The sequence below is a fragment of the Aquarana catesbeiana genome, linkage group LG11 (assembly GCF_042186555.1).
Source record: "Aquarana catesbeiana isolate 2022-GZ linkage group LG11, ASM4218655v1, whole genome shotgun sequence".
Taxonomy (NCBI): Eukaryota; Metazoa; Chordata; class Amphibia; order Anura; family Ranidae; genus Aquarana; species Aquarana catesbeiana.
Genome location: NC_133334.1, coordinates 13,107,204 through 13,229,099, shown reverse-complemented (window position 1 = coordinate 13,229,099; position 121,896 = coordinate 13,107,204). Strand labels below are relative to the sequence as shown.

Sequence of the window (121,896 nt, the reverse complement as noted above, 5' to 3'; positions counted from 1 at the left end):
ATCCCTCCACTGTTCACAGCAGCTGGGCTTGTGCCACACCATGAACAAAGTGCCCATCACAGTGCCATACAGAAACAACCACGTGGTCGTACACTGTAGAAAATCTGCATTATGGTGCATTGAAATCTATACTACAGTTTCTAACAAACAGAAGATACTTCCAAAGCCTGCCCTCCCCCCTCCTCCTCTCTCAGAAGAAGCTGCTGGCCAAAACGAGGCAATGAAGACAGGAGAAGACCATGTTCTGTGAAGGATAGGAGGAATGGGGCGGGGCAGGTCTAGGCATGCCTGTCTAAGAACCACCGACAACCTTTTCAGGAAGTCAAAGACAGCTTAGCAAATTCAGATGAAGGGAGATAGCGTTGTCGGTGAAGAACGGGAAGAAGCCGATTGTCTTGCTTAGATAAGACTTTCTAAGCTAAACAATCAGCTAGCCAGAAAATAAATAAACGATAAAGATATTTATCATACTATCAATAGGAAAAAAATAATAATAATTTTTGATGGAAGTTACCCTTTAATGTATAGAATGCACCTTCTGACTTTACAACCACTTTAACTGCTTGCCGACCAGAAGTTATACTGTGTCAGGTTGGCACAACTGCGCAAATCGCCGTAGCTGAACGTCGGCTCTTTAAGACGCTATAGCAGGCGCGTGCCCGCAGCGTGTCCCCGGAGCTGATGCGCGCGCCCAGCGGGTGTGATGTCTGCGATCGCTCCTGACAGAACGAGAACAGGGATCTGTGTGAGTGTGTGTGAACGCACAAATCCCGGTTCTGTCAGGGGGGTAGATACAGATCGTGTGTTCCTACTGAGTAGGAACAGCGATTGGTCTCCTCCTCCAGTCACTCCCATCCACTCCACAGTTGGAAACACACACTAGGGAACACACTTAACCCCTTGATCGCCCCCTAGTGTTAACCCCTTCCCTGCCAGTGACATTTACACAGTAATCAGTGGCTTTTTTTTAGCACTGATCGCTGGTCACTTGTCCCAAAATAGTGTCAAAACTGTCCGATGTGTCCGCCGCAATGCCGCAGTCCCGCTAAAAATTGTTGATTACCACCATTACTAGTAAATAAATAAATAATAAAAATTACATAAATCTATCCCGTATTTTGTAGACGCTATAACTTTTGCGCAAACCAATCAATAAACGCTTATTGTGATTTTTTTTACCAAAAATATGTAGAAGAATACGTATCAGCCTAAACTGAGGAAGAAATTCGTTTTTTTTACATTTTTGGGGGATATTTATTATAGCAAAAAGTACAAAATATTGTGTTTTTTTTTTTTTTAAATTGTCACTCTTTTTTTGTTTATAGCGCAAAAAATTAAAAATCGCAGAGAAGAACAAATACCATAAAACAAAATCCATTTGTGGGAATAAAAGGACATCAATTTTGTTTGGCTACAGCGTCGCACGACCGCGCAATTGTCAGTTAAAGCGACGCAGTGCCATATCGCAAAAAAAGGGTCTGGTTATTAAGGGCGCAAATCCTTCCGGGGCTGAAGTGGTTAAATACGTTTTTGCTGAGAAACAGAAGAAGTCAAATTTTAAAGCTGCAGCAATCAATAACAAATCACCCCACACAATTTTTCTTATAACCTGTTACTGATTTATTTTTACTTCCTTTGTACAGTTTGACAACAATTTGTCAGAAGCTGGAATCCCCTTATACACTGTATTACCAAAAGTATTGGGACGCCTGCCTTTACACACACATGAACTTTAATGACATCCCAGTCTTAGTCCGTAGGGTTCAATATTGAGTTGGCTCCGCCCTTTGCACCTATAACAGCTTCAACTCTTCTGGGAAGGCCGTCCACAAGGTTTAGGAGTGTGTCTATGGGAATGTTTGACCATTCTTCCAGAAGAGCTTTTGTGAGGTCAGGCACTGATGTTGGATGAGAAGGCCTGGCTCGCAGTCTCCGCTCTAATTCATCCCAAAGGTGTTCTATCAGACTGAGATCAGGACTCTGTACAGGCCAGTCAAGTTACTCCACCCCAAACTCGCTCATCCCTGTCTTTATGGACCTTGCTTTGTGCACTGGTCCAAATCATTTGGTGGAGGAGGAATTATGATGTGGGGGTTGTTTTTCAGGGGTTGGGCTTGGCCCCTTAGTTCCAGTGAAGGGAACTCTTAAGACGTCAGCATACCAAGACATCTTGGAAAATTTCAAGCTCCCAACTTTGTGGGAAGAGTTTGGGGACGGCCCCTTCCTGTTCCAACATGACTGCGCACCAGTGCACAAAGCAAGGTCCTGACCTCAACCCGATAGAAATGAATTAGAGCAGAGACTGCGAGCCAGGCCTTCTCATCCAACATCAGTGCCTGACCTCACAAATGCGCTTCTGGAAGAATGGTCAAACATTCCCAGAAGAGTTGAAGCTGTTATAGCTGCAAAGGGCGGAGCCAACTCAACATTGAACCCTCCGGACTAAGACTGGGGCTGTCATTAACCACTTCCCTCCTGGCCCATAACAGAATGATGTCCAGGAAGTGGTTCTGTTACCCTGACTGGGTGTCATATGACGTCTAGCAGGATAACACGCCGGTGTGCGCCCGCAGGGGAACGCAGCGTGGCAATCGCGAATGCGGTGTGTTAGTCTGACATGCCGCATCTTTAATCATGAGAAGAAGCCTCTGACAGAGGCTTCTTACCACCTGATCAGCTGTGACCAATCATATCCGATGTTCGCGAGAATCAGGAAGTGGCGGTAAATGGTATTCAGTTCGCACTGACAGGGAGAGCTGCCGGGGTCTGTGTTGATAATCAGCACAGCCCCATCAGATGTGCCAATCAGCTGCCAATCAGTGCCCAGCAGTGCCCCAATAATAAAGTCTGCCAGTGCCCATCACAGTGCCAATCAGAGCCCATCACAGTGCCAATCAGAGCCCAGCATTAATACCTGTCAGTACCTGCCCAATCAGTGCTGCCCATCAGTGCCATCTATTAGTGTCCATCAATGCCACCTGTCAGTGCCAATCAGTGCCGCCTATCAGTGCCAATCAGTGCTGCTGGTCAGTGCCCAGTGCCACCTGTCAGTGCCTATCAGTGCTGCATATTAGTGCCACCTATCGTTGCCCATCAATTCTACATATCAGTGCCAACTCATCAGTGCCCATCGGTGCTGCCTCATCAGTGCCCGTCAGTGAAGGAGAAAACAAAATTTTATAACAGAAATGAAGAAAAACTTTTTTTTCAAAAATGTTGGTCTTTTTTAGTTTGTTTAGCAAAAAATAAAACCGCAGAGGTGATCAAATACCACCAAAAGAAAGCTCTATTTGTGGGAAGAAAATGATAAAAATTGTAGTTTGGGTACAGTGTAATATGACCGCGCAATTGTCATTCAAAGTGTGACAGCGCTGAAAGCTAAAAATTGTCCTGGGCAGGAAGGGGGGTAATAGTGCTCGGTATTGAAGGGGTTAAAGTTCATGTGCATGTAAAGGCAGGCGTAATATAGTGTATATCTGTGCTCTTATTGGTGTACAGAGATTATCTATCATGTGATCAGAGCTTGTGTTTTATGAATGATAAAAATGTAACAAAGTCCAGACAATGTTACTCATCTTGTACAGATCAGACGTCTCTCACAGTTCTCTTGGAGTGGATCCGGCATGGATGGGACAATGAGGACCGGGCTGAAAATTCTGCATATAATCTTCTTTCTTCTCCTCCTAGGATCAGGTCAGTGTCACTCTTCTGTATTTAATGTCATTGTACCCGAGGATACATTACAGAGCCGTACAATGGAGGATCTCTGGCAATGCTATTGTATGTTAGGAGGTCTTCTGACATTCCTCCCATCTGTGTCCAGCAGTAATTCTTCCATAAACAGAGTTTCCAAGAAAATGTAAAGTGTCTTGTGACATTGGGGGATGTCTAGCTCAGTGATAGATGCGTTTTCAGCGAGTTCCCAGCCAACAGGAACTTTACTTTAAGGGCGTGGTAGCCCACTTTTATTGAATGTAACCAAAAAAGGAAAGTTCATACATTCATTTGGTTGCCCCCCACATGGGTTCTTCTCCCAAAAATAACAAATGAAAAATGCCAATCCACCTGGCTCTTAATGTCCCGTACACACGAAAGGAAAATGTGTGATAGGACCTTGTTGTCACAAATTCCGACCGTGTGTAGGCTCCATCACACATTTTCCATAGGAATTTCTGACACACAAAGTTTGAGAGCAAGATATAAAATTTTCCGACAACAAAATCCGTTGTCGGAAATTCCGATCGTGTGTACACAAATCCGACGCACAAAGTGCCACGCATGCTCAGAATAAATTAAGAGACGAAAGCTATTGGCTACTGCCCCATTTATATCCCAACGTACGTGTTGTACGTCACCGTGTTCAGAACGATCGGATTTTCTGAACAACTTTGTGTGACCGTGTGTATGCAAGACAAGTTTGAGCCAACATCCGTCTGAAAAAATCCTAGGATATTGTTGTCGGAATGTCCGATCAATGTCCGACCGTGTGTACGGGGCATAAGGCTCACTCAGCCTTGGGCGCACTACCTTGCTGCTCAGGATTTCCACTTCAGGCTCTCATCTGTCTTCTTCAGACTATTCCCTTGTAGAGTTGCCACAAAAAAAAAACGACAATTTTGAAAAAAAATAACAATATGTTTTACTTTTTGCTATAATAAATATCCCCAAAAATGTTTTTAAAAAACACATTTCTTCATCAGTTTAGGCTGATATGTATTCTTCTACATATTTTTGGTAAAAAAAAAATCGTGTAACTGCAAAGGATTATAAAGTGTTAGGTGGAGTTTGGCTTTAAAGTGTTATGCCGCGTACACACGGTCAGACTTTTCAGCTACAAAAGTCCGACAGACTTTCGACAGACTTTTGACGGACTTTCAACAGACTTTCTAATGACCGGACTTGCCTATCACACGATCACACCAAAGTCCGATGGATTCGTACGTGATGACGTACACCGGACTAAAATAAGGAAGTTGATATCCAGTAGCCAATAGCTGCCCTAGCGTGGGTTTTTGTCCGTCGGACTAGCATACAGACGAGCGGATTTCTGGGTCCGGCGGAGTTACGACGTAAAGACTTGAAGCAAGTTCCAAATCTAAAATCCGTCAGATTTGTGACTGGAAAAGTCCGCTGAAGGTCCGGTGAAGCCCACACACGATCGGATTGTCCGCCAGATTTGGTCCGTCGGACAAGTCCGGTCGAAAAGTCCGACCGTGTGTACGCGGCATTTGAGTATCTAAATCTGCTAGTCCATCCAACACTACCCTCCCCCCAGACTGACTTCTGCTGTCTAAACAAGCCCCATGTGCTCCTTCGTACAGAGTGGGGGCGCTCTCATACAGAAGGTGTGTTACTGGTCAGATGATCAGGTGAAAACAGAGTAGAAAAAAGCCTAAAGAAAAGAAAACTAATGCAGCCTCCACATCTAATGATTGGTAAGCTGCAATGTATGACATTTTTGGTTTTATGTTTTAGGGTGCCATTGCAGTTGAATACTGTCTGTGATATATTTTTATTTGCACTTAGGCTGCACTGACATTATTGTTTTTTATAAGTTTCTTAGGAAAAACAGGGTAATAAAAGTAAAATGAATAGAGAACTGGACTATGGAATGGGAGGGAGAGAAGGAGTCATCAAGGTAAAATGTGCATAAAACAATGACACATTTTTTATCACTTGTGTAAAACAGAATTAATGATCATAGTTCAAAGTTTTTTTCAAATATACAGTATTTTACAAAAGTAAGTACACCCCTCAGTCACATTGTTGTAAATCTTTTCTTCTATCTTTTCATGTGACAACACTGAAGAAATGACACTTTGCTACAATGTAAAGTAGTGAGTGTACAGCTTGTATAACAGTGTAAATTTGCTGTCCCCTCAAAATAACTCAACACACAGCCATTAATGTCTAAACCGCTGGCAACAAAAGTGAGTACACCCCTAAGTGAAAATGTCCAAATTGGGCCCAATTAGCCATTTTCCCTCCCCGTTGTCATGTGACTCGTTAGCAGGCCCAGACTGGGAAAAATAATAGGCCCAGGCATTTTAGATTGAGCAGCCCATACCAGGCACAGACTGACAACTCATGGGGCCCCGGGGCAATAAGAGATAACGGGACCCCTGTGTCCCCGCCCACCCCGAACGTTGTACCCAAATAAAATCTATGTCCTTTTTTTCCCACAAAGAGAGCTTTCTTTTGGACGTATTTAATCACCTTTGAAGCCTTTGTCAGAGGCTTCTTACCACGTGAGCAACTGTGACCAATAACAGCTGATCATTGCGTGAACCAGGAAGTGCCGGTAAATGGCTTTCCTTGGTTCTCGCTGACAGGGAGAGCCGATCGGCGGCTCTCCCTGTCAGAGGAGGGGTCTGTGCTGATAATCAGCACATTGATTATCAGCACAGCCCCCTCAGATGTGCCAAACACCTGCCAACCAGTGCCCAGCAATGTCACAAGATTAAAATCTGCCACTACCCACCACAGTGCCAATCACTACCCACCACAGTGCCAACTGCCCAGCAGTAACACCTGTCAGTACTTATCAATGCCTCATCATCAGTGCTGCCCATCAGTACCACCTGTCAGTGCCAATCAGTACCGCCTATCAGTGCCGCCTGTGAGTGCCCATCACAGCTGCCTGTCAGTACCCATCAGTGCCACCTATCAGTGCCCATCAGTGTTGCATACCAGTCCTGCCAATTGGTGCCCATCAGTTCTGCATATCAGTGCCGCCTATCAATGCCCATCAATTCTACATATCAGTGCCTCCTCATCAGTGCCCATCGGTGCCACTTTATCAGTGCCAACTCATCAGTGCCCATCAGTGCCGCCTCATCAGTGCTTGTCAGTGAAGTGGAAAACAAAATTTTATGACAGAAACTCATTTTTTTTCAAAAATGTTGGTCTTTTTTAGTTTGTTTAGCAAAAAATAAAAACCCCAGTAGTGATCAAATACCACCAGAAGAAAGCTCTATTTGTTGGAAGAAAATGATAAAAATTTCATATGTGTACAGTGTAGCATGACCGCGTAATTGTCATTCAAAGTGTGACAGCACTGAAAGCTGAAAATTTGCCTGGGCAGGAAGGAGTGTAAGTGCCCGGTATTGAAGTGGTTAATATGTAATGACCAGGACTTTTCTTCAGCAGGAACTAGGGGGAACTCAGTTCCACCACCACTGGCTCAGGTCTTCTGCTCCCTGCTCACCATTATCACTTGGTAACAATAAAGTCCAGCTTCTGGGTTTTCAAGTGATAGCTTATCTCCCAGTAGCTCCCACAGGTCAGATCTCCTGCGCAGATCCCACTGAGTGCCAGACAGGGACAAGGGAGGTACAGAACAGGTGCCCAGGGTTCAGTGCAGTCATGGGCAGGAGAGGGTGTGTGGTAGGTCGCACCCTCTGTGGTCTCTATTTTTCCCTGGTGAGCAGTTGTTGATGCTCCTACTGCATGATCTCCCTTGCAAGTGACTGTAGTATAGTATAGTATGCTGGGAGATACTACAGCCGGATAGGTGCTTCAGCTTAATATTGCAACAAAGGTAAGACATATGACAGATGGTGGAGCTTTTAAGGAGGGGGCAGAAGATGAAGGCAGTGGAGGGAGGGGGTTGTATGCAGAGGGAAGAGATACTATATGATGCCATTTGGTAGGTATGTGTGTTTGGCAGGCATGGTTGAGTTCCTGCACCTTTTCTCTGAGAAAAAAAGCCCTGGTAATGACAACACCAACAAGATGCAAATTTGCAACACTTCTGAAACATATAGAAAAGTACACTGGTCAGTGACAGAAGTTTTTTCACCTTAATGCGTAGAATGCATTAAGGTGAAAAAACATAAGGGTTTACAACCCCTTTAACCACTTCAATACCAGGCACATTCACCCCTTTCCTTCCCAGACCAATTTTCCTCTTTCAGCACTCTCACACTTTGAATGACAATTACTCGGTCATGTAACACTGCACTCAAATGAAATTTTTATCATTTTTTTCACACAAATAGCGCTTTTTTTTGGTGGTATTTAATCACCGCTGGGGTTTTTATTTTTTACGCTACAAATAAAAAAGCCCGAAAATTTTTAAAAAAAAATGCATTTTTCTTAGTTTCTGTTGCTACATTTCTTTGGTATAGATAACCTAAATCAGTGTTTATTTGATGTTGGCAGTGATGGGGGACAGACAGATTTTTTTATTGGGACACTGAAGTGTGTATGGGGACAGGGGTATATCAGTGGTGCTTAGTGTACTTTTGTATGGTGATCTGTAACAGTTCTCTGTGTAAAATCATCCTCACACCGAGAGCTGTCATAGATCTACAGATTCCCCCCCCCCCCCGCACTGAGTTCTCACTGAGCTCGGCGGGGAGACCTGTCGCAGAAATATTTGTCTCTGTTTACATTGTGATGGCTGTGATTGGACACAGCCATCAGTTGATCAGGAGGGCCAATCACAGCGCCCATATCCCGATCTCTGCTCAGCCTCGTGGCCGCGCTGCGAGCATTCGTTCTGAGGGACGTTCCTGAACATCCGCTCAGAACGAGGAAAGGGACCACCCGGCCGTTTATGTGCAGTGGCCAGGTGGGAAGTAGTTAAGTACATTTCAGTTGGCGTGTTCAATACTTTTTCCCTGTGTCCTTCCATTTTATTACATAGAACTTCATTTCTGAACTTATTTGTTTTGGTGTCTTTGTATGTATGGATGGCACGGGTTGTTACCGAGATGTGGTGACAATTTCATGTCAATAGCGCCTTTATAAATATATTTACCTAGAAAAATGGTGACGTTTTCAATACTTACTTTACCCGCTGTATATACTGTATATACACACACACACAAAAAATAGGGACAAACTTAATGGACCACTTGGTTTTTCTTTCTGCCGTCACTTTTCCTTGTTTTTATGTTTCATAGTGCAACTGTATGTGTGAATGTGGCCACCTTCCTCCAATGTGCTCCCAAGATAGACGACAAGAGTACATGAATCCAGCACCAACACATACAAGCAGTGTAATGCCGTGTACACACGACTGGACTTTCCGGCATCAAAAGTCCGACGGACTTTCGACGGAGTTACGATGGAGTTCCGTCGAATCGTACTTGTCTACACACGATCACAACTAAGTCCGACTGATTCGACCGTGATGACGTACCCCTGGACTAGAATAAGGAAGTTGATAGCCAGTAGCCAATAGCTGCCCTAGCGTCGTTTTTTGTCCGTCGGACTAGCATACAGACGAACGGATTTTTCGACCAGACTCGAGTCCGTCGGAAAGATTTGAAAGATGTTCTATTTCTAAAGTCCATCTGATTTTTCGACAGCAAAGGTCAGCTGAAGCCCACACACGATCGAATTGTCCGGCGGATTCGTTCCGTCGGACCTTTGCTGTTGAAAAGTCTGGTCGTGTATACACGGCATTAATCTCCCACTGATCAAATTTTTGTCCACACCATACTGCCCATGGAATTCAGGAGGTGCCAGAATTAATAAATGATACAGGCACTGTACAATAGGTGGGCCGAATGGTTCCTGGGATTTGTAGAACTTAAAAAACAGTGCACTTTACGACAATATACTACATGTGCACTGCTACTAACCAAAAACAGGAAGAGAAGGTAAAAAAAAAGACTTCATGGATAGCGTGCAGAAATAATGATGGTTTAAAAAAAAAAGTAAGATTGTGTGTTGATTCTAATAAAGTCGGGGTGTGTAGGGAAATATTCTGGCTAAGTGGGTTGTTTTTTGATGGAAGGTTTAGTGTCACTTTAGTAAAAAATATCCCAAACAGAGGGGGACAGAAAAAGATGGGGCTTACTGAAAAGCAATACACATTAAAAATCTCTTTATCAAAAAATGTTATTTATTCGGTATATATAGAAAAACATGTAGGTAAAACAGTAGAAACCGTCCAGATGCTAGACACCCCCTAATGTGAAACGCGTTGACGTCAGTTCCGCCCAGATGCCACGCAACGGCGACATCCCCCATAGGTGCGTGTGTGCCCGCACACTGAGGGAAGGACTAAGATCGTTTGGTAACTAAAAGGAAGGAACCTGACGTGCACGTCCATTAATCTGACCTGAATATTCTGGTGATTAACCTCTGCACACAGAAGCCTTGCTTGTCCCACAGCACTCCCCCAAGCGATATCTCCCTGATGTTATGAGGATCCAGTGGGAGCTGAGCACATAAAGAGGAACGCACCACTTCTGAAGTATTTGACAGCATTAATCCGCTACCGGAAGTGGTAATGTATTGCGGTTGCTTTCACTCTTGAACAATTTCAGAATGATAGTTATTTGTGCTCACTGCTGACTAACTATCTTTTCATTGGGGACACATCCATAGCAGGATAATCCGCGTCCTTTGCAGACTATAGAGATCTCCATGGACTCTGTCTCTGTTAATACTCCACTGGTTGCTCCAGTCTGCTCAGTTGTGTAGACGGACACTCTTTGGGATTATCCCCACTTTGAGTCTAATCAGGACACACGGTGATCTACAATTCCCCTTCCCTGCCTTTCCTTCCCCTTGCCGGCTCAAGCCCCTGGGGGATTGGTGTCAGCCTATTTTCCACACTCAGCAATTGCTGGACACTCCACTCCGGTGGATGGCTGGGCTGACACCAATTTCCTTTGTGTCCGGACGCTGTTGTTATTATTTGTTACATGTTGTCCTGTCCCCCCATTCTGTGGTTGTTTTGACCAGCCCACCCGGGCTAGTCGGCAATCTATACCAGGGGTAGTCTAGTATTGGTTTCTACTGTTTTACCTACATATTTTTCTATATATACCGAATAAATATCATTTTTTGATAAAGAGATTTTTAATGTGTATTGCTTTTCAGTAAGCTCCATGTTTTTCTGTCCCCCTCTGTTTGGGATATTTTTTACTAAAGTGACACTAAACCTTCCATCAAAAAACAACCCACTTAGCCAGAATATTTCCCTACACACCCCGACTTTATTAGAATCAACACACAATCTTACTTTTTTTTTAAACCATCATTATTTCTGCACGCTACCCATGGGATATTTTTTACTATAGTTTTCTTGGGGGTTTAAGCGCAATCATTTTTTCACATATTTTAAACTATGTTACATTCCTGTCTGGGTGTGGCAGTGAGGGTCTCAGATATTTCTTAACTACTTAATGTCTGGGGAATTTTTTATTTTTTTTGCACACATGTTAAAATCATCATTTTTTGCTAGAAAGTTACTTAGTGCCACTAAACATGACATATTTTCTGAAAGCAGTGGCCTTGGAGAATAAAATGATGGCTGTTAATGTCACATGTCACATTTGTACAGCCATTTATCAAGCACAAATTTTCAGAAAAAAAAATCACTAAAATGAATTTTAGCGTACAATTAATGAATTTTGTCCTAATCAATATGGGGGATGGGTGCTTTAGGGTCGGGGGGCAGAGCCCTTCCTGCCCAAAAGTATCCACCTCATGTTGAGGGCAAGTGGCCTGGTATGGTTCGGGGAGGGGGGGATGCTTGCTCGTCCCCTCCTTTCCTGGGAGCTGTGTGCTCGGGTAAGGGTCTGGTATGGAGTTTGCTGGCAAACCTGATGCCCGTTGAATGCCAAAGTGTCTTATGGAAGCTGCAGCGTTGGAACACAAAGAAAGTAGCAGGGAATTGAGGCTATCGAAGAAGTAATAATAATAATACTGCTAGGATGACAAGTCTCTTTATCACTGCATGGCCTGAATGATCGGATGTGAAAGGGGAGCAGATTTTGGTTTAATATTTTGTGCACCCACCTCATTTGTTTACCTTTTCTGATGGCCCACAAGTTATTCACTTTAAAATTGCAACTCAAATAATATTCCAAAAATATAAACTTTGCTCCAGCCCACTAGCTGTACCATGCAGAAAACATCCTTTTATTATAAATAGGGAAAATATATATAAAAGATTTCATACAACATGCCTCAAAATTAGTCTTCCGATATTTTAATTTCATGAACTGGAAATATTGCCTCCTTATTGTCTCAATGTCCATGTAATATGTATTCAGTCTATTTAATATGCCAGCTCATTATCGTAGTATTTCTGTCAATTTGTTTAAGTGTTTGCAGTGATCAGTTCATTGCCGGGCAGCTTTTTATGCTGTATGAGCAAATGAACCCATGTGCATGAGCCTCATCTACCTCAATACCGGAAGCTGAGTGGGACTCACATTAATGTTCCTTGGGTGTGGCAGGTCTTATTGGGGTGCATTTGCATCCCAGGCAAAGTGGGTGAAAGCCTATGTGTGAACAGCCTTGCGATCAAGTGTTAAAAATCACAATATTTTCAATTGACAACAATGACCAAAATCCTTTTGGCGATCATAGTTACATAGTTACATAGTAGGTGAGGTTGAACAAAGACACAAGTTCAACCTATGTGTGTGATTATATGTCAGTATTACATTGTATATCCCTGTATGTTGCGGTCATTCAGGTGCTTATCTAATAGTTTCTTGAAGCTATCAATGCCCCCCCGCTGAGACCACCGCCTGTGGAAGGGAATTTTACATCCTTGCCACTCTAATGCCCCGTACACACGGTCGGATTTTCCAATGGAAAATGTCTGATCGGAGCGTGTTGTTGGAAATTCCGACCGTGTGTGGGCTCCATCGGACATTTTCCATCGGATTTTCCGACACACAAAGTTGGAGAGCAGGAGATAAAATTTTCCGACAACAAAATCCGAAATTCCGATCGTGTGTACACAAATCCGACGGACAAAGTGCCACGCATGCTCAGAATAAATAAAGAGATGAAAGCTATTGGCCACTGCCCCGTTTATAGTCCCGACGTACGTGTTTTACGTCACCGCGTTCAGAAGGATTGGATTTTCCGACAACTTTGTGTGACGGTGTGTATGCAAGACAAGTTTGAGCCAACATCCTAGGATTTTGTTGTCGGAATGTCCGAACAAAGTCCGACCGTGTGTACGCCCTATTACAGTAATGAACCCTCTACGTAGTTTAAGGTTAAATCTAATTTATTCTAATTTTAGTGAATGGCCACGTGTCTTTTAACCACTTCAGCCCCGGAAGGTTTTACCCCCTTCCTGACCAGAGCACTTTTTACAATTCGGCACTGCGTCGCTTTAACTGCTAATTGCACGGTCATGCAATGCTGTACCCAAACGAAATTTGCGTCCTTTTCTTCCCACAAATAGAGCTTTCTTTTGATGGTATTTGATCACCTCTGCCGTTTTTATTTTTTGCGCTATACACGGAAAAAGACCGAAAATTTTGAAAAAAAATGATATTTTCTACTTTTTGTTCTAAAAAAAATCCAATAAACTCAATTTTAGTCATACATTTAGGCCAAAATGTATTCGGCCACATGTCTTTGGTAAAAAAAATGTCAATAAGTGTATATTTATTGGTTTGCGCAAAAGTTATAGCGTCTACAAACTACGGTACATTTTCTGGAATTTACACAGCCTTTAATTTATGACTGCCTATGTCGTTTCTTGAGGTGCTAAAATGGCAGGGCAGTACAAAACCCCCACAAATGACCCCATTTTGGAAAGTAGACACCCCAAGGAATTTGCTGAGAGGCATGTTGAGCCCATTGAATATTCATTTTTTTTGTCCCAAGTGATTGAATAATGACAAAAAAAAAAAAATTACAAAAAGTTGTCACTAAATGATATATTGCTCACACAGGCCATGGGCATATGTGGAATTGCACCCCAAAATACATTTAGCTGCTTCTCCTGAGTACGGGGATACCACATGTGTGGGACTTTTTGGGAGCCTAGCCGCGTACGGGGCCCCGAAAACCAATCACTGCCTTCAGGATTTCTAAGGGCATACATTTTTGATTTTACTCCTCACTACCTATCACAGTTTTGAAGGCCATAAAATGCCCAGATGACATAAACCCCCCCCCAAATGACCCCATTTTGGAAAGTAGACACCCCAAGCTATTTGCTTTGAGGCATGTTGAGTCCATGGAATGTTTTATATTTTGACACAAGTTGCGGGAAAGTGACAAATTTTTTTTTTTTTGCACAAAGTTGTCACTAAATGATATATTGCTCACACAGACCATGGGCCTATGTGGAATTGCACCCCAAAATACATTTAGCTGCTTCTCCTGAGTATGGGGATACCACATGTGTGGGACTTTTTGGGAGCCTAGCCGCGTACAGGACCCCGAAAACCAATCACCGCCTTCAGGATTTCTAAGGGCGTACATTTTTGATTTTACTCCTCACTGCCTATCACAGTTTGGGAGGCCATGGAATGCCCAGGTGGCACAAACCCCCCCCAAATGACCCCATTTTGGAAAGTAGATACCCCAAGCTATTTGCTGAGAGGCATGGTGAGTATTTTGCAGCTCTCATTTGTTTTTGAAAATAAAGAAAGACGAGAAAAAAAAATTTTTTTTTTCTTTTTTCAATTTTCAAAACTTTGTGACAAAAAGTGAGGTCTGCAAAATACTCACTATACCTCTCAGCAAATAGCTTGGGGTGTCTACTTTCCAAAATGGGGTCATTTGGGGGTTTTTTTTGCCACCTGGGCATTCCATGGCCTCCGAAACTGTGATAGGCGGTGAAGAGTGAAATCAAAAATTTACGGCCTTAGAAAGCCTGAAGGCGGTGCTTGGTTTTCGGGGTCCCGTACGCGGCTAGGCTCCCAAAAAGTCTCACACATGTGGTATCCCCGTACTCAGGAGAAGCAACAGAATGTATTTTGGGGTGTAATTTCACATATTCCCATGGCATGTTTGAGCAATATATCATTTAGTGACAACTTTGCGCAAAAAAAAATAAAAAAAATAAAAAATTGTCTCTTTCCCGCAACTTGTGTCACAATATAAATTATTCCATGGACTCGACATGCCTCTCAGCAAATAGCTTGGGGTGTCTACTTTCCAAAATGGGGTCATTTGGGGGGGTTTTGAACTGTCCTGGCATTTTTTGCACAACATCTAGAAGCTTATGTCACACATCACCCACTCTTCTAACCACTTGAAGACAAAGCCCTTTCTGACACTTATTGTTTACATAAAAAAATAATTTTTTTTTGCAAGAAAATTACTTTGAACCCCCAAACATTATATATTTTTTTTTAAAGCAAATGCCCTACAGATTAAAATGGTGGGTGTTTCATTTTTTTTTTTCACACAGTATTTGCGCAGCGATTTTTCAAACGCATTTTTTGGGGAAAAAACACACTTTTTTACATTTTAATGCACTAAAAGACACTATATTGCCCAAATGTTTGATGGAATAAAAAAGATGATCTTAGGCCGAGTACATGGATACCAAACATGACATGCTTTAAAATTGCGCACAAACGTGCAGTGGCGACAAACTAAATACATTTTTAAAAGCCTTTAAAAGCCTTTACAGGTTACCACTTTAGATTTACAGAGGAGGTCTACTGCTAAACTTACTGCCCTCGATCTGAGCTTCGCGGTGATACCTCACATGCATGGTGCAATTGCTGTTTACATTTGACGCCAGACCGACGCTTGCGTTCGCCTTAGCGCGAGAGCAGGGGGGACAGGGGTGCTTTTTTTTTTTTTTTTTTTTTTCTTTATTATTATTATTTTTTTATCTTATTTTTAAACTGTTCCTTTCATTTTTTTTTTTTTAAATAATTTTTATTGTTATCTCAGGGAATGTAAATATCCCCTATCATAGCAATAGGTAGTGACAGGTACTCTTTTTTGCAAAAATTGGGGTCTATTAGACCCTAGATTTCTCCTCTGCCCTCAAAGCATCTGACCACACCAAGATCGGTGTGATAAAATGCTTCCCCAATTTCCCAATGGCGCTGTTTACATCCGGCGAAATCTAAGTCACAAAATGCTCGTAGCTTCCGGTTTCTTAGGCCATAGAGATGTTTGGAGCCACTCTGGTCTCTGATCAGCTCTATGGTCAGCTGGCTGAATCACCGGCTGCATTTTCAGGTTCCCTGTTGAGACAGGAGAGCCAGAGAAAAACACGGAAGACGTTGGGGGGGGGGGGCATTCCCTCCCACTGCTTGTAAAAGCAGTCTAGAGGCTAATTAGCCGCTAGGATTGCTTTTACATGAAAGCTGACCGCTGGCTGAAAAGAATGATACCAAGATGATACCTAAACCTGCAGGCATCATTCTGGTATAACCACTCAAAGTCGTGAATGGCGTACCTGAAGACAAAAAAATGGTTAACAATAAAGCACAGTAAACGGTAAGGTATAAAAAATTGCATACCTGAAAAGCAAACATGATAAAACAAAATAACAATAAAACATTGCAGAATAGAATACAGTAAAAAAGAGCAGAACAATAGAGAGAGAGAATAGAGAGAGAGAAAGAACAATAAAACGACAACTATTTTTTTTTTATTTTATATTTTTGTATGTTTTTTTTTTTTTTACACTTTTTTTTGTAACTAACTTTTATAACTGTAACTGGTTCCAGGTTCGGGTCTCTCAAAATGCGATGGCATCTTGGGAGACCCTGTGAAAGTGTACCTAGTCTGTGGAATGCTGTACCCTACGCTAATAGTCAACTAGTGAATGTTAGCGTTCAAAACATTCACCAATGCAAAGACCAGGATTGTCAGGACAGGAGGGACAATAATAGCGGGTGTCACGTCTATATCCGCGCTTGCTGCAGACACAACATCTTTTTTGGGGGGGTTCGTTGGGTAGGGGTACTCGGGAGGACATAAAAATGCCTCTCATGCAGCCGACTGCATTTGGTTGGGGATGTGAATGGGGGAAGTACGGGCGCTGCAGAAGTGGTGGGTTCCCAATTAGGATTGGCGAATGCAGCAGGAAGGGCATTATGGGCACGACGGGCCTGTGTTTGTCTTTTTGGTGGCAGTGGGACACTACTTGTGCTTGTCACCTCACCAGCTTGAACTGCACTTATGGGACTCGCCACGTCACCAAGTGTTACTGCAGTGCTGGTTTGACTACGACCGGGGTGTACTAGGCCGCTGGCGCTTGCCAGTTCACCAAAACACTACCAAAAAAACTGTTAGCGATCGCAGGGATCAGGCCTGACTCTGCGAACGCTGCAGTTATGCGTTTAGTGTTTTGTAAGTGACAGTGATCGATCGATACTGCACTTGGGTGGGCTGGGCTGGGCTGGGCGGAGGGGCAAAACGCAGGTGCTAGCAGGTATCTGGGCTGATCCCGCTAACACTGCGTTTGTGGGAACCCTAAACTGCTGGGGACGCTAGTATAGATCTGATCAGATCAGATATTGATCCGTTCAGATACTATACCACTAAGGGAGGTGTATGCTGCGTGCGTGGGTGTTAGCGGTACTGGCGCTAATCTGACGCTGCCTGGGGCTGGTGCTTGCCAGTTCACCAAAACGCTACCAAAAAAACTGTTAGCGATCGCAGGGATCAGGCCTGACTCTGCGAACGCTGCAGTTATGCGTTTAGTGTATTGTAAGTGACTGTGATCGATCGATACTGCACTTGGGTGGGCTGGGCTGGGCCGGGCGGAGGGGCAAAACGCAGGTGCTAGCAGGTATCTGGGCTGATCCCGCTAACACTGCGTTTTCGGGAACCCTAAACTGCTGGGGACGCTAGTATAGATCTGATCGGATCAGATATTGATCTGTACAGATACTATACCACTAAGGGAGGTGTATGCTGCGTGCGTGGGTGTTAGCGGTACTGGCGCTAATCTGACGCTGCCTGGGGCGACGCATATCACCGCCGGGCGATCAGGGGGCTAAACCTTTATTCGGTAATAAACGGCGGGTGCCCTGACACTATAAAAAATAAACAAACTAACCAGCGTCACCCGTAACGGTTATACGGTGATCAGTAGTGAAAGGGTTAACTAGGGGGCCATCAAGGGGTTAAAACATTTATTAGATAGTATATGGGGGTCCCCGACGCTATAAAACGCTGACGGCGAACCTAAATATTTACGTCCCTAACTAGCGTCACCAGCGACACTAATACAGCGATCAGAAAAATGATCGCTTAGCAACACTGGTGACGGGGGGGTGATCAAGGGGTTAAAACTTTATTAGGGGGGTTAGGGGGGTATCCTAGACCTAAAGGGGGCCTAACACTCACTGCCCTAACACACTAACTGTCACAAACTGACACCATGCAGTAATAAGGAAAAAAAAAAAAAAAAAACCTGATTGGTGTCAGTTTGTGACAGGGGGGGGGGGCGATCGGGGGGGGGGGGATCGGGGTGTTTAGTGTGCCTGGCATGTTCTACTGTGTGTAGTGTGTTGGTGCACTCACAGTTCAGTCTTCTCTCCTCGGCCCGGAACGGAAAATACCGAGCCGAGGAGAGATGACATCATTTCCTCTGCCTCTGTGTACAATACAGAGGCAGGGAAATGATCCCATTGGCTGGGAGCGATCGCGAGGGGGGGGCCACGAATGGATGGCCTCCCCCTCACTACCGATCGCCGGGGGACATTTGCCGACCGCCGCAGGCACCGGGGGGGGGTCCGATCGGACCCCCCACCCGCGGGCAGGCAGGGACGTACAGGTAAGCCCTTTTGCCTGCCCGTGCCGCTCTGTCGACGTACATCGTCGTGCGGCGGTCGGCAAGTGGTTAATATTCCCTTTCCCTAAAAAGTTTTATCCCTATTGTGGGGTCACCAGTACGGTATTTGTATATTGAAATCATATCCCCTCTCAAGCGTCTCTTCTCCAGAGAGAATAAGTTCAGTGCTCACAACGTTTCCTCATAACTAAGATCCTCCAGACGCTTTATTAGCTTTGTTGCCCTTCTTTGTACTCGCTCCATTTCCAGTACATCCTTCCTGAGGACTGGTGCCCAGAACTGGACAGCATACTCTAGGTGCGGCCGGACCAGAGTCTTGTAGAGCGGGAGAATTATCGTTTTATCTCTGGAGTTGATCCCCCTTTTAATGCCAATATTCTGTTTGCTTTGTTAGCAGCAGCTTGGCATTGCATGCCATTGCTGAGCCTATCATCTACTAGGACCCCCAGGTCCTTTTCCATCCTAGATTCCCCCAGAGGTTCTCCCCCCCAGTGTATAGATTGCATCAAGATTTTTGGCACCCAAATGCATTATTTTACATTTTTCTACATTAAACCTCATTTGCCATGTAGTTGCCCACCCCATTAACCACTTGCCGACCAGCTCACACCGATATACATCGGCAGAATGGCTCTGCTGGGGGAAACCCTGTATCGGTGCGTTGTCCTCTTTAAGAGCCGCCAGGGGATTTACGTGTGTAAACACACATATTCCTGTTCTGTCAGAGGAGAGGAGACATATTGATTGTTCCTACTAAGTAGGAACAGTGATATGTCTCCTCCCCCAGTCAGTTCCCTCCCCAATACAGTTAGAAACACTAACTAGGGAACACATTTAACCCCTTGATCGCCCCCCCCCAGTGTTAACCCCTTGCCTACCATTGACATTTGCACAGTAATCAGTGCATTTTTATAGCTCTGATCGCTGTATAAATGTCAATGGTCCCAAAAATGTGTCAAAAGTGTCCGATCTGTCCACCGCAATGTCGAAGTACCCTTAAAAATTGCAGATTACCGCCATTACTAGTACAAAAAAATAAATAAAAATGCCATAAATCTTTCCCATAGTTTGTTGACGCTATAACCTTTGCCCAGACCAATATGCGCTTATTGCAATTTATTTTTTTAACAAAAATATGTAGAAGTATTTTTCTGTGTATAAGATGCTACTAAAATATTTGACTGAAAATTGAGCAGCGTCGTATACACGGTCAGTTAGCCTAGGAGAGAGCCGTGTGGGTGCGTAGCTCCTCATAGCTTGCCAAACTGTATGTTACTGACGTTAGCTGGAGGTGGAGGTGGAGAGTGTGCAGATGCGATCCCGTTGGACATGGAGGTTGCACAGATGCATCAGGGATCGGAGCGTTTTGAGCTAAAGCTGTCACAGAATAATAAAAGTAAGCGATTTTCTTATTCTGCAAAATTGAAACTGAATGTAGTCAACTATGCAAAAGAGCATGGAAATAGAGCTGCAGAGAGACAATTTGGACCTCCTCCCACTGAGAGTATGATCAGACAGTGGAGAAAACAGGAAGAACAACTCCTTAAGATGCCAAAAAAGAAGAAGGCCTTAAGAGGAAAACCAGCAAAATGGCCAAATTTGGAGCAGAGGCTTAAGACTTGGATTATAGAGCAGCGCCAGAGTGGCTTATGTGTGTCAACCAACCTTATTCAATTGCAGGCAAGAATGTTTGCAAGCGAAATGAACATTGTTGATTTTACAGGAACAGCAAAATGGTGCTTCAATTTCATGAGGAGAGAAGGGTTGGCCATGAGAACATGAACAAAGTTAGCTCAGAAAATGCCACCAGTTTATCAGGATAAAATCCAACAGTTTCACTTCCTATGTCATACAACTTCGGAAAAAATATGATTTTAAACCAAGTCAGATTGCAAACATGGATGAGGTCCCTCTCAATTTTGATGTGCCTTCCAACAGAACTGTTGATGTGAAAGGAATCAAAACAGTGGCAATCAAAACAAGTGGCCATGAAAAGACACTATACTGCTGTGCTTTCATGCTGTGCAGCTGGTACTAAACTGCCTCCTATGCTTATTTTTAAGAGGAAAACCTATCCTAAAGAGACCATATCACCTGGCATTATTGTGCAAGTTCAAGAGAAGGGATGGATGGATGAATGAAGACATTATGGCCATTTGGTTTGCAAAGGTTTGGTCCAGAAGACCCGGAGGGCTCTTAAAGAAGCCAGCTCTGCTTGTCTTTGATCAATTCCGAGCACATTTAACAGAAAAGATTGATGCCGCGTACACACGAGCGGACTTTCCGTCAGAGTAGACTCTGACGTTTTTTTCGACGGAGTTCCGCTGAAACGGACTTGCCTACACCCGATCACACCAAAGTCTGATCGTTTAGAACGCTATGACATACGATGGGACTAGAAAAAGGAAGTTCAATAGCCAGTAGCCAATAGCTGCCCTAGCGTCATTTTTGGTCCGTCGGACTAGCATACAGACGAGCTGTTTTCTCGATAGGAATTGAGTCCATCGGAAAGATTTGAAACATGTTCTATTTCTAGGTCTGTCAAAATTTTCAAAAGAAAAGGTCAGATGAAGCCCACACAGGATCGGAATGTCCGACGGAATGATTCAGTCGGACCTTTTCTGTCGGAAAGTCCAGTTGTGTGTACACGGAATAATGGGGTTGCATCAGATTTGTGAACACACCTATTCCTGGTGGACTTAGAGGTCAGCTACAGCCACTAGATGTTTCAATCAACAAGCCATTTAAAGTCCTGATGAGAGAAGAATGGAGGAGATGGATGCAAAAAGCAGGTGATAACTTGACACTGGCAGGAAGAGTGAAAAAAACAACCATTACTGAGGTCTGCAATTGGGTCCTAAGCTCATGGTATGGCGTCAAACAAGAGATGATTGTGAAGTCCTTCAAGAAATGTGGAATCAGCAATGCCATGGACAGAACTGAGGATGATCCCACATATATAGACAGTGACTCAGAAGACAGCAGTGATGCAAAAGAAGTTGAAGAAATTCTGTCTGGAACTAGTGATGAAGAAGAGAACATTGATGTAACAGAGGCTGAATAAAGTGATATGCTGCATAATATACTGGTATGTAAATGTTACCTGTGGTAATTACTAAATAAAATGTGTTCTATTCTACCTATGTTTAAAATATTGATTTCTAAATTTTGGGTTGGAAAAGTGGGGGCCGTCTTGTACAAGGGGGCGTCTTATACACATACAAATACGGTATATTGGCCTAAACCAATGAAGAAATTCCTTTTTTTTGTTAGATTTTGGGGATATTTATTATAGCAAAAAGTAAAAAATATAGTTTTTTTTTTTTAAATTGTCGCTCTTTTTTTGTTTATAGAAAATAAAAACCGCAGAGGTGATCAAATACCCCCAAAAGAAAGCTCTATTTGTGGGGAAAAAGGACGCAAACTTTGTTTGGGTACAGCCAGTGTTAATTTCGTCAACGAAAAAGTTTTCATCAAAGATTTCGTCAGTGGCATTTTTACAGTGATAAAAACGAAACTAAAAGTACAACACATTTTCATCCTTTGACGAAAACTATGACGAAAATCAAATCGGTTTTCGTTCCTTACCGAAAACAGGACAAAAATGACAAGGAGGGACATTAACCCTCACAAACTACCGTATTTATCGGCGTATAACACAATGCGTGCATGATATATGCCAATATTTGTTTTTACCAATAGGTGGGTGGGGATTGGGCTGTCCGCCCCTTGTGCCACACATTGGGAGGGGGGGGGGTGTCAGGCCGGCTGCCCCACCTTATCTGGTCCTGGGACAGCACTGCCAGCATAGTCAAACGTTAGGAAAAAATCACTGCCAGCCCCTTCTCCTACACCGCTCCTCCTGTGTCACTCTCATTGGAAAACGAAGCTTCTAAATACCAAAATTGCTTTGTTCTTGTCGGCCGCTCTCCTCCTCCTGCTCCTCCTCCGAGTGTTGCTTTAGATTGGAGGAGGAGAGCGGTAACAAGACATCCATAAAACCTCAGAGGAGAGAAGTCATGTGACCAGGTCAGGGAAAGAACGGAATTATTGAGGTATTTAGAGCCTTTGATTTACAATGAGAGTGACACAGGAGGAGCCGTGTATGAGAAAGGGCTGGCAGTGATTTATTCTTAACTTTAAAGTACGACTGGGGGTCTCCTGGGAGTGCAGTGAGGTTGTGTATTGTGCAGAGGGTGGGGGCTGTGTATAGGGCAGAGGGTGGGAGCTGTGTAATGTGCAGAAGGTGGGGTCTGTGTATTGGGCAGAGGGTGGGGGCTGTGTATTGGGCAGAGGGTGGGGACTGTGTACTGTGCAGAGGGTGGGGCCTGTGTATTGTGCAGAGGGTGGGGTCTGTGTACTGTGCAGAGGGTGGGGCCTTTGTACTGTGCAGAGGGTGGGGTCTGTGTACTGTGCAGAGGGTGGGGTCTGTGTACTGTGCGGAGGGTGGGGTCTGTGTATTGGGCAGAGGGTGGGGTCTGTGTACTGTGCAGAGGGTGGGGCCTGTGTACTGTGCAGAGGGTGGGGGCTGTGTATTGTGCAGAGGGTGGGGGCTGTGTATTGTGCAGAGGGTGGGGTCTGTGTACTGTGCAGAGGGTGGGGGCTGTGTATTGTGCAGCGGGGGGGACTGTGTAATGTGCAGAGGGTGGGGTCTGTGTATTGTGCAGTGGGTGGGGTCTGTGTTCTGTGCAGAGGGTAGGGGCTGTGTACTGTGCAGAGGGTGGGGTCTGTGTACTGTGCAGAGGGTGGGGTCTGTGTACTGTGCAGAGGGTGGGGTCTGTGTACTGTGCAGAGGGTGGGGTCTGTGTACTGTGCAGAGGGTGGGGTCTGTGTACTGTGCAGAGGGTGGGGTCTGTGTACTGTGCAGAGGGTGGGGTCTGTGTATTGGGCAGAGGGTGGGGTCTGTGTACTGTGCAGTGGGTGGGGCCTGTCTACTGTGCAGAGGGTGGGGTCTGTGTACTGTGCAGAGGGTGGGGTCTGTGTACTGTGCAGAGGGTGAGGTCTGTGTACTGTGCAGAGGGTGAGGTCTGTGTATTGTGCAGAGGGTGAGGTCTGTGTACTGTGCAGAGGGTGGGGTCTGTGTACTGTGCAGAGGGTGGGGTCTGTGTACTGTGCAGAGGGTGGGGGCTGTGTACTGTGCAGAGGGTGGGGCCTGTGTACTGTGCAGAGGGTGGGGTCTGTGTACTGTGCAGAGGGTGGATTGTCTAAATATAGCGCAGTAGCAGTGTTTCCTGGTTGTCATTGCTAATTTAGTTTCCGTTGTCTTTATACAAGTGATCCTGTATTTTTTTTTTTTTTTTATTATCATTTTTTAGGTGATTTTCAGGTTCGGGGGCTGACAGTTACTGGGAAAGATGATCCTACTGAAGCTCTTAGAGGAGAAGATGTCACCATCCCTTGTCTTCTGTCTGGTGTCCCAATACCGCTAAATCTACAGAAACTATCAGTCATCTGGACTCAAATATTACTAAATGGAACTGAATTCGAGGTTTACCGTTTTCGTAGTTCCCATCATCAATCATGGAGGAACGGATCTCACATGAATGACAGAGACCTTCTACAAGGCAACGCCAGTCTTTCTATACCCAACATTCAGATTGAAGATGAAGGGGACTATCGCTGCTTTGTTATCATCACTCCTGATTCCGGCACCACTACATCTACTCTGCATGTATCAGGTACACAGTGATAAAGGGGCTACTGGGAAATGTTGTGTCCTTCCAGATCCCTGTCCCATGGCTGTACATGATATACAACACTGATGATGTCTTACTTTTAGAATAATTGTAATAATGATTGTAAAATGTTTGTTTTGCTGTTGCTTAGATTTGGTAGGTTACTGTGGTCCCTGAATACTAAAGACAGTTGCAGATCCCTGAAGATATTTATAACATTGATAAAATGCATCCTAAAAGTCCTCTTGTTGCATTTAGTAAAGGAAAAAGAGGACATACACCGATAAAAGAATAAAAGAGTAATTCCTTATGCATTATAGGAACTAGAGATATTACATTTCTGGAAACTCTGGAAATTTTCAGAAGAAGTGAAAAAATTCAGTGTGGAGTAGTTTTACAAATTGAACGTTATTTTGTTACACTGAGAAGGTGAAATTGATATAAAAAAATTATGCTTGAACTAAAAGTACAGCTTATCAGTAAATAAACTAAACTTGCTTGCTAACTTGCTGTTATTTATGTTAAATGTAATAACCAGTACTCTATATGATAAGAACATTTCACCTATACATGAGAACAGGTAACCCTCTCCCCTCTTTCCCTCATAACAATGTAAAAGCTTCCTGCCAATATGCATTTTTAGTTACTTACAATGCTGATTCAGAACCTGAGGGAAGAGGGGGGGGGGTGGATCTCTTATCACAATTTGGATTAGCAGCAAGGATGGGAAGTGTTATCATAATGGGGGATTTTAATTGTCCAGACATAGACTGGGCGGAAGGAACCACATATTCATCCAAGGCTCGCCAGTTCCTAAATGTCTTGCAGTACATTTTAATGGTTCAAATGGTAGACGCACCAACTAGAAATAAAGCGTTACTGGATCTACTGATTACCAACAATACAGACCTGATCACGGATGTGGAAATATGGGGCAATTTAGGTAACAGCGATCACAGGTCGATTAGTTTCAGTATAAATCACACAAATAGGAAACATAAGGGGAATACAAAGACACTGAATTTCAAAAGAGCCAACTTCCCTAAACTACAAACCTTGCTAAAAGGCATAAATTGGGATAAAATATTAGAAACAAAGAATACGGAGGAGAGATGGGTTTGCTTTAAGAGCATATTAAATAAGGGCATTAGCCAGTGCATCCCATTGAGTAGTACATTTAAAAGAGCGAACAAAAGTCCTGGATGGCTTAACTCCAATGTAGAAATGCAGAAGAGAAGGCCTTCAAAAAATACAAGGTTGAGGGATCAACATCAGCATTCAAACTTTCTAAAGAATGCAACAAGAAATTCAAGGGTGCAATTAGGGCGGCTAAGATAGATCACGAAAAACACATAGCGGAGGAGAGCAAAAAAAAAATACCAAGAAGTTCTTTAAGTATTTAAACAGTAAAAAAGGGAGGACAGACCATATTGGCCCCATAAAGAATGAGGATGGACATCTGTTAACAAAGGATGGGGAGATGGCAAAGGTATTGAATTTATTCTTCTCCTCAGTCTTCACGACTGAATCGGGGGGCTTCAGTAACCAAAACTGCAGTGTTTATCCTCATGACACGTCACAGGAAGCACCCTCATGGCTGACAGAGTTGCCAGACCATTGTTCCTAATTTTTGCTGATAGTCTACTGACTGGAATGGTACCAGCTGATTGGAGAAAAGCCAATGTAGCACCAATATTTAAAAAGGGCCCAAAATACATCCCTGGGAATTACAGACCAGTTAGCTTTTGGAGGGGATGATAAGGGACTATATACAAGATTTTATTAATGAAAATGGTATCATTAGCAGTAATCAGCATGGATTCATGAAGAATCGTTCTTGCCAAACTGATCTATTAACCTTCTATGAGGAGGTGAGTTGCCATCTAGATAAAGGAAGGCCCGTAGACGTGATGTATCTGGATTTTGCAAAAGCATTTGACACAGTTCCCCATAAACGTTTACTGTACAAAATAAGGTCTGTTGGCATGGACCATAGGGTGAGTACATGGATTGAAAACTGGCTACAAGGGCGAGTTCAGAGGGTGGTGATAAATGGGGAGTACTCGGAATGGCCAGGGGTGAAAAGTGGGGTCCCCCAGGGTTCTGTGCTTGGACCAATCCTATTTACATAGTTACATAGGTACATAGTAGGTGAGGTCGAAAAAAGACACAAGTCCATCAAGTCCAACCTATGTGTGTGATTATATGTCAGTATTACATTGTATATCCCTGTATGTTGTGGTCATTCAGGTGCTTATCTAATAGTTTCTTGAAACTATCAATGCCCCCCCGCTGAGACCACCACCTGTGGAAGGGAATTCCACATCCTTGCCACTCTTACAGTAAAGAACCCTCTAGGTAGCTTAGGTTAAACCTCTTTTCTTTTAATTTTAATGAATGGCCACGTGTCTTGTTAAACTCCCTTCCGCGAAAAAGTTTTCTCCCTATTGTGGGGTCACCAGTCCGGTATTTGTAAATTGAAATCATATCCCCTCTCAAGCGTCTCTTCTCCAGAGAGAATAAGTTCAGAGCTCACAACCTTTCCTCATAACTAAGATCCTCCAGACCCTTTATTAGCTTTGTTGCCCTTGTTTGTACTCGCTCCATTTCCAGTACATCCTTCCTGAGGACTGGTGCCCAGAACTGGACAGCATACTCCAGGTGCGGCTGGACCAGAGTCTTTTAGAATTGTCATTTTATCTCTGGAGTTGATCCCCTTTTTAATGCCAATATTCTGTTTGCTTTGTTAGCAGCAGCTTGGCATTGCATGCCATTGCTGAGCCTATCATCTGCTAGGACCCCCAGGTCCTTTTCTATCCTAGATCCCTTCTCCCCCCAGTGTATAGATTGCATTCATATTTTTTGCCACCTAAATGCATTATTTTACATTTTTCTACATTGAACCTCATTTGCCATGTAGTTGCCCATCCTATTAGTTTGTTCAGGTCTTTTTGCAAGGTTTCCACATCCTGCGGAGAAGTTATTGCCCTGCTTAGCTTAGTATCGTCTGCAAATACAGAGATTGAACTGTTTATATCATCCTTCAGGTTGTTTATGAACAAATTAAACTTGTTCAAAAATGACCTGGAGGATGGGGTAAACCATTTAATCTCTGTATTTGCGGACGATACTAAGACGTATGACGAGCTGAGAAAAATAAGGTTCAATAGCCAGTGCGGCTCTTCTGCTTGATTCCGAGCATGCGTGGAATTTTGTGCGTCTGAAAAACATGATCGGAATATCCGACAACAAATTTTGTTGTCGGGAATTTGAGATCCGGCTCTCAAACATGTGTTGTCTGCAATTCCGACAGCAAATGTGTGATGGAGCCTACACATGGTCGGAATTTCCGACAACAAGCACACATCGAACATTTGTTCTCGGAAATTACGACCGTGTGTACGCGGCATAAGAGTGGCAAGGATGTGAAATTCCCTTCCACAGGCGGTGGTCTCAGCGGGGGGGGGGGGGGGGGGGGGGGAGCATCGATAGTTTCAAAAAAGTATTAGATAAGCACCTGAATGACCACAACATACAGGGATATACAATGTAATACTGACATATAATCACACACATAGGTTGGACTTGATGGACTTGTGTCTTTTTTCGACCTCACCTACTATGTAACTATGTAAGAAGCAAATATTGTTCTATGAGGAGCTTGATTATGTTCTCCTGATTTCCAGGTGTTATATTCTCTATAAATGAAGGGATTGTGTATTTTAGGGAGTCCATGGTTTGTAACACTTCCTTACTTGAAGGTGCTGCTGGAGAAGAAACACTTTGTGATGATCCAGAAGCAGCAGAAAGAGTGTTTCTGGAATGAGATCTCTGGAGGGAAAAGCTCTTCCCACTTAAATTCTGGTCCTCTCCATTTAATTCCATAAAGTATTTTTAAAGTCTTTAGGGCCCATCTGACATGCTGGGATGTGATTTGTCATCCTTGTAGCATTTGAAAAAAAAAATTCTTCTCACAATTTTTGGAAATAGAAGCTTTTCTCAGCAAAAATCGCACTGTGGAAATGTTTCTAAACTCTAGATATTGGTCTCACCATTTTACTTAGAGGAGGAGAAGAAAAAACAATTTACTGAGCAGACTATAGGGAAACATAATGCTGTGATGGTGGAGAACATTATTAGGTATCGTTTAGAGGTTAAAAAAAGATAAACTAAATTTGGCAGACAAATGTGCCCTCTTACCTGTCAATTAAGGCCTGAGAGGACAGAAACTATCATCTACTGTATTCCAACAATCACCCAACTGTAGGAGGTACAAAATGAAGCCCACAAGCAAACTAAAATGGAAAATTTCCCCTGCAGTGTCCCCAGTGTGGCATGCTTGTCTTCAGCTGAGAGAACTTGCAATAATTTAAGACTTTACATAAAGTCTCCTAAATCTTCCATTAAGATCTTCATGTTACATAGTTTGTACAGTGTCATAGACATATTATTAATCATTGTAAAATAACATATTCCACACTTTGTTTTACATTTTTCCAGAAAAAAAACAAACTGCTTAGAAAAAATGGGGAAAAAAACATTTTTTTCCCAATTTTTAAAAAAAAATTTCCAGGCCTTCCAGTCTCTAGTTAGAATCTCTGCTGGCATTTTATTGCTGTCTTTGTCCCCATTAGGGAGATTTCCTCTCACTTCCTGTCCATGTGATGGGTGTCAGAGAGGGCAGGAAGAGGAGATAAAAAAGAGAGACACCTGTAATTATGGTTTCCACCCATTCCTATATAATAAGGGATCATCCCAGATCCCAAACTAAAATTCTGTTACCTGTATTGATTCAATACAAGCTGCAGTATGCCCCATATTTAGTTGAAAGTCTGTTGCTAGGATGCTAGGTATCCCCTGCTGCATCTTTGGTGTCTAGGACACAGGGCCAGGACTAAGGTGATATGGGACCTCCCCTTGTCAATTGTCACTCTTTGTCTGGCTAGCTCTTCATTGATTCAACCTTCAGCTGGAAGGAAATGGACATTGGCCTGGGGTCACAGTTGCTGGTGAAGTTTCTAATGTAAGTAAAACATTGCTCCCACTTACCGTCAGTGAATGGATGGATACAGGATTGACCAGTAGCAAAGGGGGCCATGTCCACTGACCATCAGCAAGGGTGTAGGCACCCCCTAGTGGCTCCATGTGGCCAAACCTCCAGCTAGTGTCCTACAGTAAATTGAGTATAGCTGGGACTGGGTTGTTTAACCAGTTCCCTGCCCAGGTACTCCATGGAGACCTCTGTGTCCACACTTGTGCATGTCAGGGGGTCACAGGAACTTATAGTGGAAGATCATTTTTTGGGTGGAACTCTGCTTTTAATGCATTCTATACATTAAGGTGAAAAACCTCTTGTGATGCAGCAGCTCCTCAGAGCCCCCATTTTACTTACCTGAACTCCAGCCGGTGTCTCTGGTCCTGATTGAATAGATTGAGAGCAGCGCAGCCATGGGCACCTGTTGCTGTCAATCAAATTCAATGACGCGGGAGCCGAGTCCTGCTGTCTGTGTCAATGGATGCAGCATCAGGACACAGGAGCGCAGCTGCACAAGTGACTTGAGGGAGAGCGGCTCTCCAACGGGGCACTCGAGAAAAGGAGGAGCCAGGAGTGCCGCTAAGGGACCCCAGAAGAGGAGGATCGGGGCCACTCTGTGCAAAACCAACTGCACAGAGGAGGTAAGTATGACATGTTTTATTTTTTGTTTTTTAAAATGAACGTTTAGATATCATTTAACATACAAATATTGTGTCTTACAAATGTCTCTTCTTATACAGTTAAACCACAGACTACACTGAGTCATAGCATATCAATTTATTTTGGATATTTTGGATCTGTTTTTTGTGACGTCAGCAATTTCTACCCAGAAGCTGTGAATTTCCGATGGGTTAAATACAGTACAAGTAACAACGTCAACTCAACTTTGGATAGATTTGTTTCTCTCAAAATACCATTGAGGAACAGTGATGGGACATTTAATGTGACCAGTGTGCTGACTGTGAGTACAGATGTACCCGGAGATATTATATCCTGTATTGTGAGCCACAGATCCCTGAAGGAGGAAATTACTCTCAATTTCACTGTGCCAGGTAAGTATCCTTAACCTGGCCATACACATGGATTTTTTTTCACATTGTGTGTAAGAGGGTCCTTGTGGTTGGCTAGTTTTGGCACCCAAACACAAGGCCCAACCCCTGCTCCAGCTCTGCTAGAACACTGTATCTCCCGCTGAGGCAGACCCCTCCCCCATCTTGTGCCCTGCTCCTCGCCATACGCCTTCTCTCTACATTCCCATCCATAGACCTGTATATCATCAGAAGAAGAAATGTCCACATGGTAGTTAGCTTCCCTGTACTTTACTGGACTTTACTGGTGTCATTTAGGGAATGGCAAGACAGCCACATCACTAGAGAAAAAATATACCTGTGCTCAGATCCCAGTAGCTTGTACATTTATTTAAACTATCAGGTGCTAAAGGGGTGTGACCACATATTAACACTACAAATTCTGGATGGACCCTCTGCACACTGCTACACCCTTCCCAGCAAACTATGCAATAAAAAACAGGGATTTTTAGTTCACATATATTGCAATACATGTTTAAGCCGGCCAACTGCGTTAAAGTAATCCCTCTTACAGCCAGTCCTACTCTTCTCTGCCACTGCAAATGCTACAGTGGAACCCATGCCAACTTGGGAAGGGTGTAGCAGTGTGCAGAGGGTCCATTCAGAATTTGTAGTGGCATGGTGTCCACTGTAGCATCTGCAGTGGCAGAGAAGAGTAGAACTGGCCAGAAGAGGAATTACTTTAACGTAGATGGCCGGCTTAAGCATGTATTGCAAGATATGTGAACTAAAAATCCCTGCTTTCCATTGCATAGTTTGCTGGAAAGGGTGTATAGCAGTGTCCAGAGGGTCCATCCAGAATTTGTAGTCACATCGCTAGAACATTCATTCCGGAATAGGGATGAGCTTTATGTTCGGGTCAAACATGAGTTCGACTCGAACATCGGGTGTTCGCCCGTTCATCGAAAAATGAACATTATGGGGCGTTTGCGTGCCTTTTTCTAATATACTTTAGGCAGGTTATTCAGTTATGGGGCGTACACACGGTCGGACGTTTCGACCGGACTTGTCCGACGGACGCCGACGGCCCAAATCCAGCGGACAATCCGATCATGTGTGGGCTTCACCAGACCTTCAGTGGACTTTTCCAGTCGCAAATCTGACTGACTTTAGATTTGGAACATGCTTCAAATGATCCGCTCGTCTGTATGCTAGTCCGACGGACAAAAACCGACGCTAGGGCAGCTATTGGCTACTGGCTATCAACTTTCTTATTTTAGTCCGGTGTACGTCATCACGTACGAATCCATCCGGTCATTAGAAAGTCTGTTGAAAGTCTGCCAAAAGTCCACCAAATATATATATATATTGCATCCAGTGTAGAGTGTAGCCTATATCTGACTGCAGGCCATTCCTGATGTACTTTTTATAATATACTTCAGGCAGTGTACACAGTACCGTGCACCCATAGTGCTGTTGCTACTACTTTTCTGGTGTACGCAATACACAACACAGTACACCCGTAGTTGCTATTACACTTCTGGTGGTGTACACAATACCGTGCACCCCTAGTGCAGTTGCTACTACTTTTCTGGTGGTGTACAGAGTACACAATACAGTGCACCCATAGTTGTTATTATACTTCTGGTGGTGTGCACAATACCGTGCACCCATAGTGCAGTTGCTACTACTTTTCTGGTGGTGTACACAGTACACAATACAGTGTACCCATAGTTGTTATTACACTTCTTTTGGTGTACACAGTACCCTGCACCCCTAGTGCAGTTGCTACAACTTTTATGGTGGTGTACACAGTACACAATACAGTGTAGTGTGGTTTTGCTAAACAAAATTTACAGCACGTCCGGAAGGCCACCAATGTGAGGCAGACGCTCACAGGCCACTAAAAGAGGGCAAGCAGGCTCTGTGTCTACAGTCAACAGTGCTGATCATGAACACGGTGCATCCTCAGCACATGGCCGTGGGCCACGCTTGTCCTTTTTTTTTCTGCAGCTGGCCATGTTATTAAGCCACAACATGCAGAAGAGTTGGATGAATGGATAACAAAGCCGTCCTCATACTCCTCATCCTCTGTCACTCAGGCTCAGAATAGTTTGCCTGCCAATGCAGCTGCCAAAGCGGCCTATTCAATCGGCTCCATGTCAACAGTCACTCCTTCCGTAGCCCCACCATCATGCACGGAGGAGTCCCCTGAACTATTAGACCACAGTGTCAGGTACATGCTGCAGGAGGATGCGCAGCGATTGGAAGGCTCCGATGATGGTACCCAGGTTGAGGAAGGGAGTAACGTGAGCCTAGAGAGAAGGGGTGCCCAAGAAGGACAAGAAACTGGCAGTCATGTTCCCCCAGCTGCAACCTACTGCCAAGTGATGAGGAGGGAGGGGATGATGAGGTCACTGACTCTACTTGGGTGCCTGATAGACAAGAGGAGGAGGAGGCACATCTCCAATGAGGCAGGATGCCCTCCAGGGGGCAGCTTAAGGGCAGCCACCCTATTGCTTTACACCACAAAGCTAAGCATGTGCAGGCATAAGCATCGCCAGCGTCTGAATTACATGGTACAGGAATATCTAGGGGCAAGATCAGACTTGGAGACCTTTCCAACAGAACATCCACTGGGTTACTGGGTCTTGAGGATGGACCACTGGCCAGAGCTTGCTCAATATGCAGTTGAGCTACTGGCCTGTCCTACACCCAGCGTTCTTTCTGAACACACATTCAGTGTTGCTGGAGGCTTTGTAACCGATCACAGAGTGCGCCTGTCCACAGACTCTGTTGATCGGCTCACATTCATAAAAATGAATCAGTCTTGGATCACCAGCTACCAAGCACCTGATGCTGATATAACCAATTGATTTTTCTATGGATGTGGGATCACTTGAAGACTGCCTATGCTGAGTGACTATCCTTTTATGCTGAGTGACTATCCTATTCCTCCTTAATCTTCATGATGATAGCTTCTAAGAATATTTTTGGTTTAGGGCGCCACCACCACTACCTAAGGCCCAATTTTTCTACCCCTGTTTAACAGAGGCACATAATTACAATTTTTGATCCAATATTTCACAGCAGGGCTCATTCCTGTGCTCAACAAGAGAATCTGTGAGGGGTTACAGTGTTATGGCACCACCACCACTGCCTAAGGCCCAATTTTTCAGCCCCTGTTTAACTGGGGCATGTAATTACAATTCTTGATATAATATTTCACAGCAGGGCCCATTCCAGCGCCCACCAAGAGTAACTGTTAGGGCTTACAGTGTTGTAGCACCACCAACACCTAAGGCCCAATTTTCCACAGAGTATATAGGGCAGGCCGTATAATATATACAGACGGTCCCCTATTTTCAAACATCCGACTTACAAACGACTCCTACTTACAAATGGAGGGAGACAACAGGAAGTGAGAGGAAATTTACCCCTAGGAAGGGAAATTCTCTCCTGTAAGAGTTAATATGGGAAAAAGGTGTCTCCACTGATGCTTTATCATCAAACCTTGTTTCCCTAATAACCCAAAATTTTCAAAATCCAATTGTCATTGGGACAGAAAGTGAGGTGAAATCTTCTGAACAGGGCATAGACAGCAAAACAAATGTTACAGGTATGATAACCCTTCCTTATGTTATCCAAAAAGCTTAAAAATAGATTTTTTGGCTGGAGCTACACTTAAAAAATGTACCTGTTCCAAATTACAGATTCAACTTAAGAACAAACCTACAGTCCCTGTCTTGTTTGTAATTCGGGGACAGCCTGTATACTGCTGTTCAGAGTATATAAGGACTTTGGGGCCCCACGCCTTTTTTTTTTTAATTTGGGTGCGGGTTTCCCCTTAATATCCATACCAGACCCAAAGGGCCTGGTAATGGGCTGGGGGGGGACCCATGCCGTTTTTCTCAATGATTTTCATCTATATTGCTGGGACCCAACAATACATTACAGCCGCAAGCAGTTTTAAATGACTTTAAAAAAAAACATCTAATAGTTACAGGCCCCCCGCCCCCCGATTTACTTACCTGAGCCCTCGAAAGTCCTGCGTCAAACGCGCTGGCTTCTTGGATCTTCTTGGCCCGGTCTTCTCGGCCCTTCATTGGATAGATTGATAGCAGCGCAGCCATTGACTCGTGCTGCTGTCAATCAAATCCAAATGACGCGGCTGCCGGGGGGTGGGACCAAGACATACACTCTGCGTCTATGGACACAGAGTGTATGAGACGGGAGCGCGCCCGCAAGGTAACCCCTTCAGGAGAGAGTTTCCCGAATGAAAAAATTAACCTTTACAACCCCTTATTATTAAAATCGCTGCTCCTGAAAAAACTGACATTTTTAAAACTTTTTTTTACATTGATACATGTCCCCTGGGGCAGGACCCAGGTCCCCAAACACTTTTTATGACAATAACTTGCATATTAGCCTTTAGAATTAGCACTTTAGTTTTTTTTTAAGTTCAGGAACCAGGGGGTGTTCGGCCCATCCCTATTCCGGAATCACTTGACATTCACAGTCACTCACATAAAGTGGACAGTCCGCAGTACTCTCAAGTGAAAGCGCATGCAGCCATCTCCCTTCAGTCTCTCCTCTACCAAGGGTCATACACATAGGCGTGCGTACAGGGTGTGCCGTGTGTGCCTGGGCACACCCTAATGTGTGTCCGGAGATCTGCTGTAAAATGCTGCAAGAGACTGTATAGGGAGCTGCCTGTGAGACGGTTTCCTGTTGAGCAGCCAGCGAGGTATGCAAGAGCCGCTTAGTGCTTGATACTGTAATGTAATGTCACTGCTTGCAGAGACGAGCTGTCAGAACTCGACGCTGATGTCGGGGGTGGGCAGGACCAAACAGCTAGCCTATCAAACACAAGCCAACGGGATGGGGGGGCTGGGCCGGCCGCTCCGTGTATGTGGCTCCACCCCCTTTCTATTAGCTATTAAACACCAGCCAATGATTGGGCTGCTTACGAAAGGGGGCAGAGCCATATACACGGAGCAGCCCACCCAGCCCCTATTCCATTGGCTGGTGTTTATTAGCTGATAGAAAGGGGGTGGAGCTACATACATGGAGCTGCTCACCCCCGACATCAGCACCGAGTTTTGATAGCTCCTATCTGCAAGCAGTGACATTACATTACAGTTTCACACACTGAGCGGCTCTTACATGCCTAGCAGACTGCTCAATGTGAAATTCCCCATCTCCTAGATCAGCACCTATCAATGCCCATCAGTGCCACCTGTCAATGCCCATCAGTGCCCATTAGTGCCACTGTCAGTGCCAAACAATGCCACCTATCAGTGACAATCAGTGCCACCTATAAGTGACAATCAGTGCTCCCTATCAGTGCCCATCAGTGTTGCCTATCAGTGCCACCTATCAGTGCCCATCAGTGCTGCCAATCAGTTTTGCCTATCAGTGCCAATCATTGCTGCCAATGAGTACCCATCAGTTCTGCCAATGAGTGCCTACCAGTGCCTATCTGTGCTGCCAATTAGTGCGCCTATCAGTGCCACCCATAAGTGCCACTCAGTGCTGCCTATCAGTGCCATTATACCAGCTTCTAGTTTAATAGGTAATCAGCGCACTACTATTTACAATAAACTACTGTAGGTAAATTAAAAAAGTGTCAGTAAAAGGCCTGCCACTAAGCACTGTTATGTGTTCCCACACCACAAAAAAACAAATTTTATTTTATTTTATTTATTTTATTTTTTAGATTGTTACACTTAATTCTATATGTTTTAGTTACTATTATAATGTGAATTTGTGGACTTGAAGTTAATTTTCCACCACCCTTGCTAAGTCCATGTCTTTATGGACCTTGCTTTGTGCACTGGTGGGCAGTCATGTTGGAACAGGAAGGGGCCGTCCCCAAACTTTTCCCACAAAGTTGGGAGCATGAAATTGTCCAAAATGTCTTGGTATGCTGACGCCTTAAGAGTTCCCTTGACTCATACCTCCAGTAGGTAATCGCACCTCCCAACATTTTGAGATGGGAATGAGGGACATCCACTAACAAATGTATGTAGGCATAGGACACGCCCCCTTAAAAGGAGAATTAACCAAACAAAAAGTTAATGAAATCCACAAGGACTTTTATTTACCACTACTATTCCTTTATATTGGCTTTAAATGCAGCAATTTAGAAATTGGATGAAAAGTTTAGCACTGGGAAACACCTTTTGAAAGATAAAAAGTGCATTTTTTATACATCTATATAGATCAGACCAAAATGAGGGGGAATGAGGAGGAATGAGGGACAGAGGGACATTGCTCCAAATCAGGGACAGTTGGGAGCTATGCCTTTACTGGAACTAAGGGTCCAAACCCAACCCCTGAAAAACAACCCCCCACACCATAATCCCCCCCTCCACCAAATGATTTGGACCAGTGCACAAAGCAAGGTCCATAAAGATATGAATGAGTGAGTTTGGGGTGGAGGAACTTGACTGGCCTTCACATTAAAGTGGAGACTGCGAGCCAGGCCTTCTCACCAACATCAGTGCCTGAAATTTTTTTGGAATATGGAAAGTTGTATGTTTGGATCATAGTGTTGATTATCTGATAAAAGTAAAAGTAAAACAAAATAAATGTTGAATGTACAATCCATATATGCAAGTGTCAGGGTTCTCCAGACATGCAGGGCTGAAACGATGTCTGTTGTATTTTTTTTTTATAGAACAGAGCCGATTTATAAACATATGTGAGTACTGGATTTTTTTAAGCCTACTGCCCATCACGCAGATTTTGAGGTATTTAAAAAGAGGTAAGTTACTCACACTTGGTCTGAAAAACAGTATATGGTGTAAGCTGTGTATTAGTAATTAGAACCATTCTAGAATTTCAGATACTGGAACATATCAGATTATTTAGGGACCAAATAATCCTCCAGACAACCAAACCCTGCTCTCCAGGAAGTACTGAGAATGTTCCGTGATGCCAGCCATACACAATGGATTGTTATTTACATAACTGATAATTGTTGGCTATCCTTTGTCTGTTCCTTTTGATACTGACACACATCAGCCTCCTTTTATCAGACTGATTGCTTTCAACAAACACAATGCCCCCAGAGTCGGTTGGTCGGTCAGTTACCAGCCCCACACTTACTGCTTCTATGGCGTGGGCAGCACTTCCCTCCGGGCGACTTCGTCTGCGTCTCATCCTCCTCGGCATTATGGCAGCCGTGCATCTCCTCCCTCCTTCTCCCTCTTCCTCCTAGGCCAAGAGGATCGCTTCTCCTTTTGGCCATTCGGGAAACAGGTCTCAGGAACCGCTTCCTGATTGGCCGGGAGGAGAATCAGGGTGACAATAGCGAATACTCATTCGCTGATGCCACACAACGGGGTGGGCTGAGGGCGCAGTGCTCGTACATACTATAATAGGTATGAAATGTTTTTTAAATTATAGAGAGCTGTACAGTGAGATCATAACTTTTGGTCAGTGTAGATATGTAGCTATTAAAAGTAAAATAAATGTTGCAGATATAAGTTTATAGTCAGTAAATGCAGAAGGGTTGGAGATGTTTTTTTCCAGACTTGCAGAATTAAAATATCTATTGTGCTTTTCTTTTATAGGGTGGAGACCATGGATAAGTGTTTTTCATAGTGTTTTCATCATATGTTCAATATTCATTCATTTGTATATATTACACGTATTTCTGAATATAAATGGTAAGTTTTTGAATGTCTTGAGTCCAAAAGCTGGTATACAATGTAAGCCAAGTATACAATGTAGGAAATATTGGTACTGGACTTTATAGGCACTGAGATACACAATATCAAAAATGATAAATGTTTTATTACAAATTGATTAAAAAGAACAACCAGACACACTGTAGGTTTAAAATCTTTGCAAAGTAAAAATTGCCTATATGCTATTACAACACACAACCAATGCACCAGGAGGTATACTCCTGAATGATCATGACAATGTCCTTGTTGAAGTAACAGTGATTGTTCTATCAGTCTTGGTGTGAGGTGATCATAGTGTGCAATAGCTCAGCTCTACTTGTTACGCGTATAAACGCTTCTTTGGAAGTTTAGGAACATCCCTACCATCACTACGCTGAATTATCCTGAGCGGGGGATGTCACAATGCAGTAGGGATGGACCGGCTGTTCGAATTGAACGTAAGTTCGGCTCGAACATCGGGTGTTCGTTTGTTCTAAAACCAACTAACCATATTGGGCGTTTGCTGCAAATTCAAGCGCCGCGGTGCGCCCCATAATGCACTGCGAGAACGCAGTGCAATAACGTCTGATAATTGGCCAAAGCATGCACCTGATCTGCATGCTTTGGCCAATCACAGCGCGCTCTGCTGCGAGAGCCATAATTGGCCAAAGGCAGGGTGCCTTTGGCCAATCATGGCTCAGGAGTTAGACCCCTTTCACACTGGGGCGTTTTTCAGGCGTTTTTCAAGCGCTTTAGCATTAAAAAAAGCGCCTGTATAGCGCCTGAAAGAAGCCTCATATGCAATCCCAATGTGAGAGCCCGAATGCTTTTACACTGAGACCCCTTTCACACTGGGGCATTTTTCAGGCGCTTTAGTGTTAAAAAAAGCACCTGTAAAGCGCCTGAAAGAAGCCTCATCTGCAATCTCAATGTGAAAGCCCGAGTGCTCTCACACTGGGGCGCTGCGCTGGCAGGGCATCAAAAAAAGCCCTGCAAGCAGCTTCTTTGCAGCGCTTTCCTGTTTTTGCCACCGGGCTGGGTGCGCCAATGGCCCGAGCCCTTTTACACTGCCAGCGCCCGAAAAACGCCTGAAAAACGCCCCAGTGTGAAAGGGGTCTTAAGCGGCGCTTTACCAGTGTTTTTCGGGCGCTGGCAGTGTGAAAGGGCTCAGGCTTTCACATTGGAATTGCAGATAAGGCTTCTTTCAGGCGCTTTTCCAGGCGCTTTTTTTAACGCTAAAGCGCCTGAAAAACGCTCCAGTGTGAAAGGGGTCTTATAGATAGAGAGAAGTTGAGCTAGATTAGGCAGGTTAGTTAGTGCAGGCAGTGTATTAATATATAAGAAGGCCAGAATGGTGGCCTGAATTTATGGAAAGAGCCCGGAGGGTATTTAAGCAGCCCACTCTCCCATGCTCTTTGTCGGTTCCAGTGCGTGATACTACACGTCACTGGGCCGACTCTTCCTCATGTTCGTGAGTCTGTGCATTCAATCGCAAGTACATTGCGGTCTTCGTTGGCGGTTCCCGCTCACTGTCTGTCGCAGGTAGTATTCTAACCTTTTTGTATCATGTGCAATCTTGCGATTCGTTGCGCTTCCTATCCTGCATTCCTTTAGTAAATAACTTGCCTCCGAGTTGTTGTCGGTCATGTCCCGTCTTTATTCGGCACAGACGTAGTACATTAGTAAGTTCCTTCTGCCAAACACGATTCATTTGTATATCCAAGCATCTGAGCTGCTGTCGGTCGTCCGATATCACTCGCCATAGGCTTCACTGGTTATAAAATTTACTGTCCATGGGGTTGCCGTCTCATCCATTTGGAGATGAGCATGTATTGTTTGTACGGGTTCTGTGGCTGATTGAGGTGGTAATTAGACACACCTGGTGCCTTCTCTGCACTTGACTAGCCTGGGGGGATGGGTGATTGGTAGGTGTTCGATTTCAGAGTAATGCCCCATACACAAGATCGGAAATGCCGCCAGCAAAACTCGGATGAGAGCTTTTGGTCGGAAATTGCGACTGTGTGTATGCTCCATCAGACTTTTGCTGGCGGACTTCCCGCCAGCAAAAGATTGAGACCAGGTTCTCTATTTTTCCGTCGAAAATGCGTTCGTCTGCATGCAATTTTGACCCGAAAAAAACACGCATGGTCGGAAGCGTTGAACTTCATTTTCTTGGCTTGTCGTAATGTTGTATGTCACTGCATTCTTGATGGTCGAAAGTTCAGAGAACTTTTGTGTGACCGTGTGTATGCAAGCCAAGCTTGAGCGGAATTCCGTTGGAAAAACAATCCATGATTTTTCTGACGGAAATTTTCCGCACGTGTGTACGAGGCATAACGGGTGGCATACACTCTACAACCAATTTGTATCAGATTCATTTAATACTCCTTACTACGGATTCGTATTGGATTAACTTCATACATTTTACAACCGATTCGTATCAGATACATTGCATACTTTCTACTGTCGCCCTTCCTTATTTCCCCATGCCGTGTGTTTTAGTTCCCGCAGCGGAAATTACTAATCATTTGTACACGGTTACCCTCTCATTTATTTACCAAACCAAAGTTATTTTCTGTGTGTCATGCACAGCGCCACACCACACTCTTCGGATGTGTTGCACACCCACTCCAGTCCAATGCAAAACAAACCGCACTGGTAGGATTCATTATCGTGTTTTATGATGTCAAAATTTGTGGCCACTCATGGTGTCACCCATACCATATGTTCGGTTCCCACAGTGGAACCTACTAATCATTCGTACGTACTTCTCGCATTCTATTTTTGACACCAAACCTTGTTGTTTTGCCTTGTGCATGGCATCACGCCACACCTTCCTGATATGTTGCGACAGTCTGCCACAAACTCACTCGCATGGCCCACTGTCGCAAGTCAGATTCGTTACCATATTCTTTATGTCCTAAAAATTCGTTATCCATTCGTTGTCTCCCATATGGTTCGTTAGTTCCCCCTACGGAACCTATGAATAAAACAGACGTTGTCCTTATCCCTTATACTGCTGGCTTAAGGGTACGGTACGCTGCCAAGCAAACCAGGTGTTTCTGTCCTTTTCTCAGAAAGCCAACTCTCATTCATTGAGATCCTTGCAGCCATGCAAAATCGTCTTAGCAGCCTGACGATCTTGTGGAGACCCTTGCAAAACGTAATATTGTCTCAGCAACCTCTCACTTGTCAAAAAAATAAAATAATCTTGGCCCAGCAACCTGACGCCTGTTGAGACCCTTGCAACCATGCAAAATCGTCTCAGCAGCCTGATACCCTTGTTGAGACCCTTGCAAATGCAATACCGCCTCAGCAGCCTAATACTCATCAAGACCCTTGATACCACGCAACCACGCAATACCGTCCCGAGCAACCTCCCACTCATCAAGAGCTTGGTGACTACGCAGTCTCGCCCCAGCAACCTGACGTTCATTGAGACCCTTGCAGCCAGACAAATTGTCTCAGCAGCCTGACACTCTTGTTTAGACCCTTGCAATCGCAATATTGCCTCAGCAAACCCGACACCCATCGAGACCCTTGCAGTCATAAGTATGCGCAGCCTATTGCATTAGGGTGTGCACCTCAAAGCTCAAACATGCGTGTACGTGTGTTTGTATGTATGTATGTATGTATGTATGCGTAATATATACACGCTCTTATAAATGAATGTAAAAAAACATTTTAAAATGTATTAAAACATAGACAGTGTTAGTAGGCCAGTGGACGTGTCAGAAGTTTTTTATTTTTATTAATTTATTTTCGTATTATTTTTTACAGTTTTTTTAGGAGCCCCATTGTGGCGTCTATCAGCAGGGGGAATCTGCACTGCATAGGGTGATTAGGGTGTGCCCAGGCACACCTGGCACACACCCTTGCGCATGCCTATGCTTGCAGTCATGCAATATTGTCTCAACACCCTGACACTCATTTGAGACCCTTGAAAAAAACGCAATATCGTCTCAGCAACCTCACACTCTTCTAGACCTTTGCGACCACTCATTCTCATCTCAGCAACCTGACACTCATTTAGCAGCCTGATACTCATTTGAAACCCTTGCAACCACGCAATATCATCTAAAAAAAAGAAAAACCTTATACTCATCGAGACCCTTGCACTCACGCAATATCGTATCAGCAGCCTGACACTCACCGAGACCCTTGCAACCACTCAATATCGTCTCACACAACCTCATACTCATCGAGACCCTTGCAACCACGCAATACCATCTTAGCAAGCAGACTGAGATCCTTGCAACCAGGCAATGTCTTCTCAAAAAACAAACTTTCAAACTCATTGAGACCCTTGCAACCACGCAATATCAGCCCAACAACCTGACACTCACTGACACCTTTGCAACCACGCAATATCATCTCCAGTAGTATAAAACACTTTGTGGCACGCACCTACGTGCAAACCCACATACAAACTAACTTGTAAACACACCTCAGTGGCAAACAATCAGCCACACAAACACTCAGCGGCACCCAGTTGGCCATTCATCTCCAGTGGCACGCGGACCACTCATCTTTTCTCTGTCTTTCTCCCTGAGGTTAGTTCAGGTTTCCATCCGGCACCAGATTGGACTACATCTCCACAGGTAAAAAAAAATAGGAGGAGAAGAACGTACAGTTTGCATCTTCACCAGGGTCAGACGCATTACAGAGGCGAAACAGTTCATTTCAGGTAAAGTCACACCAGGCCCACCGCCAGACAGTTATCCACCACCTCGATGACTTCCAGCTCAGCGAACAACAAGGCACACCACCGGCAGATCTAGACAGGTTGAGAATAGTGTTCAGCAATCTCAACATGCCCATAGCCGAGCATAAAGTGGAAAGCCTGGCAAACTCTATCACCTTCCTAGGTGTCACTCCAGACACACGTCTCATACAGGCTAGCGTGCCTCCCGACAAACTAGCCTGTATCAGGATAGTTCAAATAGGAAAGAAAAAACATTGCGCCACTGATTGTATATATAAATTAATGAAATAAAATACAAAAAAGCTGCTCTCCTAGAAAAGTGTAAAAAACACTCTGGAATTAGTGGATATGTAGATAGGAAGCGCTAATTAAATATTCAACATAAAAATAAAAAATAGATATAAAAAAATATATATATAAAAATACAAAAATGTTGTGAATAATTATGACATGTTAAATCACAGCAAAAAACTTTACTCAGTAATAAGTCCATAGAAGTGAAAAAAATGTTGGTAAATACGTGCTGTTGAAAGAGAGTAATTCCAAAACAAAACATATATATAGCAATAGTTCAAATCCAGAATATGTTGAAATGGTGATCCTAATTTCAAAACTTTCTTTAAGTGAAATAGTGACCATTCATTCACCACACAAGATACACCCAACATGAGCAGATGAATGGGCTGCTTACCAGCTATATTTGACTTCTTTGATAGGGATGAGCTTCGAGTTCGAGTCGAACTCATGTTCGACTCGAACATTGGCTGTTCGCAAGTTCGCCGAACAGCGAACAATTTGGGGTGTTCGCGGCAAATTCGAATGCCGCGGAACACCCTTTAAAAGTCTATGGGAGAAATCAAAAGTGCTAATTTTAAAGGCTAATATGCAAGTTATTGTCATAAAAAGTGTTTGGGGACCTGGGTCCTGCCCCAGGGGACATGTATCAATGCAAAAAAAAGTTTTAAAAACGGACGTTTTTTCAGGAGCAGTGATTTTAATAATGCTTAAAGTCAAACAATAAAAGTGTAATATCCCTTTAAATTTCGTACCTGGGGGGTGTCTATAGTATGCCTGTAAAGTGGCGCATGTTTCCTGTGTTTAGAACAGTCTGACAGCAAAATGACATTTTGAAGGAAAAAACAAATTTAAAACTACCGCGGCTATTGCATTGCCGACAATACACATAGAAGTTCATTGATAAAAACGGCATGGGAATTCCCCAAAGGGGAACCCCGAACCAAAATTAAAAAAAAAAAAAAAGACGTAGGATTCCCCCTAAATTCCATACCAGGCCCTTCAGGTCTGGTATGGGTTTTAAGGGGAACCCCGCGCCAAAAAAAAAAAAAAAAAACGGCGTGGGGTCCCCCCAAGAATCCATACCAGACCCTTATCCGAGCACGCAACCTGGCAGGCCGCAGGAAAAGAGGGGGGGACGAGAGTGCGCCCCCCCTCCTGAACCGTACCAGGCCACATGCCCTCAACATTGGGAGGGTGCTTTGGGGTAGCCACCCAAAACACCTTGTCCCCATGTTGATGAGGACAAGGGCCTCATCCCCACAACCCTGGCTGGTGGTTGTGGGGGTCTGCGGGCGGGGGGCTTATCGGAATCTGGAAGCCCCCTTTAACAAGGGGACCCCCAGATCCCGCCCCCCCCTGTGTGAAATGGTAAGGGGGTACCATTTCACTAAAAAACTGTCAAAAATGTTAAAAATGACAAGAGACAGTTTTTGACAATTCCTTTATTTAAATACTTCTTCTTTCTTCTATCTTCCTTCATCTTCTGGTTCTTCTGGTTCTTCTGATTCTTCCTCCGGCGTTCTCGTCCAGCATCTCCTCCGCGGCGTCTTCTATCTTCTTCTCCTCGGGCCGCTCCGCACCCATGGCATGGGGGGAGGCTCCCGCTCTTCTCTTCATCTTCTTCATCTTCTTCTCTTCTTCTTTTCTTCTCTTCTTCTCTTCTTCTCTTCTTCTCTTCTTCATTTTCTTCTCCGGGCCGCTCCGCACCCATGCTGGCATGGAGGGAGGCTCCCGCTGTGTGACAGCGCTCCTCGTCTGACAGTTCTTAAATAACGGGGGGCGGGGCCACCCGGTGACCCCGCCCCCCTCTGACGCACGGTGACTTGACGGGACTTCTCTGTGACGTCACGGGGAATGCCACAGGGAAGTCCCGTCATGTCCCGTGCGTCAGAGGGGGGCGGGGTCACCGGGTGGCCCCGCCCCCGTTATTTAAGAACTGTCAGACGAGGAGCGCCGTCACACAGCGGGAGCCTCCCTCCATGCCAGCATGGGTGCGGAGCGGCCCGGAGAAGAAAATGAAGAAGAGAAGAAGAGAAGAAGAGAAGAAGAGAAGAAGAGAAGAAAAGAAGAAGAGAAGAAGATGAAGAAGATGAAGAGAAGAGCGGGAGCCTCCCCCCATGCCATGGGTGCGGAGCAGCCCGAGGAGAAGAAGATAGAAGATGCCGCGGAGGAGATGCTGGACGAGAACGCCGGAGGAAGAACCAGAAGAGCCAGAAGAACCAGAAGAACCAGAAGATGAAGGAAGAAAGAAGAAGTATTTAAATAAAGGAATTGTCAAAAACTGTCTCTTGTCATTTTTAACATTTTTGATTTTTTAATATGCTATTTTAATAAACGTTATTACATTATGGATATTCTTTGATTGTTTTTACATATCCTGCCCTATACTCTGAGGAGGAGGTTCCCTGTGCATCTCTCAGCTTCTCCATATGCAAGCAGGCATTATCCTACCAAAGCGATATTTGACTTTCTTTTTCATTAAAGAAGTCAAATATATTTGGTAAGCAGCCCATTCATCTGCTCACATTGGGTGTATCTTGTGTGGTGAAGAATTGGTCACTATTTCACTTAAAGAAAGTTTTGAAATTAAGATAACCATTTCAACATATTCTGAATTTGAACTATTGCTATATATATGTTTTGTTTTGGAATTACTCTCTTTCAAAGCACGTATTTACCAACATTTTTTTCACTTCTAAGGACTTATTACTGAGTAAAGTTTTTTGCTGTGATATAACATGTCATAATTATTCACAACATTTTTGCATTTTTATATATATATTTTTTATATTTTTTATATATATATTTTTATTTTTATGTTGAATATTTAATTAGCGCTTTTTATCTACATATCCACTGTATCAGGATAGTTATCCACAACTTCACCTGGTCTCAAGGGTGCACCATGAGGCAGTCGCAATCCTTACTGGGGATGCTGAACTTTGCGATAAGGATTATTCTTCAAGGACGGTCCTTTACAGTATATCACAGCTTTTAGTTTAGACCAAGTTCTCAAACTAGGCAAAGCAGTAGTAGCAGACTTAGCTAAGTGGGACAAGTTCCTCACCAGCTGGAACTGCATTTCAATGTTCATCCCGGTAGTGTCAGCCGAGCCACCAGGGGTGGTCACTGATGCCGCAGCCTCCACGGGCTTAGTGGCCATTTCCAGCCGCCTCTGGTTTGCCGAACCTTGGCCCCCAGAAATTCTCTTAAATTTCTGCTTTCACCCAGCCTTCATCACTCTTCAAACTGTATCCCGTGGTGGCAGCTGCCCAGGTCTGGTGCCACACTAGGACAGGACAGATGGTGCTCTTCACTAGGGATGGGCTTTATGTTCGGGTCGAACATTGGCTGTTCGCTGAACAGAGAACAATTTGGGGTGTTTGCGGCAAATTCGAAAGCTGCGGAACACCCTTTGAAAGTCTATGGGAGAAATCAAAAGTGCTAATTTTAAAGGCTTATATGCATGGTATTGTCATAAAAAGTTTTTGGGGACCTGGGTCCTGCCCCAGGGGACATGTATCAATGCAAAAAGAAGTTTTAAAAACGGCCGTTTTTTCGGGAGCACTGATTTTAATAATGCCTAAAGTGAAACAATAAAAGTGTAATATTCCTTTAAATTTCATACCTGGGGGGGTGTCTATAGTATGCCTGTAAAGGGGCGCATGTTTCCCATGCTTAGAACAGTCTGACAGAAAAATTACATTTCAAAGGAAAAAAGGTCATTTAAAACTACTCGCGGTTATAATGAATTGTCGGTCCGACAATACACATAAAAGTTCATTGATAAAAAACACCATGGGATTTCCCCACAGGTGAACCCCGAACCAAAATAAAAAAAAAATACGTGGAGGTCCCCCTAAATTCCATACCAGGCCCTTCAGGTCTGGTATGGATATTAAGGGGAACCCCGCACCAAAATTTAAAAAATGGCGTGGGGCCCCCCAAAAATCCATACCAGACCCTTATCCGAGCACGCAACCTGGCAGGCCGCAGGAAAAGAGGGGGGATGAGAGAGCGCCCCCCCTCCTCAACCGTACCAGGCCACTTGCCCTCAACATTGGGAGGGTGCTTTGAGGTAGCCCCCCAAAGCACCTTGTCCCCATGTTGATAGGCCTCATCCCCACAACCCTTGTCCGGTGGTTGTAGGGGTCTGCGGGCAGGGGGCTTATCGGAATCTGGAAGCCCCCTTTAACAAGGGGACCCCCACATCCCGCCCCCCCCTTTGTGAATTGGTAATGGGGTACAAATGTACCCCTACCATTTCACAAAAAAAGTGTCAAAAAGGTTAAAAAACACAAGAGAGGGTTTTTGACAAGTCCTTTATTAATTCCTTCTTCTTTCATCTTCTTTCTTCTGGTCTTCCTTCGGTGTTCTTCTTCCTCCATCTTCTTATTCATCTTCTTCCTCCGCTCTTCTCGTCCCGCATCTTCCTCCAGGCTTCTTCTCCGCTCCGTCCACACGATCCGCCTCAGTGGGAGTCTTCCGCTGCGTGACGCTTCGGTTCTTCTGACATTTCTTATATAACGGAGGGCGGTGCCTCTGACGCAAGTTCCCTGTGCGTCAGAGGAAGGCGGGGTCACTGGGTGGCCCCGCCCTCTGTTATATAAGAAATGTCAGAAGAACCGAAGCGTCACACGGCGAAAGGTGAACCTCCGTCCTAGCCTCAAATCACACACAGAGTGGTACAAGTTTTGCTCAAGTATAGCCCTGTATTTAGCACCATCCATCTTTCCCTCAACTCTGACCAGTTTCCCAGTCCTGACTGCTGAAAAACATCCCCACAGCATGATGCTGCCACCACCATGTTTCACTGTGGGGATGGTGTTCTTTGGGTGATGTGATGTGTGCCAGACATAGCATTTTCTTTGATGGCCAAAGAAGTTCCATTTTAGTCTCAACAGACCAGAGCACTTTCCTCCATACATTTTGGGAGTCTCCCACGTGACTTTTCGCCAACTCAAAACGTGCCATTTTGTTTTTTTGCTGAAAGTAATGACTTTCTTCTGGCCCTTCTGCCATAAAGCCCAACTCTATGGAGCGTACGGCTTATTGTGGTCCTATGTACAGATACTCCAGTCTCTGCTGTGGAACTCTGTAGCTCCTCCAGGGTTACCTTAGGTCTCTGTGCTGCCTCCTTGCCCGGTCCGTGAGTTTTGGTGTGCGGCCATCTCTTGGCAAGTTTGCTGTTGTGCCATGTTCCTTCTATTTGGTTATGATAGATTTGATGGTGCTCCTAGGGATCATCAAAGATTTGGATATTTGTTTATAACCTAACCCTGACTTGTACTTCTCAACAACATTGTCCCTTATTTGTTTGGAGAGTTCCCTGGTCTTCATGGCAGTGTTTGCTTAGGTGTTGCAGCCTCTGGGGTCTTTCAAAAAGGTGTGTATATGTAATGACAGATCATGTGACACTTAGATTGCACACAGGTGGACATCATTTCACTAATTATGTGACTTCTGAAGGTAACTGGTTGCACCAGAGCTTTTATTGGGCTTCATAACAAAGGGGGGTGAATACTTAATAATTTTTTATTTCTGAAGAGTAGTTTTATGTATATATTTTTCTAATTTTACTTCACCAACTTAGACTATTGTGTTCTGATCCATCACATATAATTCAGATTAAAAAAAAACATTGAACTAAAGGCTGTAATGTAACAAAATAGGTTAAAAGCCAAGGGGGTGAATACTTTTGCAAGGCACTGTATGTGGTCCTTCCAAAGTTTGTAAGTGATTTTCGCTATGGGTTGCCCCTTTCTCCTGTTTTTGAGTGGTTTAGGCTATTGTAAGTTGTGTTTTGTTCTGGATGAAGTGAATGCAACTGATCAGGTTTAAGCAGTTTGAAGGCAAGTCTTTTTACCCAGCATCTGAAGTACCTTTAGGGAATGCTTGGATGTGTTGCAGAAGATGTCCTGGTAGAAGCCGTTGTCACCGGTACATTTAGGATTAAGATGATGCGGGTGTTGTCATTTAGTAGCCTGTATAAAAAGACTCAAAACATAGTTGGGTCTAGCTGTTATAAAAAAAACAAAAATTAATCATGTGAACACAATCAAGTTTTGTCTTGAGGAGCCTAAGCCATTTCACATTTATGAGGTTCAGAAATAGAGTTATAAAAAGGAACACATGAGAAATAAGAGAAAACAGTGGTATAATGAGTACAGTGGATTCTTGTTAGGAACAGGTAATGGAAACTTAATATTGCATTCTTTTTTTTTTTTTTATTTAAATACTGTTTATTGAAAAATAAATAACAGTACAAAAATATCAAAATGGCAGAGACCAAATGAGGTAACACAACAATGTAAATTACATTAGAATCGAGATATACATGTACCTTCCATAGATTCAGCTTCAAAATAAATGTGTAAACACTTAGAAACTCAAGGGCATCATTAAAAACTCTATCTCCTAGAGATGGGCCGCAGGGGATCAGGATAGGGAAGCCAAGGCTCGCAGGTACCAGGGCTCCTCAAGGGTCGGCCACGCACCCCAAATGGGAACCTGCAGTACGCAGACCAGCCGAGAGGAGCACTGGGGGATCAAAAAGGCCTTCCCTGGACCCGTCCTGAACTCACGGACCTCCCATCATTGAACAAAACAAAAACTCTATCGTAACAAAAAATAAAAATATGAGCCCAACAATAACTTAAGAGATAGTATCACTTATACAGGGGGCTATATCCAAAAATTAGAGAAGGTACATGCTAAATCATTATGTTGTGGCTTTTTCAATTCTTAAACTGTACAGCCTTAATATGTAGTTAAAGGAAAAATAAACAGTGAAGGAGAGTTCTGCAAGGTACGTTATTCTCAATCTTTGCAGATCATACTTAGTAGGATTTTAGAAAGAAGATAGTAGGAGGAAAGGGAAAGAAGGAGGAAGAACAGAGGGGTAAAGTGGGGGGAGAAAGGAAAAGGTATGAGAAGGTTAGGAGCAAGAATCCTCGCGGAGAAAGAGGAGGGCCTGGAGCCGACCGGAACCTGGGGGTTACCTAGACCTTATACAGATTCAGGTGAGGGGTGGTAGGCCCAGGAAACGAGCCCAGGGCTCCCAAATAAGTCTGAATTTATCAGAGGTGTCTAAAATTCTGCTCGAGACCATCTCCTGTGTCATAATTCAGGAAATTTTCTGTTTGGCCTGGCGAAGGGAAACCAAAGGTTTTTTCCAGGCGTGAGCTAGCGTAATCTTGGCCCCAAGCAGAATGAAGTGAATCAGAGATCAAGACAATTTAGGTACTTTCGGGATGCTGTCATTTAGAAGAGCTATGGTGGGGTTTTGTTGGACTGCAAAGCCTGTGGTTTTGCGGATGAGATAAAAAATTCCATTCCAAAACCCTCTAATTTTGGGACATTCCCAAAATGTGTGAAGTAGGGAACCTATATGGCCACAACCTCTGAAACAGAGGGGCGATGAATGTGGATAAAACTTAGTAATTCGGGTGGGTACCAGGTACCACCTGGTCATGACTTTAAGATCCGCTTCCATCAGGGAGGAACTAAGCATGCCCTTAAAGGATCGGGAGACACAAGTATGCCAGGTATCCATGTCCCAGTCGAGTTGCAGATCCTGCTCCCACTGCAACATATAATTCGCTTTCTCCCGGGGCTCCGCTAGTGCAGAGTATATTAGGGAAATTCCTCCCCTTACACCCATGGCTGAGGAGCACCAGAATTCATAGGGAGTAACCGATAGTGGGGCTGACGAGCTTTTCCAAACCCCACGCAAAAAGTATGATAATTGGTAATAGCGGAAAGTCTCTGATGCTGGCATCTCCAATTTAGAGATGCAGTACTTAAGTGAAATGGGACCGGAGTTAATGAAGAATTGCCCTATTATGTAGAGGCCCTTGTCGAGCCACCACCTAAAGGCCTCGATGTTTATACCCGGTTGGAATTGTGGGTTGTGGAAAATATGTGCCAGGGGCAACCATGCAGAAGTGAGGTAATGTTTCTTATATAGTGTGTCACACAGGGCCATTGAGTGAGACAAGGAGGGGGAAAGAATCGGGGGTCTCTCCTTTTGTGGTCTCCAAACCAGGAAGTCCAGAGTATGGTTAGGAGTGGCCTGGCGTTCAATATCAACCCAATCAGGTCTAGGGCCTTTAGAATAAATGGCTGAAAATTGGCAGAGTTGTGCTGCTTGATAATACCACCATAAATTAGGGAGACCTAGGCCCCCTTTTTTCTTAGGTCGGTATAGCACCTGTTTGGAAAAGCGGTGTCCCTCCCCCCCCCAGATAAATCTGGTAATTGAAGCCTGTAGTTTGTCTAGTGTGTGTTTTCGGATGGGAATAGGTAGGGAGCGAAAGAGATACAGGATCTTAGGAAGTAATGTCATTTTGACCGAATTTATTCTACCTAACCAGGACATTTTATACCGGGCCCAATGCGTGAGATCATCGGATAGTTTCTTGATCATCGGGGGGTAATTGTGGTGGTAGAGCTGTTCTATTTTCGCTGATAAAAAAACACCTAAGTAGGGTAGGGAGGAGTCGCACCAGGTGAAGGGGAAATGGGTCTTGAGCCTCTCCACCAGCTCATGGGGGGTGGAAATATTCAGAGCCATTGATTTGGCCATGTTAACCTGAAGTCCCGATATGCAGCCAAACGAGTTAAGTAAGTGTAGAATGTTGGGGGTGGAAATGAGGGGGGAGGTGACAAACAGGAGGACGTCATCGGCGAAGAGGGCGCATTCATGAGTCTTTTGACCACATTGCACTCCATGGATGTTAGGGTTTTGTCTTATGGCCAGAGCCAAAGTTTCTATCGCTATTGCGAATAGAATCAGTGAGAGAGGGCAGCCTTGTCTAGTCCCCTGCAATATAGAGAATTCTTCGGAAAGGTGGCCTTGTATTTTAATACGTGCTTTAGGGGAGGAATAAAGGGAGGATATGGTGGTAATGAAGTCTGGGCCAAAGCCCCATTTCCGCAAAACAGTAAAGAGGTATGGCCAGGTGACCGTGTCAAAGGCCTTTTGGAGATCTATCGAAAGGACATATCCTGGATGAGAAGGCCCCCCATCCCATGACGATTGCATGAGGGAAATTAAGTCTACCGCTCTCCTGATCTGGTCCGGCCCCTGTCTTCCGGGGATAAACCCCGCCTGGTCCTTGTGGATATAGTTAGCAATGAAGGAAGCCAGTCTATTAGCCAGAATTTTTGTCATAATTTTTAAATCGTTAATTAACGAGATTGGCCTATAGTTGCATACGCCACTGGGGTCCTTACCCTGTTTGGGGATTACTGATATGTATGCCAAGTTGGCTGACGGTTCCAGGGGGGACCCCGCGCGAAGTGAATTAAAGAGGCGGGCCAGATAAGGAGAGAGGGCAACCGAAAAATCTTTATAATAATGTGCGAAGAAGCCTTCAGGGCCTGGGGCTGATTCTGTTTTGAGGTTCTTTATGACTTCATGAATTTCCTCTACCCTGAAGGGGGATTCCATAATGGACCTATGGGAGTCTGAAAGTGTAGGAATATCAAGGCTATTCAGGAAGGAATCAATAGAGTCTGAGTTGTTAGGGTCGGGGGCTGAGTATAGCTTAGAATAAAAAGCCTGGAAGGTTTCCAAGATCTTTTGGGGATTTTGGGTAAGAGTTCCCGATTGGGATCTGATCTTGGGCAGAGAGAAGGTTTTTATTTTGGGGGAAAGTTTAGCAGCCAACTGGGGGCCAATTTTATTTGCTTGGATATAGAATCTGCCACTGAGCCAGGTCAGATGCTTGTCTGCATTAGATGTAAGGGCCAGATTAAGCGCTACTCGGGAGGCTTCTAGCTTGGTCAGGGTTGTGGAAGAAGGGTCAGCTTTATGGGATTTACTGAGGGAATGGAATTCCCTTTCCATTTGCACTATATCTGCTTTCCTTTCCTTTTTGAGTTGAGACACCAGTTGGATCATTTTCCCTCTAAGGACAGCCTTGTGTGCTCCCCAGAGCACACTAGGAGAGATGTCTCCTGTATCATTGAGACGGAAGAATTCCCTGATTTCTTTTTCTAAAATTATGCAGTGGACGGGGTTAGATAGTAGTGATTTACTTAAGCGCCACTGTGGAGGCCCAGAAGGTGAAAGGGAGCAGGAGAGTTTAAGTGTCACTAAGGAGTGGTCTGACCATGGGACTTCCTGTATGGAGGCATGGGATGCTGTGTGGATATCTGAATTTGGGAGGAGTATATGATCAATTCTGGCGTAGGTATTATGAGGTGCCGAGAAATGGGTATAATCTTTTGCCGTGGGGTTTAATTCCCTCCACACGTCTATCAGGCCCATATCATGTAAAAGGCTTGCAATTTTGAGGCTTTGAGTGGGCGGATTTTTAAGCCGAGATCTCCCATGAGAGGACTTGTCCAGCAGTTGATCAAAAGCGATGTTAGAGTCACCACCCATGATCACCCTGCCTTCCAAGTGAGGGGCTAGAGTCGACAGCATAGAGGTGAAGAAAGGTGCCTGTCTTTGATTAGGAGCGTAATAGGAGATGATAGAGTACAGAATCCCCCCTATAGTTCCTTTTATTAAAATAAACCTGCCCTCTGGGTCTTTGATCGTGTGTGTGAGTGCAAAGGGAGTATTTTTAGATAGGAGAATGGCGACACCCCTTTTTTTGGTGTCAGCATTCGCCAGGAAAAAAGTTGGGAACGAACGGTGTAGGAAGGTGGGGTTATAACTGGCTGGGAAATGGGTTTCCTGAAGTCGAACAATATCGAGGCCCCTAGAGTGGTAGCTCTGAAACGCTGCGGCGTTTAGAGGGGGAATTGAGTCCCTGGACATTATGCGAAGCTACTTTTAACGAATGTGTCTGGGTAGTCGGGTTAGCCATGGGTCCACGGAGTGTGGAGCGATATGAAGCAAAGGGAGCTTACCAGCACCACCCGGGAACGGACGTCGGCTCGAAGAGGAATAGATTCGTAATTCTTCCTGAGGGCTGGGTAGGTAGGCGTGCTCCGCGAGGATTCCTGGAGAGAGTGGGACAGAGAGGGAGGGGAATGGGGAAGAGACAAAGGAGAGGAGGAGAAAGGAAAGGGAGAGAGAAGAAGGGAAAGAGAAGAATGTAGGACAAGTATATTAATCAGGCATAATAATACCGCAAACATTAAGTGCAAAACCAACAGTTAATGAGATCAAAACTAGGAAATAGTATATAAAGGAAGTAATCAAAACTCAGACTAGTATTACTAGTCCTGCTCCGGATTCCCCTAAAAGGGGGAGCCCGGAGAAAAAGGGGAGAGGGCAACCTCCAATTGGGTTGTCTACCCGATGTCACCAGAGGGGCACTGAGTCCCCTCGAGTCACAACAGAGAGGGTGGTATGCAGGGCCGCTCCGGCCGTCTGGATCCCTCAATGCAAGGCGAAAAAATGTGGGATCGGTCACCAGGAGGGAGTGCAAACTAAATTGCAAGTTGGTTGTAGGACATTAGGTATAAAGTAGGGAACCGAGATCAAAAATGCAATAAAAAAAAGAAAAGGGGGGGGGGGTCACTGCGGGGGGGGGGGTATAAAAAAAAAAAAAAAGGAAGGAGAGAAAGAAAAAAAGGGGAAAAATCTAAAAGAAAAAAAGCATATTCTTTCCTTTTTTATCTTTACAAGGGTAGTCATTATATTGTCTACTGTGACATGCCGTAAAGTAGATCTCCTCGTCAGGAGGATACAGTGTAGCCCAGAAAGGGATCCCCAATAGCCATTAATAGGGCTAGGGGGGCCAAGCTGTGGGCATAGGCTGGCTTGAAAAGATTGCAGCAGTTAGTTTAACGTAGGGATGCCCCTACTCAGAAGAAAACACGTGATCGTCAGTCCACCAGGTAGGTTGGAAGAAGAAAATCCATTCCGGACGTGAGGAGGAACGTTCATCTTGTGGAGCGAGAGTCCCGTAGCCGCTTTGGTAGCTGCTTGTTCCACAGTGGAGTAAGGGGGCTACCCGGGGGGGGGGTCTCTTGGAAGAACCCGGGGTAGGTGTTTCCTGCAGGGGAGCCAGAGTTTGTGAGATCAGGCCTAGTTGCAGAAGCAAGTGCTCCCCTTCCTGGAAGTTGGAGAAGTGGTAGGGAACATCCTTGAAGTGAAATTGAAGGCGAAAAGGGAACGACCAGCGATATTTGATGGAGTTTTGGGCGAGTATTACCAACAATGGCTTGAGCGCTCTTCGTTTTTGAACCGTGGCTGGCGAGATGTCTGCAAAGATTTGAATCTTATGCCCTTGAAATGACAGGTTATCTATGTTGCGGGATCTTCTCATAACTTCCACCTTCACACCATAAAAATGGGGCTTGACCACGATGTCCCTCGGGAGGCCATCTTGGCGGGGAAGCTGGAGGGCTCTGTGTGCTCTGTCCAGTTCAAGTCTGTGATTTTGGATGTCTGGAATGAGATCTTTGATAAATAATTGGACGGTATACGCTATATCCGTTACTGTTTCGGGTATCCCACGTATACGGAAATTGTAACGTCTATTTCTGTTTTCCAAATCGTCTATTTTGGATAAGGCAGTATCTAGCTGGTCTTGTAGAGACTGAATACAGGCCAGGTTCTGGTTGGTGCATGCAGCAGTGTTATCCACCACCTGCTCAATCGCATCTATACGAGAGCCCAAATTTTGTAGATCAGCCTTAATAACGGCTGTAATCTGAGTGGCATTCTGAGCTAGACCTGCTGCCAGCATATCTGAAAAGCTCTGTAGCAAGAGCTGCATGTCCTGGGTCTGGGACTGCTGTGAGGCTGGGGGATGGCTGGGCCCTGCTAGGCCTAGAGGAGAATGGAGCCTGGGTGGGTGGATGATATCACCCAGGGCCCTGTTGAGGAGGGAGTCTGTTCTAGCAGGGGGGATCCCTTGAGCTATGCTGTGACTTACAGTTGTTGCCAGTATGTCAGCGCGCTGCTGGGTGGGGGAAGAGTGATCTGTGACTTCCATGCTGTCCCTCTGAGAAGCTGCGGTCGCCATCTTGGACGGGTCAGGGGCCGCCTGGTTAAAGGTCAGTTGGCGGCTCACCTCGCTCTTTTTCGTGCCACTCGGCATATAGAAGTGGGCTAGAGAGGTTTGGTGAGCCCAGGGGAGGATTTGGTGCCGGTTCCGCTCGATATGAGAGCTCTGGGGGAGGAGAAGGGCCGGAGCGGTGTGGAGCTCTCGATTAGAGCGCCTCCTCGGGAGTCCCACGCATGCGCACCTCCTTAATATTGCATTCTTAAAGAGGTTGTAAACCTCCTGTAATTTGCACCTATAGGTAGGCCTAGAATAAGTATTACCTATAGGTACTGTAAATATCTGCTAAACAAGCGCCGTTTAGGAGATGTATACTGTGCCAATGATGTCATCGGGGCATGCACTCTGAAGGAATGGCCACCCATGCCATTTCTTCAAGAGCATGTGCCATGACCGGCGGCTCCCGCGCGCATGCGTGGGAGTGACGTCACGCGGCTCCAGCCAGTCACACAGCCAGAGTCCCTTGCCCCGTAAGAAAGACGGGCGAAGAAGGCCTCCAGCGGGAACAGTGCGGGCTTCCTTTGCATTTAAGTGTCACATAATGTGCATTAGGAAAAACCCATCAGAGTTTACTCCCTCTTTCAGTGCTTTCCATTAAGTAAATCATCGTACAAGATACACGAAGTGTAGGTTTCCTTTGATTGTCATCTGTCTCATCCATAGTTGCCAACATTGTAAAAAAAATGTAGGGACACTTTTTTGGCTGTAGACGGAGTCTTATTATAATTAGGGGGCGAGGCATACGTTTGTAGGTGTGGCCCAAGGGGAAAGTAAAGATGCGGCGTGCGGAGCGTACCGCGGTGAAAAATGGGCATGGTTTACCCAAAATAGTGGGCGTGTCTTAAATGAGCGTGGCTCAAAGGGGGTGTGGTTAGCGTCTGAGATGAACGAGGGATGGAGGGAGAGGGAGGGAGGGGTGGCGGAACAGCAGCCCCAGATCCTACACAACAATAGAAATATATGTATTCCAGAAAGTTTAACAATCAGCAGATAAAGATACTCCAAACACCTGGTGTTAGCACTTCAATCATCCCGGCACCATGGTTGTTATGGTGTCAGGATGATTGAAGTGCATTATTTCTATTATTACATTGTAATATAGAATGAAATCATTCATCTCACCATAATGCCGAATCAGTGGGATCCCTGAACGTGTCACCTGCCACGTCGCCTGCCACCAGCCATCCGTCCTTGCATCAGGTGCCCCCAGCAGAGTCGTCCTTGCATCAGGTGTCCCAGCAGAGTCCGTCCTTGCATCAGGTGTCCCAGCAGAGTCCGTCCTTGCATCAGGTGCCCCCAGCAGAGTCCGTCCTTGCATCAGGTGCCCCCAGCAGAGTCCGTCCTTGCATCAGGTGCCCCCAGCAGAGTCCGTCCTTGCATCAGGTGCCCCCAGCAGAGTCCGACCTTGCATCAGGTGCCCCCAGCAGAGTCCGTCCTTGCATCAGGTGTCCCAGCGATTTTCCACCGCCGCCGCTAGAGGTGTGCGACCTCTAGCGGCAGCGGCGGAAAATCGTGAAAAAACTGATTTCTCTGGACATTTCCCAGGAAACAATAAAATCGGGAAATAGTCTAAATCCCGGAAATGTCCCGGGAAATTCGGAACAGTTGGTAAGTATGCTCATCTGGGGTCAATCCATCTATGATGGCAATGCATCCTGTGTAGTTTCTATAGTTAGTGAGTTTTTGTAGGCTTTTGTATAGTTAGGGTGCCATCTAGGGGGCAAGCTTTTGTATGTATTCTTAAAAACAGAAAGTGAAGAACAAAAATTAGTAGCTTAGTGACTGAGGGTATTAACTGTTGATAGCTCAGTAAAAGTAAAGAGCACATTCAAAGTGCTTTGAGTGTCCTTAAAGTTTGAAAAAGCAGTGTTAGTTCCTAGTTAATGGTTTTCTCTTGTCCTTGGAGATTTTGCAGCTGGTGCATTGTAATTATGTTTGCGGTGTTTCCCCTTTTGGAATGGAGATTTAGGAGGTGTGGACCCAGGGATAGAAGGAGCATTATTGATTGCTGGCGGTAAACGGAATTCTATGTGCCATTCTGGCAAATCTAAAGAGTGATTTGTATTTTGTCACAGAAGGCAGATAATTCATCTGGGGTACGAAGCAGGTGTTGTTTTCCATTATAAGTTACATAGTTACATAGTAGGTGAGGTTGAAAAAAGACACAAGTCCATCAAGTCCAACCTATGTGTGTGATTATGTGTCAGTATTACATTGTATATCCCTGTATGTTGCGGTCATTCAGGTGCTTATCTAATAGTTTCTTGAAGCTATCAATGCTCCCCGCTGAGACCACCGCCTGTGGAAGGGAATTCCACATCCTTGCCGCTCTTACAGTAAAGAACCCTCTACGTAATTTAAGGTTAAACCTCTTTTCTTCTAATTTTAATGAGTGGCCACGAGTCTTGTTAAACTCTCTTCTGCGAAAAAGTTTTAACCCTATTGTGGGGTCACCAGTCCGGTATTTGTAAATTGAAATCATATCCCCTCTCAAGCGTCTCTTCTCCAGAGAGAATAAGTTCAGTGCTCACAACCTTTCCTCATAACTAAGATCCTCCAGACCCTTTATTAGCTTTGTTGCCCTTCTTTGTACTCGCTCCATTTCCAGTACATCCTTCCTGAGGACTGGTGCCCAGAACTGGACCGCATACTCTAGGTGCGGCCGGACCAGAGTCTTGTAGAGCGGGAGAATTATTGTTTTATCTCTGGAGTTGATCCCCCCTTTTAATGCATGCCAATATTCTGTTTGCTTTGTTAGCAGCAGCTTGGCATTGCATGCCATTGCTGAGCCGATCATCTACTAGGACCCCCAGGTCCTTTTCCATCCTAGATTCCCCCAGAGGTTCTCCCCCCAGTGTATAGATTGCATTCATATTTTTGCCACCCAAATGCATTATTTTACATTTTTCTACATTGAACCTCATTTGCCATGCAGTCGCCCACCCCATTAATTTGTTCAGGTCTTTTTGCAAGGTTTCCACGTCCTGCGGAGAAGTTATTGCCCTGCTTAGCTTAGTATCGTCTGCAAATACAGAGATTGAACTGTTTATCCCATCCTCCAGGTCGTTTATGAACAAATTAAATAGGATTGGTCCCAGCACAGAACCCTGGGGAACCCCACTACCTACCCCTGACCATTCCGAGTACTCCCCATTTATCACCACCCTCTGAATTTGCCCTTGTAGCCAGTTTTCAATCCATGTACTCACCCTATGGTCCATGCCAACGGACCTTATTTTGTACAGTAAACGTTTATGGGGAACTGTGTCAAATGCTTTTGCAAAATCCAGATACACCACGTCTACGGGCCTTCCTTTATCTAGATGGCAACTCACCTCCTCATAGAAGGTTCATAGATTGGTTTGGCAAGAACGATTCTTCATGAATCCATGCTGATTACTGCTAATGATATCATTCTTATTACTAAAATCTTGTATATAGTCCCTTATCATCCCCTCCAAGAGTGACTTACAGAGCCTCTTTCAGCTCCTTCAGTAAAGGTTTTACTACTCTCCTGTTCTTGAGTGTGTTAGGGGACAGTGTTGCCAACCCCCGGAAGTAAAATTTACTGGCAGGACTCCAGAATTTACAAACAGCACCAATTTCTTACTGACAAAAAATCATGAAATTTGTTTACAGAGCCGCATTTTTTACAGACTGCAAAAAAGTACCTAAAATTACAGTTTCAGTGTTAAACAGTGCAAATATCATTATTTAAACTATAAATATATAGCTAGCGCTATCAGCAATGTGTTTAAAGCGTAAGTCCACTTTTAATGAGAAAAATACATTCCCCTCTGGGTGATCTCTGTACATTACAAGGATTTTAACAACCTTTGTTGCAGATTCCTACCTTTTTGTTATTCTGAAGAAATCCCTGTGTGTTTGTCTGTGTCTCTGGGCTGAGTGGGTCTAATGGGAGTGTTTTCATAATTATCTGTCAGCTGTGGAGCTGCAGGGCACTAATGAGGAAAGCTGCTGGGCCTGCATTCCTTTAGATGGGTTTCTATTGAATATATCTCACCAAAAATGGCATTTTTGTTGCCGGGGATGCCTGAAATCTGACTTGTGTCTAATGCCGCGTACACACGGTCGGACTGGTCTGACGGACGCCGATGGACCAAATCCGGCGGACAATCCGATCGTGTGTGGGCTTCACCGGACCTTCAGCAGACTTTTGCAGTCGCAAATCTGACGGACTTTAGATTTGGAACTTGCTTCAAATCTTTACGTCGTAACTCCGCCGGATCCAGAAATCCGCTCGTCTGTATGCTAGTTCGACGGACAAAAACCAACGCTAGGGCAGCTATTGGCTACTGGCTATCAACTTCCTTATTTTAGTCTGGTGTACATCATCACGTACGAATCCATCGGACTTTGATGTGATCGTGTGTAGGCAAGTCCGTTCGTTAGAAAGTCCGTCGAAAGTCCGTCAAAAGTCCGTTGAAAGTCTGTCGGACAGGCTGTCGGACTTTTGTAGCTGAAAAGTCCAACCGTGTGTACACGGCATTAGGCAGACTTCTGGGAAAATTGGTGAGCCAATCACACAAACAGGAAATTATGTTTCTGGTGAGTGGTCAGTACACATTCTGTGTACAGAACACCTCCAGGTAGCCATATTGCTTTGCAGAATAAAAAGGAAAGGTAATTTTTATTAACATTCAATTACAATATGACTTGTACACAATATATTTTTTCTTTTATTTGCTATTTTTTCCCCATGAAAGTGGAGTTACCCTTTAAGCTAAACAAAAGTCAAAAAAACATATTTCTCCATTTACATGAAGGTCAGGTTACTATAACTCAGCCAGCACAGAGTTCCCACATACATAAGAGTCTGCAGGATTCCCCCTTACAGTGAAAGGGAACTCTTATGTAAAAGGGAACACTCCAGATCATGATCTAAGGCAGGAACTCTGATGCAAGGGGGGCTCTGGTGACCAGAGACCACCTTATATCAGAGTCCACTGCGTTCCCTTTACATCAGAGTTCCTACTTACATCAGGGTCTGCAGCATTGCCCTTGCACTGTAAGGGGGAATCCTGCAGACTCTAATGTAAAAGGGAACGCCAGAAACTCTGATGTGGGGGGAAACTCTGATGTGGGGGGCACTCTCTGGTGACTAGAGACCACCATCCGCAGAGTGAATACACTAAGGTAAGGGGTTGGTTACCAATATAGGGGGGAACCTTTATATCAATGCCCCTTTACATTATTGTATTCACTCCCCCTTACATCAGTGACCCCCCCTTTAGACTGGCCTGATCTGTCACTGACCTCCTCTCAGGTGCACCATGCAGGGCTCAGTCAGAGGGCTCCAGCTTGGCAGCTCTGGTTTTATCCTATAGTCTCCTCTCCACAGTCCACACACATCTGACTCATGCCGTGACCCCTATCCCGGGAACATTCCCACTTTTGACTCCTCTCCGGACTCCTCCTCAGAGACTGCAGACATGATAAAAGACAAGAGATGGTCAGAGGCTGCGGATATGATACAGGAGGTGGACAGAGGCTGTGGACATAATACAGGAGGTGGACAGAGGCTGCGGACATGATACAGGAGGTGGACAGAGGCTGCCGACATGATACAGGAGGTGGACAGAGGCTGTGGACATGATACAGGGGATGGTTAGAGACTACGGACATACTACAGGACGTGGACAGAGGCTGCAGACATACTACAGGAGATGGTCAGAGACTGCAGACATATTACAGGAGGTGGAAAGAGGCTGCGGACATGGTAGTGTCCTCCTAACCCCTCATAGTAGATTCCTCCTCTGTCCCCCTTCATATTACCTCTCCACATCAGTGTCCTCCTCCTGTGCCCCTTCACAGGGCAGCACCATCAGTGTCTTCCTCCTGTGCCCCTTTACAGGGCAGCATCATCAGTGTCTTCCTCCTGTGCCTCTTTACAGGGCAGCACCATCAGTGTCCTCCTCCTGTGCACTTCACAAGGCAGCACCATCAGTGTCCTCCTCCTGTGCTCTTCACAGGGCAGCTGCAGCACCATCAGTGTCCTCTTCCTCTGCCCTTCACGGCTTCAGTTTACCCCCACTCACCCCTCCTTGGCTCCTCTGCTGTAGTGAGTGGGCAAGGCGCCACCACCAAGCGTGAGTGGTTTCCATTCAAAAATGGCACCAGGCAGCGCCATTACGTTACTGTGCATGCTCCGCTCGGCCGAGCGTGTATGAGCTTTCCTGAGCCCGGCCGGCTTCGGAACGGAGCATGCTCAATTGCATAGTCAGCTCTTGGCCATCTTTTTTACGGACACCATCGCCAGTAATGAACATTTACGGGCTGCCCCTAAATCTACGGGCAGTTGGCAACACTGATAGGGGACAGGTCTTGGAATAGCTGTAAGTTTTCTCCATGAAAAGTGACAAGAACGTTTTGGCTGGCTTTTTGGAGAATTTCCTCTTTTAGGCAGAAATTAGGTAAGCATAAGTTGGCAGCCAAGCCTGTGTGTGTTTTGATCTGGGGTAGGAGTAACTCAGGGAGAGCTGGTGACTCTCAGGTAGCATCACCAAGACCTCCAACTTTTTTCCAGAATATTCTGGTTTCTTCTGGAAAGGAAGGAGGAGAGGAGAGGTGGAGCTGTCTGGAGTATTCTGAGAAGCCCTGACCAATCCCAACTTGGATTGGTAGGGGGCAAGCCTCCTTAAATACCCAGGGTCAGCCCAGCTGGGGAGGAGTTGTTTGGGTTGGAAGTTGGAGATGGAGTGTTGGGCTGTCAATGCCTTAGAGGGAGCTCCCCAGTCTGGGGGGGGTGACCTTGGGCCTGGACTCGGGTGCAGACGGAACCCTCTAAGAACACGTGGAGGTGTACTGGACAGGTGGCACAGGAGCAAGGAGAGGACAGCAGGAGAGCACTGTAAGGCAAAGTCTCCAGGAGAGGAACAACAGGTCACAGCCAAGAGGGCTGGTGAGTGACACACAGTCGGGGAGGACTTAGAGACATGCCTGAGAGGACTGGGAGATTGCAGTCTGAGATGGGTGCAGAGCCAGCTAAGAGGACTGTAGTGGCATGGGCAGTGGAGAGAGGCATCTGTAGCCAGGAGAGCTGGCAGGGCCTGATGAGGTGGTGCTGGGAGCAGTAGCCACATGGACAGCTAGCATTGGGACTACCTTCATTTTTGCTACACCAAAGGGGCCCGCGGTCTGAATCCCTGCAAAGGGCATTCGTTTCAGGCCTGACTGAGTCAGTGTCAGGCCTGCATATCAGTGCTAGCTGGTTCTGGATGAGTGATTTCAGCAAGAAGCAAGTGAAGTGCTTGAGAGTGAGTTCAAGAGTCAAGTTGAGTTGTGCCGGAGGAAAGGGTATATACACAAGAAGTGTATATAGTTCCTCAGTCCCTAACAATTTCTTCAATCAACTGGGCATCTCATAACTACCCTATCCAAGTTTAATCCCCTCAATAAAAATACAAAACAAAGTGCATGGACTGTTTTCTGTCTGAAAGACAAATCGTGTGCCTGACTGGGCAGGGTAGGGTGACAGATGGACTACAACTACCAGCAGCTTCTACGGGGGAACCGCTACATATTTGTCTGTTTATTTCAACCATGTGCTGGGAATGTGTGGCTGTAATAAGCTTCAGTCTGTGTATTGCTTTGTCTCTCTGTTTGCCAGCTCTTTCACTTAGGCCCCTTTCACACTGGGGTGGCGTCGGCGGTAAAGCGCCGCTATTTTTAGTGGCGCTTTACCGTCGTATTTGCGGCAGTATTCAGCCGCTAGTGGGGTGCTTTTAACCCCTGCTAGCGGCCGAGAAAGGGTTAAAACCACTCGCAAAGTGCTGCTGCAGCAGCGCTTTGCAGGCGGTATAGCCGTGCTGTCCCATTGATTTTAATGGGCAGGAGCGGTGAAGGAGCAGTGTATACACCGCTCCTTCACCGCTCCAAAGATGCTGCTAGCGGGACTATTTTTAGCGTCCTGCCCTTGGGGCTTTCACATTGGAGACACAGCAGCGGCTGGTTCAGGACGCTTTGCAGGCGATATTTTTAGCGCTGTATCACCTGTAAAGCGCTCCAGTGTGAAAGGGGTCTTTTTGCCATTTCTTCAGATTAGCACTAAAAGGCATAGGCATGCACACAAGGTGTGCCTGGTGTGCCTAGACACACCCTAATCACCCTGTGTAGTGCCGATTCCCCCTGCTTCCTGTCTCCCCCCTGCAGCTCCTCTCAGGAGCAGGGAAGGGGCTGGTAAATATTTCATTAACTGCCCCCTTCCTTTTCTGAATGAACACAGTGAATGAACTGACACCGTCCACTGCCCTCCTGATACACACACACGTGTGTTTGTGCTCTTGGGTGCACACCCTAATGCAATATGCTGCACACACCATTGCTAACAGGTCTGCCTTTAGGTCTGTGATAGCTGTAAAAAAAGAGTTTTTGATGTCTGCAGCTATTTCAGTCATGTCAGCATATGTAAGAGGATGGTCAGGATGTGTGCAGTCTCTTAGGCTGGATTCACACCTACGCAGTTTTAGTGCTTTTTGCATTTTTGCATTTGCATTTTAATTTGCAATACAGTCCATTTAACATGATTTCCTATGGAACACGTTCTGTAATGCAAATCTGCAAAATGCAAAAAGCACTAAAAATTCATAGGTGTAAATCCAGCCTTAACGAGTCCTCTGAAGCTGGCAGTGAGATTTCATCATAGTCTTCTTCTTCTCCTGTTACCACAATCAAACAATCATAAAGATGTGTTTGAAGTAAAATAAATATTGCACAAATGTATTTATAGTCAGTATAAGTGTTGCAGAGTTATATCTATTGTACTTTTATTTTATAGGAGTGGAACAATGGAGAATCTATTTTTTTTTTATTTGGATGATTTTAAATTCATTTATATTGTTTTTTTATGGGAAGCTTCAATGGAGATATTTCAAAAAAGGTAAGCGTCTAAAATTTATAGAAACATAATTGGGAAAAATGGTACCCAAAAGGAGGAGAAACTGTACATTAGATTAATGGGGATTCTGCCATCATAAAAAGAAAAAAAACATTTACTATCTTCTGTATACAGTATATCACATCTGAGCTATAAACTATATATAAATATCCAAAAGAAATCCATCAATATTCAACATGTTTCTGTATGATTTTCATCACAGAATTGTAACATAAGCAATTTAACCACTTCAATACCGGGCACTTTCACCTCTTTCCTGTCCAGACCGTTTTTCAGCTTTCAGCGCTGTCACACTTTGAATGACAATTGCACAGTCATATAACATTGTACCCATGTGACATTTTTAATCATTTTCTTCACACAAATAGAGCTTTCTCTTGGTGGTATTTAATCACTGCTGGGTTTTTTATTTTTTACTAAAAGACCGAAAAAAGACAGGAAAGAAAAAGTTTCTTCGTTTGTCATTAAATTTTGGAAATACTGTAAGTAATTTTTCTCCTTCACTGATGTGTGATGATGAGGCAGCACTTATGGGCACTGATGAGGAGGCACTAATATGCCACAATGATGGGAACTGATAGGTGGCACTGACAGGCGGCACTGGTGGGCACTGACAGGCGGCACTGGTGGGCACTGATGGGCGGCACTGGTGGGCACTGATGGGCGGCATGGATAGGCAGCACTGATGGGAGGCACTGATGGGCATTGATGGGGAGCACGGAAGAGCAGGCATTGATGGTCACTGAAAGGCTGCACTGACTGGCATCATTTATGGGCCCTGATTGGTGGCAGTGATGGGCACTGCTGGGACTTTCCTATAATCAGGGCACTGATGATCAGTGCCCTGATTACCTGCCCTGGTCTCCCCCTGTGAGGAGATACCACTGATCATCACTCCTCGCCACACTCTGTCAGTATGAGGCAAGGAGAGCCGATTAAAGCGGAGTTCTACCCACTTTTTTAAGTCCTCAGCATCCCAAGCTGCTCTGTGCCCTTAAAATGATTTGGCATATATATTTATTTTATTTTTTTTTTTAAACTCACTGTTATATCTGCAATTGAAATAATAATTTCCTCTACTTGGCCCAGAGCGCATCATTTCCGGTCCGCCATGCCTCCTGGGAGATGTTTGTCATCAATCCCAGGAGGCAATAGGCGTCACTGGGCTGTAGCATCACATTATTTTAAAAATGGAAATGGCGCGATGCAAGGCGGTGGCCGGCGCCATTTTAAATAAGGGCAACCAGGCTTTTTTTTCTATTGTTACCCTAGCTTTCAAAGCAGCGAGATCGTGCAATGTGCTGTGCTGGGGGAGAGGTGATGGTGGCAATGTGCAGTGCTGGGAGCGATGTGCTGCGCTGTGCTGGGAGCGATGTGATGCGATGTGCTGGGGGGCGATGTGCTGGGGGCAATGTGATGCGATGTGCTGGGGAGCGATGTGATGCGATGTGCTGGGGGGGCGATGTGATGCGATGTGCTGGGGGGGCGATGTGATGCGATGTGCTGGGGAGCGATGTGATGCGATGTGCTGGGGAGCGATGTGACGCGATGTGCTGGGGGGGATGCGATGTGCTGGGGGGGCGATGTGATGCGATGTGCTGGGGAGCGATGTGACGCGATGTGCTGGGGGGGGATGCGATGTGCTGGGGGGGCGATGTGATGCGATGTGCTGGGGAGCGATGTGACGCGATGTGCTGGGGGGGATGCGATGTGCTGGGGGCGATGCGATGCACTGGGGCGATGCGCTGAGGGTGATGCAATCTGCTGGGGTGATGCGATGCGCTGAGTGCGATGCAATGTGCTGGGGGAGATGTGCTGGGGGAATATTTACTCAATTTAAACATGATTATCTATATAACATAGAGAAAGTTGTTCGTGCAAATAGTTGTAAATAAGCAGTTTTTGAAATGCTCCCACCATCCCATCTAGCACCATAACACACGCCCCGACATTAATATGCTCAGTTTGAACTTCATAAAGTCGTCTTCAATACATCTATATGCATAAATTAATTTTGTTGCTGAGATTATTATTATTTTTTTAAATGAAAATCTGTACAGAAATAAGTAGCCGCTGAGTGTAGATATGTGTGTGTGTATGTATGTGTATATATATATATATATATATATATATATATATATATATATATATATATATATATACACACACACACACACACACACACACACACACACACACACACACACCACAAGATAAATATATAACAATATATATTTGTTATATATATCCCCTTCGTACCGAGCATACACATATATGTGGCCTCAGCTGTAGGGGGTAATACCGGGATGATGCCCGCAGCTGCAGGCATCATCCCGGTACCGTTTTTTAGAGTGGGCTAAAAGTCGCTCGGTTGTTATCCCAGTGGAGCGGGAAGGGACATCCCCCCCACAATGGCAGTGGACCCTGCTGAGATTGTTAAGGCAATTTCACGTCAGGGACAATTGATTGGAGCTCATGAACAACATCTTTCTTCCCTGGACGCCAAGTTAGATGAACTTTGTACTATGCTTAAATCTTGCTTGCCTGGTCCTTCTGCAATGGTCCAGGCTCCTGCTCCAATCCAACCCACCTCTTCTGTTCCACCCAAACTTCCCCTGCCTGAAAAATTTGGTGGTGATACTGAGGACTGCAGAGGCTTTTTAAATGTTTGCCGTTTTCATTTCCACAACAACCCTGGGACTTTTAACACTTCGTCTGCCAAAGTGACTTTTGTAATTTCCTTGTTAAAGGGGAAGGCCCTAGACTGGGTCTCTCTTTACCTGGAACGCAATGATCCTGTGCTGCTAAAAGCTGACAAATTTCTGGCTTCTGTCCAGACTGTATTTGGCAAGCCAGATAGAGCTTCTACAGCTGAGTACTCACTTTTGGACATACAACAAGGTACCAGGTCTGTGGCACAATATGCTATTGAGTTCCGTACCTGGGTGCTGAGACTAATTGGGACTCTAGGGCATTACATGCAGCCTTTCCGAAAAGGTCTTACAGATCACATCAAGGACGAATTAGTCTATAAGGATTCCCCAGAAGACCTTGAGGAATTCATAGAGCTGTATGTTCGTCTGGATGTCCGGTATCATAAAAGGTGCCAAGAGAGACTTAGAACTTGCAAGTTTCCTAGGCCAGTTTACCGTTTGGCCCCTAACTTCCAAGCACCACGTCAACCAGAATCTGAAATCTCAGTTGAACCCCAGGCACCTGTGGAACCCATGGAATTAAGCAGTCTCCACCTAACTAAGTCGGAGAAACAAAGGAGGCGTGCATTGGGCCTATGCCCGTACTGTGGACTTAAAGGACATTTGTTATCTGTCTGCCCTTCCCGTCCAGTAAAAGGCAGGGTCTAACCAGTGTTGGAGGTGCTGGGTTAGACCTTACAGGTATATCCTCCAAGACCAAGATTACTGTGCCCACAATTATCCAGTTACCCTCTAAACTTGTCTCCTGTGAGACTTTTGTGGATTCTGGAGCCGCTGGCATATTCTTGGACTACACTTTTGCTAAAGAAAATAAAATCCCATTTGTTCCAAATGGACCCTCAAGTCTAGACCCACTGAACATCACCACCCTGAATGGACAACCCTTGGGAGATGGCATTGTAAAATTTGAGACTACAACTATCACCCTCCACAAAGAGGAAGCTGTCTTGTCTCTTACTGATTCCCCACTTCTGCCCGTTATCCTTGGTTACCCATGGTTACAACAACATAACCCTTCTTTTGATTGGGAAAATGAAGAACTAACCTCTTGAGGTTGTTCTGTCATCTAAACTGTTTGTCTCAACCCAAAAGACTTTCTGGTTGTCTGTTGGCTTCTGTTCCTACCTTGCCTTGTGAATACTGTGAGTTTGCAGATGTATTTTGCAAGAAAAAGGCAGAGGTTTTACCTCCACATTGTTCTTTTGATTGCGCAATTAATTTGATTCCTAGGGCACCTCTTCCCAAAGGAAGGACCTATCCCCTGTCTTTGCCTGAACAAAAATCCATGGAGGAATAAGTGAAAGACAACTTGGAAAGAGGTTTTAGCCGACCCTCTTCTTTTCCAGTAGGGACAGGTTTTTTCTTTGTTGAAAAAAAAGATGGGGGTCTTCGACCATGCATAGATTATTGAGGGTTAAATCATATCACTGTAAAAGACTCCTACCCTTTGCCTCTCATTCTTGAACTGTTTGATGTACTTAAGGGAGCCGTTATCTTCTCTAAGCTGGACCTACGAGGGGCTTATAATCTGATTCGAATTAAAGACAGCATTCAACACTCGTAATGAACATTTTGCATAACTGGTTATGCCATTTGGGTTGTGTAATGCCCCTGCTGTCTTCCAACGTTTCATGAATGACATTTTTCATGATTTCAGCAACAGTTTTGTGATCATATACTTGGACGACATTTTAATCTATTCCAAGACTCATCTAGAGCACATCACACATGTAAAGCAGGTATTACAATGACTGAGAGAAAAACATCTTTACACGAAGATTGAGAAATGCAGTTTCCATCAAAGCCGTATTCCTTTCCTTGGATACATTATAAGTGCTGTCTGTTTCCAAATGGACCCTCAAAAACTTTCCGCTGTCTTGCAATGGCCCCAACCGACCCCTTTTAAGAGGGCTCCAAAGCTTTCTAGGGTTCGCAAATTACTACAGACGCTTCATCAAAGGTTTTGCCTCCATTGCGGCCCCCCTTACTGCTATGACTAAGAAAGGTACAAATTGCAGGGTGTGGTCCTCAGAAGCAGAATCAGCTTTCCAGCACTTAAAAGACATGTTCAGCAAGGCTCCAATTCTTCAGCATCCAAATCCCGATCTCCAGTACATAGTTGAGGTTGATGCCTTCGAAGTAGGAGCAGGTGCAGTGCTGTCCCAGAGACAGCCTAAGTCCGGTAGAATCCATCCAGTAGCATTTTTTTCTAGAAAGTTTTCTCCAGCAGAGATGAATTACGACGTTGGGAATCGAGAACTACTGGCCATCAAATTGGCATTGCCTGAATGGCGACATCTTCTGGAAGGGGCTCCCAAGCCATTTTCTATCTTCACTAACCATAAAAACCTGCTGTATCTTCAGACTGCAAGACGTTTGAACTCACATCAGGCTCAATGGGCTCTCTTTTTTGAGCTATGAATAAGCGCCATGATGGGGCGTGACACATGTTAGCTATCTTTCCTGTTCCTCCCTGTACATGAGGTGACTGCATCTGAATTTTATTTCTTCATATCAATAAAGATGCCTTCTATGGTGTGCGGCTGTCCAGGATTTTTTTCTTTCCTCAAGCTTGTGCTGAGCCAGTACCTGTGAATTTCATTAGGGCGGGTGTCTTGATACAGATTTGAGAGATTGGAGCTGCAATCTTTTGCTTATGGCTCTGTTTTTCTCCCGTTTTAATTTTGTTCTTTCTTATGTTCCTGGGCACAAAAACAAGAAAGCTGATGCTCTTTCCAGACAGTTTGCTACCTCTGAAGAAGATCAACCTACCGAGCAGTATATAATCCCACCTTACAAAATTGTTGCGCAGATCTCTACGGCTCTTTGCCAACAGTTACAAGAAACTCAGAATCGTGTTCCCCAAGGTTTAAAGATACCACCAGGTCGCCTGTTTGTAGCCCCTAGCCTCAGAAAACCTGTACTCCTCTGGGCTCATGATGGAGTGTTATCTGGTCATCCTGGTGTCACCATCACTTTTAAGACCTTGCAACGTCATGTCTGGTGGTCTCATATGAAAAGGGATGTTACTGACTATGTTCCTGCCTGTCCAACTTGTGCTGCTAATAAAGTACCTCGCACTTTGGACTGTTACAACCACTTCCGGCACCTCACTAGCCTTGGACCCACTTGACTATGGAGTTCAGACTTACCCAAGTCCGAGGGCATGACTGCTATATGGGTCATAGTGGGTCGCTTTTCCAAAATGTCTCATTTTGTGCCGCTCCCGGGATAACCTACAGCGGAAGCACTGTCCACCCTATTCCTTTCCCATATTGTGAGATATCATGGCATACCTACCAATGTCGTCTCAGATGACAGATCCCAGTTTGTTTCCCGATTCTGGAGAGCATTCTGCAAGAAACTGGGAGTAACGCTCTCACTCTGTACCTCACATCACCCTCAAACAGATGGTCAAACCGAACGCATGAACCAGACCATAGAAACCTATCTTCAACATTATGTCAATGCCTTACACTCCAACTGGTCTGAGTATTTGCCTTTGGCTGAGTTTGCCATTAATTCCCGTTGGCACAACGCTCTCATTCTATGCAGCCCTAGGCTATCACCCTCAGACTTTTCCCCTACTTCAGCCTTCTTCTGGTGTACCAGCAGCAGATCTGCGGGTGAAAAATATTCTGCTACATTGGAAAAAGATTTGCTTATTACTACGGAAGTCAGCAGGCAAGTATGCGCTTTTCTCCAACAAACGAAGACACCTCCATATGTAGTGGGGGACAGAGTTTGGCTATCACCCAAATATGTGAGACTGAAACAACCTTCTACCAAATTGGCTTTTTTGGTCCCTGTCCCAGAGATGCGCCACATGGCTTACTCTTCCACTGTCTCCAGTGGGTAGGATTAACCTGCTGAAAATGATCTATTTCCCCAAGTTTCTGGATTTTTTTTCAGAAATACGCCTGTTTTGCCTGTCTGTATACCAAAATAGTTTTTCAACAAATTGGATGATATTGTATTCATTTGGGCTGGAAAAACTCCTTCACTGGCCAAATCCACACTGAAACTCTCCCAAGGGAGCCTTTCCCTTCCAGACTTGCAGTTACGCTGGAGGTGGCCATTGTCGGGTCCTATCCCACCCTCAATAACCTAGTTTTCCATGGCCTATGTATGGGCCCACCCTGTCTGATGAGAATTACCATCACAGAGTGGCATTAGAAACTAGACATGTGCTGTTTGTTTCATTCCAAATCAAAATTCGGATGAATGTATCCAAATTACCGAATTACAATAGTAACTAATTTAATCAAATCCTAAATAACAAACCAACATTCTGACGAAATTTGATTCAAATTTCTAAAAAACAATACAATAAAATAGAATATAAAATAATAAAGCAATAGAATAAAAATGAAAGAATAGTAAAGAGTAGAATAAAATTTAATAGAATAGAATAAAAAAAATAGAAACCTGACCACCTTCCAAAATTCGAATAGAATAAATTTGAATTCCAATAGAATGAATTCAAATAGAATCCAAAACAATGGAATCCAAAATAATACAAAATAATAGAATAGAGAATAAGATAATATAATAGAAAAATAGAATAAAGTATAAAGAATATAACCATCTTCAGAAATTTGAAATTTTGAATAGAATGAATTTGAATAGAAAAGATTAAAATACAATAAAATAGAAAAGAATAGAATAGAAAAGCAATAGAATAAAATAGAAAGAATATAACAGTTATGCGCCATCAACATCTGTCACAGTGTACCATTGTCCTATCAACATCTGTCACAGAGTACCACCAGTGCCCTATCAACATCTGTCACAGTGTACCAGTACGCCATCAACATCTGTCAGTGTACCACAGTGCTCCATGCACATCTGTGACAGTGCACCAGTGCCCCATCAACATCTGTAATAGTGTACCATTGCCCCATCAACATCTGTCAGTGTACTAGTGCCCCATCAACATCTGTAATAGTGTACCATTGCCCCATCAACATCTGTCAGTGTACTAGTGCCCCATCAACATCTGTAATAGTGTACCATTGCCCCATTAACATCTGTAATAGTGTACCATTGCCCCATTAACATCTGTAATAGTGTACCATTGCCCCACCAATATCTGTCACAGTGTACTATTGTCCTATCAACATCTGTACCACTAGTGCCCCCTGCACATCTGTCACAGTATACCAGTGCCCATTCAATCTATCACAGTGTACCAGTGCGCCATCAACATCTGCCCCAGTGTACCATTGTCCCATCAACATCTGTCACAGGGTACCACAAATGTACAGAACAGTGGCGGATCCAGGGGGGCAACGGGGCAATCGCACCCCCCCCAGAAAATATTACTGACTCCCGAGTTTTTCAATCTCACATCAGCAGCAGGCCAGCAGTGGCGCAGAGAGAGAGACCCTGTTCATGCCCCGCTTGGAGAAGAGGAGGTGGGTGGAGCTTCACCGCTGGTCTCTCGAATGCCCGCTGCACTGGTTGCTAGCGCCTGTACTGCCTGTCGTATAGCAACCAGTGAGGTGAGTCTCGTCTGAGCCGCTGTTGAGTAGGTGGAGAGTGAGGCACCAGCATTCAGAGTCTTCTTCCTCTTCCGCACATAGAGTGAGTGAGAGTGTTGGCTCCACCCACCTCCTCCCTCCATGATCTTCTCCGGGGCTCCAGCACAGCATGTAGACAGGATGAAGGCATGAAGCAGTGGCTGCGTGTCATGTGATGTCATGTGATGTCATGTGATGTCGACGCTGCCTGCAATCCTGGATCCTTCTCATCTCTATTTCTCCTCAGAAACCCCTCCCCCCACCAGAGCACCAAAGTATATAAATTAAAGTGAGTACAAAAATTGATGATTGTGTAAAATCACAGGATACAGATATGCCATTATTTATGAAGAAAAAAAAAGCTGCCCTTTTAGTATTGACATTTTCATCTTGTTCAATCTTAATCTAATTATAATGCAGGATATTGATTTTCTTACTTTGTCCCTTTCCCCTATAGAAATAGTAAAAATATGTATTTTTATGTTTATCTTCTGGCTCATCTTTTGCTGCAAGACAACACTTCCTAGCTTTCAGCGTAGGCTGGGCCCACTGCCTCCTGGGATTGCTACGTCAAAGCCGCAACTGTGCAGCACATAGGCGCACTACTGCAGATTTCGAAGCTTGTGCACAAATGCACAGGTGGCATGATGCCCATCTGACAGAAGCTGGCAGTGCTTGTGCGAATGTGCAGAAATCTGCTGAACGTTCACATATGGGTCACCGGTTTCTTCCAAGGTCCCAAATACCTGGAAGAGTTTGAAGGCGCATCTGTGCACACAACATATTTTGTAAATTGGCGGCATGGAAGAGGAGATTTAGTGGTTAAATTGCGCTTTAATCTGGCCACCTGAATTTCTTTTTATGTATGGTATTAATTTTCGAAACAGTTGTTAAATGTGAAATTTAAGTGTATGTAGTTGTGGATAGAGATAAAAGGGTTAGAACCCCTGACAAGTTTTTTTTTTTATTGCTGTTGGACACTGATAAGGCTGAATTTGATTGGCACTGGTGAGGCTGCATTTGATTGGAACTAGTGAGACTGCATTTGATGGGCACTGATGAGGCTGCATTTGATGGGCGCTGGCGAGGCTGCATTTAATGGGCGCTGGCGAGGCTGCATTTGATTGGAACTAGTGAGGCTGCATTTGATGGGCACTGGTGAGGCTGCATTTGATGGGCGCTGGCGAGGCTGCATTTAATGGGCGCTGGCGAGGCTGCATTTGATTGGAACTAGTGAGGCTGCATTTGATAGGCACTGGTGAGGCTGCATTTGATGGGCACTGATGGGGCTGCATTTGATGGGCGCTGGCGAGGCTGCATTTAATGGGCCCTGGTGAGGCTGCATTTGATGGGCACTGGTGAGGCTGCATTTGATGGGCACTGGTGAGGCTGCATTTCATGGGCACTGGTGAGGCTGCATTTGATGGGCACTGATGAGGCTGCATTTGATGGGCACTGATGAGGCTGCATTTGATGGGCACTGATGAGGCTGCATTTGATGGGCACTGATAAAGCTGCATTTGATGGGCACTGGCGAGGCTGCATTTGATGGGTGCTAGTGAGGCTGCATTTGATTGGCGCTGGTGAGGCTGCATTTGCTGGGCGCTGATGAGGCTGCATTTGCTTGGCGATGGTGAGGCTGCATTTGATGGGCACTAGTGGATGCATATATTCCATTCCTGCACACAAAGTGTCTGGATGTGTAAAATAAATTGCCTTTATACATAACAACCAACCACAATGTAATGTATTATTACAATATTTAAAAAGGCGGTTGGTTCAGTTATGGTACATGTACATGTCAACAATGTGTATGCAGTGCTGTTCTATAAAGCCAATTACATTATGAGGTGTGCACGTTTGTGCTTTAATTATAGAAACAGCAAAATGAGTCAGAAAAGAGTAAACTGCAGGACTATAGATTCTTTCTTTAGTACTAGTGCAAAAAAGTCATCAGGAGAAAAGCCAATACTAGAAAGCACTTCAAGTATGGAAATTAACACTACCCTCCCATCTTGTTCTGGTACATTTGTAGAGCTAATATCTTGTCAAACATATCCTAATGTATCGCCACTGTCTGTGATACCCGCCTCAAACCAGCAGTATTTTAATGAATGACGTTGGCACACATCTTGGAGAAACAATCAATTACTACACCAAATACTTGCTATTGGAAAATCCATGGCAACCTCCCCCTGGATATGAACTACCTTTCTCTGTTCAGAACAGTGGAAACAGTTTTGCTACATCAACCTTTTTTAAACCCACTGACAGAAATTCTATAATTCCGAATGATCACTGCCATCATGCCTCTTAGCTAAAATCTGTGCCTAAAAGTCAATATATGAGATTAAAGCATAGTTGTACTGAACAGGAAGTCTTTTTAGCGCAGGCACATATTATCACGCAGAGATTTGTGGATAAAGGATATCCCCTTGAGTCCCTCACAAACACTTTAGATCAAGTTAAGTGTGTTGACAAAGTAGACCTTTTGAAGGAGAGGTCACAGAGCCGCGGGAATAGCAATACCTTGAGAAATCCTTTCATTACCAATTTCTCCAGTCAACATTTAAATATTAATCACATAGTTAGAAGACATTGGCAGATTTTGAAGAGTGATAGGATACTAAATACTCTTTTGCCAGACAGACCTCAAGTTGTTTTTAGGGGCGCCCCCTCCTTAAAGTATAAACTGGCTCCCAACATCCTTAATCCCCCCACAAATAAACCTACTTTTTTTTCTGAACTCTCTATTTATTATCAGTGTAAAAAATGTCAGGTTTGTTCTTTGAATGGGTGCAAAACTAGGAGGACCACCAGATTTAGTTCTAGTTGTACCTCCAAGAATTTCACTATTGAACCATTCATTACCTGTTCCATGGTGGGAGTGGTCTACATGCTTCAGTGCCCATGTGGATTGCAGTATGTGGGCAGGACCAAACAACCCCTTCAAGTGCGTTTGAATGAATAATAAATAACATACGAAGGGTTTCACTAAACACTCAGTGTCCAAACATTATCTCACGGTGCACAACAGGGGCCCAAGGAATACAATTTTTCTAGGGATAGATAAATATAGCCCGCAGTGGAGGGGGAGTTGCCTGGTTAGGAGTATCTGCAAATTAGAGATGTCATGGGTACACAAGATCAAGTGTTATACCCCTTTCGGTTTGAACATTGATGTTGACATCAATTCCTTCATTGATAATTCTTAGTGACATGTTTAGTTTAAAAAGATTTTTTTTAAATATTTTTGAAGTGCATTGTATTATTTATTGTTGCAGCCATTTAAATGTACTTGGTTGTTGGAATTCATCATTATGTGAACTCGGTTTGAGTCCCAAAAAGCTGTGTTTTTCGCTGTTTGGATTATTTTTCATGTAATAACCCCTCTCTGAGAGTTAGACACACATGGGCTGACCTCCAGCCATTTATAGCTATATTCGACCTCTTAGATTAGCTCTTTATATTAATTCGTCCATCACTATTATTTTTATCAAATAACTATGTGAGCAGACTAATCAGGTCTGTCTGTGTTGACCATCGTTCAGCTAGTTTTGGACCCCTTTGTGACTTTTTGCTTATTTGTATCTGTTATGAGATGATATTTTCAGTCTATTATCCCAATTTTGGTGAGTTGCGGTCCCTTTTGGGCTGTAACGGTGTGTGGCGCTGATGTGGCCACGCTAATTTTTTTATCCTGCATTTACAATAATGGTTGAGAATGTATAACTAGATATTTTTTAAACTTTGTATTTATAACCCTTAATATATTTCCAATATTTATTAGCTTTTGTATTATTTTAGATGTGCCCCATTAAACGGAAATTTTAATGTTAGCTGTATGGGCTAATCATGAGTTTGTATTGGTCCCTATTACGAGTACCATAGATGTCCTGGTCTTTACCTCTTGTTTTGTCTTTAACAAGATAGCGTAATATCCGATTGTTTGAGACTACTATTGGGGCTGAGGGTGTCTATATAATCTGCCCACAGTACGTGCATATTCTTATATTCCCGTTATTTGTTTTCCCACAAACAAGATGGCGATAGTGTATCAGTGACCCGGGAATCAGACCGAGGCTTCAGTATCTGGTTAGACCATTTATAGCGGTGCGTCAGGATGCAGCCCGTGCCCCGAGACGACGTCCTTTGTGTGACAAAACAGGGTGAGCGACGTGCTGACGTTTCCACACTTTGTCAAGTTCCGCCTTTCACGGGCGTGTTTTCTGTTTTTTAAATTTATGCCGGCAGGCCATTGTTTTTGCTATGACAATCAGTCTGATGCCTGTTTAGACCTGTCATTTTATTTAATAAATCACCTGGTTTTACCGATGGCGGTTTATTTTTGTTTTTTCTCATTGGCTGTATACATCCATTGAGACAATCCCCTCTGCCACGTTCTATCTGTTGGATTAAGCACCTGGTTTCCAACATCAAGTGTGTTTGACACTGACACACTGGGACTGCCAGACTATCCAAGCTGGAGCTTCAGGAACGCCAGGCTTGTGAGCCACTTGCAGTGGTGGGAGACCTTAATCAATCCAGGTTGGGTGACAAGCCATCCTAGCTTGAAAAGCTGGTAAGCCTTGATTCTGTGTGGTGGTGGATTCAGTGCCCCGTGTCTTTTCAACATTCGTCGCAGGGTGCTGCAGTTTTTCATCGTCTTGAATATCTATGATAGACAGTTGTGTCATTTTCCCCTTTTTTGCCTAATTATTACCATCATATGGTTTAACTTCATTTGTCAATTCATCTATGGTCTATCAAGGATCCGTCATATGGTGTTTTTTTTACTATTATTTAGTTCTTTTTTATAGGTGAATTATTTTCTCATTGTATTTCCTTGGTTGTGTATGTATTTATCACATCCCAACAAATTGTTTATTTCACTGGCTTATATATCAATTTATCATAGCGCAGCTTCCTTTTTGTTATTTATTCTGTTGGTGTTGTATATCACTTTGAGTTGCAGCTTGTCACAATTTAGGTAAATAGCGCAGTTTTTCTTACCATTTCTGTTCAGAACATGACTTCCAAGAATGGAGAAATTCGGGAAATAAAGCAATACTTGTCAAAACATATTGACGGCTTTCCTTGGCTAGTGTATTCCCCTGCCAAAAACTTGTTTTGCAAGTACCGTGCATTGTTTGCTCAATATCGGAAAGGTGGTCATAAGGCATGGCCCTTGGAAAATTGGTAATGGAGCTTTGGAAGATTTGGAGATTTGGAAGTCCATGCAAGGCTTTTTTATCACCAGGAGAGTGTAATTGAAGGAAATGCATTTTTTAAAAACCTACCATTCACCAGACAATGAAATTGTCAATCAAATAAACTCACATTGGGGGTTATTTACTTGCAAGTGCAGTCACTGTAAATCTTAGGGGTAGATCTGAAATGAGGGGAAGCTCTGCTGATTTTATTATCCAATCATGTGCAACCTAAAATGCTGTTTTTTATTTTCCTTGCATGTCCCCCGTCGGATCTATAGCGACTGCACTTCCAAGTGCACTTTCAGTGCAATTTCAAGTGCACTTTGCACTTGTAGCTTGCACTTGTAGTGCAAAGTGGATTTGCCTTTCGTAAATAACCCCCCTTGTCTTCAGAAAGTGAAAGACAACCGAGAGCGAATTCATCCTATCGTTGAGTCTATTATATTTTTGGGTAGACAAAATATACCTCTGCGTGGCTACAGAGATGATGGTGCTTTAATGGATGACTCCCCTCCGGTGGCAACTTTCAGGAATTGCTGTGATACCGTGTTGCATCTGGAGACAAAATATTAGAGAAGCACCTCTTTTCTGCATCTTCTCGTGCTACTTACATTTCCAAATCCACACAAAATGATTTAATCAGGAAAGAGTCATTTTTTTTTTAAGCAGGAGTTAGGCTCTCAGCTTACCAGTCTTTGTGAAACTAGATGGGTAGAGTGCCATGATTCTCTCATGATTTTGAGATGGACCTGTAAAAGTGGTGAGTGCACTATATGCAATATCTCAATGGAAATGCTCAAGCACTAACTTAACAGCATCCATTCTCTGTGCAGTGCAGTATTTATATTGTCCTTGGTTTCACTCATCAGTGTTCTGAAAGTAACCCTTCCTCTGAGTCGCTTCCTTCAATCCCCAACAAGTGACCCTGGAGAATATGCAATGTAACGCTGATGGTACTTTTTCCACTTTGCATATGGAGGCTACAGAATTGACATCAGAATTTGGAGTGGAACTAAAATTGCCATGTCTTGTAGGCAGACAAGTGCACGGATTCAATTACAATGTAGAATCAACTGAAGAATATTACAGGAAATTGTTGTGTATTCCCTCACTGGACAGCATTATTAATGGTTTAAAAACTAGTTTTCCAGAAAATTTGATGCAGTGTTTCCAGATTCAAATCTTGATGCCAGCGGTACATTTTGGGAATAAATGGAAACCATGGTTCCTGTTGCTGTGCAATCATTATCAAAGCGTTTCCACCCTCTTCTAGCTGATGGTACGCAGAAGATAATTACTGCAGGGAGAACTAAGTCTCTGGCTTACAAAGTGAAAATGAGAGTTATTACAACAGAAGGAAATTCCACAAACAGTTCTTGAAGTGTTGGACTTGTGTGACCAGGACCTCTTCCCAACCATCAGAAGTTTACTTCTCATCTTAGCAACTCTCCCTGTTATGTCCCGTACACACGGTCGGATTTTCCGATGGAAAATGAGTGATAGGACCTTGTTGTCGGGAATTTCCGACCGTATGTGGGCTCCATCACACATTTTCCATCGGATTTTCCGATGCACAAAGTTTGAGAGCAGGATATAAAATTTTCCGACAACAAAATCCATTGTCGGAATTTCCGATCGTGTGTACACAAATCCGACGCACAAAGTGCCATGGATGCTCAGAATAAATAAAGAGATGAAAGCTATTGGCTACTGCCCCGTTTATAGTCCCGACGTACGTGTTTTACGTCACCACGTTCAGAATGATGAACTTTGTGTGACCGTGTGTATGCAAGACAAGTTTGAGCCAACATCCGTCGGAAAAAATCCTAGGATTTTGTTGTTGGAATGTTCGATCAATGTCCGACCGTGTGTACGGGGCATAAGTGTGGCCTCAGCAGAGAGATCTTTCTCAACCCTCCGTTGTGTTAAAACATGGCTTCGGTCACGAATGGTGGAGGACCAGTTAAATGGCTTGTGTTTACTTTACATTCATAGAGATATTCCTGTGAATACTGACCGAGTTATCGAGCTGTTTGTCAAACAAGGAAAAGGAAGACGAGATAATTCTGTGAATTTTTCATATTATGTAACTTAAAAATAAAATGTTTCTGTTGTGTGTTTGAAGACAATGGAGAGTGATAATGTTTGGGTTCTGCTATCTTTTTGTTTACACATAATTTTATATTGTTTGTGAATATTTTGTCTGGGAATATTCTGTTATAAGTATACAAACTGCTTATGATCTTTGTAATAATAAAGTTATATATGGTTAAAAGTATCCTGTCTGTTTGTAATGTAATAATCTAATCAGGGATGGTAAACGTGTCACTGTTTTAAACAAGACTAGGACTGTATGATACGTTAAATACTGTTCTGTAAGCAACACCTTATTTTTTGGCAGTGCCCCTCTGGACTCTGGATCTGCCCCTGGTGCAGAATAGAATCCAAAACCATGGGATCCAAAATAATAGAAAAACAAGAGAACAGAATACAGAATATAAAAGAAAGAATACCTAACCTAAACATCTTGAGAAATTTGAATTTCAAATAGAACGAATTTGAAAACAAAAGATTAGAATAGAATAGAAAAAAGAAAATAGTAGAATAGAAAATAAGAGAATCGAATAGAAAAGCAATAGAATAGAATAAAATAGAAAGAATATGAATTAATAAATTAATTAGAATAAATTAGAATTTGAATAGAATAGAATCCAAAACAATGGAATCCAAAATAGAAAATAATAGAATAGAAAATAATAGACTATAATAAAATATAAAGAATGTAACCATCTTCATAAATTCAAATTTTGAATAAAATGAATTTGAATAGAAAAGATTAGAATAGAAAAGTATAGAAGAGAAAATAGAAAAAAAATTAAAAAAAAAACAATATGGAATAGCATAAAATAGAAAGAATATAACCGTTATATTCTGTCTATTTTATTTCATTCTATTCTATTGATTTTCTATTCTATTTTTTTCTATTCTATTGATTTTCTATTATCTTCTTTTCTAGTCTTTTCTATTCTATTGTTTTCTATTCTTTTCTATTTTAATCTTTTCTATTCAAATTTGAATTTATTCTATTTGAAATTTGAATTTATTCTATTTGAAATTTAAATTTTGGAAGATGCTTATATATTTTTTCTATTTTATTTGATTTTTTTAAATTTTCGACTTGTCAGACAGTCAGTATTGCTAGCCTAATGCAACAGCTGCATTTAAATAGAAAGAATATATAATCTTAATGCGTTTTTGAATGCTTTTTTTTTTTCCCCGTGTTTCCCTTTGGGCCAACCCCACCTTGCCTCACCTGGCTATGTTACCTGATCCCCAACTGTGGGCTGCTCGGGATATAGTTGGGCTTAAACATATAATAACTAATGGTAGGTTACGGAGCTTTGCGGACCTTGAAGCCGAATTTAATCTGTCCAACCAGATGTTATTCTGATATTTGCAATGTAGACACATGGTAACCAGGCAATTCCCTGATGTTCTCACCCTTGAATCAGATCCCTTGGAGCGTCTCCTGACTTCCAGGACCAGGGGAAGCCTTTGTCCTCGATCTACCTTTGTCTCTCCATGGCCCACTCAGTAAAATTGACTAAATTGTTTTCCAAATGGCAGGAAGGCCTGCCTGATTTAACCAAGGAAGATTAGGACACATGTATGCCCCATTATGTTACTAGTATGGTTTTGGAAAAGGATAGGCTTTTTCAGGTTAAGTTTCTACACAGAGCTAATTATAATCCTGCTCGATTGGCCGGTATATATGCCACAATTAGTCCCTGTGCACTATATGTCAGCAAGCTGAAGGTACCATCTAGCCAGTGGCAGCTGGTACTCAACATTTTTGGGGAGCACAAAATTCTGAAAAATACTTAAAAAAAACACATTAATTGCAGCCACTGCGCCCATCAAATGCAGCCACTGCGCCCATCAAATGCAGCCACTGCGCCCATCAAATGCAGCCACTGCGCCCATCAAATGCAGCCACTGCGCCCATCAAATGCAGCCACTGCGCCCATCATATGCAGCCACTTCGTCCATCATATGCAGCCACGGCGCCCATCAAATGCAGCCACTTGTGCCCCATCAAATGCAGCCACTTGTGCCCCATCAAATGCAGCCACTTGTGCCCATCAAATGCAGCCACTTGTGCCCCATCAAATGCAGCCACTTGGGCCCATCAAATGCAGCTACTGCGCCCATCAAATGCAGCTACTGCGCCCATCAAATGCAGCCACTGCGCCCATAATATGCAGCCACTTGTGCCCTTCAAATGCAGCCACTGTGCCCATCAAAAGCAGCCACTATGCCCGTCAATTGCAGCTACTGTGCCTGTCAAATGCAGCTACTGTGACCCCCACGCCCTTGCTCGCTGACTGCCCAGCACCTACCTCATCTTGGTGGGGGATCAGGCAGCGGGTGATGGCGGCGAGCTGTGGGATGGTGGGATGAGCAGCGGGTCAGGCGGTGGCTCCTGTGTCTTCCATTTGTCTCTTCTTGCTTCTGCTAGGTGTCAAATGACAGTGCCTGTGCCTTCAGCCAATCAGGTGATGGGTATTAGACCCGCACCTCCTGATTGGCTGAGATTCATTCGCTTTTCTAACACATCTGGGTGGACTGCGAGCGCAATGCTTTGAAGCCTATTAGACCCTATGGCCCTAATCAGGTGCTTAAAAAAAAACCCTGCTGCTCTAATTCAGGCACCCGACGCCTGAAAAGGGGCCTGGCGCCTGAATAGAGAGTGCAATGCATGAATCTATCCATTCTACACATAGGGGGTTTTACTCTATTCTGTTCTAGTCTATTCTATTTTATGCTTTTATTTTATATTCTATTTTATTACACTTTTTTCCTCTAACCACTTGCCTACCAGGCTAATCCTGACATTTCTCTCCTACGTGTAAAAATCATATTTTTTTTTTGCTAGTAAATTACACAGAACCCCTAAACATGATATATGTTCTTTGAGCAGAGACCCTAGAGAATAAAGTTGTCGTCAAAACTTTTTATCTCGCACAGTATTTGCGCAGCAATTTTTTTCAATGAGTTTTTTTGGGGAAAAAACAGTTTCATGCATTAAGAAAAAAGCAAAAAACAGTAAAGTTAGCCTAATTTTTTTGCATAATGTAAAAAAATGTTACGCCGAGTAATTAGATACCCAACATGTCACGCTCCAAAAATTGCACGCGTTCGTGGAATGGTGCCAAACTTCGGTACTTAAAAGTTCCCATAGGCGACACTTTAAATTTTTTTACAGGTTGCATGTTTTGCGTTACAGAGGAGGTCTAGGGATAGAATTATTGCTCTTGCTCCAATGTACGACGTGATACCTCACATGTGTGCTTTGAACACTGTTTACATATATGGGCGTGACTTACATATGTGTTCCCTTCTGCATGCGAGCACACGGGGAAAACGGGCGCTTTAAAAATTATTTTTTTTATTGTTCATTTTACGTTTATTTTTCTAGTTTGACACTTTTTTTTTAATTTAATGTAAACATCCCTTGTAATAGGAATAAGCATGGCAGGTCTTCTTTACAGTGAGATATGGGGGTCAATAAGTCCCCACATCTCACCTCTAGGCTGGGAAGCCTGAAATAAAAAAATAAAAATAAAAAAAACGATCGCGGCATCCCAGCCGAGGCGGCGCCCTTTTTTTGATTGCAGAGGCCATCGGGTCCAATCTCTATCATCAGCATCCAGCACCAGCGGTTCCCTTCTATGACTCACCGGTCGCAGCAGTGAGTCGGTAGAAGCACCAGAGGCTGGCGTGAGGGGGGCATCCCCTCTCGCCGCCCGTAAGATCGATTAAGCGACTGAACAGCCACTATGATCATTCTTATGGTGTAGGGAATCGCCGGCTGAAAAAGACAATATCTGAATGATGTCTGTAGCTGCACCCATCATTCAGATATTACCGCTCAAAGTCTGTGATGACGTATGACGGGCGGGAAGCAGTTAAAGCAGCCTAAATAGGAAACATCATCCTATTTCACTTTTATACCTTATTTTATTAATTGCAATAAGTTTCCATTCCAAATTCAAATTCATTTTCGAATCCTAATTAGAATTAATTTTCGGATTGAAATTCAAACTCATTTTTGAATTAGAAAAATTCATTACCTTATAATTTATTTTAGATTCTATGAAATGTTTTTCTATTGTGATTTGGAAATTCAAATACGTTCAAATATCCCAATAACAAAAATATTGTCCGAATTAAGTATTGTAACAAAACTAGTCACACGTGTCTAGTGGCTCGATCATAAGCTGGAACTGTAGAAAAACGAATTAGACATAATTAAAAAGCATATCTTAAGAATTTAACCCTCTTCAAACTTTGTTCTGCTTTTTATGACTACATATTTCTTATGGCACATACAGCAGTATGAAATGGAAATGTATTTTACGCCTTTTCATTGTTTTCTAGGTGAACCAACTATATCTGGAATCTCAGGTGGTGGATGTATTCCTCATATGAAGAGAACAACTCTAACCTGTCAGATAACAAATTTCAAGCTAAAAGAAATCCAGATAAATGTATATCTGAAACGATATAACGAGATAAAAAAACATCTTATTGCCTCCTGGAAATCCACAGACCAGACATCATTCAATAATTCTTCTAATGACTTAATAGCTGGAGGTCAGAGGGGCAATAATGTTGATGCTCTGCCTCTGCTAGAAGGTGCTGCAAGCCGTACATTGTTACCTGTAGAAATGGAAGCTGAGATAAGAAAATCCTGGACTGGAAAGTACAATTGTCTCTGCTCCATTACTATAACCCCGAGTGCAGATACAGATAATGGTACCATACTTGGTGTAGAAGTGGAACACACTTCCCTGAAGTGGCCCATCTCTGTTTTCACAGTTCTAAATGTGTACGAGGGTAAGAATTGCTTATATTTTTAGCACTAAAAAGGGGATTTGCCCTATATTTTTTTTAAAGATAAATATTTTATTGAAAAACGCTCCCTACTCACCCCAAAGATGCTGCTTGCAGGACTTTTCGGAACGTCCCAGTGTAAAAAGTCACACTGGAATGAATGGGAGGCAGTTTTTAGGCGCTTAGCAGAGGCTTTTTCCAGCACTAAAGCGCCTGAAAAACGCCCCAGTGTGAAAAGGGTCTAAGAGTTTGAGGGGCACAGCTGAAGGGGGAATTCCGTCCACTTGCATTACCAGAATGAGTTTTATGGATTTTGTTCCCGCCATAGGGTAGCATTCCCCTAAATTGTGAAACAGTACAGAAATGTGTCCAGGGACCCCATACTTAAGAAAACTTTGCCTGGCCCCATAAGACCTCCATGCTATTCACAGATCGCTTGTTTATAACTCAGCTGTCTGTATCCCCCTGAGTCTTTCACTGAGTTGCACTATGTTAGGCCTCCACTCCTGAGGGCACCACACTGTACTATCATTTGTACTATTTGTTACTGTTCACTGTTTCTCTTGCAGATATGATACTATGCCAGTTTATTGCATACGGGTAAATTTGCCTTCCTTTTTCACATCCCTTCCTCTTTTATTTCTCCTTTTTCTTCCCCCCTCCCCTCCTTTGACCTTGTTTGGGTCCCTATATATGATAAATGTCTGCAAGTTTATAATTTTATGTCTTCTGGCCACATACCACGTATCTGTCTTTTGTATTTTGTTACTCGGAAAACGTAATAAATATTTTTCAAAAAAATAAATACATTTTTGCATACCTTTTGCGTACGCTTTTGTGGTCGGTTATCTATTATTCTTTATAGAAAATAGAACATTTTCATCTACCAATTCATGTATGTGAATGACTGTCTATTAAGAAGAATTGGAATAAACCTTTCTTGGAGGATGAGGGTCAGGTATGTATTTGGGGGTCCCCATTGAATCAATGGCTATATTTCTGTATATTTCACTTTTTTAAATACATGTAAAGTTTTGGGATCCCCAAACTAAATACCAGGCCCTTTGTATCTGGGGTTTATCTGGGATTTATTTGTAAATCATTTTGCACCAGAATTTGTACCAGAATCATAATTTTAGTGCCATTTTAACCGCTTGCCGACCGGCTCACACCGATATACGTCAGCAGAAGGGCACGTACAGGCAAATTAACGTACCTATACGTTGCCCTTTAAGAAGTGGTTTTTGGGGGCGTGGTCTGCACCGGAGCTGATGGCTGCATGATCTAAGAGTTCCTGCCGACCAATGGATTCAGCGGCACATAGTGACCCACTGGATCACCCTTTTTACCCGATTTCACGGCATATCTGAGCCCAGGAATCTCTGCCATCATGCCCAGAAAGTGCAAAGAACTAAGGATTGCACAGCGCCTGACGGAGTTCTTCATCCTCAACCAACAAGGAGGTAGGCAAGATGGCGGCGGGCCAGCACACATGCCGGAAGTCTGGGTACAACACAAGCCTAAAAAAGGGACATCCACGCAAAATACCATGTCCCCTAACAGCCCCCAGTCCTTCCCTGCCTCCCCAGTGACTTGTAGTCCAGCTAAAGCTAAATTTAGGTTGGATGATGACAGATGCAGCTCAGCACCCAGCCTCATCATGGACTCTGGGGATGACACAAGGGAGCTGCCAGATTCTATTGAATCTTTCCCCACTAAACATCAACCTGTAATGGACACTGTCTTAAAAGATATGCTCCTCTCCCTTAGAAGTTCTCTGCAGGGGGATATGATGAAATGCATGCACAGATTTAACACAGAGTTACAGGCAGCTGAATCCAGAGTGGATCATATAGAGCATAAAATGGGGGAATATGCAACTACTATAAATGAACTAGTGGATTACACTGAGGAGAAAGAGGGGGGCACTGAGTGGATAAAAGCTAAGTTAGCAGACATTGAAGATAGAAGCAGAAGGAACAATCTGAAAATAAGGGGGATCCCCAAATCAATCCAGCAATCAGCAATGGCATCACTAGAGGGGGGGCAGAGGGGGCCCTGACCCCCCAACATTATGCTGTGCCCCACCATGTGCCCCCCTAATTAATTTTTTTTTTTTTACAAAAAGGCAATGTCTTTTTGTTTGCATTTGTAGCGGATGCGCCGCATCTTACTCGGGCCGCCGCTGAGGTAACACAGTCTTTATTGAGAGGGAGAGCGTCCCCAGTCAGCTCCTGCGGGTGATTCCTCCCCCCTCCCTCTGCTTGCTGACACTGCATAATGCGAGCGCTCACACAACCACGGCCGCCCGATCTGCTCATTCCCCTGCATCCTCACTGGCAGGGAGAAGAGCGAGTTGCAGGAAGGACTCCACCAGGACTCTCAGTTACTGCAAAAAACAGACTGATTTCTCCCGTCCTTAGGACAGGAGAACCAGCCTGTAAATTCCAAGAGATGCCAGACCAGGGCTGTCAATAGCAGGGGCAGGACAGCAAGAGTAGGCTGGGGAACCCCACAGTGGCAGAACACCAGGGCCCGGTGGCAAGACAACCTTTGCAACCCTGATAGTTCTCCCACTGCTTTGGACCCTTATATTTTCTTGGTATGCTGGTGACATATATCTCTTATTTTCTGCCACCCTGGGGGACCCCAATACAGTAGGAAGGGAGATCACTGCAGAACAGGGGCCGTTGTGGGATCATAGTAAAGGGCCCCAGGATATTATTTATATATATATATATATATATATATATATATATATATATATATATATATATATATATATATATATATATAAAATTGCATTTTATAATTGCCCCCCTACTTTTGTCCCTGTCCCCCCATGTGCCCCCTTAAATATGAAAGCTGGAGACGCCACTGGCAATCAGACCTGCGTTCCTATGCATCATTTTATTCCAATCCCTCATCCCCGACCTCACCAACATGGATGTCACGATTGATAGAATCCACCGTTTTCCCAAGCCTGCATACTTACCTGACCAAGTGCCTAGAGACGTGATCCTGCGTCTTCATTTGTACAAACATTAAGGATCAACATATGATGGTGATGCGCAAAAGGGACCAAATCCCCACACAGCACCAGAATTTGCAATTTTATGCAGATTTGTCCCAATACACATTACAGAAGAGAAGGAACCTCAATACAATTAATAAAACACTCAGGAACCACAAAATTGCTTACAGGTGCTGATATCCCACTAAACTCTCCATTGTTAAAGAGGACCGCACGTACATTGTTGACTCCCTGGAGAAAGGAAATTCTCTGCTGGAGGAATGGAAAATCCTCCCTGAACAAGAGGATGATCACCCTCCTGCAAGGCATAGAAAACAAGTCGATCCTGACTGGAAAAAGGTAACCAACAAGAATGCTAAATCGCATACCTAAATCCGGATGGTAGCCGAGACATTGCTTACTTGGGAGCCTCCCAGGAGAGCCTATAGGCTTGAACTCACCTCCACTTGAATTGAGCAGCAAAGAGCTGCACACAGGTATTTTTTATCTACTGTTGATAAGGGTTTTCTCTGTTCTATTTTTCCTATACTTTTTTGATGTCACAGTCGCTATCTACAATCTCTCCACAATGACTGCACAAAATCGCACTGGAGTCCCTCTTGGAGCAAAGAAAATTCTGCAGGACACCGAAAATCCTCATGGAATGTGAGTACAATATGTTCATTTATTCTTTGCACACCAGTTACAAACTGCCATTTCCACTTTGGCCACAGGAGGGCGCCCATACCTTACAAATGACATTACTCCATGATCATAAGCAATCAAACTGCCCTTACCTACAATGGGAATACATTACATTAAACCATATGGTTAAGAGGAAATCTATGTGGAAAGAGGCGTTATCCTGTAGAAGTCATGTACTGTGTGCACAGGAGACACACTTTTGTAAACTTTCCCCATCAAACTGTTCCCACAAGCAATTCCCTTATATATATTACAGCTAACGCTAACACTAAAACAAAAGGAGTCATAACAGCCTTCAGGGATGCTGTAGCTTTCACCTTACATGAAGGAATCAAAGACGAGCAAGGTCGATATCTAATTCTGGTATGTGATCTGAACTTGGTCACTTATACAATCGTAAATGTATACTTTCCCAACCAGCACCAATTGCGTTTTTTCCATAAACTAACGAAAAAGGTCTACTAGTAATCTGTGGGGATTTCAATACTACTCCAGATCCTCATATGGATTCCTCTTCCGGTGAGAGAAGGAAGGGACAATCCCTCTTACAACCTATTCACACTCAGGAACTATTTGATGCCTGGAGATGTTTCCATGCAGGAGAAAAGGACTTCACCTTTTTCTCTTCTCCCCATAGAACGTACTCTAGGATTGACTTGTTTTTAGTAGACCAACGAACACTGTCCAGAGTGACCTCAACCTCTATAAATACTATAACCTGGTCGGACCACGCTTCCATTGCATTAACAATAGCGGACTCTGCTACTACTGCCTCAACTCCAATGTGGCGGGTCAACTCATATCTACTGCAACAGGACACTTCTAAACTACATATAGAAAAGCCTCTCAGTTTTTATCAACAAATGTACCTTTGGTCCAGGACCCATCTGTCTTGTGGAATGCACGTAAAGCATACATTCAGGAATACTTATACAAATGGGGGCGAGGGCAAAGAGGCAGCAGAAAAAACAAGTCACTGATCTCACTACTGAAATCTTTAAACTAGAAACCAGTAACAAACAAAACCCTTCACTGCAAACTTCCCAAAAACGGAATAAACTACGTTAGGATCTCAGAAAACTCCTATTGGAGAAGTTCGAGAAAACATCCAAAAGGCTTAAAATGTCCTATTATGCCACAGGTAATAGAGCAGGGAAATTATTAGCACATAAGTAAAGAGGGCACAGATACAAAACCCAAATTCCGTACTTATTCCACCCACAATCTAAAGAAAAATTATATCATCCACAAGATATTGCAGATGCATTCAGCCACTACTACAGCACTTTATATAACTTGAAAGATGATGCTGGTACCAATCAACCTAATATTGACCTGATCAATCAACTTTTACACACAATTAAACTACCACAACTCTCCCAAGATCAACTAGACTCACTTAACTTACCCTTTACTATCCCTGAAATACAAAAGGTGCTTGAATCCCTCCTGGCCAATAAGTCCCCTGGCCCGAATGGATTCACTGGGGAATATTTCCGAATTTTTAAAGTGCTCTTATCGCCTCACCTAGAACATTTATTTAATACTGCTGCTGCCTCTTCCTCCCTAACGCCTGAAATGCTGAAAGCACTTATTGTTACGCTGCCAAAGCCAGGGAAGGAACCAACTTTACCTCCAAATTTTAGACCCATTTCCCTTCTCAATATCATTGTGAAGGTATACGCTAAACTCATTGCCACACGCCTGATTGATGTTCTTCCAGTTGTCATTCATCCGGACCAGACGGGTTTCACCAAGGGTAGGCAAACTGCTGACGCCACCTGCAGGTTAATCAATGTCATTCACCTTGCTAAGCTCCATAGAAGGCCTTCTCTGCTGCTAGCTTTGGACGCAGAGAAGGCCTTTGACAGGGTCCATTGGCAATACCTTGTCCAAGTACTAGCAAAATTTGGTTTCTCAGGAAACATCCTATCATTTGTAATCACCCTAATATTAAAGGATTCCCAATACGCGAGTGAACTCACACTATTAGTCTTTTTGCTGACGACATTATTACGGTGCTCACAGACGTGGAGTCTTCCCTGGCTTCGGTACAATCTGCGCTAGAATTATTCAACCGATTTTCATAGTACGAGGTAAATGAGAATAAATCGTATATATTGGGTTTGGGTATCGATCCACCCCTCAAGACTCGTTTTCCGTACACTTGGAGTGCGGAGGGGATCAAATACCTAGGTATCACGTTGACAACTTCCACAGATCAATTAGTTAATGCCAACTATATTCCTTTTCTAAATGTAATAAACCAAAAGCTTCAGGAAATATCCAAGATTGAATTAACATGGTCTGGAAGGTTGGCAGCCTTCAAGATGGTCATTCTGCCGCAATTACTAATTTGGTTAGGACATTAATCATACCAATCCCAAACTCTTTTTTCTCCACAGCACAAACCCTAGTTAATAAATATTTATGGCAGGGCAAAAGAGCAAGATGTGCTTTTAAGAAGTTGATAGCACATAGGAGGGCAGGTGGAGTGGGACATGTACTACTAAAGGACTACCATATTGCAGCAACACTAGCACAGATGAGGGCCTGGTTCCCCCAATTAAGGGCGTCTGGAGCTAGATGGTTGGAACTGGAGAGCTCACAAGTTCAGGGTCACCAAGTATATGATCTACTGTTGGCTGCCATTCCTATACTGATTCCAATCTATCCCTTACTATAGTGGCCACACTTCCGGCATGGAAGGTACTTACATTCCAACAACATAAGGAGAATGCAACTAAACCTCTACCACTCACTTTATCAAGTCTAGCCATGCTTATTCCAGATATTTACATATCTCAATGGGTAGCTAAAAGAAAAACAAAAAACAGAGGACCTAAAAGTAGGCCCCACAATGAAAACATTCAGATCTCTACAAGTAGAATATGGGTTAGAGGAGAGAGACAGATAGATATATATATATATATATATATATATAGATAGATAGATAGATAGATAGATAGATAGATAGATAGATAGATAGATAGATAGATAGATAGATAGATAGATATAGATATATATATCTATATATATCTATATCTATCCAAATTACTCCTTTCCTCCACACTAATCCCCATTCCACCATCTACCTGCCTTGGAGAATAGCTCTATACCTTACTAGCCCTACTACCAAAATCAAAGGCATCTCATTATTTTATACCATGTTACATGATAAAAAATGAATTTATCAAGAATACACATATCAAAGCTTGGGAACAGGATATGGGTATGTCTTATTCCGTGGAACAATGGCAGAAAGCATTACACATTACATATGCAGCAACCAAGAGTGCTAATATGTGGGAACTTACCCAGAAACTATTGTTACATTGGTATCTGACGCCCTATCGAATTTCCAAATTTAGTCCTCAGGCTACCCCACTTTGTTGGAGAAACTGCGGAGGCGCAGGAACACTATACCATATAATGTGCAAGTGCCCAGTGATCAATGCACTTTGGTGCATTAAAAACTATCTTTTTAAGAGATTTTCTGATGTGCTCTCATACTTGTAGGGCATTTCTGTTGTCTTTACATCTTTAAACATTATATGGTAAAAAATTGATCGTATAATTTGATGCTGTATGATTTGGTACTGTAAACTGTGATTACTTTCTGGTTGTACTCACTTTAATTTCAACGTGATTTCATTGCATGTGTTTGATTGTGTCCACATGCTTATTGACATATACTGCCAATGTCGATTTCATTGGGGTCAGTTGAATTTAATATTTCTGCTTCCTGCTATCCCGTTTGGTGCTCGGTCTATCCCCGCCTGACGCACAGGGGCCCTCTCTCTCCACTCTTCCTATGTGGGGGGGCGGGCCTCCAATTTGCATTGCATGCCCTAGCAAGGTTGTTCTGAGCAACTGTGATTGTACTGCGTCGGTGGGCTTCATCTGCATGACGCCCCTCCAATGTGTATGCATTGGGTGGGCGCCATGCAGATCCTACCCTGGAGGGTATCTATCGACCATTTGTGTAGGGCCAAGATGACCTTTTGTAGCAGCCGTTTAGCCAAAAAAGAGTTTTAAGCAACCGTGGTGAAAAAATTGACAATCGCCCGTGAGAGTCGCCTTTGGTTGACTCTTTTCGTGCAGAGTCAAGCTTCTCAGCGTGTTTGCTTGCAGGTTTAACTCTCGGTGGGCTCAGATGACTCTGGGCCTAATGTAGTTTTTAAACTGCCGTGGGGGGTGTTTAGATAATAAGACATGACCTACAAGTCCCTTTGGCTAATGGCAGGGTCCTTGCCCATGGATTAGCCTCTGTCAAAATTGAGATAAAAGAACTTCTAGCAATTTTTTTAGAATTCATTGATTTGTATGAGTTAAATTCCTCTATCAAGCTACGTTTTTATAGCAATTTTGAACCACCAAGGAATATGTGCAAGAACAGTCTTGACAGCTTGGCATGCATACATTTTTAAACTTCGTATGCTTTCTCTATTAATTCAGCTGTAAAAGACATGGAAATAAGCCCCGTTTTTAAATAGAAAAATGCATGCCTGCAACAAACAAAATCACCACTGGATGTCACCCTTGTATCACAAGTGAACAGATAGAATGAAAAAGTCTGCATTGTGAAAAATGTCCACCAGGTGTCATCCTTACATTACAAACCAAAATCTAATACTACACACTACACAGCAAGAAATTGCAACTCCTGAAAAGTAAGATGCAGTGTAATTGGGAAACTCTCTTTGTTTGAACTGAGTTATACATAACATAACATAGATGTTAGGTGCACTAAACTAAATGAAGGACACATCTAAATGTGAAAATAGATATATATAGAGATATAGATAGATAGAGATATAGATAGATAGAGATATAGATAGATAGAGATATAGATAGATAGAGATATAGATAGATAGATAGATAGATCTATCTATATCACATTCATTGTATATGAATAGTTCACTAAAATGTGCATTTATCCATTATGACAACATACAAAAAGGGGACGTAATAAACTGCATAAATGGAAAAAATGCGTTGCGCTTAGGTATATATTCACCTTATCAATCTAAAGGTGCCCAGTGTATGTGCTTCCAATCTCAAATCAAAATATAAAATATGTGACTGTTAGAATATTATTCCAAATTCATAATTCGGCACTTATAGGTGTTATATTATATTCATGGCAAGCTTGCAAAATATATTTGGTTTTATGATTAATCATGATAAATAGAGTATGTGTGAATGACCTTGATCAATAGATTTGACATGATTCTTCTTCTAAAGCTGAGCATTGCTGGATTTTTCTGGTGTAGCCAATTTGAGTATGACATTTAAGGTATCTTGGTGTAGAATGTCATGAGAAGACGAAAATAGACACGTGTCCACATAGCTAAAGGAATATACATTGTGGATTATATCCTGTTAAGTTAAGTTAGTTTGTAGTTCCAGTCATATTAATAAGTACTAGTATATAGTTACTTAATGTAAAGTTGATAATATGTGTTCATATTATATAGATGTTTGGTTATACGACATTACATGATCAGCATATTACTTCAAATATGGAGTGTTACATGTGGGCTTGTCAATCGTATGCCATATATGACTATGAGTGCATACTGAAGCTAGCAGAAATGAATATGTGCCATACAAGGTTCTAAGTTGGTGTGAGGTTATGACGTTCACACGTTCACATGTAACATATAAAGCCAATGCTTCCATATTGAAGGACACACAGACACAGACAGACACACACACACAGACACACACACAGCTACTAGGATAGATGAAATTGACATGTATACAAGACACTTTGATAAGTTGGGACAGCTGAATTCTGCCAGAGGTCTAAGAACGTAATTTCCTGTTTCTTCTTTAACGACACACAAGACAGCATGGAGACAGGAGGGCAGCATCCATGAAGCATACATGCTTTCATAAGCTTATTACAGCTTTATAACTTTTTATTCTATTTCATATATTTTTACCTACATTGTACTGAACTATTATATTTTTACATTGTATTTATGATGCCAACTGTGTGACAATAAACTCACACTTTGTTTTAAGTCAATTTGGCTATCAATGCTATTTCATCCGGAAGCGCCTCTGAGATACAAGAATATTAGATATTAATAATATTCTTCATTTTGGCGAGCCAGACAGTTCCGTCATTTCTCAATTTTTACGGAAATCTCGATCCTTGCTGAGGGGGGAGAGATTAGCGCAGTTTTGCGAATATTCAAGTCTCGAGAAAAAAGACGGTTCAGAACCTATCAACCAAGAGGCGTTTGTGTTGCGTCAGATGTGGACAACAGTCCAGCAACAGACGGTTGAAGACGAGAAATTCTTCTAAATACGGTGAGTAAAAGTTATGGAATTTATTGATGAAATAGCTAGAGACAGCAAGCTAGAGTTTAAAGAGGTGTCTTTATATCCAAATGACAGTCACTTGTGGAGATATATGTACAATGAATGCTTAAATGCCAATACACAGATTGATAAATCCAGGTTCACTGTACATAAATTACGTAAAAAGATAGCTAATATCTTAAGCTTAGTGAGAATATTTAACAAAATGATTATTAATGTTGATTTACCTGCTAAAAATGTGTGTACACTAAAGCAGACAGAAACTAACAATGTACAGAACACAGGAATACATGAAAATGTGTCCCAAGATTCTCTTAATTGTCCAAACTGTGAGATTTTTTGTAATTATATAGAGAATCTTGAGGAACAAATTGACTCCAAAACAAATCTTTTGGAAAAACTACAGAATGACAGTAGATTGACACAGATTGCTGTAATAACTACAGATGACAAAAAGACTGAATCTAAATGTAAGCAACAATCCTCTTATATTCCGGAAAGTTTGGATATGGAGAATGTTGATGCTACTGATGAAAAAGAAATGAAACATAAAAACTTATTATGTAGAACTGCAAAACTAAAGTTGCAAATACATGACCAACTTATGAAAGTTTTAAAAGACTTTCCTATTTATGACACTGAGGCAACTGTATTTTCCAATTGGGATTTATTTGAAATGTTTGCGGATCGTTTTAATCTGTCAAATGATCAACGCAATTACATATTTCAGTTGTGGGTTCCTGTTAATTTCGCTAAACGAATTAACACACCTGTTATTGATGACGAAGGTCAGGAAAAACAAAATGACGCGACAGATAGACTGCGACAATTATTGCTATGTATGACCGGTGAGCAAATACCGACCATAGAAATGTTAGATCTTTTACAGACTACTGCAGAAGAAAATCCAATTGACTTTAGAATTAAATTTTGCAAAGTTTATCAAATGATATTTGGAGTAGATGATGACAATGACCCAGGTTTAAAAATAGCTTTCATAAAGAAAATTAAATACCTTGACCCAACTTCAGTAGCTATAGCACAGGAACGTCAAAATTTAAATGATATAGTAAGTTTTATTGATAAAATTAGGAGACAATTGAATCAAAGCAATCTCACACATGAGATAGCTATAATTCAATGTGACAAAAATAGTGAGGCTGCAGACATGTCAGAAACGACAGGTCTTGGCAGGAATGACAAGGACAGCTGCAGACAAGTGAGGCAAGGAGACCCTATCACGTGTCTTTACTGTCATAGATCTGGCCATATGAGAAAACATTGCTGTAAATTTAAGAGAGACTCACAAATAAAAACTAAAGATATAGAGAATGAAAAATCAGCTTTTGTAAAACCTGTTTTTTCATGTCAAGATAACATTTTGACTGAATTGCCTTATGCCACTGAAGTCAAACAGATCAGTAATTTGACTGTTATCAGCAGTTCAGACAACGCTGTCACTGAAAGAGAGGGTTTATTGCCATTGCCAAAAATAGAATCACATCGGGATTCAATTTCTCTGCCATTACAATATGTAGCACCAATTATTTTGGACGAGAATGGTAGGCCATATATACAATGTTTGCTGAATGGTAAAAACATTAATTGTCTCATTGACAGTGGATCTGAGATTAGCCTTACCAAAGAAAATATACCTGTGAAACCAAATTCTCCTATGTGTAATATAGTGGGTTTTAATAATACAGGTAATTCCACTGCTAGACAGGTATCTAATGTAACATTTGAAGTACCTGGATTAGTGAAAACTAACATTAACATTTGGGTATGTCCTAAAGCAGAGAATATACTCGGCATTGATGTAATCAATGAACAAAAATGGGTGATCGATTTGGCTAATAAAAGTATTTGGAAAGATCCATCTAGGCCCAAATCAGTACTTATTGATCCCTCTGTATACAGTAAAGTTGGTTCCATTACCAATATGTCTACAGAACAAAAGTGGCCTGATGTTGATGGTAATTGTGCTTTAAAGGAAGTGGTACAACGTTTTCCAAGTTTGTGGTCAAAGTTCAAAAATGACATTGGAACTTTGAAAAATACTGAATTGAATATTGAGGGAAAAGATCCAGAACCCCTTAATCAGTATGAGTTACCACTAGAATCAATTGGTCCACTTTCTGCCATTATTCAAGAGTTTATACAACTTGGAATTGTAAAGAAAGCTAAATCAGTGGTAAATAACTGTATTTGGCCTATAAAAAATACTGATAATTCATATTCTTTATCAGTTGACTTAAGGACATTGAATAAACATATCACAAATAACCCAGTTCTTCCTGATAAATCTAACTTAAAGTTAAATTTGAATGCTGAGGACAAAGTGTTCACTGTATTAAAAATTATGAATAGCCATTTTTCTCTTTCTTTAGCGAATAGCAGCCAGTACAAATTCGCATTCACATTCAGAAAAGAGACTTATACGTTTACTCGATTAATACCTGGCCTAGGTATTGGTGATGGTATAGTTCATGAAACTATAGCAAAAATACTTTCAAAATTTTCTAGGCCAGACTGTATTTGTCAGTATGTGGATACTATTCTGCTGAGTACTCAGAATATCGATGAACATATGGCTCTTTTGTCTGAGTTGTTTATGATGTTACAAGCTGAAGGTTTAAAATTAAACACGACAAAAGTCCAGCTGATGAAAAGTCAAGTGAAATACCTTCACATGCAAATTAGTCAAGGAAAGAGACAACTGTTGCAAGAAACAGTTAGAGAGATCACTGCAATCCCAACTCCAACAACTCATAAGGCATTGCGTCAATTTTTGCATAAAATAAATCATTGCAAAGAGTTTGTACACTGTTTCACAGAAAAAGTTCATCCACTATATAATCTTTTGAGAAATAAAGGTAATATAGTTGACCAATGGGGTCCAAAGGAGAAAAATGCTTTTGAAATGTTGAAAAAAGATTTGCAGAATGCTCCAGCATTAAGTACTATAGAGGTTTGTTCTGAAGCATCTTTTATTTTGAAAACTCATGTATCTGAAAATGCCATCTCAGTAACGTTGTCTCAATTACAAGAAGGTAAGGAGAAAATAATTGCCTATTTCTCCAGAGTTTTATCATTTTTGGAAAAAACTTTTGAGTCAGGTGTAAAGCAACTGCTAAGTGTTTACTATGGAATTAAAGCTACAGAGAGAATAGTGAAATCAAACAAAATCATTGTACAGACACCTGACTGCTCACTAAAAGGTATTTTTGAGGAAGATAGTTTTAAAGAATGTCGTAAAACATATCCTCTATGGTTCAGAGCTTTATCATCCAAACACATTCAGATAGATGTAAAAGGAAGACATCTTCAGGAATGTACACCAGCACATGTTTATACAGCTGTATCTGAGGAGTCTTTATCTCAGGTTTCCAGCATAAGAACAGAGAAGGACATAGAGCCAGTACTTGTTACTACAGAACAGTCTAACACTAGAATAAGAGCTTCAACACAGAATACAGTTACGCACATTTCTAATCTTTTAGAGATGAGAACAAAGGCATAGTCCATTGTCATCTCTGGGTGGTACAAAACTTTTATTTTGTTTGAGAAAACAGAGATTTGTATCATGACCAAAGGAGGTGTTGCGTCCTGTCATACCTAAACTTCACAGTACATATGATTTATAGTTTAGGCCATCTTAGACAGGATAAGGACAGTACATTGTCATACAGAAGTTCTCTTTGAAGGAAAATATAAGATAGTGTTATTTTACATATAGTTTAACAAATTCAAAAAGTTATTGTCTCATAATGTTTTAACATTTGTTGGAAAAAAGTTACAAGAATTTAATGAAAATATTTTATGCCTGATTAATGATACTGCATTTCTTTTACAGAAATGGCATCTAAAATCACATAAATATGGAAGATAACAAGCTCATATGAAGAGCAAAGAGAATATCAGGAAAATTCAAAGTTAAAGAAGGAATCCTCTAGGGAAGAATATTGGACAAAAGATTTATACTTCAGATTTATGACTGTTTTATCTTATTCAACAAGAATTTTCTAATCTAACAGAACTTGAAGAAGAAACTTTAAAGACATTTCATGAAGAAAAAATTAATCAGAAGAAACTTTATCTACTATAGATAAACAATTTGGGACTCAAACATTTGTCCATATACATTTTTTGATAATCCGATTATTCTGATATTAATGTTCATATTAAGTTAGGATTATCATTATTATTTTTATTTATTTTTCCTTATTCATATATTGAATATTTTTAGGTAACAACTGCACACTCATTCTAGTTTATAGAATATCTTTTGTTCATAACTTAAGAAACATATCACTCTTAATAGAACTATGGAAAGTTAAGACAAGTTTTAGAGTGTAAAGTATATTTCCAAAGAGCTAAAATATTATTTGAGCACAAATATGGAAATATATTATTGCATAATTTATTTATTTTAATAATAATAATAATTATTATTATTATTGTTATAATTATTAATAATAGTAATTATAGATATGAGTCATCATTATGTTATACATTTTTAAATTCTATATCATTATTTTAAGATTTTGAATAGATAGATATAAGAGAAGTTAAAGTAAAAAGAAAAGTGATTAGAAAGGAGAGTTATTTCTAGCTGCTTCAGTTCTGAGGAATATTGTGTTCAATCATTTGATACAAGGATGTGTAAATGTGACACGAATGATGTTTTGATTGTATTAGAATATTTTGATATGATTAATCATAATTCAGGGGGGATTGTTAGAATATTATTCCAAATTCATAATTCGGCACTTATAGGTGTTATATTATATTCATGGCAAGCTTGCAAAATATATTTGGTTTTATGATTAATCATGATAAATAGAGTATGTGTGAATGACCTTGATCAATAGATTTGACATGATTCTTCTTCTAAAGCTGAGCATTGCTGGATTTTTCTGGTGTAGCCAATTTGAGTATGACATTTAAGGTATCTTGGTGTAGAATGTCATGAGAAGACGAAAATAGACACGTGTCCACATAGCTAAAGGAATATACATTGTGGATTATATCCTGTTAAGTTAAGTTAGTTTGTAGTTCCAGTCATATTAATAAGTACTAGTATATAGTTACTTAATGTAAAGTTGATAATATGTGTTCATATTATATAGATGTTTGGTTATACGACATTACATGATCAGCATATTACTTCAAATATGGAGTGTTACATGTGGGCTTGTCAATCGTATGCCATATATGACTATGAGTGCATACTGAAGCTAGCAGAAATGAATATGTGCCATACAAGGTTCTAAGTTGGTGTGAGGTTATGACGTTCACACGTTCACATGTAACATATAAAGCCAATGCTTCCATATTGAAGGACACACAGACACAGACAGACACACACACACAGACACACACACAGCTACTAGGATAGATGAAATTGACATGTATACAAGACACTTTGATAAGTTGGGACAGCTGAATTCTGCCAGAGGTCTAAGAACGTAATTTCCTGTTTCTTCTTTAACGACACACAAGACAGCATGGAGACAGGAGGGCAGCATCCATGAAGCATACATGCTTTCATAAGCTTATTACAGCTTTATAACTTTTTATTCTATTTCATATATTTTTACCTACATTGTACTGAACTATTATATTTTTACATTGTATTTATGATGCCAACTGTGTGACAATAAACTCACACTTTGTTTTAAGTCAATTTGGCTATCAATGCTATTTCATCCGGAAGCGCCTCTGAGATACAAGAATATTAGATATTAATAATATTCTTCAGTGACATATAATTAAATCCACCGTATTATTGAATATAAAATACCAGTATATTGCGCTTAATGATAAGCGACCTATTTATATATAAAGGACATAACCAAATAAATATCAATAAATGCGCCTGAAATTTACATCAAAGTGCCATGCATAAATCCAATCTAAAGTGCTACGTGCAAGGAAAACTGCTTATATACAATAGTGGCAAGTGAAAAGGCATGCATTGTAAATACGATAATTAGCATACAAACTGTGAAAAAAAACTCTATAAGCAATAAGTGATAAAAACATATAAAAAACCATATATATTAATTGGGTGATAATAGTCTTTTAAATGTGAGGAAAATCTTCCAAATCCATATCACGTAACAGTGTGTGGCGGAAAAGAATCCAATGGTGCAAAAAGGTGCTTCACATGGGAGACGGATCGTGGAACCACAGTGCCCAAATGTGCCCTGGTGACCCCCAAAGTAGCTGCGCTCACCTCTGAGCGTGTGACACAGGGATTAGCTGCGTCCAAACACGCTTTGGAGCCACCCCTGGGCTCAGTAATCAGGACACCAGATGATCTCCCATCAAGCTCTCTTAGGACTCCATAGGCATCATACCAAAAGAAAAAGAAGGGACTGCATAGTGTAATATCGCCAAAATATTTAATAGTAACTAGTGTAAACAATCCCCACACCGGGGTACTCACATTGCATAGGTGCTTAATGTGCACCAAACAGTACAGGCAGAATATACGTCCGGAAATGCTGATTCAATGCGCTGTGGGGTGTTCAGATCATTCCAGCCCAGCTCAGTGCTGCTCGCTCCGTCCTGGCCCCTCCCCTACGCGTGTTCGACACAGGGAGTCACGTGTCTTCATCAGGGGGATATGATTGGACGGGCGCTCTACTGTTTAAATACACTGACGGCGGCCATTTTCCCTATGACTGCAGACTTTTCTGTGCTTGGCTCCGCTCCTCTATACAAAGCGCAGCACCTATCATAGGCATTGTATTGTTAGCCTTACTACCTACTAATCAGGATAAGAGCCAGGGGAATCCCTTACATAGACTAACCCCAGCTATACCCAGGACGGAGGCACGGAAGGAACAAAACTGAAAACACCACAGCGCTCCCACACTGAATATAGAAACAATCACAGATAAATAAATAAAAGCGAATATCATATGCATAATGACTACAAAGATTCAGCTATGCAAAATGCCTGTGTATTGTGCACAATCCCAGCTGTTACTCATCTCAAACTTAAAAAACAAGGGCGTATGCCGGCGCCTATGGATACATCCTATTTTATACATGTGAATAAATCATTAACATGAACCCTATATTTTAAATCCTGAATAATCACAAATTATAACACTACTTGCCCTTATTAAAATCAACCCTTAAAACCCTGTATAGAAGTCATAATAAATGTTTATTTAATATTAAGAATATAAAAAAATATAAAAATATATATAAAAAATTTATGTCAAGAAAATTTAAAAAATAAAAATGCATGTATATATATAAAAATTCTATATATGGAAAACTTATTTGTACATAAAAAATATATATAAATACACCAGTGGACACCCAAGAATTTAATCATATGCATCCAATTAAATCCTTAAAGGGGAAGGGAAAATTCAATTTATTCTAGCGAAAAAACTCCCCCTCCTCCCCCTTCCTTTCCAGCTATTTTCCTTGGCACCGCCTCCATCCCTTCACCCCCCACCTCAACACTCCCGGGTGTCCTTCATTCAGACATACCGTTTGATTGTTTAAAACCTTATTTCATTGAATTTCTCACAATAGCATTACCCTAATTTGCCTCCCTGGCCCGCCCCCGGGGGAACGCCTCGTGAGGGCGTCTCACAAATATCGCTCCAGAGAACCGTTATGGTTATAGTTTGGTGAGTGCAATTTTTAAACTTCAAATTTCAAATATGTTCTCCAATATTAATCATGTACTCTTTGTAAAACCATGTATGTTTCTTATTATGTTGATACTGTATTGTTCTCCATCTTCATAGACTATATACTGTTAGACGCCTCCTGAAGAAGCGGCTGTGACCGCGAAACGTAGAGGTCACGTCTGCAAGTATCACACCATACAATTTCTGTCCATATATTTGTGTGGGCATTAGCCATACCAACCCAGTATCAACAATGCTGTAAAACAATTATCATTGTCTATGCATGTCATGTTATGAATATGTACAATTGATGTCCCCTGTGGGACTTTTTTATCATGTTTTGAAATAAATTTATGCTTTTTTAATTCAAGTCTTTTTTCATGGTACCGCAATAGTCCGTTGTTATTGTAAAAGAGGCAGGACATTATTGGAGAGGTCCTTGCTCTGATTCCTCTTTTTACCCTACTTCCCAATCTTAGTCATATTTAGGATGATGGTACCCATTAATGTATGTTTACCCCCTTTGTAAACCATGTGGCATACCCATAAATTCTAATATAGTGGGTGGATAACACACCCGGATCCTCGGATCCATTTTTTCCCAACTTGCCCTCGGGTTTCCCCCCCCCCCTCCCCTTTGCCACTTGCTTAATTGATGTTATACTTTTAATTTATGGTTACTTCTGGTTTTGTAAGCAGCCGCCTAGTTAACTAAATTACTTGTATTGAGTCTTCCTTGTCTATGGTCCAGGTTCTTTTCTGTTGTCTTGTACATTTTTAGTTATGGATGTTTTGGGTACTGCCTGGGGGGATTTCATGTCCACCATACAGGCAGGATGCTTAGCCAATCAACAGCTAGAGGACGAAACCAAAACGTTCCTAGACAGGCTGTTTAATCTCTTAAAGAAAAAATCCCATCTACACTGGCACATCCAGTATTTTGAATTATACATCACTGAAAAAGTCTGTCCCCTCGGACTCCGCGTCCAACTATTTCCCACTATTAAAGATCCCTCTGCGGATTTCAAAAAATCCTGGGAAAATACGTTAACCAATTGCAGCATTGAACTCATGTCAAAGCTGACGGCCCAATATCGCTCTGACATGATGTCTCTTGATGCAGAGATTGATAGACTTTTGAATCAGTTTCCCAACATTCAAGAGTCAGTTTCTTTTACCAATAAATGGAAGGAAATACGAGACAAAATTGAAGGCCTTAATAAAGACATTATAATTAAAAAACAAAAAAAAACAAAAAAAATTTTCCCAGGATAAATTGGCATTCACGGAGGGCTATGCATACAAATGGTCTGGGAAATCATCTTCTTACAAACATAAACGTCAAAATCGACAATTTCCAACCCCAATGGCAACAGATTATACGGAATCTGATTCATCAATATCCTCTGTATCCTCACAGATCACTACCCGCCCCACCTTACCACGAGCACCAGGCGCCCCTCGCAAGAGGTCTCTCACTGGTGACAATTCAACCACTAAACACCCTAAAAAAGGAAAACAACACGGCAAAGCATTAAAAACACCACAAACGCCCAGGCCAGGTGGACGGACCCCCTCTACGGGCTCTCTCCACCCTACCCTACACAACATCATCCCTAAACTTTTACAACCGAACATCCAAACACTTCTATCACAGCCCGGTTTTTTAGCACAACTAGGTCCGGAGCCCTCCAAACAAGGGAATCTGGACATGTTTGTGCAGAAGACCCCAACCCCAAGCACGTCCCACGAGTAATCACCCCCACTAATGACAATGAATCCCACTCCCTGAACATCATAAATCTCACATCTTATCGGCTGGCTCCGGAGGAGGAACAGGTCCTCCATTTGGGCCTAGGTTTCTGCCCCTCGGAGCCAATCGATATTTATGAGACAATCAAAGATCTTTACCTGTTTGCCCGTAAATTGACTTTCAACTACATGTTTGACCCCGACCGTAAACGTGCTAACCTGGAAAAGGAACTAGCCGAAAGGACCAAAAATTTCACAATAGCAGAGTCCAGAGCACTAAGAGAGCTTATGCTACTCCTTGACGAGGGAATGGTCGAGTCGGACCCCTCAGATGGCAACTCCGACTCCCTCCCTGTTTGTCAAACGATTAGTACCTCCCAACCCCAACACTCCATCCCCAAAACTCCTCTAAAAATAAAGTCCAAAGCTTTTCCTGATTTACTAACCTGCCCCTCCATCTGGGCTTTTTTACATGAATGTATTCTTTCCCTTAAAAAATAACGATGGCAAACATCACCCTCTAATCTGACCCGACAACAATTTCGAGCGGTCACCAAACTACAAAAAAATACCAATTTAGTCATAAAGCAATCCGACAAAGGTGGTAATCTGGTGCTGATGACTCATCATCAATATCAGACCATGTGTCTTAATATTCTTTCCAACCCTAATTGGTATCTACCCATTGAAGATTACTTTATTCAACAAACCATTGGTGAATTTAGGGGACTCATTGGTGGGGCCTTCCTCGAGGGCCTCATCGATGACGATACCTATAAATTCATCAATGTACAATACCCACGCACTCCCACATTTTATGCTTTACCAAAAACTCATAAAAACCTTTTTGCACCCCCAAGTCGACCTATTGTCTCTGGGAAGGGTTCCCTAATGGAAAACGCCAGCAAATTGGTGGATACTTTTCTTCTACCTCATGTCATGAGACTACCTTCTTACATCAGGGACACAACCGACCTGTTGAAACACATCGAGGGGATCCAGATCCCTCCGGACGCCCTCCTCGTGGCTATTGATGTCGAGGCCTTATACTCGAGCATCCCCCACGAGCAGGGCGTCCGGATGGCTGGCTCCTTTCTGATGGAACAAGACCATCATACCTGGCCCACCAATACCTTCATTTTAAAACTTTTAGAATTCATTTTGACCAGAAATTATTTTTTATTTATGGATCAAATGTATCTTCAAATTCAAGGCGTTGCAATGGGCACATCTTGTGCCCCTTCATACGCGAACTTATACCTTGGTGGTTGGGAACGAATGGTCTTCAGTGATGACCTTATGGAACCACTCTTGGACCATGTTTTAGGATGGTTTAGGTTCATTGATGACCTCTTGGTCATTTGGACAGGCACCGAGCAACTTTTACAGACATTCATTGCAGAGCTAAATATTAACTCTTTCAACCTCCATTTCACTTTTTCCTATGACAGACTAAGCATCCCATTCCTAGACGTCTTGATTACCAAGGATTCCAACGGTCACCTAACCACGGACCTTTATCGCAAACCCACCGCAGGCAACACCTTGTTGCACGCCTCTAGTCTCCATCCCCGTCCTCTGGTCCGCAGTATTCCCTTCGCTCAGTATCTCAGACTGAGAAGAAACTGCACAGAGGACGGTGATTTCTACAAACAGGCTAATGCTCTCCGCACACGATTGTTGGCGAGAGGCTACAAACCTACCGTACTGAGAAAAGCTTTCAACAAGGCTCTGGCCTTAGACCGACAAACACTATTATACGGCCCCCCACGTCCCAAACAACCTTATACGACCAAGATTATTACTAAATTCTCCACCCACCACCAGCAATTACGAAAAATATTGTCAAATCACTGGCATATTTTAACCGACCACCACGTCCTTAAAAAATACATCAAACCCACCCCTGACCTGGTCTTTAAAAGGGCCACCTCCTTAAGGGATAGACTAACACATAGTCATTACAGGATTCCTTCCCCTGGTCCATCGGAACCCAGAGGCACATACAAATGTGGCAACTGTCCACATTGCCCCTGGATCCAAGAAGGACAACACTTTTTACTTCCCAATGGTGAAATGTTTGTCCCCAAACACTCGGCCCATTGTGGCACACGTGGAGTCATTTACCTCATGACTTGCGCGTGTAGCGCCTTTTATGTGGGGAAAACAATTAGAGAGCTACGGCAGAGACTGGGGGATCATCTATACGCCTCTACGAATGGCAAGCTTACCACCGTAGGCCGCCATATTGGCATCTACCACCGCTTCAATCTGGACTATATCCGGTTTACAGTATTAGACGTTGTCCCGGAAGACCCCCGCGGGGGCAACTGGGACCGCGAAATCTTAAGACGTGAATCCCTGTGGATTGAGCGACTTAATGCATGTGTCCCTCCTGGCATTATTGAGACACATTCATATAAATATTTCCTTGAATAATCTAGTCAGAACTTGTTTTTTCTTTTCCCCAGCCCCTGCCTTGACCCAACCACATATATATATAAGGGATCCCCAAAAACAATAACAAATCGTCTGTGTGTGTGTATATATATATATATATATATATATATATATATATATATATATATATATATATATATATATATATATATATATATAACAAATCACATTAATTATCGCATTCAGAAAAACCCTTTGAACTTTATCAGACTTCAGGTTTTTTCCTCAGGACTATATACCAGTGGACTCTTTATATATATATAGTCAATGTTGTTTAATGTTTCTTTTTGTGGCTGACTTCATTATTCCAGTAGACGACTTGCTGTATTAGTTAAAGTTATGTATATTTTGATTGTAATTGTTGTACACTGCCCTGAGACGGGCTGCGATGCATGCCTCCGCAGCTGTGGGCGTTCCCGCAGCTGGAGACCATGCACCGCTCCCCCCTCCCAGTTTATTGCTTTGAAATACTATATGCACTCAAATGATTATTCATTTGCACCCGCCACTCTGCTCTGGGGGGGATGTGAGGAGTTAATTCTCCCCCTGTGGCGGGCTTGCGTTCCTCCGGCGGCGGCTTGGGCTAATTTGAGCTCAGCTGCCGCTTCGTTTCGACCAGTGCCTATGCGCTGGTCAATGTTGAGCTATGCACCTGCGCCGGACGTTTTGTCCGTGCCTGCGCAATAGTGGAGGATCGGACCTGGAAGTATATGCGACGGTCCTTTCCGCCGTTGAACTTCCGGGTTGGAGGCATTTAAGATGCCCAGACCCAGCTGCCCACAGCTTCTGACGGACACCCAGCACCGCACCAACGCTACCGGGAAACCCTGTAAGTACTTACTGTACATTCTTCATGCAGGACGGGATTACCCATCACTTCCGTGTGGCATCCCCCTCTCCTGCTAAACACGAAAAAGAGTCTACCATGTGTGTTTACTCTTATCATTAGTTGTTAACATTTCCTCTATGGATTCATATCCCTTGCAGTGATTCCTCGCGACGGTACGGTGTGGCGTTTTGGCCACTCACGTTAATTTGGGTGTCAGCAGCCTTTAGGTCTGGGTATTACTACAACAATGATAGGTAAAAACTTCTCTACCACCTTTAACTCTCTCCCTGTTAGTTCTGTGTGTTTCTCAACTAGGTACATAGGGATACTTGCTGCTTTCCATATCCCTCACTCCCCTTCCCCTTCCCTAAACCCCCCCCTCTGTTCCCTTTCTCTGCTTTCTCTTCCCCCCCCCCTTTTTCCCTCTCCTCTCCCCATCCCTTTCTTTTCCTTTCTTCCCTCCTTTCTCCCTTCCCTTTTCCCTCCCTTCCCTTGTTCCCTCCTGCCTCTCCCTTCCCTCTTCCCCACCCTTCCTTTCTCCGTCCCCTTCCCCTTTTCCCTCTCCCTCCCTTCCCCTTTTCTTCCCCTCCCCCTTCCCCCCTTCTCCCCCTACCCTTTCTCTGCCCTTTCCCTTCTCTTTCTTCCCCCCTCTCCCTACTTTTTCTCCCCCTCCCTCCCCCTCTCCCCACTCCCACTACCGTCCCTGTCCCTTCCCCCCTCATTCCCCTCTTTCTTCCTCCCCCCCCCTCTTCCCCCCCCCTGTCCTCCTCTTTCCTTTTCCTTCTCCTTTCCCTTTCTGCCCCTTCCCCCCCCTTTTCTTTTCCCCTTTCCCCCCCCCTTTCCCCCCCCCTCCCCTTCCTTCCCCCCCCCCTCCTCCTCCCCCTTCCTTTCCAGCTATTTTCCTTGGCACCGCCTCCATCCCTTCACCCCCACCTCAACACTCCCGGGTGTCCTTCATTCAGACATACCGTTTGATTGTTTAAAACCTTATTTCATTGAATTTCTCACAATAGCATTACCCTAATTTGCCTCCCTGGCCCGCCCCCGGGGGAACGCCTCGTGAGGGCGTCTCACAAATATCGCTCCAGAGAACCGTTATGGTTATAGTTTGGTGAGTGCAATTTTTAAACTTCAAATTTCAAATATGTTCTCCAATATTAATCATGTACTCTTTGTAAAACCATGTATGTTTCTTATTATGTTGATACTGTATTGTTCTCCATCTTCATAGACTATATACTGTTAGACGCCTCCTGAAGAAGCGGCTGTGACCGCGAAACGTAGAGGTCACGTCTGCAAGTATCACACCATACAATTTCTGTCCATATATTTGTGTGGGCATTAGCCATACCAACCCAGTATCAACAATGCTGTAAAACAATTATCATTGTCTATGCATGTCATGTTATGAATATGTACAATTGATGTCCCCTGTGGGACTTTTTTATCATGTTTTGAAATAAATTTATGCTTTTTTAATTCAAGTCTTTTTTCATGGTACCGCAATAGTCCGTTGTTATTGTAAAAGAGGCAGGACATTATTGGAGAGGTCCTTGCTCTGATTCCTCTTTTTACCCTACTTCCCGATCTTAGTCATATTTAGGATGATGGTACCCATTAATGTATGTTTACCCCCTTTGTAAACCATGTGGCATACCCATAAATTCTATTTCTGATATAAATATGTATATAATTATTTTTCTACATGGGGATTATTGGTGGAATATTGTTTAAAAATATACATAGCAACATATTAAACCCATTACTAATGGGAATATGCATATAATTATATTTCTACATGGGGATTATTGGTGGAATATTGTTTATAAATATACATAGCAATATATTTAACCCATTTATCATATGAAGATGCATGTAATTATTTTTCTACATGGGGATTATTGGTGGAATATTGTTTATAAATATACATAGTAACATATTAAACCCATTTCTGATGAGAATATGCATATAATTATTTTTCTACATGGGGATTATTGGTGGAATATTGTTTATAAATATACATATCAATATATTTAACCCATTTATCATATGAAGATGCATGTAATTATTTTTCTACATGGGGATTATTGGTGGAATATTGTTTATAAACATACATAGCAACATATTAAACCATTTCTGATGAGAATATGCATATAATTATATTTCTACATGGGGATTATTGGTGGAATATTGTTTATAAATACACATAGCAACATATTTAACCCATTTATGATATGAATATGCATGTAATTGTTTTTCTACATGGGGATTATTGGTGGAATATTGTTTATAAATATACATAGCAACATATTTTACCCATTTATGATATGAATATGCATGCAATTATTTTTCTACATGGGGATTATTGGTGGAATATTGTTTATAAATATACATAGCAACATATTAAACCCATTTCTGATGAGAATATGCATATAATTATATTTCTACATTGGGATTATTGGTGGAATGTTGTTTATAAATATACATAGCAACATATTAAACCTATTTCTGATATGAAAATGCATAGAATTATTTTTCTACATTGGGATTATTGGTGGAATATTGTTTATAAATATAAATAGCAACATAATAAACCCATTTCTGATGAGAATATGCATATAATTATATTTCTACATGGGGATTATTGGTGGAATATTGTTTATAAATATACATAGCAACATATTAAACCTATTTCTGATATGAAAATGCATATAATTATTTTTCTACATGGTGATAATTGGTGGAATATTGTTTATAAATATACATAGCAACATATTTAACCCATTTCTGATGAGAATATGCATATAATTATATTTCTGCATGGGGATTATTGGTGGAATATTGTTTATAAATATACATAGCAACATATTAAACCTATTTCTGATATGAAAATGCATATAATTAATTTTCTACATGGGGATTATTGGTGGAATTATGTTTATAAATATACATAGCAACATATTAAACCTATTTCTGACTGATTTATTTTTATGAAGATGAGCCGATCAACCGAGTCTGTGGACAGGCGCACTCTGATCGGTTATAAAGCCTCCAGCAGCACTGAGTGTTCAGATAGAATGCTTGATGCAGGACAGGCCAGTAGCTCAATTGCATACTGTGCAAGCTCTGGCCAGTGATCCATCCTCAAGACCCAGTAACCCAGTGGATTTTCAGTTGGAAAGGTCTCCAAGTCGGATCTTACCCAAGGTATTCCTGCACCATGTAAATCAGACGCTAGCGATGGTTGCTGGAAGCAATCAGACCTTGGGGCTGCGGATTAAAAAATTGTCTGAATGCATCGGTCAGACGGCCACCTTCTCCACTACTCCTTCTATGACTGACTGAAGCCTCAGCAACACGTTGTCCAAGAGGACCACGAAATTGTAGCCTCCCAGGCTCTGGAAACACATTGCACAAACCTTTCTGCAAGGCCTCTCGAAGATGTTTCATCCTCTGCTCCCTCTGCAAAGGCTGTTTAAGTGTATAAGCTGTATAACCTTACCCTTTTAATGTGGATCAAGAAGGGTTGCCAGCCAGTATTGATCCCTCTCCTTGATACCATGAATACAAGGGTCCTTGCACAGGCTTTGCAAGATCAGGGAAGCCATGCAGCTTAGGTTTGCTGAGGCATTCGGTCCGGAGTCCTCTGGGTCACTAAGGATGACATGATCCGCAGCCACCTCCTCCAAGCCACCTACAAGTCCATGGGTTTCTGGGGACTGAAAACGATCCCTTGAAGACTGCTGCTGATGCTGAGTGCCAGGCTCCACCTCCATGCTGACACAATCCTCCTCCTCCTCTTCCCGTGTCATAGGCAGGCCTGCACGAATAATATCTGGATAAAGGGGTCGTTGGGAGTTAAGGAAGTCCTCCTCTTCCTCCCTCTGTTCTGCCTCAAGTGCCCTGTCCATTATTCCATGCAGCGTGTGCTCCAACAGGTAGACAAGAGGGACAGTATCACTGATGCATGCACTGTCACCATCCTCGTGGCCTCCTCAAATGGTGACAGGACAGTGCATGCATCCTTGATCATTAGCCACTGGGGTGGCGAAAAAAAGCCTAGCTCTCCTGACCCTGTCCTGGTGCCATAGTCGCACAGGTAGTCATTGATGGCCCTCTGCTGCATGTGCAGCTGCTGCAGCATTGCCAACGTTGAGTTCCACCTGGTGGGCATGTCGCAGATGAGGCGGTTCTTGGGCAGGTTGCATTCCTTTTTGAAGATCAGCCAGCCAAGCACTGGCATTATATGACCGGCAGAAATGCCCACAGACTTTCCTAACCTGCTTCAGGAGATCCTGTAAGCCTGGGTACCTACACAAGAACTGCTGCACCACCAAATTAGGGACGTGAGCCAAACAGGGAACGTGGGTCAAGTGTTCCTGTCGGAGAGCGAAGTAGAGGTTGGTGCCATTGTTGCAAACCACCATTCCTGCCTGAAGCTGTTGTGGCGTCAACCACCTCTGAACCTTCCCCTGCAGAGCTGCCAGAATCTCTGCCCCAGTGTGGCTCTTGTCCTAAGCAGACCAACTCAAGCACAGCGTGGCATCTTTTTGCCTGAGTGCTTGCGTAGCCACTAGAACGCCTACTTAGCACCACTGGTTCCAAGGTCAAATCTGCACAGGAAGAGGCGATAGAGGAAGAAGAAGAGGGGGTGGAGGAGAGAGGTGTGGCAGAATCACCACTACCAGCATTTTGGAGGCATGGTGGTGGAACAAGCTCCAACATTAATGCACCCTGTCCTGCATCCTTCCCAGCTGCCAGCAGGGTTACCCAGTGCGACATGAAAGAAAGGTAATGTCCATGTCCATGCCTGCTGGGCCATGAGTCAGCGGTAATATGCATATTACCGCTGAGCGCCCTGTCCAACGAGGCCAAGACATTACATTCCACATGCCGGTAGAGAGCCAGAATGGCCTTCCGAGAAAAAAAATGGCGTTTGGGAACCTGCCACTGAGGTACCGCTCATTCCACAAATTCTCAAAAGGGGGCAGAGTCTACCAGTTGAAAAGGCAGTAGTTGGAGTGCTAGCAATTTAGCCAAACTAGCATTCAGCCTCTGAGCATGTGGATGGCTGGGACCGAATTTCTTTTGACTGTTTAGCAACTGGGTTAGGGAAATTTGCCTGCTACAATCAAAATTAGGTTTACCGCTAGCAGATTGCCCACAAGTGCTTGGGACACCTAATTCTACACCTTCATACCTCTCAGTGCAGGTCTCTGAGAGGACTGAAGGTGTAGTGGGGTTGGAGATCCCAGCTGATGAGGAGCAAGGAGAGGTCCGCCTTGTTCTTTGGTGTGGGTCTTTTAAGTACTGTTGACAACGGACTGCATGGGAGCTCGACATATGTCTGGTCAAGCATGTGGTGCCCAAGCGGCTGCTGTTTTAGCCATGCTTGATAAGCTTCAGACATATGTTCCAAACAGCAATGGTGCAAACTGCTGCACACATCTCAAAAAAGGCCTACACCAAAGAACTTTTGAAAAAACGCACGGAGTCAGCAGCGCCCTGCACATGCGGAGCTATGCGGTGTGATGCAGTTGGTTGGCTGTCCTTAAGCTGGCCCCTGGAGGGCATCCTGCCTCGTTGGAGATGTGCCTCCTCCTCCTCCTCCTCTCTTCTATCAGGCACACATATAGAGTCAGTGACCTCATCATCCCCTCCCTCCTCACCACTGGAGCAAACCTGGCAGTATGCTGCTGCTGGGGGAACATGACTGACAGTTTCTTGCCTTCTTGGGCACCCCCTCTCTCTGGGCTCACGTTACTGCCTTCATCATCAACCTGGGTACCATCATCGGAGCCTTCAAAACAATGGGCATCCCCCTGCAGTATGTACCAGACACTGTGGTCAAACAGTTCGGGGGACTCCTCAAGACAAGATGGTGGGGCTAGGTAAGGAGTGACTGATGTAATTGAGCCGATGGAATAGGCTGCTTTGGCAGCTGCATTGGCAGCCAAACTTGTCTTAGCCTGGGTGAGAGAGGATGAGGAGGATGAGGACGGCTTTGTGATCCACTCTACCAACTCTTCTGCTTGTTGTAGCTCAACATGGCCAGCTGTCGAAAAAAAGGACAAGCGTGCCCCACGGACACGTGCTGAGGATGCACCGTGTCCATGACCAGAACTGTTGGCTGTAGACACAGACCCTGCTTGCCCTCTTTTAGTGGCCTGTGAGCGTCTGCCTTTCCTTGGTGGCCTTCCAGGCATGGAGTAAAATTGGATTAGCAAAACACCGCCTGAAGTTTACTAGAAAAATTTCACCAGGAATGGCCTGCAGTCAGGTATAGGCTTGGCTAGACTAGAATGCAGTGGATATATATATATATGTTGGAGACTGTATACATATATTTAATGCACTGCAGATCACTGAATCACTTGCCTGCCTGCCTGCCTGCCTGCCTGAAAGTGAATTTGAGAACATACACCAGCAACGGCCTGCAGTCAGATATAGGCTTGGATAGACTGGAATGCAGTGGATATATATATGTAGGAGACACTATATATATTTTATGCACTGCAGATCACTGAATCATTTGCCTGCCTAGTAAACAAAAAAGATAAATGGCGCAAGAACACACATCAAACATGAATGGACATGATACACATAAACATAAAACAAGTCCGGGATAAGACGGGCAGTGTGACTAATAACCCTGGATATGCAAAATCAAAAATATAAAAATATATGTAGACTCTGCCACAAACGCCCAGAGAGTAAAGATAATGGTCAATGAAAAAAATATATATAAAAGTCAATGAAATATATAGTTCAAAGGAATCTGATACTGTGCACCAGCGGCAGCTCACTTGAGAGTGGAAGCAAACAACTCTGAAAGATAATGTGGGAAAAAAGGCAAGAAGCGCCAATCTAAGTGCAGTATCATTAAAAACTTTAATTTAGATTATAAAAACAACAACAGCCAAATGGCTACTCACAAGGACAGGATTAATATAGGCAAGAACATATAGTGGGTCCAGGGACGTCCTCCTCAGATGTTGTAAAGGTGCATAGTGCAGGTTCCGGTGGAGGTGCTGTCAGCGCTATGATGTACGGGTGGTCTGTGGGGTCTCTGCTGTGGGTGCTGAGCTGCAAGGAAGATGGAAGTGTCCGCAAGGAGAGCCGGCATCTACTAGGACATAGGAGCCAGGACCGTAGCAGGAAACAGGAACCAGATGGAGACATCTAGTAATAGAATGGAAGATCCTGTGTCTCCACCATGGGAGCTGAACTCTTCTATGTGGGAGAACTGAAGGTTCAGTTCCATCTTCCTTGCAGCTCAGCACCCACAGCAGAGACCCCACAGACCACCCGTACATCATAGCGCTGACAGCACCTCCACCGGAACCTGCACTAAGCACCTTTACAACATCTGAGGAGGACGTCCCTGGACCCACTATATGTCCTTGCCTATATTAATCCTGTCCTTGTGAGTAGCCATTTGGCTGTTGTTGTTTTTATAATCTAAATTAAAGTTTTTAATGATACTGCACTTAGATTGGCGCTTCTTGCCTTTTTCCCCTCATTTGCCTGCCTGCCTGCCTGAAAGTGTATTTGAATATGTACACCAAGAACGGTCTTCAGTGAGATCTAGCGTATCTATATATAGATATATATATAGATATATATCTATCCACTGTATACAGTTTAGCTAGATCTCACTGCAGATCGTTCCTGGTGTACTGTTTCTAATATACTTCATACAGGCAGTTGATTCAGTTAGCTGCAGTGTATTTAGTGGATAGATAGATAGATAGATAGATAGATAGATAGATAGATAGATAGATAGATAGATAGATAGACATACAGTGAAACCTTGGTTTGCATGCATAATTCGTTCCAGAAACATGCTTGTAATCCGAAGCACTTGTATATCAAAGCATTTTTTTTACAGGGTATAAAAGAGAAGAGAGGCACCTCTAAGTGTAGCAATAAGTAGCTAAATGTTGTACTGTCATTAAATGTAACCATATTGCTACACTTAGAGGCTCCTCTCTTCTTTTTTATACTCAGCTGTGATATGACGCTACTCATATATCAAGACATCACTTGTATATCAAGGCAAAACTTAATAAAACATTTTGATTGTCTTGCAAAACGCTCTCAAACCAAGTTACTCTCAAACCAAGGTTTTACTGTATATATATTAAATACACTGCAGCTAACTAAATCAACTGCCTGCCTGAAGTATATTAGAAACAGTACAGCAGGAATGGTCTGCAGTGAGATCTAGCTAACTGAATAAACTGCCTGCTCAAAGTAAATGAAATGAAACTCTCTCTCTCTATCTCTCTCTTCACCAGCAACACACTACACAAGGCCGATGTGCAGGTGGCCTTATATAGTGTGGGGCATGGACTTAACACCCTGAGCCATAATTGGTCAAAGGCACCCTGCCTTTGGCCAATTATGGCTCTTTGCTGATGGCGCTGTAATTGGCCAAAGTATGCGGTTCATAGTGCATGTTTGGCCAATCATCAGCGAGCAATGCACTCTATGACGCGTCGCTCGAATTTGGCGCGAACGCCCCATAATGTTCCATATTTGGCGAACAACCGATGTTCAAGTCAAACTCATGTTCGACTCAAACTCAAAGCTCATCCCTATTCCGAGGCATGTTTAAACCATGGCATTTCACCCATGAAGAAAAATAATTATGTGGCTATTCATCTCATAAATAGGTTAAATATGTTAAATGTTATTGTAAATGATATTCCAGTCATATTCAACCTAAAAAATGGGTTTAATATGTTGCTATGTATATTTATAAACAATATTCCACCAATAATCCCCATGTAAAAAAATAATTTTATGCATATTCTCATCAGAAATGGGTTTAATATGTTGCTATGTATATTTATAAACAATATTCCACCAATAATCCCCATGTAGAAAAATAATTATATGCATATTCTCATCAGAAATGGGTTTAATATGTTGCTATGTATATTTATAAACAATATTCCACCAATAATCCCCATATAGAAAAATAATTATATGCATCTTCTCATCAGAAATGGGTTTAATATGTTGCTATGTATATTTATAAACAATATTCCACCAATAATCCCCATGTAGAAAAATAATTATATGCATCTTCTCATCAGAAATGGGTTTAATATGTTGCTATGTATATTTATAAACAATATTCCACCAATAATCCCCATGTAGAAATACAATTATATGCATATTCTCATTAGAAATGGGTTTAATATGTTGCTATGTATATTTATAAACAATATTCCACCAATAATCCCCATATAGAAATTTAATTATATGCATATTCTCATTAGAAATGGGTTTAATATGTTGCTATGTATATTTATAAACATAATTCCACCAATAATCCCTATGTAGAAAAATAATTATATGCATATTCTCATCAAAAATGGGTTTAATATGCTGCTATGTATATTTATAAACAATATTCCACCAATAATCCTCATGTAGAAAAATAATTACATGCATATTCTTATAATAAATGAGTTAAATATGTTGCTATGTATATTTATAAACCAGGGCTCGACAAACCCCGGGCGCCAGGTCGCATTTGCGACTAGAATTAGCGACCTGGCGCCTGGGGCGGCACAGCTGGGGTGTCCTGTGTCCGTTCGACACCCCCCCCCTCCCGGCGATCGCGACGGGCCGCGCCGGTAATTGAGGCCCCGGCTTTGCGGCCTACTGCAGTCCTATGGTTCCTTCTGCAATCGGGCGCCCTCTGGTGGTGGCCGTTGGTATGACAAGACATTCACCAATGCTAATGGAGCTTCCCCTGCCTGTTTTCACTGCCTGCTCATCTCCTTCCCTTTACTTAGAACCCCCAAACATTATATATATTTTTTATTCTAACACCCTAGAGAATAAAATGGCGGCCATTGCAATACTTTCTGTCACACCGTATTTGCGCAGCGGACTTACAAGCGCACTTTTTTTGGGAAAAAATACTTTTTTTAATTAAAAAATAAGAAAACGGTAAAGTTAGCACAATTTTTTTTATATTTTGAAAGATAATGTTACGCCGAGTAAATTGATTCCCAACATGTCACGCTTCAAAATTGCGCCCGCTCGTGGAATGGCGACAAACTTTTACCCTTTAAAATCTCCATAGGCGACGTTTAAAAAAATTCTACAGGTTGCATGTTTTGAGTTACAGAGGAGGTCTAGGGCTGGAATTATTGCTCTCGCTTTAACGATCGTGGCGATACCTCACGTGTGGTTTGAACACCGCTTTCATATGCGGGCGCTACTCACATATGCGTTTTGCTTCTGCAAGCGAGCTCGGTGGGACGGGGCGCGTTTAAAAAAATTATTTTTTTTTCTTATATATTTTACTTTTGATTTTTTATTTTTACACTGTTTAAAAAAAAAAAAAAAAAATGGTGTCACTTTTATTTCTATTACAAGGGATGGGGCACATTTAACTTTTTTTTTTTTTTCTTATTTTAACTTTTTTTTTCACTGTTCTTTTAAAAAAAAAAAAAAGTCACTTTTATTCCTATTACAAGGAATGTAAAAATCCCTTGTAATAGAAAAGAAACATGACAGGACCTCTTAAATATCAGATCTGGGGTCAAAAAGACCTCGGATCTCATATTTACACTAAAATGCATTAAAAAAATTTTTTTAAAAATTGTCATTTGAAAAAAAAAATAATAAAATGTCCCTTTAAGAGCTCTGGGTGGAAGTGACGATTTGACGTCGCTTCCGCCCTGCAATGACTTGGAGATGGGCGGGGGGGCCATCTTCCTCTCACTCGTCTCCATGTCAGGCCAGGGATAGATCCGGATCGCCTCCGCCGTTACCGACGGCCACAGTAAGCGGTGAAGGGCACCGGAGCGCGGCGGTAGGGGGGGCCCCTCTCCTGCCGCCGATAAAAGTGATCTCGCTGTGAATCTGCTGCAGAGACCACTTTTATCTGAAAGAGAACTGCCGGCTCTTGAAGAGAATACTAGCTAGCTGCTACCATAACAACGGTATTTCTCTTCAAAGACAGGACGTATATAGTCGTCCTGCGGGAAGGAAGTGGTTCATTAAAATGAATTTATTATTTGTCATCTCCCTGCTTGGCCCCTTTCACACGGGCTGTCTGATCAAGTTCGCCTGTCAGTTTTAAAGGCGGACCTGATTGGATCCTTAGCGGGAATATGGCGGTCTTATGTCCCTGCATGGCAGGAAATAAAAGCAGTCACATTCGTTCTAGTCGTCTCTGTGTAAATTTAAGATTGGTTAATTTTTATATTGAAAATTAAGCTTTGTCGGTCATTTAAAAAAAAAAAAAAAAACCTGGCTCCTAACTTTTTTAGCTGGCTCCTAGATTCCAAGCAAATTTGTCAAGCCCTGTTATAAACAATATTCCACCAATAATCCCCATGTAGAAAAATAATTACATCCCTCTTCATATCATAAATGAGTTTGATATGTTGCTATGTATATTTATAAACAATATTCCACCAATAATCCCCATGTAGAAAAATAATTATATGCATCTTCTCATCAGAAATGGGTTTAATATGTTGCTATGTATATTTATAAACAATATTCCACCAATAATCCCCATGAAGAAATATATTTATATGCATATTCTCATTAGAAATGGGTTTAATATGTTGCTATGTATATTTATAAACAATATTCCACCAATAATCCCCATGTAGAAAAATAATTATATGCATATTCTCATCAGAAAATGGGTTTAATATGTTGCTATTTATATTTATAATCAATATTCCACCAATAATCCCCATGTAGACAAATAATGACATGCCTCTTCATATCATAAACGGGTTTAATATGTTGCTATGTATATTTTTAAACAATATTCCACCAATAATCCCCATGTAGAAAAATAATTATATACATATTTATATCAGAAATAGGTTTAATATATTCCTATGTATGTCTAACTACAATATTCCACCCATAATCCCCATGTAGAAAAAGTATATGCATATTATTATTGTTAATTAAATATGTTCATTGTCGGGTGTTAACATGATATTCCTCCAATAATCCCCATGAGAAATAATAATTCTACCCATATTCCCATCAAAAACAGGTCAAATGTTATTTTTATATTACTTCTGTATCCTGTTGCACAGCTGCATATATATCAGCAAGTGAAGAGTTAAATATTAGAAACTGTTTCTTGCAACATTGTATCAAGCACTGCAGGAAAGAATAACATATTTTGAGAAACAAGAGAGTCATTACCATATATATGTGTATAAAGTACACTGACATCTAGTGAGAGTTCTCAGTATTGCAGCCAATAATCCAATCATCCAATCATCCCAATATGCAGTTTAGTACGTCCCCTTTTTTTAAACTTTATATAAATTAATAAATAAATACATTATTATTATTATTATTATAAATTATTATATATAAATTATACACCACTTTTTTTTAAGGTTATTAACCGATTCATCGAAACAATCATCGGCCAACTAATCGATTATGAAAATGATCGTTAGTTGCAGCCCTATATTAAACCCTCACCCTCTTTAAATTAATATACGAGGCACGTTACAATCAACATCTCAGCATAAACTATGAATCGATAACTCAGTAAAAGATCTATATCTATCACTTCTGTATGCTCCTATCATCTGTACAATCTCTACTATCTCTCCCATTTATATTCCAAAATCCGTGGACTACCTAAAATCATAAAAACATCAATTATACATTCCCCAGTAAGTTATTAAAAATTCTTACCCCTGACACTTCTCATGAACAATGACATGTGCTTCACTTTTGGCTCAATTGTGTAGATTGGAAAGGGGGAGGGTAAGAGGAGGTAGGAACACTTTCTTTCCTTCAATGCATGTATTCATTTAATTGCATGTCATTTCCAAAGTAACCTGTTGTGGCGCTGCTGAGCAGCCTTCAACTTCCTCACTGGTGGTACTGACCTGGAACCCAAGATAGTTTTTCAGAGCATGTAATTTCAAAAGTAACCTGTTGCAGCGCTGTTGAGCAGATTTCACAGCTCTGGATCACTGGACACATAGGAGCTACATTGTAATAAGTCACAGCAGAGAAAAGCCAAAAGGTTAGAAAAAGGTCACTGCAAAACATGAAGCATTCTGACATTGCGTGTTCTAAATCGAAGCTGGCCATACAGCCATACATCATACAATCTTATTGTACAATTTTCCTTTAGATTGACCAAAAAAAAAAACATAATAATAGGAGGGAAAAACCTAAACAACACTTTCAAATCAGATCCAATCAGGCAGGCCCTTGCACTACATAGCTAAAAGTAAATCTAAAGGAGATCGCACAAGAAGATTGTATAATGTATGGCCAGGTTAAGGATCTGTTCACACCATTGGAGCATGAGTGTGGTTGTGTGCATTTCTGTGCATCACTTGTAGAACAGACCATTTATTTCAATGGGATTCCCTACATGCCAGATGAATTCCCTGACCCTTTTGAGAAATAGGAATTGCATCACCATGCGCTTTGCTGCATTCAAACGTGTGTGTGCATTCACAGATGTGTGGGGTGAAATTAACAATAAGGTCCCATTCAGACCCGGGCATTTTTCTAGACGTGCACAAAATTGTGCATTTTTACATGTATTTGACAAAAAGCGCAAAATAGTTTCATGCTTGCAGTTGTCGTGAGAATCCCACTATAGACTATGCGTAATCCATCTCACCTGTGCTGATAAGTGCCCTCTCAGCCTTCTGGTATAACACATCTCAGTAAACCCCTGTCTTGAACATTGACCCAAATAAAACGCCCCCCCCCCCCCCCCCAATGTGTTGATTAGGCACACAGGCAACAAGAATGTAGTTTTCATATGTGATGATGTCTTTGCAGAGGGAACACGTCACCCCCAGATGAACGTCTGTGCATTGCACAGGGGCCCTTCGCTGGCGGACATATCCCCACTCTGAAAAAAACTTCTCTGCATCCTCAGTAAACTTTTCACTACCAGACGGATCTCAACCAGCGTCAGTCTGCCCCAGTCCTCTCTCTAG

General features: G+C 42.8%; 1 protein-coding gene across 1 annotated transcript; it reads left to right on the top strand.

The window, feature by feature from the left end:
* The first annotated feature begins 3,564 nt into the window (after positions 1–3,564).
* Positions 3,565–85,968, top strand: LOC141111844 (natural cytotoxicity triggering receptor 3 ligand 1-like). The gene is made up of 7 exons (XM_073604003.1): positions 3,565–3,693; positions 23,812–24,174; positions 29,947–30,258; positions 36,917–37,003; positions 37,815–37,910; positions 64,684–64,785; positions 84,694–85,968. Exons 1-7 carry the CDS (start codon positions 3,624–3,626, stop codon positions 85,173–85,175), a joined length of 1,512 nt encoding a protein of 503 aa, XP_073460104.1. The 5' UTR covers positions 3,565–3,623; the 3' UTR covers positions 85,176–85,968.
* The last annotated feature ends 35,928 nt before the right edge of the window (positions 85,969–121,896 follow it).

Bases quoted from the DNA above. Each gene is read 5' to 3' on its own strand.
- LOC141111844 (XM_073604003.1), top strand. From the start codon at position 3,624: ATGGATGGGACAATGAGGACCGGGCTGAAAATTCTGCATATAATCTTC. The intron at 3,694-23,811 runs GTCAGTGTCACT...ATCATTTTTTAG, and splicing joins TCTTCTCCTCCTAGGATCAG to GTGATTTTCAGGTTCGGGGG. The intron at 37,911-64,683 runs GTAAGTTTTTGA...TTTATTTTATAG, and splicing joins CGTATTTCTGAATATAAATG to GAGTGGAACAATGGAGAATC.